We start from the raw sequence: 144,179 nt of genomic DNA, 5'->3' as shown, positions 1-144,179 counted from the left end.
TCACCAGTACCCCCCTTCCCTGTATATTGTGTCTCCCTCACCAGTACCCTCCCCCTGTATACTGTATCTCCCTCACCAGTACCTCCCTTCCCTGTATATTGTGTCTCCCTCACCAGTACCCTCCCCCTGTATACTGTATCTCCCTCACCAGTACCCCCCCTGTATACTGTATCTCCCTCACCAGTAACTCCCCCCCCTGTATACTGTCAGGTATCTTTCTCACCAGTACCCCTCTCTATAATATATCTCCCTGACCAGTACCCCTCTATATACTGTATCTCCCTCACCAGTACCCCTTTGTATTCTGTATCTCCCTCACCAGTACCCCTTTGTATTCTGTATCTCCCTCACCATTACCCCTCTCTATACTGTATCTTCCTCGCCAATTCTCATTGTATACCATATCTCCCTCACCAGTACGCCTCTGTATACTATATCTCCCTCACCAGTACCCCTCTATGTACTGTATCTCTCACCAGTGCCCACTGTATACCATATCTCCCTCACCGTTACCCCACTGTATACTGTATATCCCTCACCAGTAAACCCTTTCCCCCAAATACTGTATCTCCCTCACCAGTAAACCATTTTTCCCATATTTTGTATCTCACCTGCACCCACTGTATACTACATCTCCCTCACCAGTACCCCGATTATATACCATACGTCTCACTCCAGTACCCCCCAAGTATACCATATCTCCCTCTAGTACTCTCCCCCTCCATATACTGTATCTCCCCCACAATTATCCCCTAAATATACCATATCTCCCTTACCAGTAACCCCCCTATATACTGTATCTCCCTCACCAGTATTCACTATATGCCATATCTCCCACACCAGCAACCTGACTATATACCTTACATGCCTCGCCATGACTCCCTAAATATACCATGTTTCCGTCTCCAGCAACCCCCTGTATACTGTATCTCCCACACAAGTAACCCCTTATATACCGTATCTCCCTCACCAATACCCCCATTGTACCATATCTCCCTTACCATTACCCCTATATATACTAACCCCCCCCCCCCCCAGCAGTATCCGCTATATACCATATTTCTCTATAACCAGTAACCCCCATTATATACCATATCTCCCTCACCATTAACCTGACTATACCATATGTACCTCACCAGCACTATCCTATATACCATATCCCTCACCAGGAGCCCCATTATATGTCGTAGCTCTCTCACCACTACTCCCTTATATCCCATATCTCCCTCACCAGTAACCCCATTATTTATCATATCTCGCTCACAGCACTCCCCAATATATCTTGTCATTACTCCCCTATATGCCATATCTCCCTCACCAGGACTACCTCCTCCCTAGACCCTCACCAGCCCATCCCTACTACCAATATGCCACACTCATACATTTTTGGAAGTTAGGCAGTGGGTGTATAGCACCTCTCCCTAACCCAAACCTCCCCCCTACCCCCCAAAAAAAAGACACTGAAATCAAACATCTTGGGTGGATGACACTAGTGGATGTGGAAGCCACTAGTTTTGTCATGCCGAGGAATCATAAGGAGCTAGAGACCATATGGAGTTTGAACCTTGAAGAATCTTGTGTCAGGAATTTAAAAAACCCCTCAGTGGTGTTTATGTTCTTGTCACCCAGAGTAAACACCATTATCTCCTGATGGAGATCACAGAGTTCAGAAAGTTAATGTGGGACTTTTAGACTGACCTTCACACAGTGTAAACTGTAAATTCATGTATATTTTCTAAGTGTAGGCCAGGAGTCAAGTTAGCTGTGGAAGGTTATTAGGAGTAGGTATTAGTCAAGGGAGTGAAATATATACATTTTGTTATCATTATATTATTATTAATATTATTATTATTATTATTATTATTATTATTATTATTATTATTATTATTATTATATTATTATCCCTGGGGATAGGCTTGAAAAAATACTTCCCATGTATTCCCTGCATGTCATAGAAGGCGACTAAAAGGGGAGGGAGTGGGGCGCTGGAAATCTTCCCCTCCCATTTTTAATTGTCCAAACCAAGGAACAGAGAAGGGGGCCAAGTGAGGATATTTCCTCTAAGGCGCTGTCCTCTGTTGTTAACATTACCCCGTTAATGTGGGAAGTGGTGAATATGTATAGAGTTATTATTATTATCATAAATGTATTTTTTTTTATTTATTGTACTTAACTGCTGTCTCCCGCGTTAGCGAGGTAGCGCAAGGGAAAAGACAAAGAATGGCCCAACCCACCCACATACACATGCTTATACATAAACACCCACACACGCACACATACAGAAATATACATACCCAGACATATACATATATATATACACATGTACATATCCATACTTGATGCCTTTATCCATTCCCATCGCCACCCTGCCACACATGAAATAGCATTCCCCCTCACCTCCAGTTAGGGAGCGCCAGGAACAGAATGAGACAAATTTGATTTACCATCTCTTTTTATATATACCCTATATCATAGTTTATCTATTCATTTTGAATTCCTTTCTGTCCACATACATTGTGCTTGTAGTTTTAAGGGTGAAAGAAATATATGTGACTTTTATTTTTACAGTATGTGAATATACGAACCTAAGGTGATGTTAGGATAAAGCAGGGCCACATCATGTTCTCATCAAGCTCCATCATACAGTGACAGTCATTTCGTGATCCACTCCAGAGGTATGACACACTGGAATATTATGAATGACACCTTCCCCCATGACCATCCATCTGCACCAGCCCCATGGGCGATGAAGATAGGCTTGAGTATAGCAGGGATGGTGGCAGTGACAGGGGGTGTGTGCAACTTTGGGGCAGTAGCAGTGCTGGTGAAGGAGGCATCAACAAAGCAATGCAGGCGTATGGTGAGTGTGACATCTGACACCATGCTGATACTGCAGTTGGCCATGGTCGACCTCCTATACTGTTCCGTCTCTCTGCCTCTGATGATGGTGACATCATTGTCATCTGTGCCACCCCCTCATGTACTCTGTGTAGCTGCTGCCTTCATAAGGATCATCAACGCCAATGTTGAATTTAACACGCTCGGCCTCGTTGCTGTTGAGAGGTGAGCAAGAGGACACCCACACACACCTTTACTTATTGTAGCCACTGGTAACTTTTAAAGATCTGTGATGACTCCTTGTCAGAACATGTTAGCATTTTATATTGACATTTAGTGATTTTATATGTTCTCCTGATGTAACCAATACCATCTTCCTTATACAACCAGTAAATGCCCTGTGGTGGTATTAGTTTTGATTGATGTGTGAGTTGATCTGACCTACATTAACCTGTTGTATCTCAAAGTTATTTGAAAAGACTTGTGTATAACAGCTTGGTTTGACATGGTGCTCTGCAATAATCTGTGATCATCTTTTGGTGTTTGGTATTGGTGGCTTGGTATTAGTTTAGTGACCAGGGGTGTGTTGGCCGTTGCTGTGTGTGTAGTTTAGTAGCATAGTATGACCTGTGGTATTTTTGTCCTGCTAGGTACTAATGCTTACAGGTGTGACCCATGGGGACCATGGCCAGTGTTCTGTTGCAACTTCTGACCTTTAATGTCTTCACATTTTTCTTTCTTAGTTTGTAATCTGTAGTGACCAAATTTGTCTTTGAGGGGACATGATTAAACCATCATCACTTGACCTTACCCTTTAATGGTTAGTCCCAGATATTTCACATGCCCTAGTTCAGTCCATTGACAGCACGTCGACCCCAGTGTACCACATCTTCCTGGTTCACTCTATTCTGTGCACGTGTTTCACCCTCCTGTATGTTCAGGCCCTGATCGCTCAAATTTTTTTCATTTCATTCTCCCATCTCCAGTTTGGTCTTCTTGTTCCCTCCGCTTCTGACACATATACCCTCTTTGTCAACCTTTCTTCACTCATTCTCTCTCTATGTTCAGACCATTTCAGCACACTTTTTTTATAACCATACATCTCGCACCTTTTCAGTACTTTCTAGATCAAACCACCTCACATCAAATATATTCTCCAGACAGTTAATTTCCAACACATCACCTTCCTCCGCACAGCCTCACATCTAATTTATATTGTTTGGACTACTATTCCTTCAAACATACCATTTTTGCCCTCCCAAATAACATTCTCTCTTTCTACACATACTTCAGTGCTTCCAGAACCTTTGCTCCCTCCCCACCCAATGACTTGCATCCTCTTTCATGGTTCTAGTCGCTGCCAATTCCACTCCCAGATATCTAATGCGCACTTCACTTCTTCCAATTTTCTTTTCCATTTAAAGTCATGCCCCAATTAAGTTGTCCCTCAACCCTGCTGAACCTGATAAACTTGCTTTTAATCACATTCATTCTCAACTTCCTCATTCATACACTCTACCACCTCAGTCACCACCTTTTGCAATTTCTCACTCGAATCAGCCACAAGTGCTGTATCATCCTCAAACAGTAATTTACTCGCTTTTCAGGCCCTCTCATCCCCACAGACAACATACTCACCCCTCCCTGCAAGACTGTCACACTTACCTCCCTCAGCACCTAATTCATAAGTAGATTGGACAACCATGGTGACATCTCACACCACTGCTGCATTCACTCTCCACTCTTCCTGCTCATACAGAAGCCTTCACCTTTGGTAAAAACTTTTCACTGCTTGTAGAAGCTTTCCTCATGCAACATATATTCTTAAGACCCTTCCACAAGGCATCTCAAACATCCCTATCATGTGCCTTCTCCAGATCCAGAAATGCCACATACAAATCCATCTGTTTTTCTAAGTATTTCTCGCATACATTCTTTAAAGCAGACACCTGATCCACACATCCTATACTGCTTCTGAAACCACATTGTTCCTTTCCAGTCTAATGCCCAGTACATGCCTTCACCCTCTCAATCAGTTCCCTCTCATACAACTAACCAGGTATACTCAACAAACTTATGCCTCTTTAGTTTGAACACTTGTCTTTGTACAGCAGCACTACAAATGCATTCCTCCAGTCCTCAGGCACCTCACCATGATCCATACATACATAGAAAATCCTTACCATTCAATCAACGACACAGTTACCCCCTTCGTTGATATATTCAACATTAGTACCATCCACTCCATCCACTGCATTTCATCTGCAAAAGCTTTTTCATCTTTTCTTGGCTTTTCACCACACCATTCTCAGTGACTCTCATACTTTGTTTACTAACCTGAATAGAACTCCCCACATCTGCCTTTAATCTCTCAAAGTATTCCATCTTCTCACTTCATCACTACCTGTTGTCCCTTCCTGTTTTGCCCCCTCCACTGATGATCCCATTTGTTCTCTTGTGTTTCTCACTGTATTTACTTCCTTCCAAAACATCTTATTCTCCCTAAAGTTTGCTGATACTTGCTCACCCAATTCTCATTTGCCCTCTTTTTCAACACATTCACCTTCCTCATGACCTCCTGCCACCTTTTCTTATACATCCCCCAATTATTTGCTCTCCATCCCTGTAAGTACTCCCCAATGCCTCTCTTTTCTCTTTTACTCGCAGCCTTACTTCTTCATCCCACTACTCACTTCTCTTTCTAATCTGCCCACCTCCCACCTTTCATATGCCTTATGCATCTCTTGCACAGCTATCACTGCTTCCTTGAATACCTCCTATTCCTCACCCACTCCTATCACTTCATTTATGTAATTCACCTTTTGCCATTATTCACACAGTCTCTCTTGATATTTCTTCACATCTATCTTTCAAGCTCGCTCACACCACTCTCTTCCCCCCAGCATTTTTTAACTTTTTTGAAAACCTCTTCAAATCTTCAACCTCACCTCCACAATATACTGATCAGACATCCCACTCAGTTTATATACATCCAAAAGTCACTCCTTTACATGGCTATCAGTTAATATGCAGTACAATGATGCCTGCTGATCATCTCTCCTACTCACATACGTACACTTGTGTATATCCCTCTTTTTTAACTGGTTATTCCCAATCACCAGTCCTTTTCAGCACTGAACTCTACTAACTGTTCACCGTTTCTGTTCTTTTTTCTAACTTGATTGCCTTTTCTCATGTTAGTGAGGTAGTACCAGGATGAAATGAAGAAAGGCCACATCTGCTCACATCTATTCTCAAGCTGCCCTGTGTAATGCACTGAAACCATAGCTCACTATCCACATCCAGGCCCCATAAACCTTTCCATAGTTTACTTGGACAGTACACATTCCCTGATTCAGTCCATTGATAGCACATCAACCGAAGTATACCACATCATTCCAATTTATTCTATTCTGTGCACACCTTTCATCCTCCTGCATGTTCAGGCCCCCATTGATTTCTAGCTGTAACACTGAATACTCCATACCCCTTAGTTATACCCTGAACTGCCACATTACGTACCTTCACATTTAAATCGCCCATCAGTAATACCTGGTCTCATATATCAAAACTGCTGACACACTCACTCAGATGCTCCCAAAACACTTTCTTCTCAGGGCCAGGTGCATAAGCACTAATAATCACTCATCTCTTCCCATCCACTTTCACTGAATGACTCGCTCCTGCTTCAGTGACAACCTTTGTCAATGACAGCCTGTTCTCTGATGTGCCATTACTGTCACAAGTTGGGTGTGTATTCTTAGGGTGCCATTACAATAACAGGTCTTCGTATGTGAGTGTACTGAGCTCTTTTAGGTGGATGCATATGTTGGTGTGTCTTTGTGAGGTGAATTTAAGGCAATTTAAGAGCAAATGTTCTATGTCTGCAGTGCGGTGCATCATGAGCATTAGTATATGTTGAGATGGTATTTGTAATATTGGAGTGATAGGTGGTATCCAAAATTTAGATGAGAAAGTGTAACTCATACACACCTGGGATATTAGTTCAGTTGGGTTCTGTTTGGTGGGATGGAGTTTAAGACTGATGGAAGAGTGGTTGTTTCGTGTTTGTTGAGTCAGTATATGTATGGAGGAGGAGCGAGGATGTACAAGTACAGCATATCAGTAAACCGGAAATAGTTCTTTTTTATTTCCGTGTAAAGTTGACACAAGCAGGCCTTCAAGACATAATGCTTGTGGAAGATCAGGCATTCTGAGTGTCTGGGTTTAGTAAGTTACTGCACTGCTGTACTTGACAGGAATTTATGTTACCATAATTGAGGAGTGCTGGGACAGGCCAAGAGGAGGGAGTTTTGCTCTGGTCTGCAGGTTCTTATAGACAGCCCTCCTCACATTTAATCACTAAAACATTTAGGCAAACATTTCTGCTTATATGTAAATCCAGACAGACCTAGTAATTGAAAACCAAATCTGGTTATCTATATTTTCCAGGATGACTGAATCGTGTTATTAACAGTTTCCCCAAAATAACTGATCCGGTAAGTGTTAGCAGATGGCATAATTGAAAATTAATTATTATTTTTTTCTGCAACAGGTTTTACCACATCAAGCGTGGGCATAAATCTAGTGGCTTGTTCTCTGTCAGGCTTACAAAACTCTACTGCTCTGGAGTGTGGGTAGTAGGCGTGTGTCTCCAGCTGCCCATCCTTGCTACCGTGAGTGTTTCTTCCATCACCACATCCTTATTAGACAAAAACTGTTTTTACCTATTTTTACTGTATGGGGAGGGAGCTCTGCACTTGTATGGACCCCATCTTTTGAACTTTCCTTATCATAGAATATTTTTATTTCATACCTTCAGGATTCATAGGTTCATTTTATCATATATTTTTTTCATCTGCTACTGAAAATGTACTTCGCATCTTTTGAAGTTTATTGCTTCGCTTTTTGTTATGGTCTCTGGTTGCTCTGTCTTTGCCATTTACCAAAAAGTGAGCATGCTTGGCATCATCAAGCTGGATTAGAATCTTGATGATTGTGATCAGGTCACCTGTTACTCTTTTTTTCTTCCATAGTGGCGCATTTGTGGTTTCTAGTCTCTCACAGCAGCTCAGCTCTCTAAATTTAGGCACCATTCATTGTTGTCCTACCCTGGACCTTCTCATTTATTTCTTTGTAGTTATTTACATGGAGTGATTTAAACGTGTGGTGGATGTTGTAATTTTGGTGTAGTATACATTGGGAGTAGGTCACTGAATTTTTCCTAATGCATTTACTTAACTGCAGTGCAGATATTTAGCAGCAGAGTTTTGCTTCTTTAAGTCTCATGAGATGGAGTCCTGGTGACAAGTTAGTTATAGTGTTAAGTCCATATATCTCACAAATAGATTCCTTTAACTTATTTCTGGTTAGAATATATTCCTGTCAAGGTGCCCTGTCACTGTGTCCCATCCTTTGTATGCACTCAAGATGAATTTCATCTGGCATGTATCGGACTAACTTTGGATAGAGTTTAGGTCCCTTTGTAAGTTGATGTAATCCTCACCATTCTCTCTCTCATGATATAGGCTTCAAATGCAAATTTTTCCATGTATAAGTCTATACCTTCTGGTAAATCATTTACATAAACAGAGATGAGAAGTGGTTCCATGAATGAGCCCTATGGTGTGTCCCTGGTGATCCCAACCCTTTTTGAGTAGACTTTTCTAATGTGTCTCCTGTGTTCCTTTCATGAAGATTATTTTCTCATTTGCTCTCTGTCAAAGGAGTTCCTCTTTAGTCCTTCCTAAAGATGCAGCTTCTGTATCATATAGCAAGTCATGGAAGTAAACTATCACATCAAATCACCAGTAAGTAAATTCCCCCATCAAGAAGATGAATGATTTACCAAGCTCTGGTTTTTGTACCCTGGCTGCATAATGTATCATCACTAGATCAGTGTTAAGCTGGAGAGGTGACACAGAGAAGAAAATCTCTCCTCACCTCTACCTTTCCTGGGATGACCTATGCCACAGACATGGCTGAGGGAGCTCTTCACTCTTGTGATGGAGCACCTTCTGTCCCATCCGGTCTCCTTACCTCTGGCTTAAGCAAATATTCAGAAATTAATCTCAATACTAGCACCCCCTCATTTTCCTCTCGCAGTCTTCATCCAGCTAACACTACATCTTAATTACATTACTGCTTCCTCGATACCTATCACATTGATTCCTTCTCTCTAATATCTCTCATTATCCCCTTTATCCACTTTTTTTTTCCACCACCCTCCAGGGTCAGTATGGGTTTAACAGGTCGACATATAAATGTGACATAATGGTGTCAGAGCAGGTGCGTTGGTTGGTGGTGTTGATTGAGTGTCTCCTGCCCCTTGCCGTCATCCTCATCAGCTATGTAGCCATTCTTCGGCAGGTGCGACATTCAAGGGCCCTCCTTGCCAAGTATATGGACAGCCAGGACACTAGGTGAGACCTTGGTGTAATCATGTTTAGGGATTTGTTAGTATACTGAGAGTGGCAGTTTTGCCAGTTAAATGAACTGTGTTAGTCTTCTGTATTGTCAGTGTCTATCTGTTAGGTGAAGTGTATTGTCAGTGTCTGTCCCTCAATCCATTTAATGAGTTTCTTGATGTATACTATGTGTCATATATCTGGTGGTTTTGTCTTTTTTCATGGTTTTAATTTTTTGATCTGTTGATATGATTTTCAAAATTGTATATCTTAGCATATGTCCTAATGACTAAATTGATCACATTATGAATTTGCTTGATAGTCATCTAATTTTTCTCTTGCATGTTAATGTGTCCTTTTATATACTTTAACTGTTTTTTCCCCATGTTCTTTACTTGTAATTTTATTCATTTAACTACATTACCATAGGTAGCTAATGTACATTTTATGGACAGCAGGACACTTGATGTTTGAAAAAAATTCCCTTTTTGAAAACCTGTTTTTTTTTTCAGGGTTTTACTATGGTTTAGGTTTTGTAAAGAATTTCAAGTACTTAGGTACTATGCGTATCACTGAGTTTCTTCATTTGCTTTATGAATATGTACTTATTGCAAAAGTTATTATAAAAGTAATCACCAGGGCTAGGTCAGAGCAGGAATCAGGAATTCTTAACTAGGATAGAGTATATATCAATTATATGGGAGGGAACTGATTGAGAGGGTGAAGACATGTACAGAGCATCAGATTGGGGAAGAGCAGTGTGGTTTCAGAAGTGGTAGAGGATGTGTGGATCAGGTGTTTGCTTTGAAGACTGTATGTGAGAAATACTTAGAAAAACAAATGGATTTGTATGTAGAATTTATGGATCTGGAGAAGGCATATGATAGAGTTGATAGAGTTGCTCTGTGGAAGGTATTAAGAATATATGGTGTGGGAGATACATTGTTAGAAGCAGTGAAAAGTTTTTATCGAGGATGTAAGGCATGTATACGTGTAGGAAGAGGAAAGTGATTGGTTCTCAGTGAATGTTGGTTTGCGGCGGGGGTGCGTGATTTCTCCATGGTTGTTTAATTTGTTTATGGATGGGGTTGTTAGGTAGGAGAATGCAAGAGTTTTTGAAAGAGGGGCAAGTATGCAGTCTCTTGTGGATGCGAGAGCTTGGGAAGTGAGTCAGTTGTTGTTTGCTGATGGTACAGCGCTGGTGGCTGATTCGGGTTAGAAACTGCAGAAGCTGGTGACAGAGTTTGTAAAGTGTGTGAAAGAAGAAAGCTGAGAGTAAATGTGAATAAGAGCAAGGTTATTAGGTAGAGTAGGGTTGAGGGACAAGTCAACTGGGAGGTAAGTTTGAATGGAGAAAAACTAGAGGAAGTGAAGTGTTTTAGATATGTGGGAGTGGATTTGGCAGCGGATGGAACCATGGAAGTGTAAATGAATCATATGGTGGGGGAGAGGGCGAAAGTTCTGGGAACGTTGAAAAATGGGTGGAAGTCAAGAATGTTATCTTGGAAAGCAAAAATGGGTATGTTTGAAGGAATAGTGGTTCCAACAATGTTATATGGTAGTGAGGTGTGTGGAGTTGTGTGGAGGAGGGTGGATGTGCTGGAAATGAGATGTTTGAGGACAATATGTGGTGTGAGGTGGTTTGATTGAGTAAGTAATGAAAGGGTAAGAGAGATGTGTGGTAATAAAAAGAGTGTGGTTGAGAGAGCAGAAGAGGGTGTTTTGAAATGGTTTGGTCACATGGAAAGAATGAGTGAGGAAAGATTGACGAAGGGGATATATGTGTCAGAGGTGGAGGGAACGAGGAGAAGTGGGAGACCAAACTGGAGGTGGAAAGATGGAGTGAAAAAGATTTTGAGTGATTGGGGCCTGAACATGCAGGAGGGTGAAAGGCTTGCAAGGAATAGAGTGAATTGGAATGATATGATATACCGGGGTTGACGTGCTGTCAGTGGATTGAACCAGGGCATGTGAAGCGTCTGAGGTAAAACATGGAAAGTTTTGTGGGGCCTGGATGTGGAAAGGAAGCTGTGGTTTCAGTATATTATACATGACAGCAAGAGACTGAGTGTGAATGAATGTGGCCTTTGTTGTCTTTTCCTAGTGCTACCTCGCCCACATGCGCGGGGAGGGGCTTTTAATTTCATGTGTGGCGGGGTGGCGACGGGAATGAATAAGGGCAGACAGTATGAATTATGTACATGTGTATATGTCTGTGTGTGTATATATATGTATACGTTGAGATGTATAGGTATGTATATGTGCGTGTGTAGACATGTATGTATATACATGTGTATGTGGGTGGGTTGGGCCATTCTTTCGTCTGTTTCCTTGTGCTACCTCGCTAACGCAGGAGACAGCGACAGAGTATAATAAATAAATATAAATAAAAAAGGGGGGTGACAGTATTGTTGACTGATTGGTAAGGTTATTTAATGTATGTGTGACTCATGGTGAGGTGCCTGAGGATTGGCAGAATGCTTGCATAGTGCCATTGAACAAAGGCAAAGGGGATAAAAGTGAGTGCTCAAATTACAGAGGTATAAGTTTATTGAGTATTCCTGGGAAATTATATGGGAGGGTATTGATTGAGAGGGTGAAGGCATGTAGAGAGCATCAGATTGGGGAAGAGCAGTGTGGTTTCAGAAGTGTTAGAGGATATGTGGATCAGGTGTTTGCTTTGAAGAATGTATGTGAGAAGTACTTAGAAAAGCAAATGGATTTGTATGTAGCATTTATGGATCTGGAGAAGGCATATGATAAAGTTGATAGAGATGCTGTATGTGGAAGGTATTAAGAAAATATGGTGGGGGAGGCAAGTTGTTAGAAGCAGTGAAAAGTTTTATCGAGGATGTAAGGCATGTGTACGTGTATGAAGAGAGGAAAGTGATTGGTTCTCAGTGAATGTAGGTTTGCGGCAGGGGTGTGTGATGTCTCCATGGTTGTTTAATTTGTTTATGGATGGGGTTGTTAGGGATGTGAATGCAAGAGTTTTGGAAAGAGGGGCAAGTATGCAGTCTCGTGTGGATGAGAGAGCTTGGTAAGTGAGTCAGTTGTTGTTTGCTGATGATACAGCGCTGGTGGCTGATTCATATGAGAAACTGCAGAAGCTGGTGACTGAGTTTGGTAAAGTGTGTGAAAGAAGAAAGCTGAGAGTAAATGTGAATAAGAGCAAGGTTATTAGGTACAGTAGGGTTGAGGAACAAGTCAATTGGGAGGTAAGTTTGAATGGAGAAAAACTGGAGGAAGTAAAGTGTTTTAGATATCTAGGAGTGGATTTGGCAGCAGATGGAACCATGAAAGCGGAAGTGAATCATAGGGCGGGGGAGGGGGCGAAAGTTCTGGGAGCGTTGAAGAATGTGTGGAAGTCGAGAACATTATCTCGGAAAGCAAAAATGGGTATGTTTGAAGGAATAGTGGTTCCAACAGTGTTATATGGTTGCGAGGTGTGGACTATAGAGTTGTGCAGAGGAGGGTGGATTTGCTGGAAATGAGATGTTTGAGGACCATATGTGGTGTGAGTGGGTTTGATCGAGTAAGTAATAATAGGGTAAGAGAGATGTGTGGTAACAAAAAGAATGTGGTTGAGAGAGAAGAGGGTGTTTTTGAAATGGTTTGGTCACATGGAGAGAATGAGTGAGGAAAGATTGACCAAGAGGATATATGTGTCAGAGGTGGAGGGAATGAGGAGAAGTGGGAGACCAAATTGGAGGTGGAAAGATTGAGTGAAAAAGATTTTGAGTGATTGGGGCCTGAACATGCAGGAGGGTGAAAGGCGTGCAAGGAATAGAGTGAATTGGAACGATGTGGTATACCGGGATCGATGTGCTGTCAATGGATTGAACCAGGGCATGTGAAGCATCTGGGGTAAACCGTGGAAAGTTTTGTGGGGCCTGGATGTGGAAATGGAGATGTGGTTTCAGTGCATTATTACATGACAGCTAGAAACTGAGTGTGAACAAATGTGGCCTTTGTTGTCTTTTCCTAGCACTACCTCGCGCACATGCGGGGGGAGTGGGTTGTTATTTCATGTATGCATTTATATGAATTATGTGAAATGGAATCGGTTATGGTCGTTCACTCTTTTGCTAGTAAAGATTTTACTGAGGAAAAAAAAACTGCCACTTTTGTCTTTTTTTTATACATTGTAATTTCATTACATTTTGAGACCCCTCTCTGAATTTTCTGTGCAACCGTATGTACTTGATCGGGAATACAGCTAAAGATAGCAACTACTTGGATTTATAGATAAAATGCCATTAAGAAACATTTCATTATGGAAGCCTAGAAAATAAGATTATTTGAATCCTTAGATTGTTGAGGATCTTTGGTACTTGATACTAGTACTTGTTTAGGTGGTAGTATATCCATCTGTTTCTGGTGTGTAAGGTGAAACAACCTCATGGCTCTAGAATGAGAGGTACAAAACCCCAGTAGTGGCAGTGTAGCTAATGGAACACTCTCCTGGTGCTATTGTTGGCTGTAGGACACTTCTGTAGTGTTGCTGTGGGTGGTGGGACACCCCACTGGTGCTGATGTGGGTTGTGGAACTCTGTTGGTACTAGCATGGGTATTAGAACACATCTGTTGTACTGGTGTGGTTGTTGGGTTATCCTTTTTTGGTGAAGATATGGCTGTCTTGCATTTCATGAACTTCAGATTGACCATGCCTTTTGTTGCAGGAGCGGTGGTCAAGCAGCACGCCTCCTTCGGCGTTACAAGGTGGCATCCCGTAGCTTGCTGGGTTTAGTCATCCTGTACTTGGTGTGCATCCTTCCAGTAGCGCTGTACAACATTATTGGGCAAGATGGTCAGTGGAAGGAGCTGGGCATCTTACTGTACTGCCTCTACTGGCTGCAGTACGTGGCCAACACCATTATATATGTCATGAGCAGCGCCAGGTATAGGATGGCCCTCAGGGTTTTCCTCAGGGGTATATTCATGTTTCACTCAACTAGCAAGAGAAGCCACTCTTCTCTTCATGACTGGAGCCATGTTGGACAGTTGAACTCGTCCCTAAACCTCAGAAAATCTGTCGGGCTAAACTAACAACAGTAAAATAGTCTTCAAAGAAGGCAACTGTTGGGAGTACTGAACAGGTCCTCAAGATGTGAAAGTGCTAATGTGTAACATAAAGATTGAAGGTGTCCACAAAACAACTGTGGATGTTCATCTGTTGTACTACCTCATTCATTTAGTGAACCAAATATTTAAAAAATTGCAAATGAGTTTTTCATAGAGCAGGAATTGTGTGATTCTTCAGTCTGTATTATATCATAGTATTATGACCAGTTCTTTAGACAACTTAATGCCGTGTCGTTAGGAGGTGCTATGTTAGTATGACATACCAAAGATAACTAAAGTTATTCTTATGTTTCCCTTGAAAAAATTCCATTGAAGGATTTGCCTTTATGCCTGGCAGGACAGTACAGGTGTCTCTTTAACCCTCCTCTTCTTTCCCCTGCTTCCTAAACTTCCTCCCCCTCTCCCTCCTTCCTAAACTTTCCCTCCCTCCCTCATTCCTAGACTTCCTCCCTCTCTCTCTTAAACGTGCTTCCTTTGTACCTTTTTCTGTCTATCTTATCCTTTTCTTTCTCCCTAAACTTCCTCCCTCTCTCTGTCCTTCATTCCCAAACTTACTCCCACCTTCATAAACTTACCCCTTCTCATGCTTTTTTTTTTTTTTCCTTCCTAAACTTCCTTCCTCCCTTGACATCTTTCCATTTTTCCTCCATTCTATACCTCCTCCTCCTCTCCTCCTTTGGTAAACACCCTCCTTCTTTTTCCCCCCTCCCTAAACAAGTCCAGTTATCCCTCCTCAGACTTCCCATTACAGTTATATCATGTTTGTATAACTTCCATGTTTGTTTATGTAATTTGTGAAAAGTTATTACAGTACTTGGATACTGGGTTTGGAAGGCTAATCCATAGAGATCCCCTGTTCACTAGTAAATGATTAATGGAAGGTTAGTTACTCAAATAATTGGTCCCATTATTAAAGTCTGTATAGTCAGGTTGGTAACATTCCTGCTTCCTGTCTAGGGAGTCATTTGGTGGTTCTTGGCTTCCTGGTGGAAGTGTTAAAATGTTCTATGAATGTGGTCCTATTATGCATGTATTTCATTATTGTATAACCATTATGTTAACTCGTAAACTCTTTTAAAAGTCATGTTAAATTGGATAACTTGGCTAAGGGGGCTGGCCCAGAGATCTACAGTGTAATGAAAGGTGAATAGGTACTGTATTTGATTAGTCAAAAAGCTGGTTCTGATATAGAATGTGTAATTAATGTTCTCTCATCTTAGAGGATGATGGTTAGAGGCTCAGTAGTGATATTGATAAGGATGTTAACTTATTTCATGATATATTTGTTTCACATCTCTACACCATTTTCTGCCTTAGCAAGGTGTTGTCGAGAACAGATAAATAAGCCTTATGGGAAAAATCCTTGCGTGGCTCTTTTCTCTGTTCATTCTTTTGGAAAATATCAGTATTGGAGGAATATTGTCGGTCAAACATTGGTGGTCCTGTCATCACCTAAGCTGAACAGTAACTCATGACAGACAATCACATTGTCCCTGAAGCTAGATGGTTTTTATCTGTATTCAGATGCATACTTTAACTGCTTCCCATTGTTGATTTCAACTAGAATAGGCTTTTTTCCTGGTCAGTAGGTAGCTGTCTTTTCTTTCTGCCTCACCCGCATGTGACCTACTGTTATTCTGTCCTCAAACATGCAGTCTCTCCTCATCACATATATCATTTGACAACACTTGAGACTCACAGCTCATTCGTTGTAACTTTAGATTTTCCTGTGGTGAGCATTATGCGTTAGCCCTGCCTTTTGCAGAATGTTAGGAGCAGTAGATAGAAGTAGTAGCTAGGAACATTTAGATAGAAGTAGTAGGCTAGAGCATTTGGTAGGAGAAATGGCAGGAGCATTATGTTAAAAGTATTAGGTTGACATTAGGTAGAAATAATTGGAAGGAACATCAGGTAGGAGCCTCTGGAAACACTGCTGGAGTTGCCCTCAGCCAATTGCCTGTTAAGGATGGGGCACTTGGGTGTAAGAAGTGGCATTGGAGTTCACTGTTTACAGATACGTTTTTGCCATGTTCACCTCCTTTAGGGAATTCGTGGAGGGAACAGGCATCAGAGATGTAGAAAGATTTTCTCATACATATTCACCATTTCCTGCATTAGTGAGGTAGCATTAAGAACATAGGACTGAGCCTTTTAGGGAATATCCTCACATGGTTCCCTTCTCGGTTCCTTCTTTTGGAAAAGTAAAAAAAAAAAAAAATGAGGGGAATACGTGGGATAACATAGGTAATACGTGGGAAGTATTCTTTCTCCCCATTCCCCAAAGATAGAATATACATTTCCAGGCCCTGCTCCCAGCACTTCGTCACCCTCTACAAAATAGAAGAAATCTGTGGGTAGAATTTTTTCTTCTCTGTCCCCGCTGATGATTTCATGATGATTTCAGGAAGCTGGCCATGTCCACCACAGGTCATGTAGTGTAGTAATGTTTGCAGTTCATGTAGGGAGAGTTCAGAACAATTAAGTAATAAGTGTTCAGTGTCTTCATTGTGGTACTTGCAGAGTGGACAGGAATGGTCTTGGGCTATGTTGAAAGAGTGTTTTGAGTGATGTCCTGAGCTTATAGGGGAAAGTGTGGTTTTTTATGGGTGTATGCCTGGTGGGGTGGAGTTTGAGACTGAGTTGGAAGGGGGAGTTTTTGTGCTTGTTGGGTCATTTCAGAGCATATGTGTGTTTTCATTGTAATGTTTGTTGGAGGGGTGGGAATCAGTGAGTAGAAGTTGTTGAAGTGTGAGGCAGCCAAAAACTTTTTATTGCTACTTGGGAGTTGGTGGTTAGTTATGGAGAGAGTTGAGTTCCAAGCACATTGAGGTGGGATTGTAATGGGCAGATCTTTGCTTTATTTTGTAGGCATTGTGTGTTTATGGTTGCTAGGCCAACATGGATTGTTTTAAGAGCTCTTTACAGCTTTGTTACATAATAATACCCTGCAGAGTTATTATATAATTGCATATATGGGGATGCGCTCCTGATGACATTATTTTTTTTACCTATGAGACATAGACATTATTGCAGTGAGGGTTATAGGTATTGATAAAAAGATTATTACAGTAACATATCTTTGCTCATTGGTGAATATAGTCAACGGATAGGAGCCGAATATATGTATTTGTATATTTATTTATATTTGTACTTGTTCACCATTTCCCACATCAGTGAAGTAGCACCCGGAAACAGATGAAGAATGGCCTATCCACTCATATACACATATATATACCTAAATGCCCATATGCATACATATACATATCAACTTATGCACATATATATACACATACACAGACATACATATATACACATGTACATATTCATACTTGCTTGCCTTCATCCATTCCTGGCACTACCCTACCCCACAGGGAACAGCATCATTACCCCTTGCTTCAGCAAGGTAGCACCAGGAAAACGGACAAAAATGGCTACATTCGTTCAAACAGTGTTACTAGCTGTCATGTGTAATGCAAAGAAACCACAGCTCCCTATCCACATCCAGGCCTCACAGATCTCTCCATGGTTTACCCCAGATGCTTCACATACCCTGGTTCAGTCCATTGACAGCATGTTGACCCCGGTATACAACATCGTTCCAATTCACTCTGTTCTTTACACGCCTTTCACCCTACTGTATGTTCAGTCCCTGATTGCTCAAATTCTTTTTCACTCCATCCTTCCAACTCCAATTTGGTCTCCCGCTTCTCCGTGTTCCTTCCACCTCTTGACAAAACAACTGACCTACTTCCCAGGCCCTCGCATCGCCAACAGACTGAGCACTTGCCCCAATCACCAAAACTCTTGTGTTTACCTCCGTAACCACCCAATCCATAAACAAAGTAAACAACCATGGGGGTGTATACGAATTAAACAACCATCACACACCCCTGCTTCAACCCAACATTCACTGGGAAACAATCACTCTCCTCTCTTCCTATTCATATACATGCCTTACATCCTTGGTAAAAACTCTTACTGCTTCTAGCAACTTACCTCCCACACCATATACTCTTAAGACCTTCCATAAAGCATCTCTATCAACCCTATCATATGCCTTCTCCAGACCCATGAATGCCACATACAAATCAATCCGTTTTTCTGAGTATTTCTTGCACACATTCTTCATATATATATAATTTTTTTTTTTTTCTGTCTCCCACGTTTGCGAGGTAGCGCAAGGAAACAGACGAAAGAAATGGCCCAACCCACCCCCATACACATGTATATACATACGTCCACACACGCAAATATACATTCCTACACAGCTTTCCATGGTTTACCCCAGATGCTTCACATGCCCTGATTCAATCCACTGACAGCACGTCAACCCCGGTATCCCACATCGATCCAATTCACTCTATTCCTTGCCCTCCTTTCACCCTCCTGCATGTTCAGGCCCCAATCACACAAAATCTTTTTCACTCCATCTTTCCACCTCCAATTTGGTCTCCCACTTCTCGTTCCCTCCACCTCCGACACATATCCTCTTGGTCAATCTTTCCTCACTCATTCTCTCTATGTGCCCAAACCATATCAAAACACCCTCTTCTGCTCTCTCAACCACGCTCTTTTTATTTCCACACATCTCTCTTACCCTTACGTTACGTACTCAATCAAACCACCTCACACCACACATTGTCCTCAAACATCTCATTTCCAGCACATCCATCCTCCTGCACACAACTCTATCCATAGCCCACGCCTCGCAACTATACAACATTCTTGGAACCACTATTCCTTCAAACATACCCATTTTTGCTTTCCGAGATAATGTTCTCGACTTCCACACATTCTTCAAGGCTCCCAGGATTTTCGCCCCCTCCCCCACCCTATGATCCACTTCCGCTTCCATGGTTCCATCCGCTACCAGATCCACTCCCAGATATCTAAAACACTTTACTTCCTCCAGTTTTTCTCCATTCAAACTTACCTCCCAATTGACTTGACCCTCAACCCTACTGTACCTAATAACCTTGCTCTTATTCACATTTACTCTTAACTTTCTTCTTTCACACACTTTACCAAACTCAGTCACCAGCTTCTGCAGTTTCTCACATGAATCAGCCACCAGCGGTGTATCATCAGCGAACAACAACTGACTCACTTCCCAAGCTCTCTCATCCACAAAAGACTTCATACTTGCCCCTCTTTCAAAAACTCTTGCATTCACCTCCCTAACAACCCCATCCATAAACAAATTAAACAACCATGGAGACATCACACACCCCTGCCGCAAACCTACATTCACTGAGAACCAGTCACTTTCCTCTCTTCCTACACGTACACATGCCGTACATCCTCGATAAAAACTTTTCACTACTTCTAACAACTTGCCTCCCACACCATATATTCTTAATACCTTCCACAGAGCATCTCTATCAACTCTATCATATGCCTTCTCCAGATCCATAAATGCTACATACAAATCCATTTGCTTTTCTAAGTATTTCTCACATACATTCTTCAAAGCAAACACCTGATCCACACATCCTCTACCACTTCTGAAACCACACTGCTCTTCCCCAATCTGATGCTCTGTACATGCCGTCACCCTCTCAATCAATACCCTCCCATATAATTTACCAGGAATACTCAACAAACTTATACCTCTGTAATTTGAGCACTCACTCTTATCCCCTTTGCCTTTGTACAATGGCACTATGCACGCATTCCACCAATCCTCAGGCACCTCACCATGTGTCATACATACATTAAATAACCTTACCAACCAGTCAACAATACAGTTACCCCCTTTTTTAATAAATTCCACTGCAATACCATTCAAACCTGCTGCCTTGCCGGCTTTCATCTTCCGCAAAGCTTTTACTACCTCTTCTCTGTTTACCAAATCATTTTCCCTAACCCTCTCACTTTGCACACCACCTCAACCAAAACAATATATATATATATTTTTTTTTTTGTCACTGTCTCCCACGTTTGCGAGGTAGCGCAAGGAAACAGACGAAAGAAATGGCCCAACCCACCCCCATACACATGTATATACATACATCCACACATGCAAATATACATACCTACACAGCTTTCCATGGTTTACCCCAGACGCTTCACATGCCCTGATTCAATCCATTGACAGCACGTCAACCCCGGTATACCACATTGATCCAATTCACTCTATTCCTTGCCCTCCTTTCCCCCTCCTGCATGTTCAGGTCCCGATCACACAAAATCTTTTTCACTCCATCTTTCCACCTCCAATTTGGTCTCCCACTTCTCCTCGTTCCCTCCACCTCCGACACATATATCCTCTTGGTCAATCTTTCCTCACTCATTCTCTCCATGTGCCCAAACCATTTCAAAACACCCTCTTCTGCTCTCTCAACCACGCTCTTTTTATTTCCACACATCTCTCTTACCCTTACGTTACTTACTCGATCAAACCTCCTCACACCACACATTGTCCTCAAACATCTCATTTCCAGCACATCCATCCTCCTGCGCACAACTCTATCCATAGCCCACGCCTCGCAACCATACAACATTGTTGGAACCACTATTCCTTCAAACATACCCATTTTTGCTTTCCGAGATAATGTTCTCGACTTCCACACATTTTTCAAGGCTCCCAGAATTTTCGCCCCCTCCCCCACCCTATGATCCACTTCCGCTTCCATGGTTCCATCCGCTGACAGATCCACTCCCAGATATCTAAAACACTTCACTTCCTCCAGTTTTTCTCCATTCAAACTCACCTCCCAATTGACTTGACCCTCAACCCTACTGTACCTAATAACCTTGCTCTTATTCACATTTACTCTTAACTTTCTTCTTCCACACACTTACCAAACTCAGTCACCAGCTTCTGCAGTTTCTCACATGAATCAGCCACCAGCGCTGTATCATCAGCGAACAACAACTGACTCACTTCCCAAGCTCTCTCATCCCCAACAGACTTCATACTTGCCCCTCTTTCCAGGACTCTTGCATTTACCTCCCTAACAACCCCATCCATAAACAAATTAAACAACCATGGAGACATCACACACCCCTGCCGCAAACCTACATTCACTGAGAACCAATCACTTTCCTCTCTTCCTACACGTACACATGCCTTACATCCTCGATAAAAAACTTTTCACTGCTTCTAACAACTTGCCTCCCACACCATATATTCTTAATACCTTCCACAGAGCATCTATATATATATATATATATATATATTCTCTGTTTACCAAATCATTCTCCCTAACCCTCTCACTTTGCACACCACCTTTACCAAAACACCCTATATCTGCCACTCTATCATCAAACACATTCAACAAACCTTCAAAATACTCACTCCATCTCCTTCTCACATCACCACTACTTGTTATCACCTCCCCATTTGCGCCCTTCACTGAAGTTCCCATTTGCTCCCTTGTCTTACGCACTTTATTTACCTCCTTCCAGAACATCTTTTTATTCTCCCTAAAATTTAATGATACTCTCTCACCCCAACTCTCATTTGCCCTCTTTTTCACCTCTTGCACCTTTCTCTTGACCTCCTGTCTCTTTCTTTTATACATCTCCCACTCAATTGCATTTTTTCCCTGCAAAAATTGTCCAAATGCCTCTCTCTTCTCTTTCACTAATAATCTTACTTCTTCATTCCATCACTCACTACCCTTTCTAATCAACCCACCTCCCATATATATATATATATATATATATATATATATATATATATATATATATATATATATATATATATATATATATCTTTCTCTTTTCTTTCAAACTATTCGCCATTTCCCGCGTTAGCGAGGTAGCGTTAAGAACAGAGAACTGGGCCTTTGAGGGAATATCCTCACCTGGCCCCCTTCTCTGTTCCTTCTTTTGGAAAAATAAAAAAAAAATAATGAGAGGGGAGGATTTCCAGCCCCCCGCTCCCTCCCCTTTTAGTCGCCTTCTACGACACGCAGGGAATACGTGGGAAGTATCCTTTCTCCCCTATCCCCAGGGAGGATATATATATATATATATATATATATATATATATATATATATATATATATATATATATATATATATATATATATATATATATCCTTCAAACATACCCATTTTTGCTTTCCAAGATAATGTTCTCGACTTCCACACATTCTTCAAGGCCCCCAGAATTTTCGCCCCCTCGCCCACCCTATGATCCACTTCCGCTTCCATGGTTCCATCCGCTGCCAGATCCACTCCCAGATATCTAAAACACTTCACTTCCTCCAGTTTTTCTCCATTCAAACTCACCTCCCAATTGACTTGACCCTCAACCCTAATGTACCTAATAACCTTGCTCTTATTCACATTTACTCTTAACTTTCTTCTTCCACACACTTTACCAGACTCAGTCACCAGCTTCTGCAGTTTCTCACATGAATCAGCCACCAGCGCTGTATCATCAGCGAACAACAACTGACTCACTTCCCAAGCTCTCTCATCCCCAACAGACTTCATACTTGCCCCTCTTTCCAAAACTCTTGCATTTACCTCCCTAACAACCCCATCCATAAACAAATTAAACAACCATGGAGACATCACACACCCCTGCCGCAACAGTGTTGTATGGTTGCGAGGCGTGGGCTATGGATAGAGTTGTGCGCAGGAGGATGGATGTGCTGGAAATGAGATGTTTGAGGACAATGTGTGGTGTGAGGTGGTTTGATCGAGTGAGTAACGTAAGGGTAAGAGAGATGTGTGGAAATAAAAAGAGCGTGGTTGAGAGAGCAGAAGAGGGTGTTTTGAAGTGGTTTGGGCACATGGAGAGGATGAGTGAGGAAAGATTGACCAAGAGGATATATGTGTCGGAGGTGGAGGGAACAAGGAGAAGAGGGAGACCAAATTGGAGGTGGAAAGATGGAGTGAAAAAGATTTTGTGTGATCGGGGCCTGAACATGCAGGAGGGTGAAAGGAGGGCAAGGAATAGAGTGAATTGGAGCGATGTGGTATACCGGGGTTGATGTGCTGTCAGTGGATTGAATCAAGGCATGTGAAGCGTCTGGGGTAAGCCATGGAAAGCTGTGTAGGTATGTATATTTGCGTGTGTGGACGTATGTATATACATGTGTATGGGGGGGGTTGGGCCATTTCTTTCATCTGTTTCCTTGCGCTACCTCGCAAACGAGGGAGACAGCGACAAAGTATAATAAATAAAATATAATAAATAATATATATATATATATATATATATATATATATATATATATATATTATATGTGTGTGTGTGTGTGTGTACTCTTGTAATTAAAAACGGTCTTGCTCCAGCATTATTTTCTCTAGTTAATATATTTCCAGCACATGGGGTATAGCTGTTTGTGGTAGGAATCCACGTGCCATTTGTTGTTTGTCATATATATTTTGCTCCACTGTGAATGACCTATTAGGGGTTCCATCACGGTTCATTTGTAATGTAAAGGGAAAGTAGAATCATTTATACTTTTATTTTATTTACATTTTCATACAGCATATGACACTCCCAATGCATTTACATCATTTATAATATCTATGTACATAAGGCTTCACCTAAAAATTTTAACAATTCAATGTACAATATTTACAAAAGTTCTTTGAGAAAGTTCACGTAACAGAACATAATTAATGCCTTAGGAAGAGTTAAGACCAATTAATTTTTTTTTAATACTTCCAAGATATCCTGTTGTACTAGAGATAATCATATACGGTTATAGTTATCCATGAATTTATTAATACAACTACAGTCATCTCTTTTTGTAAGCCATGAGATGTCCTTAGATATGGACTTTCATTACATGTACACTCAGTGACAGATGTTCTCCAGCACATACCTTGTATGTTCGTCATTTCAGCTGGTTACACTGTATGGGGGAGGAGTATGGGTATGTGGAACATAGTAGAGTGACTTGAACTGATTATTGGCCACTGATAAAGGTAAAATTGAAAAAAAAAAAAATCCTATGAATGTTAATGAAAATTGAAAAAAAAAAACCAAAATCCTATGAATGTTAATGAACATAATGTTTTATGGTGTTGCCAAGATCTGCTGCTGTTGTACAGCAACGTAATCATCTCTTAATGACTATATGTTAGATGATACTTTACTAGCAGGTGTCTATCATGGAAGTCCATGGAGGATCCTGTATACCATATATTTAAATGGTATGTCTACCATTTAATGGTTAATGAGTAACGAAAGGGAAAGAGTAAATAATATGTTGAACTCTGAGTTATGATCATTAGAAATATCAACAATAACACAAGGTAAACATACCATCACTATCAAATGATATTGTCTAAATTGATGTTATAACAATAATGTTGTACAATTATCACATTAGATTGTGTCACATTAACACCTCAACCATCATTGAATGCAAGGATTGAAGGAGCAGAGGATAGTGAAGATGCTGAAAAGGAGTAGGGAGGAAAGGAAAGAGGGCAGGAACGGGATGAAAAGTGGTATTTAAGTCTTCAGGTTGATGATGGTGGGAATGAGTTAGTGCATTTGCAAGAATAGTTTCATATCCCATGTTGATCAGCATGGTCTGAGATCTGCTACAGGGAAGTTTGAAATGCACTTGGAAGTTTGGGGAGGAAAGGGAAGGGAAGGTTCGGGAGATGGGGAAGGATGGATACGAGACAGTGAGCTGTTATACAGAATCCTGCATGGGCTTACACAGTAGACACTTGCTAATGAAGTATATTCTAGCATTCACATGATTGATAGTTGCTGTATAACAGCATTTCTTGGCAAAAACATGAAATATTATATTCATAAATATTCATGGATGTTTCTTACATGTCTGATCATTATCAATTATACAAAACATACTACTAGACCTATCTGCAAGAATAATTTGATTGTTATATTAGTGACCATCAATTTGACAGTTCACGTTGCTGTATTGTGTTCCATGTATCCCTACTCCTCCCCCAATACAGTACTTCCAATTAAGTTGACATAAATATATCAGGTATGTGCTTGCAAATTTCTTTGGCTGAGTGTACCAGTCTTTTATTAGAAAGTATGAAGGCAGAGAGATATGTGATATTTCACAACATACTTTACCCAGAATTCATCATGATTAAATGATTCCTCATAAGCCTTGCTTATATGACATTTTAGAATTCCAACTAGCTGTTAATTTTGGGGAAAATACCACAGTGCAGTATGTGTCCAAAAGGTAAATTCACTAGATTAAATTGGCCCCAAAACTTTATGCAGCTCTTACGTAGCTCAGTAATACGTAGTACGTTATAGTGCAGTAAGTTATAATCCGATACAAATTTGGCTTTCTTTATAATAAAACGTAACATACTGGAATTACTAATTAGCAAGCTGGGTACCAAGTGATCTGTCAGCTCATACAATACCTTCTAGATAAGCAAGATTGTTTATAACAATAGCGGTTATGTATCTAAATTTATAACATCCAGGACACTAGGGCACATTAGAATGTGACCATAAACTGAATCACCATGAATTTTTTTTTATAAATATTACTTACCTTTGAGCTACAACACACTTCCCAACAAAGCAGAACACTTATATTCTTGAAACATCACCTGAAAAACAAAGAATATGGCATGATATCAGTTGTATATTCAGGTTATATAATGTATACGTAGTCTCTTCAAAAATATACAAAACCATTTCTGGCCGCTTGAAGTGGAATCTTTGATGCAAGAATGAATAAGCTCATGTTGACTTGGTCAGAACAAGGCCATGTGAAACGTCAGGTTGAGTGTGAGTGAATGTGGTCTCTACCACTTACGAAATCACACTGCTCTTCCCCAGTCTGATGCTCTTATACATACCCTTACCCTCTCAATCAGTACTCTCCCATATAATTTCTCAGGAATACTCAACAAACTTATGCCTCTGTAATTTGAACACTCACCTTTATCCCCTTTGCCTTTGTACTATGGCACTGTGCATGCATTCTGCCAATCCTCTGGCACTTCACCATGAGTCATACATACATTGAATATCCTCACCAACCTTTTAACAACACAGTCACCCCCTTTTTAAATAAATTCCACTGCAATACCATCCAAACCCACCGCCTTGCCAGCTTTCATCTTCCACAAAGCTTTCACTACCTCCTCTCTGTTTACCAAACCATTCTCCCTGACCCTCTCACTTCGCACACCACCTGACCAGAACACTCTATACCTGCCACTCTATCACCACACACATTCAACAAACCTTCAAAATACTCACTCCTCCTTCTCACATCACCACTAATTATTACCTTCCCATTAGCCCCCTTCACTGACGTTCCCATTTGTTCTCTTGTCTTATGCACTTTATTTACCTCCTTCCAAAACATCTTTTTATTCTCCCTAAAATTTAATGATACTCTCTCACCCCAACTCTCATTTACCCTCTTTTTCCCTCTTGCACCTTTCTCTTGACCTCCTGCCTCTTTCTTTTATACATCTCCCAGTCATTTGCACTATTTTCCTGCAAAAATTGTCCAAATGCCTCTCTCTTCTCTTTCACTAATATTCTTACTTCATCCCACCACTCACTACCCTTTCTAATTATTATACTTTATCACTGTCTCCTGCATTTGCAAGGTAGCGCAAGGAAACAGACGAAATAATGGCCCAACCCACCCACATACACATTTATATACATAAATGCCCACACACGCTCATATACATACCTATGCATTTCAATGTATACATACATATGCATACACATACATATATACACATGCAACATATTCATCATACATTCTGATTTCATCCATTCCTGCTGCCACCCCGCCACACATGAAATGACACCCCCCTACCCCCGCATGCGCACGAGGTAGCGCTAGGAAAAGACAGCAAAGGCCACATTTGTCCACACTCAGACTTTAGCTGTCATGTGTAATGCACCGAAACCACAGTTCCCTCTCTACATCCAAGCCCCACAGAACATTCCATGGTTTACCCCAGACACCTCACATGCCTTGGTTCAATCACTGACAGCACATTGACCCCAGTATACAACATCATTCCAATTCATTCTATTCCTTGCACACCTTTCACCCTCCTGTATGTTCAGGCCCTGATCGCTCAAAATGTTTTTCACTCCATCCTTCCATCTCCACTTTGGCCCCCCCACTTCTCCTCGTTCCCTCCACCTCTGACACATAAATCCTCTTTGTCAATCTTTCCTCACTCACTCTCTCCATGTGACCAAACCATTTCAATACACCCTCTTCTGCTCTCTCAACCACACTCTTTTTATTACCACACGTCTCTCTTACTCTTTCATTACTTACTCGATCAAACCACCTCACACCACATATTATCCTCAAACATCTCATTTCCAACACATCCATCCTCCTCCACACAACCCTATCTATCACCCATGCCTCACAACCATATAACATTATTGGAACCACTATTCCTTCAAACATACTCATTTTTGCTCTCTGAGATAAAGTTCTTTCCTTCCACACATTCTTCTATGCTCCCAGAACCATCGCCCCCTCCCCCACCCTGTGATTCATTCTGCTTCCATGGTTCCATCCGCTGCTAAATCTACTCCCAGATATCTAAAACACTACACTTCCTCCAGTGTTTCTCCATTCAAACTTACCTCCAAATTTACTTTTCCCTCAACCCTACTGAACCTAATAACCTTGCTCTTATTCACATTTACTCTAAGCTTTCTTCTTTCACACACTTTACCAAACTCAGTCACCGACATCTGCAGTTTCTCACCCGAATCAGCCACCAGTGCTGTATCATCAGCGAACAACTGACTCACTCCCCAAATTCTCTCATCCACACCAGATTGCATACTTGCCCCTCTCTCCAAAACACTTTCACCTCCCTAACAACCCCATCCATAAATATATATAATTTATTTTGATATATTTATTTATTATACTTTGTCACTGTCTCTCGCATTAGCAAGGTAGCAAAGGAAACAGACAAAAGAATGGCCCAACCCACCCACATACACATGTATATACATACACGTCCACACATGCACATATACATACCTATACATTTCAATGTATACATATATATACATACACAGACATGTACATATATACATATGTACATAATTCATACTTGCTGCCTTTATTCATTCCTGTCACCACCTAGCCACACAGGAAATGACCCCCCCCCCCCCCCCCCATGCACACGAGGTAGCTCTAGGAAAAGACAACAAAGGCCACATTTGCTCACACTCAGACTCTAGCTGTCATGTATAATGCATGTGAAACCACAGCTCCCTTTCCACATCCAGTCCCCACAAAACTTTGTATGGTTTACCACAGACACTTCACATGCCTTGATTCAATCCGTTGACAGCACGTCAACCCTGGTATACCACATCGTTCCAATTCACTCTATTCCTTGCATGCCTTTCACCCTCCTGTATGCTCAGGCCCCAATCACTTAAAACCTTTTTCACTCCATCCTTCCACCTCCACTTTGGTCTCCCATTTCTCCTCATACCCTCCACCTCTGACACATACATATATAATTATACCCGGGGGGAGAAAGAGTGCTTCCTACGTGTTCCCTGCGTGTCGTAGAAGGCGACTGAGGGAGAGGGGAGCAGGAAGCTGGAAATCCTCCCCTCTCGTTTTTAATTTTCCAAAGGAAGGAAAAGACAAGGGAGCCAAGTGAGGATATTCCCTCAGAGGCTCAGTCCTCTGTTCTTGACGCTACCTCGCTAATGCGGAAAATGGCAAAAAAATGTATATATATATATATATATATATATTTATTTATTTATTGTACTTTTTCGCTGTCTTCCGTGTTAGTGAGGTAGCACTAGGAAACAGATGAAAGAATGGCCCAACCCACCCACATACACATGTATATACATAAACGCCCACACATGCACATATACACACCTTTATCCATTGCCGTCGTCACCCTGCCGCACATGAAATGGCATCAAACTCCCCTCTTGCACGTACAAGGTAGCACTAGGAAAAGACAACAAAGGCCACATTCATTCACACCCAGTCTTTAGCTGTCATGTGTAATGCACCGAAACCACAGCTCCCTTTCCACATCCAGGCCCCACAGAACTTTTCATGGTTTACCCCAGACACCTCACATGCCTTGGTTCAATCACTGACAGCACATTGACCCCAGTATACAACATCATTCCAATTCATTCTACTCCTTGCACACCTTTCACCCTCCTGTATGTTCAGGCCCTGATCGCTCAAAATGTTTTTCACTCCATCCTTCCATCTCCACTTTGGCCCCCCACTTCTCCTCGTTCCCTCCACCTCTGACACATAAATCCTCTTTGTCAATCTTTCCTCACTCACTCTCTCCATGTGACCAAACCATTTCAATACACCCTCTTCTGCTCTCTCAACCACACTCTTTTTATTACCACACGTCTCTCTTACTCTTTCATTACTTACTCGATCAAACCACCTCACACCACATATTATCCTCAAACATCTCATTTCCAACACATCCATCCTCCTCCACACAACCCTATCTATCACCCATGCCTCACAACCATATAACATTATTGGAACCACTATTCCTTCAAACATACCCATTTTTGCTCTCTGAGATAACGTTCTTTCCTTCCACACATTCTTCTATGCTCCCAGAACCTTCGCCCCCTCCCCCACCCTGTGATTCATTCTGCTTCCATGGTTCCATCCGCTGCTAAATCTACTCCCAGATATCTAAAACACTACACTTCCTCCAGTGTTTCTCCATTCAAACTTACCTCCAAATTTACTTTTCCCTCAACCCTACTGAACCTAATAACCTTGCTCTTATTCACATTTACTCTAAGCTTTCTTCTTTCACACACTTTACCAAACTCAGTCACCGACATCTGCAGTTTCTCACCCGAATCAGCCACCAGCGCTGTATCATCAGCGAACAACTGACTCACTCCCCAAACTCTCTCATCCACACCAGGTTGCATACTTGCCCCTCTCTCCAAAACTCTTTCACCTCCCTAACAACCCCATCCATAAATTTTTTTTTTTTTTTTTTTCATACTATTCGCCATTTCCCGCGGTAGCGAGGTAGCTTTAGGAACAGAGGACTGAGCCTTTGAGGGAAATCCCCACTTGGCCCCCGTCTCTGTTCCTTCCTTTGGAAAATCAAAAATGAGAGGGGAGGATTTCCAGCCCCCCGCTCCCATCCATAAATATATATAATTTATTTTGATTTTTTTTTTTTTTTTTTTTTTTTTTTTTGCTGCTGTCTCCCGCGTTTGCGAGGTAGCGCAAGGAAACAGACGAAAGAAATGGCCCAACCCACCCCCATACACATGTATATACATACGTCCACACACGCAAATATACATACTTACACAGCTTACCATGGTTTACCCCAGACACTTCACATGCCTTGATTCAATCCACTGACAGCACGTCAACCCCGGTATACCACATCGCTCCAATTCACTCTATTCCTTGCCCTCCTTTCACCCTCCTGCATGTTCAGGCCCCTATCCCACAAAATCTTTTTCACTCCATCTTTCCACCTCCAATTTGGTCTCCCTCTTCTCCTCGTTCCCTCCACCTCCGACACATATATTCTCTTGGTCAATCTTTCCTCACTCATTCTCTCCATGTGCCCGAACCATATCAAAACACCCTCTTCTGCTCTCTCAACCACGCTCTTTTTTATTTCCACACATCTCTTTTACCCTTACGTTACTTACTCGATCAAACCACCTCACACCACACATTGTCCTCAAACATCTCATTTCCAGCACATCCATCCTCCTGCGCACAACTCTATCCATAGCCCACGCCTTGCAACCATACAACATTGTTGGAACCACTATTCCTTCAAACATACCCATTTTTGCTTTCCGAGATAATGTTCTCGACTTCCACACATTCTTCAAGGCTCCCAGAATTTTCGCCCCCTCCCCCACCCTATGATCCACTTCCGCTTCCATGATTCCATCAGCTGCCAGATCCACTCCCAGATATCGAAAACACTTCACTTTATTTTGATATATTTATTTATTATACTTTGTCACTGTCTCTCGCGTTAGCAAGGTAGCACAGGAAACAGACAAAAGAATGGCCCAACCCACCCACATACACATGTATATAAATACACGTCCACACATGCACATATACATACCTATACATTTCAATGTATACATATATATACATACACAGACATGTACATATATACATATGTACGTAATTCATACTTGCTGCCTTTATTCATTCCTGTCGCCACCTAGCCACACAGGAAATGACACCCCCCCCCCATGCACACGAGGTAGCTCTAGGAAAAGACAACAAAGGCCACATTTGCTCACACTCAGACTCTAGCTGTCATGTATAATGCATGTGAAACCACAGCTCCCTTTCCACATCCAGTCCCCACAAAACTTTGTATGGTTTACCACGGACACTTCACATGCCTTGATTCAATCCGTTGACAGCACGTTAACCCTGGTATACCACATCGTTCCAATTCACTCTATTCCTTGCATGCCTTTCACCCTCCTGTATGCTCAGGCCCCAATCACTTAAAACCTTTTTCACTCCATCCTTCCACCTCCACTTTGGTCTCCCATTTCTCCTCATACCCTCCACCTCTGACACATACATATATAATTATACCCGGGGGGAGAAAGAGTGCTTCCTACGTGTTCCCTGTGTGGCGTAGAAGGCGACTGAGGGAGAGGGGAGCAGGAAGCTGGAAATCCTCCCCTCTCGTTTTTAATTTTCCAAAAGAAGGAAAAGACAAGGGAGCCAAGTGAGGATATTCCCTCAGAGGCTCAGTCCTCTGTTCTTGACGCTACCTCGCTAATGCGGAAAATGGCAAAAAAATATATATGTATATATATATATATTTATTTATTGTACTTTTTCGCTGTCTTCCGTGTTAGTGAGGTAGCACTAGGAAACAGATGAAAGAATGGCCCAACCCACCCACATACACATGTATATACATAAACGCCCACACATGCACATATACACACCTTTATCCATTGCCGTCGTCACCCTGCCACACATGAAATGGCATCAACCTCCCCTCTTGCACGTACAAGGTAGCACTAGGAAAAGACAACAAAGGCCACATTCATTCACACCCAGTCTTTAGCTGTCATGTGTAATGCACCGAAACCACAGCTCCCTTTCCACATCCAGGCCCCACAGAACTTTTCATGGTTTACCCCAGATGCTTCAAATGCCCTGATTCAATCCATTGGCAGCACATTGACCCCGGTATACCACATCATTCCAGTTCACTCTATTCCTTGCACACCTTTCACCCTCCTGTATATTCAGGCCCCAGATCGCTCAAAATCCTTTTCACTCCATCCTTCCACCTCCAATTTGGTCTCCCACTTCTCCTCATTCCCTCCACCTCTGATACATATATCCGTTTTGTCAATCATTCCTCACTCATTCTCTTCATGTGACCAAACCATTTCAATACATCCTCTTCTGCTCTCTCAAACACACTTTTTATTAAAACACATTTCTTTTACCCTTTCATTACTTACTTGATCAAACTACCTCACACCATATATTGTCCTCAAACATCTCATTTCCAACACATCCACCCTACTCCACACAAGCCTATCTATAGCCCATCCCTCACAGCCATATAAGATTGTTGGAACCACTATTCCTTCAAATATACCCATTTTTGCTCTCCGAGATAACATTCTCACCTTCCACACATTTTTCAACGTTCCCAGAACCATCCCCCCCCCCCCCTTGACTCACTTCCACTTCCATGGTTCCATCCACTGCTAAACCCACTCCCATATATCTAAAACACTTCACTTCCTCCAGTTTTTCTCCATTCAAACTTACCTCCCAGTTGACTTGTCCCTCAACCCTACTGAACCTAAAAACCTTGCTGTTATTCACATTTACTCTCAGCTTTCTTCTTTCACACACTTTACCAAACTTAGTCACCAGCTTCTGCAGTTTCTCACCCGAATCAGCCACCAGGGCTGTACCACCAGTGAACAACAACTGACTCACTTCCGAAGCCCTCTCATCCACAACAGACTGCATACTTGCCCCTCTCTCGAAAACTCTTGCATTCACCTCCCTAACAAATCCATCTGTAAACAAATTATACAACCATAGAAACATCATGCATCCCTGCCACAAACTGACATTCACTGGGAACCAATCACTTTCCTCTCTTCTTACACGTACACATGCCTTATATCCTTGATAAAAACTTTTGACTGCTTCTAGCAACTTACCTCCCACACCATATACTCTTAATACCTTTCACAGAACATCTCTATGAACACTATCATATGCCTTTTCCAGAGCCATAAATGCTACATACAAATCCATCTGTATTTCTAAGTATTTCTCACATACATTCTTCAAAGCAAACACCTGATCTACACATCCTCTACCACTTTTGAAACCATACTGCTCTTCCCAAAGCTGATGCTCTCTACATGCCTTTACCCTCTCAATCAGTACCCTCACATATAATTTCCCATGAATACTCAATAAACTTTTATCTCTATAATTTGAACACTCACCTTTATCGCCTTTGCGTTTGTTCAGTGGCACTATGCATGCATTTTGCAAATCCTCAGGCACTTCACCATGAACCATACATACATTGATTATCCTTACCAACCAGTCAACAACACAGTCACCCCCTTTTTTAATAAAATTCCACTGCAATACCATCCAAACCCACTGCCTTGCTGGCTTTCATTTTCTGCAAAACTTTCACTACCTCTTCTCTGTTTACCAAATCATTCTCCCTGACCCTTTCACTTTGCACACCACCTCCACCAAAACACCCTATATCTGCCACTCTATCATCACACACATTCAATAAACCTTCAAAATATTTGCTCCATCTCCTTTCTTCACCACTACTTGTTACTACCTCCCCACTAGCCCCCTTCACCAATGTTACCATTTGTCTTCTTGTCTTACACACATTATTTACCTCCTTCCAAAACATCTTTTTATTCTCCCTAAAATTTAATAATATATATATCATTATTATTATTATTTTTCTTTGTCGCTGTCTCCCGCATTAGCGAGGTAGCGCAAGGAAACAGACGAAAGAACGGCCCAACCCACCCACATGCATATGTATATACATGCACGTCCACACACTCAAATATACATACCTATACATCTCAACGTATACATATATATACACACAGACAAATACATATATACACATGTACATAATTCATGCTGGCTGCCTTTATTCATTCCCATCTCCACCCTGCCACACACGAGATAAAAAACCCCTCCCCCCTCATGTGTGCGAGGTAGCGCTAGGAAAAGACAACAAAGGCCACATTCGTTCAAACTCAGTCTCTAGATGTCATGTAATAATGCACTGAAACCACAGCTCCCTTTCCACATCCAGGCCCCACAAAACTTTCCATGGTTTACTCCAGACGCTTCACATGCCCTGGTTCAGTCCATTGACAGCACGTCAACCCGGTATACCACATCGTTCCAATTCACCCTATCCCTTGCAAGCCTTTCACCCTCCTGCATGTTCAGGCCCCCAATCACTCAAAATCTTTTTCACTCCATCTTTCCACCTCCAATTTGGTCTCCTACTTCTCCTCATTCCCTCCACCTCTTACACATATATCCTCTATCCTCTTGGTCAATCTTTCCTCACTCATTCTCTCCATGTGACCAAACCATTTCAAAACACCCTCTTCTGCTCTCTCAACCACACTCTTTTTATTACCGCACATCTTTCTTACCCTATTATTACTTATTCGATCAAACCACCTCACACCACATACTGTCCTCAGACATCTCATTTCCAGCACATCCACCTTCCTCCACACAACTCTATCTATAGCCCATGCCTCGCAACCATATAACATTGTTGGAACCACTATTCCTTCAAACATACCCATTTTTGCACTCCAAGATAATGTTCTCGACTTCCACACATTCTTCAACACTCACAGAACTTTCGCCCCCTCCCCTACCCTATGATTCACTTCTGCTTCCATGGTTCCATCCGCTGCCAAATCCACTCCCAGATATCTAAAACACTTCAGTTCCTCCAGTTTTTCTCCATTCAAACTTACCTCCCAATTGACTTGTCCCTCAACCCTACTGTACCTAATAACCTTCCTCTTATTCACATTTACTTTCAGCCTTCTTTCACACACTTCACCAAACTCAGTCACCAGCTTCTGCAGTTTCTCACACAAATTAGCCACCAGTGCTGTATCATCAGCGAACAACAACTGACTCACTTCCCAAGCTCTCTCATCCACAACAGACTGCATACTTGCCCCTCTTTCCAAAACTCTTGCATTCACCTCCCTAACAAACCCATCCATAAACAAATTAAACAACCATGGAGACATCACACACCCTTGCCGCAAACCTACATTCACTGAGAACCAATCACTTTCCTCTCTTCCTACACGTACACATGCCTTACATCCTCGATAAAAACTTTTCACTGCTTCTGACAACCATATATTCTTAATACCTTCCACAGAGCATCTCTATCAACTCTATCATATGCCTTCTCCAGATCCATAAATGCTACATACAAATCCATTTGCTTTTCTAAGTATTTCTGACATACATTTTTCAAAGCAAACACCTGATCCACACATCCTCTACCACTTCTGAAACCACACTGCTCGTCCTCAATCTGATGCTCTGTACATGCCTTCACCCTCTCAATCAATACCCTCCCATATAATTTCCCAGGAATACCCAACAAACTTATACCTCTGTAATTTGAGCACACTCTTTTATCCCCTTTGCCTATGTACAATGGCACTATGCAAGCATTCTGCCAGTCCTCAGGCACCTCACCATGAGTCATACATACATTAAATAACCTTACCAACCAGTCACCAATACAGTCACCCCCTTTTTAATAAATTCTACTGCAATATCATCCAAACCCGCTGCCTTGCCGGCTTTCATCTTCCACAAAGCTTTTACTACCTCTTCTCTGTTTACCAAATCATTTTCCCTAACCCTCTCACTTTGCACACCACCTCAACCAAAACACCCTATATCTGCCACTCTATCATCAGACACATTCAACAAACCTTCAAAATACTCACTCCATCTCCTTCTCACATCACCATTACTTGTTATCACCTCCCCATTAGCCCCCTTCACTGAAGTTCCTATGTGCTCACTTGTCTTACGCACTTTGTTTACCTCCTTCCAAAATATCTTTTTATTCTCCCTAAAATTTAATGATACTCTCTCACCCCAAATCTCATTAGCCCTCTTTTTCACCTCTTTCACCTTTCTCTTGACCTCCTGCCTCTTTCTTTTATACATCTCCTAGTCATTTGCATTATGTCCAAATGCCTCTCTCTTGTCTTTCACTAACAATCTTACTTCTTCATCCCTCCACATACTACCCTTTCTAATCTGCCCACCTTCCACGCTTCTCATGCCACAAGCATCTTTTGTGGAAGCCATCACTGCGTCCCTATATACATCCCATTCCTCCCCCACTCCCCTTATGTCCCTGGTACTTCCTCACACAAGTCTCCTTTCCAAGCTCACTTACTCTCACCACTCTCTTCACCCCAACATTCTCTCTTCTTTTCTGAAAACTTCTACAAATCTTCACCTTCACCTCCAAAAGATAATGATCAGACATCCCTCCAGTTGCACTTCTCAGCACATTAACATCCAAAAGTCTCTCTTTCGCGTGCCTATCAATTAATACGTAATCCAATAATGCTCTCTGGCCATCTCTCCTACTTACATACGTATACTTATGTATATCTCTCTTTTTAAACCAGGTATTCCCAATCACCTGTCCTTTTTCAGCACAAATCTACAAGCTCTTCACCATTTCCATTTACAACACTGAACACCCCATGTACACCAATTATTCCCTTAACTTCCACATTACTCACCTTTGCATTCAAATCACACATCACTATAACTCGGTCTTGTGCATCAAAACTACTAACACACTCATTCATCTGCTCCCGAAACACTTGCCTCTCATGATCTTTCTTCTTATGCCCAGGTACATATGCACCAATAATCACCCATCTCTCTCCATCCACTTTCAGTTTTACCCATATCAATATAGAGTTTACTTTCTTACACTCTATCACATACTCCCACCACTCCTGTTTCAGGAGTAGTGCTACTCCTTCCCTTGTTCTTGTGCTCTCACCAACCCCTGAATTTACTCACAAGACTTTGGCGCTGTCTCCTGCATTAGCGAGGTAGTGTAAGGAGACAGACGAAAGAATGGCCCAACCCACCCACATACACATGTATATACATACACGTCCAGACATGCACATATACATACCTATACATCTCACTGTATACAAATATATACACACACACATATATACACATGTACACAATTCATACTGTCTGCTCTTATTCATTCCTGTCGCCACCCCACCACACATGCAATAACAACCCCCTCCCCCCGCATGTGCGCGAGGTAGCACTAGGAAAAGACAACAAAGGCCACATTTGTTCACACTAGACTCTAGCTGTCATGTATAATGCACCAAAACCACAGCTCCCTTTCCACATCCAGGCCCCACAGAAATTTCCATGGTTTACCCCAGACACTTCACATGCCCTGGTTCAATCCATTGACAGCACGTTGACCGTGGTGTACCACATCGTTCCAATTCACTCTATTCCTTGCATGCCTTTCACCCTCCTGCATGTTCAGGCCCCGATGACTCAGAATCTTTTTCGCTCCAATTTGGTCTCCCAGTTCTCCTCGTTCCATCCACCTCTGACACATATATCCTCTTTGTCAATCTTTCCTCACTCATTCTCTCCATGTGACTAAACCATTTCAAAACACCCTCTTCTGCTCTCTCATCCACACACTTTTTATTTCCACACATCTCTCTTACCCTTTCATTGCTTACTCGATCAAACCACCTCACACCACATATTGTCCTCAAACATCTCATTACCAGCACATCCACACTCCTCCGCACAACTCTATCTATAGCCCACGCCTTGCAACCATATAACATTGTTGGAACCCCCATTCCTTCAAACATACCCATTTTTGCTTTCCAAGATAACGTTCTCGACTTCCACACGTTCTTCAATGCTCACAGAACTTTTGCCCCCTCCCCCACCCTATGATTCACTTCCGCTTCCATGGATCCATTCGCAGCCAAATCCACTCCCAGATACCTAAAACACTTCACTTCCTCCAGTTTTTCTCCATTCAAACTTACCTCCCAATTGACTTGTCCCTCATCCCTACTGTATCTAATAACCTTGCTCTTATTCACGTTTACTTTCAGCTTTCTTCTTTCACACACTTTACCAAACTCAGTCACCAGCTTCTGCAGTTTCTCACCCAAATCAGCCACCAGTGCTGTATCATCAGTGAACAACATTTGACTCACTTCCCAAGTTCTCTCATCGACAGCAGACTGCATACTTGCCCCTCTTTCTAAATCTCTTGCATTCACCTCCCTAACAACCCCATCCACAAACAAATTAAACAACCATGGAGACATCACACACCCCTTCTGTAAACCAACATTCACTGAGAACCAATCACTTTCCTCTCTTTCTACACTACACATGCCTTATAACCTCGATAAAAACTTTTCACTGCTTCTAACAACTTGCCTCCCACACCATATATTCTTAACACCTTCCACAGAGCATCTCTATCAACTCTATCATATCCCTTCTCCAGATCCATAAAAGCTTATACAAATCCGTTTGCTTTTCTAAGTATTTCTCACCTACATTCTTCAAAGCACACACCTGATCCACACATCCTCTACCACTTCTGAAACCACACTGCTCTTCCCCAATCTGATGCTCTGTACATGCCTTCACCCTCTCAATCAGTACCCTCCCATATAATTTCCCAGGAATACTCAACATACTTTTCTTTTTTTTCTTTCATACTATTCGCCATTTCCCGCGTTAGCAAGGTAGCGTTAAGAACAGAGGACTGGGCCTCTGAGGGAATGTCCTCACCTGGCCTCGTTCTCTGTTCCTTCTTTTGGAAAATAAAAAAAAAACGAGAGGGGAGGATTTCCAGCCCCCCGCTCCCTCCCCTTTTAGTCGCCTTCTACGACACGCAGGGAATACGTGGGAAGTATTCTTTCTCCCCTATCCCCTTATACCTCTGTAATTTGAGCACACACTTTTATTCCCTTTGCCTTTGTACAATGGCACTATGCAACCCTTCCGCCAATCCTCAGGCACCTCACCATGAGTCATACATACATTAAATATCCTTACCAACCAGTCAACAATCCAGTCACCCCCTTTTTTAATAAGTTCCACTGCAATACCATCCAAACCCGCTGAATTGCCAAATTTCATCTTCCCCAAAGCTTTTACTACCTCTTCCCTGTTCACCTAATCATTCTCCCTAACCCTCTCACTGTGTACACCACCTCGACCAAAACACCGAATATCTGCCACTCTATCATCAAACACATTCAACAAACCTTCAAAATACTCACTCAATCTCCTTCTCACATCAAGGGAACAAATGGGAACATCAGTGAAGGGGGCTAATGGGGAGGTGATAACAAGTAGTGGTGATGTGAGGAGATGGAGTGAGTATTTTGAAGGTTTGTTGAATGTGTTCGATGATAGAGTGGCAGATATAGGGTGTTTTGGTCGAGGTGTTGTGCAAAAAGAGAGGGTTAGGGAGAATGATTTGGTAAACAGAGAAGAGGTAGCAAAAGCTTTGAGGAAGATGAAAGCCAGCAAGGCAGCGGATTTGGATGGCAGTGCAGTGGAATTTATTAAAAAAGGGGATGATTGTATTGTTGAATGGTTGGTAAGGTTATTTAATGTATGTATGACTCATGGTTTCCCATTTTAGAAAGTTAAAAAAAAAAAAAAGAGAGAGATGTGTGGAAATAAAAAGAGCGTGGTTGAGAGAGCAGAAGAGGGTGTTTTGAAATGGTTCGGGCACATGGAGAGAATGAGTGAGGAAAGATTGACCAAGAGAATATATGTGTCGGAGGTGGAGGGAACGAGGAGAAGAGGGAGACCAAATTGGAGGTGGAAAGATGGAGTGAAAAAGATTTTGTGTGATCGGGGCCTGAACATGCAGGAGGGTGAAAGGAGGGCAAGGAATAGAGTGAATTGGAGCGATGTGGTATACCGGGGTTGACGTGCTGTCAGTGGATTGAATCAAGGCATGTGAAGCGTCTGGGGTAAACCATGGAAAGCTGTGTAGGTATGTATATTTGCGTGTGTGGACGTATGTATATACATGTGTATGGGGGTGGGTTGGGCCATTTCTTTCGTCTGTTTCCTTGCACTACCTCGCAAACGCGGGAGACAGCGACAAAGCAAAAAAAAAAAAAAAAAAAATGACTCATGGTGAGGTGCCTGAGGACTGGCGGAATGCTTGCATAGTGCCATTGTACATAGGCAAAGGGGATAAGAATGAGTGCTCAAATTACAGAGGTATAAGTTTATTGAGTATTCCTGGGAAATTGTATGGGAGGGTATTGATTGAGAGGGTGAAGGCATGTACAGAGCATCAGATTGGGGAAGAGCAGTGTGGGTTCAGAAGTGGTAGAGGATGTGTGGATCAGGTGTTTGCTTTGAAAAATGTAGGTGAGAAATACTTAGAAAAGCAAATGGATTTGTATGTAGCATTTATGGATCTGGAGAAGGCATTTGATAGAGTTGCCCTATGGAAAGTATTAAGAATATATGGTGTGGGAGGCAATTTGTTAGAAGCAGTGAAAAGTTTTTATCGAGGATGTAAGGCATGTATACGTGTAAGAAGAGAGGAAAGTGATTGGTTCTCAGTGAATGTTGGTTTCGGGCAGGGGTGTGTGATGTCTCCATAGTTGTTTAATTTGTTTATGGATGGGGTTGTTAGGGAGGTGAATGCAAGAGTTTTGGAAAGTGGGGCAAGTATGCAGTCTGTTGTGGATGAGAGAGCTTAGGAAGTGAGTCAATTGTTGTTTGGTGATGATACAGTGCTGATGGCTGATTCGAGAGAGAAACTGCAGAAGCTGGTGACTGAGTTTGGTAAAGTGTATGAAAGAAGAAAACAGAGGAAATGTGAATAAGAGGAAGGTTATTAGGTACAGTAGGGTTGAGGGACAAGTCAATGGGAGGTAAGTTTGAATGGAGAAAAACTGGAGGAAGTGAAGTGTTTTAGATATCTGGGAGTGGATTTGGCAGCAGATGGAATCATGGAAGTGGCAGTGAATCATAGAGTGGGGGAGGGGGCGAAAGTTCTGGGAGCATTGAAAAATGTGTGGAAGTCGAGAACATTATCTCGGAAAGCAAAAATGGGTATGTTTGAAGGAATAGTGGTTCCAACAATGTTATATGGTTGCGAGGCGTAGGGTAGACTATATATATATAGTTGTGCAGAGGAGGGTGGATGTGCTGGAAATGAGATATTGAGGACAATATGTGGTGTGAGGTGTTTGATCAAATAAGTAATGAAAGAGTAAGAGAGATGTGTGGTAATAAAAAGAGTGAGGAAAGATTGACAAAGAGGATATATGTGTCGGAGATGGAGGGAACGAGGAGAAGTGGGAGACCAAATTGGAGGTGGAACGATGGAGTGAAAAGGATGCTGAGTGTTCGGGGCCTGAACATGCAGGAGGGTGAAAGGTGTGCAAGGAATAGAGTGAATTGGAACGATGTGATATATCAGGGTCGACGTGCTGTCAATGGATTGAACCAGGGCATGTGAAGTGTCTGGGTAAACCATGCAATGTTTTGTGGGGCCTGGATGTGGAAAGGGAGCTGTGGTTTTGGTACATTATACATGACAGCTAGAATCTGAGCGTGAACGAATGTGGCCTTTGTTGTCTTTTCGTAGCGCTACCTCATACACATGCGGGGGAGGGGTTTTCATTTCATGTGTGGCAGGGTGGCAACGGGAATGAATAAGGGCAGACAGTATGAATTATGTACATGTGTATATATGTATATTTGCGTGTGTGGACGTTTATGTATATACATGTGTATGTGGGTGGGTTGGGCCATTCTTTCGTCTGTTTCCTTGCCGTACCTCGCTAACGCGGGAGACACCAACAAAGTATAATAAAATAAGAATAAAAAATATATAATTTTATTTATTTTATTTTACTTAGTAGCTGTCTCCTGTATTAGCAAGGTAGCGCAAGGAAACAGACAAAAGAATGGCCCAACCCACCTACATACACATGTATATATATAAACGCCCACACACGCACATATACATACCTATACATTTCAACATATACATACATATATATACACACACATATACAATATATACACATGTACATATTCATACTTGCTGCCTTTATCTATTGTCATTGCCACCCAACCACACATGAAATGGCACCCCCTCCCCCCACGTGCGCACAAGGTATGTCCTAGGAAAAGAAAACAAAGGCCACATTCGTTCACACTCAGTCTCTAGCTGTCATGTCTAATGCACCAAAACCACAGCTCCCTTTCCACATCCAGGCCCCACAGAAATTTCCATGGTTTACCCCAGACACTTCACATGCCCTGGTTCAATCCATTGACAGCACGTTGACCGTGGTGTACCACATCGTTCCAATTCACTCTATTCCTTGCATGCCTTTCACCCTCCTGCATGTTCAGGCCCCGATGACTCAGAATCTTTTTCGCTCCAATTTGGTCTCCCAGTTCTCCTCGTTCCATCCACCTCTGACACATATATCCTCTTTGTCAATCTTTCCTCACTCATTCTCTCCATGTGACTAAACCATTTCAAAACACCCTCTTCTGCTCTCTCATCCACACACTTTTTATTTCCACACATCTCTCTTACCCTTTCATTGCTTACTCGATCAAACCACCTCACACCACATATTGTCCTCAAACATCTCATTACCAGCACATCCACACTCCTCCGCACAACTCTATCTATAGCCCACGCCTTGCAACCATATAACATTGTTGGAACCCCCATTCCTTCAAACATACCCATTTTTGCTTTCCAAGATAACGTTCTCGACTTCCACACGTTCTTCAATGCTCACAGAACTTTTGCCCCCTCCCCCACCCTATGATTCACTTCCGCTTCCATGGATCCATTCGCAGCCAAATCCACTCCCAGATACCTAAAACACTTCACTTCCTCCAGTTTTTCTCCATTCAAACTTACCTCCCAATTGACTTGTCCCTCATCCCTACTGTATCTAATAACCTTGCTCTTATTCACGTTTACTTTCAGCTTTCTTCTTTCACACACTTTACCAAACTCAGTCACCAGCTTCTGCAGTTTCTCACCCAAATCAGCCACCAGTGCTGTATCATCAGTGAACAACATTTGACTCACTTCCCAAGTTCTCTCATCGACAGCAGACTGCATACTTGCCCCTCTTTCTAAATCTCTTGCATTCACCTCCCTAACAACCCCATCCACAAACAAATTAAACAACCATGGAGACATCACACACCCCTTCTGTAAACCAACATTCACTGAGAACCAATCACTTTCCTCTCTTTCTACACTACACATGCCTTATAACCTCGATAAAAACTTTTCACTGCTTCTAACAACTTGCCTCCCACACCATATATTCTTAACACCTTCCACAGAGCATCTCTATCAACTCTATCATATCCCTTCTCCAGATCCATAAAAGCTTATACAAATCCGTTTGCTTTTCTAAGTATTTCTCACCTACATTCTTCAAAGCACACACCTGATCCACACATCCTCTACCACTTCTGAAACCACACTGCTCTTCCCCAATCTGATGCTCTGTACATGCCTTCACCCTCTCAATCAGTACCCTCCCATATAATTTCCCAGGAATACTCAACATACTTTTCTTTTTTTTCTTTCATACTATTCGCCATTTCCCGCGTTAGCAAGGTAGCGTTAAGAACAGAGGACTGGGCCTCTGAGGGAATGTCCTCACCTGGCCTCGTTCTCTGTTCCTTCTTTTGGAAAATAAAAAAAAAACGAGAGGGGAGGATTTCCAGCCCCCCGCTCCCTCCCCTTTTAGTCGCCTTCTACGACACGCAGGGAATACGTGGGAAGTATTCTTTCTCCCCTATCCCCTTATACCTCTGTAATTTGAGCACACACTTTTATTCCCTTTGCCTTTGTACAATGGCACTATGCAACCCTTCCGCCAATCCTCAGGCACCTCACCATGAGTCATACATACATTAAATATCCTTACCAACCAGTCAACAATCCAGTCACCCCCTTTTTTAATAAGTTCCACTGCAATACCATCCAAACCCGCTGAATTGCCAAATTTCATCTTCCCCAAAGCTTTTACTACCTCTTCCCTGTTCACCTAATCATTCTCCCTAACCCTCTCACTGTGTACACCACCTCGACCAAAACACCGAATATCTGCCACTCTATCATCAAACACATTCAACAAACCTTCAAAATACTCACTCAATCTCCTTCTCACATCAAGGGAACAAATGGGAACATCAGTGAAGGGGGCTAATGGGGAGGTGATAACAAGTAGTGGTGATGTGAGGAGATGGAGTGAGTATTTTGAAGGTTTGTTGAATGTGTTCGATGATAGAGTGGCAGATATAGGGTGTTTTGGTCGAGGTGGTGTGCAAAAAGAGAGGGTTAGGGAGAATGATTTGGTAAACAGAGAAGAGGTAGCAAAAGCTTTGAGGAAGATGAAAGCCAGCAAGGCAGCGGATTTGGATGGCAGTGCAGTGGAATTTATTAAAAAAGGGGATGATTGTATTGTTGAATGGTTGGTAAGGTTATTTAATGTATGTATGACTCATGGTTTCCCATTTTAGAAAGTTAAAAAAAAAAAAAAGAGAGAGATGTGTGGAAATAAAAAGAGCGTGGTTGAGAGAGCAGAAGAGGGTGTTTTGAAATGGTTCGGGCACATGGAGAGAATGAGTGAGGAAAGATTGACCAAGAGAATATATGTGTCGGAGGTGGAGGGAACGAGGAGAAGAGGGAGACCAAATTGGAGGTGGAAAGATGGAGTGAAAAAGATTTTGTGTGATCGGGGCCTGAACATGCAGGAGGGTGAAAGGAGGGCAAGGAATAGAGTGAATTGGAGCGATGTGGTATACCGGGGTTGACGTGCTGTCAGTGGATTGAATCAAGGCATGTGAAGCGTCTGGGGTAAACCATGGAAAGCTGTGTAGGTATGTATATTTGCGTGTGTGGACGTATGTATATACATGTGTATGGGGGTGGGTTGGGCCATTTCTTTCGTCTGTTTCCTTGCACTACCTCGCAAACGCGGGAGACAGCGACAAAGCAAAAAAAAAAAAAAAAAAAATGACTCATGGTGAGGTGCCTGAGGACTGGCGGAATGCTTGCATAGTGCCATTGTACATAGGCAAAGGGGATAAGAATGAGTGCTCAAATTACAGAGGTATAAGTTTATTGAGTATTCCTGGGAAATTGTATGGGAGGGTATTGATTGAGAGGGTGAAGGCATGTACAGAGCATCAGATTGGGGAAGAGCAGTGTGGGTTCAGAAGTGGTAGAGGATGTGTGGATCAGGTGTTTGCTTTGAAAAATGTAGGTGAGAAATACTTAGAAAAGCAAATGGATTTGTATGTAGCATTTATGGATCTGGAGAAGGCATTTGACAGAGTTGCCCTATGGAAAGTATTAAGAATATATGGTGTGGGAGGCAATTTGTTAAAAGCAGTGAAAAGTTTTTATCGAGGATGTAAGGCATGTATACGTGTAAGAAGAGAGGAAAGTGATTGGTTCTCAGTGAATGTTGGTTTCGGGCAGGGGTGTGTGATGTCTCCATAGTTGTTTAATTTGTTTATGGATGGGGTTGTTAGGGAGGTGAATGCAAGAGTTTTGGAAAGTGGGGCAAGTATGCAGTCTGTTGTGGATGAGAGAGCTTAGGAAGTGAGTCAATTGTTGTTTGGTGATGATACAGTGCTGATGGCTGATTCGAGAGAGAAACTGCAGAAGCTGGTGACTGAGTTTGGTAAAGTGTATGAAAGAAGAAAACAGAGGAAATGTGAATAAGAGGAAGGTTATTAGGTACAGTAGGGTTGAGGGACAAGTCAATTGGGAGGTAAGTTTGAATGGAGAAAAACTGGAGGAAGTGAAGTGTTTTAGATATCTGGGAGTGGATTTGGCAGCAGATGGAATCATGGAAGTGGCAGTGAATCATAGAGTGGGGGAGGGGGCGAAAGTTCTGGGAGCATTGAAAAATGTGTGGAAGTCGAGAACATTATCTCGGAAAGCAAAAATGGGTATGTTTGAAGGAATAGTGGTTCCAACAATGTTATATGGTTGCGAGGCGTAGGGTAGACTATATATATATAGTTGTGCAGAGGAGGGTGGATGTGCTGGAAATGAGATATTTGAGGACAATATGTGGTGTGAGGTGGTTTGATCAAATAAGTAATGAAAGAGTAAGAGAGATGTGTGGTAATAAAAAGAGTGAGGAAAGATTGACAAAGAGGATATATGTGTCGGAGATGGAGGGAACGAGGAGAAGTGGGAGACCAAATTGGAGGTGGAACGATGGAGTGAAAAAGATGCTGAGTGTTCGGGGCCTGAACATGCAGGAGGGTGAAAGGTGTGCAAGGAATAGAGTGAATTGGAACGATGTGATATATCAGGGTCGACGTGCTGTCAATGGATTGAACCAGGGCATGTGAAGTGTCTGGGGTAAACCATGCAATGTTTTGTGGGGCCTGGATGTGGAAAGGGAGCTGTGGTTTTGGTACATTATACATGACAGCTAGAATCTGAGCGTGAACGAATGTGGCCTTTGTTGTCTTTTCGTAGCGCTACCTCATACACATGCGGGGGGAGGGGGTTTTCATTTCATGTGTGGCAGGGTGGCAACGGGAATGAATAAGGGCAGACAGTATGAATTATGTACATGTGTATATATGTATATTTGCGTGTGTGGACGTTTATGTATATACATGTGTATGTGGGTGGGTTGGGCCATTCTTTCGTCTGTTTCCTTGCCGTACCTCGCTAACGCGGGAGACACCAACAAAGTATAATAAAATAAGAATAAAAAATATATAATTTTATTTATTTTATTTTACTTAGTAGCTGTCTCCTGTATTAGCAAGGTAGCGCAAGGAAACAGACGAAAGAATGGCCCAACCCACCTACATACACATGTATATATATAAACGCCCACACACGCACATATACATACCTATACATTTCAACATATACATACATATATATACACACACATATACATATATACACATGTACATATTCATACTTGCTGCCTTTATCTATTGTCATTGCCACCCAACCACACATGAAATGGCACCCCCTCCCCCCACGTGCGCACAAGGTTGTCCTAGGAAAAGAAAACAAAGGCCACATTCGTTCACACTCAGTCTCTAGCTGTCATGTCTAATGCACCAAAACCAGAGCTCCCTTTTCACATCCAGGCCCCACAAAACTTTACATGGTTTACCCCAGACACTTCACATGCCCTGGTACAATCCATTGACAGCACGTCGACCCGGGTATACCGCATTGCTCCAATTCACTATATTCCTTGCATGCCTTTCATCTTCCTGTATATTCAGGCTCCAATCGCTCAAAATCTTTTTCACTCCATCCTCCCATCTCCAATTTGGTCTCCCACTTCTCCTCATTCCTTCCACCTCTGATACATATATCCTCTTTGTCAATCTTTCCTTACTCATTCTCTCCATGTGACCAAACCATTTCAGTACACCCTCTTCCGCTCTCTCAACCACACTCTTTTATTACCAAACATCTCTCTTACCCTTTCATTACTTACTCAAACCACCTCACACCACATATTGTCCTCAAACATTTCATTTCCAACACATCCACCTTCCTCGACACAACCCTGTCTAGCCCATGCCTCACAACCATATAACATTGTTGGAACCATTATTCCTTCAAACATACCCATACCATTTTTGCTCTCTGAGATAAAGTTCTTGCCTTTCACGCATTCTTCAATGCTCCCAGAACCTTCGCCCCCTCCCCCACCCTTTGACTAACTTCTGCTTCCATGGTTCCATCTGCTGCTAAATCCACTCCCTGATGTCTAAAACACTTCACTTCCTCCAGTTTTTCTCCATTCAAACTTACCTCCCAATTTACCTGTCCCTCAACTTTTTTCTTTCACACACTATACAAAACTCAGTCACCAATTTCTGCAGTTTCTCACCCGAATCAGACACAAGCACTGTATCATATGCAAACAACTGACTTTTCCCAAGCCCTCTCATTAACAATAGACTGCATACTTGCCCCTCCCTCCAAAACTCTTGCATTCACGTCCCTAACAACCCCATCCATAAATACATTAAACAACCATGCAGGAATCAGGCACCCATGCCGCATACTGACATTTGTTGGGAACCATTCACTTTCCTCTCTTCCTACTCATACACATGCCGTACATCCTCGATAAAAACTTTTCACTCCTAGCATCTTATCTCCCACACCATATACTCTTAATAACTTCCAGAGAACATCTCTACCAACTCTATAATATGGCTTCTCCAGATCCATATTTGCTACATACAAATCCATCTGTTTTTCTAAGTATTTCTTACAAACATTCTTCAAAGCAAACACCTGATCCACACACCCTATACCACTTCTGAAACCACACTGCTCTTCCCCAATCTGATGCTCTGCACGTGCCTTTACCCTCTCGATCAATATTTTCCCCTATAATTTCCCAGGAATACTCAACAAACTTATTCCTCTGTAATTTGAAAACTCACCTTTATCCCCTTTGCCTTTGTACAATGGCACTATGGAAGCATTCTGCTGATCCTCAGGCACTTCACCTTGAACCATACATACATTGAATATCCTTACCATCCAGTCAACAACAGTCACCCCATTTTTTAATAAATTCCACAGCAGTACCATCCAAACCCACCGCCTGACCAGCTTTCATCCTCCGCAAAGCTTTCACTGCCTCTTCTCTGTTTACCAAACCATTCTCCCTGACCCTCTCACTTTGCACACCACCTCAACCAAAACACCATACATCTGCCACTTTATCATCAAACACATTCAACAAACCTTCAAAATACTCACTCCATCTCGTTCCCACTTCACCACCACTTGTTATTACCTACCCATTTGCCCCCTTCACCAATGTTCCCATTTGTTCTCTTGTCTTACACACTCTATTTACCTCCTTCCAAAACATATTTTTATTCTCCCAAAAATTTAATGATATTCTTTCACCCCCATCTCTCATTTGCCCTCTTTTTCACCTCTTGCATCTTTCTCTTGACCTCCTGCCTCTTTCTTTTATACATCTCCCAGTCATTCGCACTAGTTCCTTGTAAAAATTGTAAACATGCTTCTCTCTTCTCTTTCACTAACAATCTTACTTCTTCATCCTACCACTCACTACCCTTTCTAAGAAAATCTGCCCACCTCCCACCTTTCTTATGCCACAGGCATCTTTTGCACAAATCGTCACTGCTTCCCTAAATACATCCCATTTCTTCCCCACTCCCCTTACATCATTTGCTCTAACTTTTTTCCATTATGCCCTCAATCTCTCCTGGCACTTCCTCACATAGGTCTTCTTTCCAAGCTCATTTACTCTCACCACTCTCTTCTTTACTGAAAACCTCTACAAATCTTCACCTTCGCCTCCACAAGATAATGATTAGACATCTCTCCAGTTCCCCCTCTCAGCACATTAACATCCAAAAGTCTCTCTTTCATGATCCTGTCAATTAACATGTAGTCCTATAATGTTCTCTGGCCATCTCTCCTACTTACATACATTTATTTATTATTATGTTATATTCTGTTGCTGTCTCCCGCGTTAGTGAGGTAGTGCAAAGAAACAGACGAAAGAATGGCCCAACCCACCCACATACACATGTATATACGTACGTGTCCACACATGCACATATACATACCTATACATCTCAATGTATACATATATATACACACAGACATATACATATTTACACATGTACATAATTCATACTGTCTGCCCTTATTCATTCCCGTTGCCACCCTACCACACATGAAATGACAGCCCCCTTCCCCCCACATGTGCACGAGGTAGCGCTACGAAAAGACAACAAAGGACATGTTCGTTCACACTCAGTCTCTAGCTGTCATGTATAATGCACCAAAACCTCATCTCCCTTTCCACATCCAGGTCCCACAAAACTTTGCATGGTTTACCCCAGATGCTTCACATGCCCTGGTTCAATCCATTGACAGCACGATGAACCTGGTTTACCACATCATACCAATTCACTATATTCCTTGCCTGCCTTTCACCATCCTGCATGTTCAGGTCCCGATAACTCAAAATCTTTTTCACTTCATCTTTCCACCTCCAGTTTGGTCTCCCACTTCTCATTCCCTCCACCTCTGACACATATATCCTCTTTGTCAAAGTTTCTTCACTCATTCTCTCCATGTGACCAAACCATTTCAGAACTCCCTCTTCTGCTCTCTCAACCACACTCTTTTTATTATCACACATCTCTCTTACTCTTTCATTACTTACTCGATCAAACCACCTCACCCCACATATTGTCCTCAAACATCTCATTTCCAGCACATCCACCCTCCTCCGCACAACTCTATCTATAGCCCACGCCTCGCAACCATATAACATTGTTGGAATCACTATTCCTTAAAACATACCCATTTTTGCTTTCCAAGATAACATTCTCAATTTCCACACATTTTTCAATGCTCCCAGAACTTTCGCCCTCTCCCCCACCCTATGATTCACTTCCACTTTCATGGTTCCATCCGCTGCCAAATCCACTCCCAGATATCTAAAATACTTTATTTAATCCAGTTTTTCTCCATTCAAACTTACCTCCCAATTGACATGTCCCTCAACACTACTGTACCTAATAACCTTCCTCTTATTCACATTTACTCTCAGCTTTCTTCTTTCACACACCTTACCAAACTCAGTCACCAGCTTCTGCAGTTTCTCACCCGCATCAGCCACCAGCGCTGTATCATCAGCGAACCACAACTGACTCACTTCCCAAGCTCTCGTATCCACAACAGACTGCACACTTGCCCCTCTCTCCAAAACTCTTGCATTCAGCTCCCTAACAACCACATCCATAAACAAATTAAACAACCATGGAGACATCACGCACCCCTGCCACAAACTAACATTCACTGAGAACTGATCACTTTCCTCTCTTCCTACATGTACACATGCCTTACATCCTTGAAAAAAACTTTTCACTGCTTCTAACAACTTGCCTCCCACACCATATATTTTTAATACCTTCCACAGAGCATCTCTATCAACTCTATCATATGCCTTCTCCAGATCCATAAATGCTACATACAAATCCATTTGCTTTTCTAAGTATTTCTCACATACATTCTTCAAAGCAAACACCTGATTCACACATCCTCTACCACTTCTGAAACCACACTGCTCTTCCCCAATCTGATGCTCTGTACATGCCTTCATCCTCTCAATCAATACCCTCCCATATAATTTCCCAGGAATACTCAAAAAACTTGTACCTCTGTAATTTGAGCTCTCTCTTTTATCCCCTTTGCCTTTGTACAATGGCACTATGCAAGCATTCCACCAATCCTCAGGCACCTCACCATGAGTCATACATACATTAAATAACCTTACCAACCAGTTAACAATACAGTCACCCCCTTTTTTAATAAATTCCACTGCATCTGCCACTCTATCATCAAACACATTCAACAAACCCTCATAATGCTCACTCCTTCTCCCATCACCACTACTTGTTATCACCTCCCCATTAGCCCCCTTCACTGATGTTACCATTTGTTTCCTTGTCATACACTTTATTTACCTCTTTCCAAAACATCTTTTTATTCTCTCTGAAATTTAATGAGACTCTCACCCCAACTCTCATTTTCCCTCTTTTTCACCTCTTGAACCTTTCTCTTGACCTCCTGCCTCTTTCTTTTATACATCTCCCACTCGTTTGCATTATTTCCCTGCAAAAATTGTCCAAATGCCTCTCTCTTCTCTTTCACTAATAATCTTACTTCTTCATCCCACCACTCACTACCATTTCAAATCTGCCCACCTCCCACACTTCTTATGTCACAAGCATCTTTTGTGCAAGCCATCACTGCTTCCCTAAATATATCCCATTCTTCCCCCACTCCCCATACGTTCTTTGTTCTCACCTTTTTCCATTCTGGTACTTCCTCACACAAGTCTCCTTCCCAAACTCACTTACTCTCACCACTCTCTTCACCCCAGCATTCTCTCTTCTTTTCTGAAAACCTCTACATATCTTCACCTTCGCCTCCACAAGTTAATGATCAGACATCCCTCCAGTTGCACCTCTCAGCATATTAACATCCAAAAATCTCTTTCACGTGCCTATCAATTAACACGTAATCCAATAAAACTCTTTGGCCATCTCTCCCATTTAAACCAGTTATTCCCAATCACCAGTCCTTTTTCAGCACATAAATCTACAAGCTCTTCACCATTTCCATTTACAACTCTGAACACCCCATGTACACCAATTATTCCCTGAACTGCTGCATTACTCACCTTTGCGTTCAAATCACCCATCACTATAACCCGTCCACGCATGCACATATGGTATACATATATATACATACACAGATATATAATGTACACATGTACATAATTCATACTTGCTGCTTTCATTCATTCCCGTCACCACCCCGCCACACATGAAATGACAACCCTTCCCCCAGCATGCTCGCAAGGTAGTGCTAGGAAAAGACAATAAAGGCCACATTCGTTCACACTCTCTCTCTCTCTCTCTATGTATGTATATATATTATCCATGGGGATAGGAGAGAAAGAATACTTTCCACATATTCCTTGCATGTCATAGAAGGCGACTAAAAGGGGAGGGAGCTGTAGGCTGGAAATCCTCCCCTCTCCTTTTTTATTTTCCAAAAGAAGGAACAGAGAAGGGGGCCAAGTGAGGATTTCCCTCAAAGGCTCGTTCCTCTGTTCTTAAGGCTACCTTGCTAACGTGGAAGATGGTGAATAGTATGAAAAAAAAATATATAGTGATGGGTGATTTGAATGCAAAGGTGAGTAATGTGGCAGTTGAGGGAATAATTGGTATACATGGGGTGTTCAGTGTTGTAAATGGAAATGGTGAAGAGCTTGTAGATTTATGTGCTGAAAAAGGACTGGTGATTGGGAATACCTGGTTTAAAAAGCGAGATATACATAAGTATACGTATGTAAGTAGGAGAGATGGCCAGAGAGCGTTATTGGATTACGTGTTAATTGACAGGCACGCGAAAGAGAGATTTTTGGATGTTAATGTGCTGAGAGGTACAACTGGAGGGATGTCTGATCATTATCTTGTGGAGGCTAAGGTGAAGATTTATATGGGTTTTCAGAAAAGAAGAGTGAATGTTGGGGTGAAGAGGGTGGTGAGAGTAAGTGAGCTTGGGAAGGAGACTTGTGTGAGGAAGTACCAGGAGAGACTGAGTACAGAATGGAAAAAGGTGAGAACAGTGGAAGTAAGGGGAGTGGGGAAGGAATAGGATGTATTTAGGGAATCAGTGATGGATTGCGCAAAAGATGCTTGTGGCATGAGAAGAGTGGGAGGTGGGTTGATTAGAAAGGGTAGTGAGTGGTGGGATGAAGAAGTAAGATTATTAGTGAAAGAGAAGAGAGAGGCATTTGGACAATTTTTGCAGGGAAAAAATGCAATTGAGTGGGAGATGTATAAAAGAAAGAAACAGGAGGTCAAGAGAAAGGTGCAAGAGGTGAAAAAGAGGGCAAATGAGAGTTGGGGTGAGAGAGTATCATTAAATTTTAGGGAGAATAAAAAGATGTTCTGGAAGGAGGTAAATAAAGTGCGTAAGACAAGGGAGCAAATGGGAACTTCAGTGAAGGGCGCAAATGGGGAGGTGATAACAAGTAGTGGTGATGTGAGAAGGAGATGGAGTGAGTATTTTGAAGGTTTGTTGAATGTGTTTGATGATAGAGTGGCAGATATAGGGTATTTTTGGTCAAGGTGGTGTGCAAAGTGAGAGGGTTAGGGAAAATGATTTGGTAAACAAAGAAGAGGTAGTAAAAGCTTTGCGGAAGTTGAAAGCCGGCAAGGCAGCAGGTTTGGATGGTATTGCAGTGGAATTTATTAAAAAAGGGGGTGACTGTATTATTGACTGGTTGGTAAGGTTATTTAATGTATGTATGACTCATGGTGAGGTGCCTGAGGATTGGCGGAATGTGTGCATAGTGCCATTGTACAAAGGCAAAGGGGATAAGAGTGAGTGCTCAAATTACAGAGGTATAAGTTTGTTGAGTATTCTGGTAAATTATTTGGGAGGGTATTGATTGAGAGGGTGAAGGCATGTACAGAGCATCAGATTGGGGAAGAGCAGTGTGGTTTCAGAAGTGGTAGAGGATGTGTGGATCAGGTGTTTGCTTTGAAGAATGTATGTGAGAAATACTTAGAAAGGCAAATGGATTTGTATGTAGCATTTATGGATCTGGAGAAGGCATATGATAGAGTTGATAGAGATGCTCTGTGGAAGGTATTAAGAATATATGGTGTGGGAGGCAAGTTGTTAGAAGCAGTGAAAAGTTTTTATCGAGGATGTAAGGCATGTGTACGTGTAGGAAGAGAGGAAAGTGATTGGTTCTCAGTGAATGTAGGTTTGTGGCAGGGTTGTGTGATGTCTCCATGGTTGTTTAATTTGTTTATGGATGGGCTTGTTAGGGAGGTGAATGCAAGAGTTTTGGAAAGAGGGGCAAGTATGAAGTCTGTTGGGGATGAGAGAGCTTGGGAAGTGAGTCAGTTGTTGATTGCTGATGATACAGCGCTGGTGGCTGATTCATGTGAGAAACTGCAGAAGCTGGTGACTGAGTTTGGTAAAGTGTCTGAAAGAAGAAAGTTAAGAGTAAATGTGAATAAGAGCAAGGTTATTAGGTACAGTAGGGTTGAGGGTCAAGTCAATTGGGAGGTAAGTTTGAATGGAGAAAAACTGGAGGAAGTAAAGTGTTTTAGATATCTGGGAGTGGATCTGGCAGCGGATGGAACCATGGAAGCGGAAGTGGATCATAGGGTGGGGGAGGGGGCGAAAATCCTGGGAGTCTTGAAGAATGTGTGGAAGTCGAGAACATTATCTCGGAAAGCAAAAATGGGTATGTTTGAAGGAATAGTGGTTCCAACAATGTTGTATGGTTGCGAGGCGTGGGCTATGGATAGAGTTGTGCGCAGGAGGATGGATGTGCTGGAAATGAGATGTTTGAGGACAATGTGTGGTGTGAGGTGGTTTGATCGAGTAAGTAACGTAAGGGTAAGAGAGATGTGTGGAAATAAAAAGAGCGTGGTTGAGAGAGCAGAAGAGGGTGTTTTGAAATGGTTTGGGCACATGGAGAGAATGAGTGAGGAAAGATTGACCAAGAGGATATATGTGTCGGGGGTGGAGGGAACGAGGAGAAGTGGGAGACCAAATTGGAGGTGGAAAGATGGAGTGAAAAAGATTTTGAGTGATCGGGGCCTGAACATGCAGGAGGGTGAAAGGAGGGCAAGGAATAGAGTGAATTGGATCGATGTGGTATACCGGGGTTGACGTGTTGTCAGTGGACTGAATCAGGGCATGTGAAGCGTCTGGGATAAACCATGGAAAGCTGTGTAGGTATGTATATTTGCGTGTGTGGACGTATGTATATACATAGAACATAAAAAGCTCCATCAGCCAGGATCGAACCTGGGACCCCTTGTGCAAGAGGCAGGCATGCTAACCGCTAGGCTAAGGGACTGTATAATAGGAAACAACTATTCGAAATACTTAGTACTCGAATACCCTTCGTCTCACTATGGTGAGCAACGGGGTCTATCAGTTGTTTCCGAACAGAACACATAGCCAGCTGCGAGCGTTTTACCAAACCTAACTGTACAACGTAGAGTTATATGAATACGAATAAAGTGTATATGAACACGCACCTTCATAGAACATACAAAGCTCCATCAGCCAGGATCGAACCTGGGACCCCTTGTGCAAGAGGCATGTTAAACGCTAGGCTAAGGGACTGTATAATAGGAAACAACTATTCGAAATACTTAGTACTCGAATACCCTTCATCTCACTATGGTGAGCAACGGGGTCTATCGGTTGTTTCCGAACAGAACACATAGCCAGCTGAGAGCGTTTTACCGAACCTGAGTGTACAACGCGGAGTTATATGAATACGAATAAAGTGTATGTGAATGCGCACCTTCATAGAACATACAAAGCTCCATCAGCCAGGATCGAACCTGGGACCCCTTGTGCAAGAGGCAGGCATGCTAACCGCTAGGCTAAGGGACTGTATAATAGGAAACAACTATTCGAAATACTTAGTACTCGAATACCCTTCGTCTCACTATGGTGAGCAACGGGGTCTGTCGGTTGTTTCCGAACAGAACACATAGCCAGCTGAGAGCGTTTTACCGAACCTGACTGCACAACGCGGAGTTATATGAATACGAATAAAGTGTATATGAACGCGCACCTTCATAGAACATACAAAGCTCCATCAGCCAGGATCGAACCTGGGACCCCTTGTGCAAGAGGCAGGCATGCTAACCGCTAGGCTAAGGGACTGTATAATAGGAAATAACTATTCGAAATACTTAGTACTCGAATACCCTTCGTCTCACTATGATGAGCAACGGGGTCTATCAGTTGTTTCCGAACAGAACACATAGCCAGCTGAGAGCGTTTTACCGAACCTGACTGTACAACGTGGAGTTATATGAATACGAATAAAGTGTATATGAACGCGCACCTTCATAGAACATAAAAAGCTCCATCAGCCAGGATCGAACCTGGGACCCCTTGTGCAAGAGGCAGGCATGCTAACCGCTAGGCTAAGGGACTGTATAATAGGAAACAACTATTCGAAATACTTAGTACTCGAATACCCTTCGTCTCACTATGGTGAGCAACGGGGTCTATCAGTTGTTTCCGAACAGAACACATAGCCAGCTGCGAGCGTTTTACCAAACCTAACTGTACAACGTAGAGTTATATGAATACGAATAAAGTGTATATGAACACGCACCTTCATAGAACATACAAAGCTCCATCAGCCAGGATCGAACCTGGGACCCCTTGTGCAAGAGGCATGTTAAACGCTAGGCTAAGGGACTGTATAATAGGAAACAACTATTCGAAATACTTAGTACTCGAATACCCTTCATCTCACTATGGTGAGCAACGGGGTCTATCGGTTGTTTCCGAACAGAACACATAGCCAGCTGAGAGCGTTTTACCGAACCTGAGTGTACAACGCGGAGTTATATGAATACGAATAAAGTGTATGTGAATGCGCACCTTCATAGAACATACAAAGCTCCATCAGCCAGGATCGAACCTGGGACCCCTTGTGCAAGAGGCAGGCATGCTAACCGCTAGGCTAAGGGACTGTATAATAGGAAACAACTATTCGAAATACTTAGTACTCGAATACCCTTCGTCTCACTATGGTGAGCAACGGGGTCTGTCGGTTGTTTCCGAACAGAACACATAGCCAGCTGAGAGCGTTTTACCGAACCTGACTGCACAACGCGGAGTTATATGAATACGAATAAAGTGTATATGAACGCGCACCTTCATAGAACATACAAAGCTCCATCAGCCAGGATCGAACCTGGGACCCCTTGTGCAAGAGGCAGGCATGCTAACCGCTAGGCTAAGGGACTGTATAATAGGAAATAACTATTCGAAATACTTAGTACTCGAATACCCTTCGTCTCACTATGATGAGCAACGGGGTCTATCAGTTGTTTCCGAACAGAACACATAGCCAGCTGAGAGCGTTTTACCGAACCTGACTGTACAACGTGGAGTTATATGAATACGAATAAAGTGTATATGAACGCGCACCTTCATAGAACATACAAAGCTCCATCAACCAGGATCGAACCTGGGACCCCTTGTGCAAGAGGCAGGCATGCTAACCGCTAGGCTAAGGGACTGTATAATAGGAAACAACCCCGTTGCTCACCATAGTGAGACGAAGGGTATTCAAGTACTAAGTATTTCGAATAGTTGTTTCCTATTATACAGTCCCTTGGCCTAGCGGTTAGCATGCCTGCCTCTTGCACAAGGGGTCCCAGGTTCGATCCTGGCTGATGGAGCTTTGTATGTTCTATGAAGGTGCGCGTTCATATACACTTTATTCGTATTCATATAACTCCACGTTGTACAGTCAGGTTCGGTAAAACGCTCTCAGCTGGCTATGTGTTCTGTTCGGAAACAACCGATAGACCCCATTGCTCACCATAGTGAGACGAAGGGTATTTGAGTACTAAGTATTTCGAATAGTTGTTTCCTATTATACAGTCCCGTACCTAGCGGTTAGCATGCCTGCCTCTTGCACAAGGGGTCCCAGGTTCGATCCTGGCTGATGGAGCTTTGTATGTTCTATGAAGGTGCGCGTTCATATACACTTTATTCGTATTCATATAACTCCGCGCTGTACACTCAGGTTCGGTAAAACGCTCTCAGCTGGCTATGTGTTCTGTTCGGAAACAACCGATAGACCCCGTTGCTCACCATAGTGAGATGAAGGGTATTCGAGTACTAAGTATTTCAAATAGTTGTTTCCTCTTATACAGTCCCTTAGCCTAGCGGTTAGCATGCCTGCCTCTTGCACAAGGGGTCCCAGGTTCGATCCTGGCTGATGGAGCTTTGTATGTTCTATGAAGGTGCGCGTTCATATACACTTTATTCGTATTCATATAACTCCACGTTGTACAGTCAGGTTCGGTAAAACGCTCTCAGCTGGCTATGTGTTCTGTTCGGAAACAACCGTTAGACCCCGTTGCTCACCATAGTGAGACGAAGGGTATTCGAGTACTAAGTATTTCAAAGAGTTGTTTCCTATTATACAGTCCCTTAGCCTAGCGGTTAGCATGCCTGCCTCTTGCACAAGGGGTCCCAGGTTCGATCCTGGCTGATGGAGCTTTGTATGTTCTATGAAGGTGCACGTTCATATACACTTTATTCGTATTCATATAACTCCGCGTTGTACACTCAGGTTCGGTAAAACGCTCTCAGCTGGCTATGTGTTCTGTTCGGAAACAACCGATAGACCCCGTTGCTCACCATAGTGAGACGAAGGGTATTCGAGTACTAAGTATTTCGAATAGTTGTTTCCTATTATACAGTCCCTTAGCCTAGCGGTTAGCATGCCTGCCTCTTGCACAAGGGGTCCCAGGTTCGATCCCGGCTGATGGAGCTTTGTATGTTCTATGAAGGTGCGCGTTCATATACACTTTATTCGTATGTATATACATGTGTATGGGGGTGGGTTGGGCCATTTCTTTCGTCTGTTTCCTTGCGCTACCTCGCAAACGCGGGAGACAGCGACAAAGCAAAAATATATATATATATATATATATATATATATATATATATATATATATATATATATATATATATATATATATTCATACTATTCGCCATTTCCCGCATTAGCGAGGTAGCGTTAAGAACAGAGGACTGGGCCTTTGAGGGAATATCCTCATATGGCCCCCTTCTCTGTTCCTTCTTTTGGAAAATTTAAAAAAAAAATGAGAGGGGAGGATTTCCAGCCCCCCGCTCCCTTCCCTTTTAGTCGCCTTCTACGACATGCAGGGAATACGTGGGAAGTATTCTTTCTCCCCTATATATATTTATCTATTTATTCACTTTGCCCCGTCGCCGTCCCCCGGCAAGGCAGCAGGTTTGGATGGTATTGCAGTGGAATCTATTAAAAAAGGGGGTGACTGTATTGTTGACTGGTTGGTAAGGTTATTTAATGTATGTATGACTCATGTTGAGGTGCCTGAGGATTGGCGGAATGCGTGCATAGTGCCATTGTACAAAGGCAAAGGGGATAAGAGTGAATGCTCCAATTACAGAGGTATAAGTTTGTTGAGTATTCCTGGTAAATTATATGGGATGGTATTGATTGAGAGGGTGAAGGCATGTACAGAGCATCAGATTGGGGAAGAGCAGTGTGGTTTCAGAAGTGGTAGAGGATGTGTGGATCAGGTGTTTGCTTTGAAGAATGTATGTGAGAAATACTTAGAAAAGCAAATGGATTTGTATGTAGCATTTATGGATCTGGAGAAGGCATATGATAGAGTTGATAGAGATGCTCTGTGGAAGGTATTAAGAATATATGGTGTGGGATGCAAGTTGTTAGAAGCAGTGAAAAGTTTTTATCGAGGATGTAAGGCATGTGTACGTGTAGGAAGAGAGGAAAGTGATTGGTTCTCAGTGAATGTAGGTTTGCGGCAGGGGTGTGTGATGTCTCCATGGTTGTTTAATTTGTTTATGGATGGGCTTGTTAGGGAGGTGAATGCAAGAGTTTTGGAAAGAGGGGCAAGTATGAAGTCTGTTGGGGATGAGAGAGCTTGGGAAGTGAGTCAGTTGTTGATTGCTGATGATACAGCGCTGGTGGCTGATTCATGTGAGAAACTGCAGAAGCTGGTGACTGAGTTTGGTAAAGTGTCTGAAAGAAGAAAGTTAAGAGTAAATGTGAATAAGAGCAAGGTTATTAGGTACAGTAGGGTTGAGGGTCAAGTCAATTGGGAGGTAAGTTTGAATGGAGAAAAACTGGAGGAAGTAAAGTGTTTTAGATATCTGGGAGTGGATCTGGCAGCGGATGGAACCATGGAAGCGGAAGTGGATCATAGGGTGGGGGAGGGGGCGAAAATCCTGGGAGTCTTGAAGAATGTGTGGAAGTCGAGAACATTATCTCGGAAAGCAAAAATGGGTATGTTTGAAGGAATAGTGGTTCCAACAATGTTGTATGGTTGCGAGGCGTGGGCTATGGATAGAGTTGTGCGCAGGAGGATGGATGTGCTGGAAATGAGATGTTTGAGGACAATGTGTGGTGTGAGGTGGTTTGATCAAGTAAGTAACGTAAGGGTAAGAGAGATGTGTGGAAATAAAAAGAGCGTGGTTGAGAGAGCAGAAGAGGGTGTTTTGAAATGGTTTGGGCACATTGAGAGAATGAGTGAGGAAAGATTGACCAAGAGGATATATGTGTCGGAGGTGGAGGGAACGAGGAGAAGTGGGAGACCAAATTGGAGGTGTAAAGATGGAGTGAAAAAGATTTTGAGTGATCAGGGCCTGAACATGCAGGAGGGTGAAAGGAGGGCAAGGAATAGAGTGAATTGGATCGATGTGGTATACCGGGGTTGACGTGTTGTCAGTGGATTGAATCAGGGCATGTGAAGCGTCTGGGATAAACCATGGAAAGCTGCGTAGGTATGTATATTTCCGTGTGTGGACGTATGTATATACATCGAACATACAAAGCTCCATCAGCCAGGATCAAACCTGGGACCCCTTGTGCAAGAGGCAGGCATGCTAACCGCTAGGCTAAGGGACTGTATAATAGGAAACAACTATTCGAAATACTTAGTACTCGAATACCCTTCGTCTCACTATGGTGAGCAACGGGGTCTATCGGTTGTTTCCGAACAGAACACATAGCCAGCTGAGAGCGTTTTACCGAACCTGACTGTACAACGCAGAGTTATATGAATACGAATAAAGTGTATATGAACGCGCACCTTCATAGAACATACAAAGCTCCATCAGCCAGGATCGAACCTGGGACCCCTTGTGCAAGAGGCAGGCATGCTAACCGCTAGGCTAAGGGACTGTGTAATAGGAAACAACTATTCGAAATACTTAGTACTCGAATACCCTTCGTCTCACTATGGTGAGCAACGGGGTCTATCAGTTGTTTCCGAACAGAACACATAGCCAGCTGAGAGTGTTTTACCAAACCTGACTGTACAACGCGGAGTTATATGAATACGAATAAAGTGTATATGAACGCGCACCTTCATAGAACATACAAAGCTCCATCAACCAGGATCGAACCTGGGACCCCTTGTGCAAGAGGCAGGCATGCTAAACGCTAGGCTAAGGGACTGGAAATAGGAAATAACTCTTCGAAATACTTAGTACTCGAATACCCTTCATCTCACTATGGTGAGCAACGGGGTCTATCGGTTGTTTCCGAACAGAACACATAGCCAGCTGAGAGCGTTTTACCGAACCTGACTGTACAACGCGGAGTTATATGAATACGAATAAAGTGTATGAGAACGCGCACCTTCATAGAACATACAAAGCTCCATCAGCCAGGATCGAACCTGGGACCCCTTGTGCAAGAGGCAGGCATGCTAACCGCTAGGCTAAGGGACTGTATAATAGGAAACAACTATTCGAAATACTTAGTACTCGAATACCCTTCGTCTCACTATGATGAGCAACGGGGTCTATCGGTTGTTTCCGAACAGAACACATAGCTAGCTGAGAGCGTTTTACCGAACCTGACTGTACAACGCGGAGTTATGTGAATACGAATAAAGTATATGAACGCGCACCTTCATAGAACATACAAAGCTCCATCAGCCAGGATCGAACCTGGGACCCCTTGTGCAAGAGGCAGGCATGCTAACCGCTAGGCTAAGGGACTATATAATAGGAAACAACTATTTGAAATACTTAGTACTCGAGTACCCTTCGTCTCACTATGGTGAGCAACGGGGTCTATCGGTTGTTTCCGAACAGAACACATAGCCAGCTGAGAGCGTTTTACCAAACCTGACTGTACAACGCGGAGTTATATGAATACGAATAAAGTGTATATGAACGCGCACCTTCATAGAACATCCAAAGCTCCATCAGCCAGGATCGAACCTGGGACCCCTTGTGCAAGAGGCAGGCATGCTAACCGCTAGGCTAAGGGACTGTATAATAGGAAAAAACCCCGTTGCTCACCATAGTGAGACGAAGGGTATTCGAGTACTAAGTATTTCGAATAGTTGTTTCCTATTATACAGTCCCTTAGCCTAGCGGTTAGCATGCCTGCCTCTTGCACAAGGGGTCCCAGGTTCGATCCTGGCTGATGGAGCTTTGTATGTTCTATGAAGGTGCACGTTCATATACACTTTATTCGTATTCATATAACTCCGCGTTGTACAGTCAGGTTCGGTAAAATGCTCTCAGCTGGCTATGTGTTCTATTCGGAAACAACCGATAGACCCCGTTGCTCACCATAGTGAGACGAAGGGTATTTGAGTACTAAGTATTTCGAATAGTTGTTTCCTATTATACAGTCCCTTAGCCTAGCGGTTAGCATGCCTGCCTCTTGCACAAGGGGTCCCAGGTTCGATCCTGGCTGATGGAGCTTTGTATGTTCTATGAAGGTGTGCGTTCATATACACTTTATTCGTATTCATATAACTCCGCGTTGTACAGTCAGGTTCGGTAAAACGCTCTCAGCTGGCTATGTGTTCTGTTCGGAAACAACCGATAGACCCCGTTGCTCACCATAGTGAGACGAAGGGTATTCGAGTACTAAGTATTTCGAATAGTTCTTTCCTATTATACAGTCCCTTAGCCTAGCGGTTAGCATGCCTGCCTCTTGCACAAGGGGTCCCAGGTTCGATCCTGGCTAATGGAGCTTTGTATGTTCTATGAAGGTGCGCGTTCATATACACTTTATTCGTATTCATATAACTCCGTGTTGTAAAGTCAGGTTCGGTAAAACGCTCTCAGCTGGCTATGTGTTCTCTTCGGAAACAACCAATAGACCCCGTTGCTCACCTTAGTGAGACGAAGGGTATTCGAGTACTAAGTATTTCAAATAGTTGTTTCCTATTATACAGTCCCTTAGCCTAGCGGTTAGCATGCCTGCCTCTTGCACAAGGGGTCCCAGGTTCGATCCTGGCTGATGGAGCTTTGTATGTTCTATGAAGGTGTGCATTCATATACACTTTATTGATATTCATATAACTCCGCGTTGTACAGTCAGGTTCGGTAAAACGCTCTCAGCTGGCTATGTGTTCTGTTCGGAAACAACCGATAGACCCCGTTGCTCACCATAGTGAGACGAAGGGTATTCGAGTACTAAGTATTTCGAATAGTTGTTTCCTATTATACAGTCCCTTAGCCTAGCGGTTAGCATGCCTGCCTCTTGCACAAGGGGTCCCACGTTCGATCCTGGCTGATGGAGCTTTGTATGTTCTATGAAGGTGTGCGTTCATATACAATTTATTCGTATGTATATACATGTGTATGGGGGTGGGTTGGGCCATTTCTTTTGTCTGTTTCCTTGCGCTACCTCGCAAATGCGGGAGACAGCGACAAAGCCAAAAAAAAATATTTTTTTTTTTTTTTTTAATACTTTGTCGCTGTCTCCCGCGTTTGCGAGGTAGCGCAAGGAAACAGACGAAAGAAATGCCCCCCCCCCATACACATGTATATACATACGTCCACACACGCAACTATACATACCTACACAGCTTTCCATGGTTTACCCCAGACGCTTCACATGCCTTGATTCAATCCACTGACAGCACGTCAACCCCGGTATACCACATCGCTCCAATTCACTCTATTCCTTGCCCTCCTTTCACCCTCCTGCATGTTCAGGCCCCGATCACACAAAATCTTTTTCACTCCATCTTTCCACCTCCAATTTGGTCTCCCTCTTCTCCTGGCTCCCTCCATCTCCGACACATATATCCTCTTCGTCAATCTTTCCTCACTCATCCTCTCCATGTGCCCAAACCACTTCAAAACACCCTCTTCTGCTCTCTCAACCACGCTCTTTTTATTTCCACACATCTCTCTTACCCTTACGTTACTCACTCGATCAAACCACCTCACACCACACATTGTCCTCAAACATCTCATTTCCAGCACATCCACCCTCCTGTGCACAACTCTATCCATAGCCCACGCCTCGCAACCATACAACATTGTTGGAACCACTATTCCTTCAAACATAGCCATTTTTGCTTTCCGAGATAATGTTCTCGACTTCCACACATTCTTCAAGGCCCCCAGAATTTTCGCCCCCTCCCCCACCCTATGATCCACTTACGCTTCCATGGTTCCATCCGCTACCAGATCCACTCCCAGATATCTAAAACACTTCACTTCCTCCAGTTTTTCTCCATTCAAACTCACCTCCCAATTGACTTGAACCTCAACCCTACTGTACCTAATAACCTTGCTCTTATTCACATTTACTCTTAACTTTCTTCTTCCACACACTTTACCAAACTCAGTCACCAGCTTCTGCAGTTTCTCACATGAATCAGCCACCAGCGCTGTATCATCAGCGAACAACAACTGACTCACTTCCCAAGCTCTCTCATCCCCAACAGACTTCATACTTGCCCCTCTTTCCAAAACTCTTGCATTTACCTCCCTAACAACCCCATCCATAAACAAATTAAACAACCATGGAGACATCACACACCCCTGCCGCAAACCTACATTCACTGAGAACCAATCACTTTCCTCTCTTCCTACACGTACCCATGCCTTACATCCTCGATAAAAACTTTTCACTGCTTCTAACAACTTTCCTCCCACACCATATATTCTTAATACCTTCCACAGAGCATCTCTATCAACTCTATCATATGCCTTCTCCAAATCCATAAATGCTACATACAAATCCATTTGCTTTTCTAAGTATTTCTCACATACATTCTTCAAAGCAAACACCTGATCCACACATCCTCTACCACTTATGAAACCACACTGCTCTTCCCCAATCTGATGCTCTGTACATGCCTTCACCCTCTCAATCAATACCCTCCCATATAATTTACCAAAAAAAAAAAAAATATATATATATATATATTTTTTTTTTTTTTTTTTTTTTTTTACTTTGTCGCTGTCTCCCGCGTTTGCGAGGTAGCGCAAGGAAACAGACGAAAGAAATGGCCCAACCCCCCCCCCCCCCATACACATGTACATACACACGTCCACACACACAAATATACATACCTACACAGCTTTCCATGGTTTACCCCAGACGCTTCATATGCCTTGCTTCAATCCACTGACAGCACGTCAACCCCTGTATACCACATGACTCCAATTCACTCTATTCCTTGCCCTCCTTTCACCCTCCTGCATGTTCAGGCCCCGATCACACAAAATCTTTTTCACTCCATCTTTCCACCTCCAATTTGGTCTCCCTCTTCTCCTCGTTCCCTCCACCTCCGACACATATATCCTCTTGGTCAATCTCTCCTCACTCATTCTCTCCATGTGCCCAAACCATTTCAAAACACCCTCTTCTGCTCTCTCAACCACGCTCTTTTTATTTCCACACATCTCTCTTACCCTTACGTTACTTACTCGATCAAACCACCTCACACCACACATTGTCCTCAAACATCTCATTTCCAGCACATCCATCCTCCTGCGCACATCTCTATCCATAGCCCACGCCTCGCAACCATACAGCATTGTTGGAACCACTATTCCCTCAAACATACCCATTTTTGCTTTCCGAGATAATGTTCTCGACTTCCACACATTTTTCAAGGCTCCCAAAATTTTCGCCCCCTCCCCCACCCTATGATCCACTTCCGCTTCCATGGTTCCATCCGCTGACAGATCCACTCCCAGATATCTAAAACACTTCACTTCCTCCAGTTTTTCTCCATTCAAACTCACCTCCCAATTGACTTGACCCTCACCCCTACTGTACCTAATAACCTTGCTCTTATTCACATTTACTCTCAACTTTCTTCTTCCACACACTTTACCAAACTCAGTCACCAGCTTCTGCAGTTTCTCACATGAATCAGCCACCAGCGCTGTATCATCAGCGAACAACAATTGACTCACTTCCCAAGCTCTCTCATCCCCAACAGACTTCATACTTGCCCCTCTTTCCAGGACTCTTGCATTTACCTCCTTTACAACCCCATCCATAAACAAATTAAACAACCATGGAGACATCACACACCCCTGCCGCAAACCTACATTCACTGAGAACCAATCACTTTCCTATATATATATATATATATATATATATATATATATATATATATATATTTAAAGCCAGCAAGGCAGCAGGTTTGGATGGTATTGCAGTGGAATCTATTAAAAAAGGGGGTGACTGTATTGTTGACTGGTTGATAAGGTTATTTAATGAATGTATGATTCATGGTGAGGTGCCTGAGGATTGGCGGAATGCTTGTATAGTGCCATTGTAGAAAGGCAAAGGGGATAAGAGTGAGTGCTCAAATTACAGAGGTATAAGTTTGTTGAGTATTCCTGGGAAATTATACGGGAGGGTATTGATTGAGAGGGTGAAGGCATGTACAGAGCATCAGATTGGGGAAGAGCAGTGTGGTTTCAGAAGTGGTAGAGGATGTGTGGGTCAGGTGTTTGCTTTGAAGAATGTATGTGAGAAATACTTAGAAAAGCAAATGGATTTGTATGTAGCATTTATGGATCTGGAGAAGGCATATGTTAGAGTTGATAGAGATGTTGTGTGAAAGGTATTAAGAATATATGGTGTGGGAGGCAAGTTGTTAGAAGCAGTGAAAAGTTTTTATCGAGGATGTAAGGCATGTGTACATGTAGGAATAGAGGAAAGTGATTGTTTCTCAGTGAATGTAGGTTTGTGGCAGGGGTGTGTGATGTCTCTATGGTTGTTTAATTTGTTTATGGATGGGGTTGTTAGGGTGGTAAATGTAAGAGTTTTGGAAAGAGAGGCAAGTATGTAGTCTGTTGTGGATGAGAGAGCATGGGAAGTGAGTCAGTTGTTGTTTGCTGATGATACAGCGCTGGTGGCTGATTCATGTGAGAAAGTGCAGAAGCTAGGGACTGAGTTTGGTAAAGTGTGTGAAAGAAGAAAGTTGAGAGTAAATTTGAATAAGAGTAACGTTATTAGGTACAGTAGGGTTGAGGGTCAAGTAACAATGAGGTAAGTTTGAATGGAGAAAAACTGGAGGAAGTGAAGTGTTTTAGATATCTGGGAGTGGATTTGGCAGCGGATGAAACCATGGAAGCAGAAGTGAATCATAGGGTGGGGGAGGGGGCGAAAATTCTGGGAGCCTCGAAGAATGTATGGAACTCGAGGACATTATCTCGGAAAGCAAAAATGGGTATGTCTGAATGAATAGTGGTTCCAACAATGTTGTATGGTTGCGAGGCGTGGGCTATGGATAGAGTTGTGCGCAGGAAGGTGGATGTGCTGGAAATGAGATGTTTGAGGGCAATATGTGGTGTGAGGTGGTTTGATTGAGTAAGTAATAATAGGGTAAGAGAGATGTGTGGTAATAGAAAGAGTGTGGTTGAGAGAGCAGAAGAGGGTGTTTTGAAATGGTTTGGTCACATGGAGAGAATGAGTGAGGAAAGATTGACCAAGAGGATATATGGGTTAGAGATGGAGGGAACGAGGAGAAGTGGGAGACCAAATTGGAGGTGGAAAGATGGAGTGAAAAAGATTTTGAGTGATCGGGGCCTGAACATGCAGGAGGGTGAAAGGCTTGCAAGGAATAGAGTGAATTGGAACGATGTGGTATACTGGGGTCGACGTGCTGTTAATGGATTGAACCAGGGCATGTGAAGCGTCTGGGGTAAACCATGGAAAGTTCTGTGGAGCCTGGATGTGGAAATGGAGCTGTTTTTTCAGTGCATTATTACATGACAGCTAGAGACTGAGTGTGAACGAATGGGGCCTTTGTTGTCTTTTCCTAGCGCTACCTCGCACACATGAGGGGGGAGGGTGTTGTTATTCCATGTGTGGCGGGGTGGCATTGGGAATGAATAACGGCAGACAGTATGAATTATGTACATGGGGATATATGTATATGTCTGTGTGTGTGTATATATATGTATACATTGAGATGTATAGGTATGTATATGTGCTGTGTGTGGACGTGTATGTATATACATGTGTATGTGGGTGGGTTGGGCCATTCTTTCGTCTGTTTCCTTGCGCTACCTCGCTAACACGGGAGACAGCGACAAAGCGAAATATGGTTTACCCCAGGCGCTTCACATGCCATGGTTCAATCCATTGACAGCACGTCGACCCCAGTATACCACATCATTCCAATTCACTCTATTCCTTGCACACCTTTCACCCTCCTGCATGTTCAGGCCCTGATCACTCAAAATCTTTTTCACTCCATCTTTCCACCTCCAATTTGGTCTCCCACTTCTCCTCGTTCCCTCCACCTCTGATATATATATCCTCTTTGTCAATCTTTCCTCACTCATTCTCCATGTGACCAAACCATTTCAAAACACCCTCTTCAGCTCTCTCAACCACACTCTTTTTATTACCACACATCTCTCTTACTTTAATTACTTACTCGATCAAACCACCTCACACCACATATTGTCCTCAAACATCTCATTTCCAGCACATCCACCCTCCTCCGCACAATTCTATCCATAGCCCACGCCTCGCAACCATACAACATTGTTGGAACCACTATTCCTTCAAACACCCATTTTTGCTTTCCAAGATAATGGTTTCGACTTCCACACATTTTTCAACGCTCCCAGAACATTTGCCCCCTCCCCACCCTCACTTCTGCTTCCATGGTCCCATCCGCTGCCAAATCCACTCCCAGATATCTAAAACACTTCACTTCCTCCAGTTTTTCTCCATTTAAACTTACCTCCCAGTTGACTTGACCCTCAACCCCACTGTACATAATAACCTTGCTCTTATTCACATTTACTCTTAACTTTCTTCTTTCACACACTTTACCAAACTCAGTCACCAGCTTCTGCAGTGTCTCACATGAATGAGCCACCAGCACTGTATCATCAGCAAACAACAACTGACTGACTTCCCAAGCTCTCTCATCCACAACAGACTGCATACTTGCCCCTCTTTCCAAAACTCTTGCATTCACCTCCCTAACAACCCCATCCATAAACAAATTAAACAACCATGGAGACAGCACACACCCCTGCCGCAAACCTACATTCACTGAGAACTAATCACTTTCCTCTCTTCCTACATGTACACATGCCTTACATCCTCGATAAAAACTTTTCACTACTTCTAACAACTTGCCCCCCCCCCCCATCATATATTCTTAATACCTTCCTCAGAGCATCTCTATCATATGCCTTCTCCAGATCCATAAATGCTACATACAAATCCATTTGTTTTTATAAGTATTTCTCACATACATTCTTCAAAGCAAACACCTGATCCACACATCCTCTACCACTTCTGAAACCACACTGCTCTTCCCCAATCTGATGCTCTGTACATGCCTTCACCCTCCCATATAATTTACCAGGAATACTCAACAAACTTATACCTCTGTAATTTGAGCTCTCACTTTTATCCCCTTTGCCTTTGTACATTGGCACTATGCAAGCATTCCGCCAGTCCTCAGGCACCTCACCATGAGTCATACATACATTAAATGATATATATATATATATATATATATATATATATATATATATATATTCTTTCTTTCAAACTATTCGCCATTTCCCGCGTTAGCAAGGTAGCGTTAAGAACAGAGGACTGGGCCTCTGAGGGAGTATCCTCACCTGGCCTTGTTCTCTGTTCCCTCTTTTGGAAAATTAAAAAAAAAACGAGAGGGGAGGATTTCCAGCCCCCCGCTCCCTCCCCTTTTAGTTGCCTTCTACGACACGCAGGGAATAAGTGGGAAGTATTCTTTCTCCCCTATCCCCAGGGATATATATATGGTGGCTGATTCATGTGAGAAACTGCAGAAGCTGGTGACTGAGTTTGGTAAAGTGTGTGAAAGAAGAAAGTTAAGAGTAAATGTGAATAAGAGCAAGGTTATTAGGTACAGTAGGGTTGAGGGTCAAGTCATTTGGGAGGTAAGTTTGAATGGAGAAAAACTGGAGGAAGTAAAGTGTTTTAGATATCTGGGAGTGGATCTGGCAGTGGATGGAACCATGGAAGCGGAAGTGAATCATAGGGTGGGGGAGGGGGCGAAAATCCTGGGAGCCTTGAAGAATGTGTGGAAGTCGAGAACATTATCTCGGAAAGCAATATTGGGTATGTTTGACGGAATAGTGGTTCCAACAATGTTGTATGGTTGCGAGGCGTGGGCTATGGATAGAGTTGTGCGCAGGAGGATGGATGTGCTGGAAATGAGATGTTTGAGGACAATGTGTGGTGTGAGGTGGTTTGATCGAGTAAGTAATGTAAGGGTAAGAGAGATGTGTGGAAATAAAAAGAGCGTGGTTGAGAGAGCAGAAGAGGGTGTTTTGAAATGGTTTGGTCACGTGGAGAGAATGAGTGAGGAAAGATTGACCAAGAGGATATATGTGTCGGAGGTGGAGGGGACGAGGAGAAGTGGGAGACCAAATTGGAGGTGGAAAGATGGAGTGAAAAAGATTTTGAGTGATCGGGGCCTGAACATGCAGGAGGGTGAAAGGCGGGCAAGGAATAGAGTGAATTGGATCGATGTGGTATACCGGGGTTGACGTGCTGTCAGTGGATTGAATCAGGGCATGTGAAGCGTCTGGGGTAAACCATGGAAAGTTGTGTGGGGCCTGGATGTGGAAAGGGAGCTGTGGTTTCCGGCATTATTGCATGACAGCTAGAGACTGAGTGTGAACGAATGGGGCCTTTGTTGTCTTTTCCTAGCGCTACCTCGCACACATGAGGGGGGAGGGGGATGGTATTCCATGTGTGGCGAGGTGGCGATGGGAATGAATAAAGGCAGACAGTGTGAATTGTGTGCATGGGTATATATGTATGTGTGTGTGTGTATATATATGTGTACATTGAGATGTATAGGTATGTATATTTGCGTGTGTGGATGTGTATGTATATACATGTGTATGGGGGTGGGTTGGGCCATTTCTTTCGTCTGTTTCCTTGCGCTACCTTGCAAACGCGGGAGACAGCGACAAAGCAAAATAATATATATATAAAATATATATAGTCTCCCGCATTAGTGAGGTAGCGCAAGGAAACAGACGAAAGAATGGCCCAACCCACCCACATATATATGTATATACATACACGTCCGCACATACACATACCTATACATTACAATGTATACATATATATACATACACAGACATGTACACAATTCATACTTGCTGCCTTTATTCTTTCCCGTCACCACCCTGCCACACATGAAATGATAACCCTCTCCCCACTGCATGCACATGAGGTAGTGTTAGGAAAAGACAACAAAGGCCACATTCGTTCACACTCAGTCTCTAGCTGTCATGTATAATGCACCAAAACCACAGCTCCCTTTCCACATTCAGGCCCCACAGAACTTTCCCTGGTTTACCCCAAATGTTTCACATGCCCTGGTTCAAAACAGTGACAGCACGTTGACCCTGGTATACCACATCGTTCCAATTCACTCTATTCCTTGCGCCGCCTTTCACCCTCCTGCATGTTCAGGCCCCAATCGCTCAAAATCTTTTCACTCCATTATACATTTATATGATTTCAATTTCTTATTATTTTCTCTTTCTCTCCACATATTCATGCAATCCTGAATGTATAAAAATCACTTGGAAATATACAGTTTTCATCCATGACTATTTTTACCCTTTTTTGGAGACCGATCTGCAGCACTGGGGATTCCCAACCCCATAGGTTAGCAAAAGGAGTATAATACAATTAAGCCAACATGTTCATGGTTTATTAATGTGTAACAGATTCGAGCAATATTTTCTCTGATGGCCAGGAAAAGCTCATTTCGAAGTAAGTAACTTAAAGCTTCTTCGGAGCCAATCATGATCTCAAACCTATAAAAAGAGTGTAAAGCCTTACCATAGTTTGTTATGATGCAAACTGTGTGTATATGGGATTGAAAACCTTACCTATGGTGTTTCCATCGGTGAGGAAGACCAGCATCTGCCTGGAACCCACACGGCGGATAGAAGGAAGCCGGTCCCGCTCGGACACCCCACCGTGACTCTCGCTTGGCGACCTCTCTGCTGCTTCGCTGTCATCACTTGCGTGATGGGCATCAACAGGGAACTCTTCTTCTGAAGATTCAAAGACATCAAAAGTGAGGTCCTCAGGAAGATCATCGGAGAGAGAGAGCCTGAGGGAGTGCCTAGAAGGAGTGGTGGAGCGGCGTGAAGAATGGCGACTCTGTGGTGTCTCTGGTGGGAGGGTTACTGTCCGGAAACTCACCTCCTGATCACCTGTGACAAGATGATATGCTTTAACAACTGCAGTTATAATTGAACAAACTCCTTACCAACAATGTTGATTTGGCAACACAGGCATTACATATATAATTTGTAAGCCAATATTTCAAAATATCACCAATAAAAATTAAACGTACCAAAGTTGAGAAAAAAAAATTATAGTATGTGACGATTGTTTATCACATGGTGTCACTGCGTCATCAGTTTTTTGGTTCATTTGGTCGTCAAACCATGAAAATGAAAAATCCATAAAATAAATGTTACCTATATCTACATTTCTGTCATTACCTACAATAAAAAAAATTGTCAGTGAATTTTGAAATAACTTAAGCAAATGTCAAATCTCATGTGCTCAAGTCTACTACACATCCTTTCATGTCATGTCTCGGCAAGACTATTTCTCAAGGGTGTGCAGTCTCCCTAAGGAGTGGACGGTCCCATCAACTTCTTGGACCTTGTAAACTTTCTTTTATCACACACCAAACTGATGCCCCATGGCTGTCCTGCAGTGATAAATGGGGCAGAAATCATAGCTAATGGTCATATAGATTTGTAATTTATGCATAATGCTGCTCCTTAAGTCTTGATTTTGACCAATGACTATAATCTTGGTACTATAGTCATAGCTAATGGTCAGATAGATTTGTAATTTATGCATAATGCTGCTCCTTAAGTCTTGATTTTGACCAATGACTATAATCTTGGTACTATAGTCATAGCTAATGGTCAGATAAATTTGTAATTTATGCATAATTCTGCTCCTCAAGTCTTGAATTTAACCAATGACTATACTCTTGTTACTAATCACATTATGAGGTATGATAACCTCTATCCTTACTTGCATTTTAGCCAGCATAAGAAAGCACGTCAGGTAATGAAATCAACTGTTGCATTAAATGCAACTCTGGTAGAAATACTGTAATCTCCGCACATACAGGAACAAAATAACTGTCCACAAGGACAATAAATTACAAGATAAAGCAAAATAACTGTCCACAAGGACAATAAATTACAGGATAAATAATTTCTAGTCTTGAGTCTTGGACATAACACAGACTGTCCTTGTCTGAATAAATGCAGCACAATAAATTTTTTTTTCTGGTCAGTCAGGCATACCTCTGCATCTTACAGCAAATGGTATTATTACATACACTCTGTGCAAATCAGTTTCATAATAGTCCACGTATGAAAGTCCTGGTGTATGCACTGTCAACAAGACAATCCACAGGTAATGTGTTACCTATACGGCCGTGTGTTACCATCAGGGCTGGTTACTTGCGTGCCCCAGGAGGGACAAGAGACCCAACTGAGGAACCTCGAACAACTGCCAGTGGGTGTGGCGGGCCCAGCACCCTACCCACTATTGGACCATTAGGGTGATGGAGGCGCAAAGTGTTTCCCACAACTGCATAAGGAGTTGGCCAGGAGAAGCCACACAGAGAGCCCATGGAGTCGCCCCAGAGGAAACCACGTAGTAGTTTGTAGTATGAGCAGTTGGCCATAAGGAATCCCCAAGGTCATGACAGCAGGAGCCAGATGTGAAAAGTCACATCAAAGGAATGTGGAGGTACAGGAAAGAGAGAAAAAAGGACATGCATAATAAGATTATATAACAAAGATAAAAAACTGCATATATATATTTCATTACAGGATAAAGTTTACTTTTTTAAATATGTAAATCTTATCTGTAAATTACACTGACTTTCTCAAATAAAAACACTGAAACAAACGTGAAAGGTTCACAGCATAAAAGTGCAAAAAACAACAGACTATGACAGATTCTCTGGCTGAACACAAAGATTAGAATCCAAGTATACTTTGTCAGGACAAAACTATAATATATGGACAACTTTAAATATTCACATGATATAAGGTAAACATATCTGTTGAACATTCACAGTATTACTAGATTCTTATCCATTCATGCAAAGAAGTTTTTTCCTTCTCACTACACTCTAAATAGTATCTATCCTGAAATTTGCTCTGTACAGTGTAAACGCCAAAAACATGCGGCAAGAATTCTACATGCTACCCCTTGCCCAAACACCTCCACATATAATTTTACAACACTCACAAAGCTACAACCACCACGATACAGTTCAGATGGAAGTCAGAGGAGAAAAGAGGTTTTACTGTCAAGATATGTCCCATACAAAGACACTAGTGCCATCATATGCATGTACCATAATCCAATGACAAAGATTATATTATTCACTTGGATGTGTTTGTATGATAACTGAGCTTTTGTTTTTGAGAAATGGCCAATTACATGCCTCCTCCTCATCTAGCTAAACGGTACAGCATGAAACTGGCTATCACGTCCCAGAGATATTGTATGCCATAACTCTATGGTTGGCTAATCGAGTTCAAATTTTTCTCGTATCTATAGTGTAGGACTCTCCTTCTCATCTATCTATCCAACAATTACAACTTTGCAAATGATTTCCACATATCCAAGTCAGCCCTCACAAAGTTAGACCTCTATTACCACCGAGGCTCTTTCTAACATTCATTCTATACATGGTCAATCCATCTCGCACTACATATCATACACAGGCGTTTCATTTCCTATACATCTACCTTCTTTCTTTTGCATTCCATGCTTAAGACTTGTATCTATGCAACACTGCCGGGACTACTAGACTTTTAAACATACCCATATCTGGCTTCAGGGACAATGATCTCTTCTCCCACATTTTCTATAGCCCACCCAGGACCTTAGCCTCCTCTTCCACCTCAGGATTTGCTTCCTATCCCATAGCTTCTTCTGTTGACATGTCTGCGCTCGGTTACCAAAAGTATTCCTCTTCCTCCAGGTCCTCCCCATTCACACTTACACTAAAACTACCCTGTCTCCACCTGTATCCCTCCTTTGTACCTCATTACCCTATTCTTGTTTACAGATACTCTTAACTTCCCTATTTTATACACTCCCAAACTCTATCACCAGCACATGCAGTGTATTTCAGGGGCTTGATACCGGAGCAGTGTCATCTGTAAATATCCAATGCTCTCCACACCAATAACACGACATAAATCCACTCCTTGTACTTACTTCCTTCACTAACTTATTGTTAAACAGAAGAAACAACAACAGTAACATCATCCATACACAGTATAAGCTCTTCAAGTCTGACATGCAAGAATAATGAAAGCATATATCCCCTGAAATATTTTTGTAAGTTTACCATAGGGGAATTTTTTAGAAAATGAAGAAATGATTACCAAAAAAAGCTGCCACAAAGAATTTGAGTGCAATATGGACCCAGAGTAACAGTATACACACAGATTAAAGCATCATTCTAACTCCCTACTTAGGTGCTTTCCAACCTCACTCCTCACCACAGAGAGCCCCTACATCCACAAAGCAATTTCACCCCAGCCCCACAACATCACAAGGCACTAATTCACGTCACAATACCCACTGGAGTCTCTGCCTTAGGCCTGTTAATGTAATGGTTTCGATTATTTTTTTCTAATCGAAGCCTTAATAGTTCATCACTGGTTTCAACACTGGATGTGTGAAATTTGATGAACTTACTCTTGACAACAATTTGGCCCCAAATCTGATGATAGTTTACCCAAAACCACATGGGAAGTCAACCAGATGCAAGCAAATACATCGTCTTACAAATCTGGCGAAAGATTCCATAAGTAAGCCAAGAGAGAAGCCTTTAAATCAATGGCTCTTTACTGAATTAAAGGCTTATACAAGCCTTGAAGAACGAAAGAAATTTGTTATTCAACAAGACAAAGTTTAATCACTCTGACTGGGTACAAAGGGAAATAATCCAAAGAGAAGTTTTTCTGGACTGTATTAATTAATAAAAGCTTATTCTTAAATTCAGTTTTCTTATTTTTAGCCAGAATCTTCAGTTTGGGTTGCTCTTTAGCCATAAAAGTTGACTCTCAGATTCCAGTAGACTTTTATGCCTAGGCTTTGCACGAATTTTACGAAAATTTCTCCCTAACCCTAAACCTATCATGAAAAGTTTTGTGGTTGCCAACATCGGCTTATGAAAACACTTCATATCATCATCCACATCCAACTAAAAAGGATGGACATTAAACATCTTGGCCACTCACAGAGGAAAGTATAATTCAATGAAAATATGAAAAAATATCAGTATCACATGGCAAAAGCATAAACAACTGAGTGGTGTTACCTGCAGCTCAGCATGTTTGATGTCATGAACCTGAATGTGTTGGTGCGTGAATTCCTGAGCTTTCAGAACGCACTTCACACAGATTCATAAATCATGATGGTTGACTCAGGTGTAATCCTGGAATAAACTCTAATTTTTGGAGTTCTATCTATCTATATCTCATGCTCATTCCCTCCAGGGACTCCCTTAAGAAGGTGGTCACTGCCAATGAGTTTCCATAACTGGTGAACTCCAGTGCCAATTAGCATTTAGTGCTTCGCCCTTAACAAGCCACTGGCAGAGAGCAACTCTAATACCGTTTTCAGAGGCTCCTACCCCAAGTTTCTTCTGACCACCTCTACCTGATGTTCTAACCTACTACTTCTACCTAATGCTATCATCTAATGTTCCTAACTACTACTTCTACCTAAAGTTCGTAACTAATGCTCCAGCATAATGTTCTGATCTACTATTAATATCTATTATTCCTACTGTTTTGCCAAAAGGCAGGACTAGCGCATAGTGCTAACTGCAGCAAAATCTAGTTATGAAGAATGAGTTTTGTAAGTTAAGTGTCTTAAGCATTCTGTGTGACAGGGAGAGATTGCATATTTGTGGACAGGATGCCAGCAGTCTATGTATGGGTGTGGCAGAAAGAAAAGACAGCTACCTTCGTCGGAGGAGTGCAACTTGACAACCATTGAAGTGCTGGCTCACTACACAATATCCAAATACTCACTCTGAGGCTCATAGGAGTGTCCAGATATGAAAAATACAGCTCTTGATAAATATTGAACACTTTACATAAAGTAAAATACATTTCGTGAGGAAAAAGGACAATGCAACCAAAAACACCAGCATTTTTGTAAAATCCACAATGACTGAAATCTATCAATTAATGAACAAATATCTCATCTGGTCCCTTTAATGTATCAATTAATGAACAAATATTCCATCTAGTCCCTTCAATGTATCAATTCATGAACAAATATCACATCTACTCCCTTTATCTGAAGACTAAATATCTCTCGGTTTCAGTTCTGAGCTCAGTCAAAGTTCAGTGGAAAACCACCAACCTTGTACATTTAATGCTTTAGAAACTGTCACTAGTAATTTCTAGCAAAAAAACAAAAAATATCATTCAAGTGCATCTCTTATCCTATATAGCTGTGGAACTGATTTGGACAAGAATGCAGAGAACAAACACTGCTCTGTTAAAAATTTCATTCTACAAGGCCCAACAATGTTACTTAGTACCTCTCGAAACTTTTGGATGATCTATGACAATTAATGAAAATGTGAGTAAGGGACCTGCAATTTTTTTGTTAATGCAAATGCCCCCATATATACTTACCCTTTACAAAATGCAGGTCCATTCTAACATGGAATACTAATCTCATTTGCAAAGGTGCATTCTCATCCTTCTTGGCCTTTGAAAAAATAAAAGTCCTAACAAAAAACATATGCCTATTAGTGCCTAGTACTCACCTCTTGCCTTCCTTCATATGTGTTGCAATTGTCATCATTAACTACTGAAACCACATACAATGAAGTGAAGAGGTGAAGTGAGTACTTTGAAAAATGGATGAATGAGTTTGGTGATAGGGTGGCACATGTATGGTGTTTGGGTCGAGTGTTATGTGAAGTGAGAGTCATGGAGAGTAGTTTGGTGAAGATATGAGAGGTGGTGAAAGCCTTGCGTATGATGAAATGTTGCAAGGCAGCTGGAGTGGATGGTATTACAATTGAAATAAGAAATGGGGTGACTGTGTTGTTGAATGGTTGGTAAAGATTTTCAATATTTGTATGGAACATGGTGAAGTGCCTGAGAACTGGTGGAATGCACGTATAGTGCCACTGTATAAAGGCAAGGGGGATGGATAAAGGTGAGTGTTTGAACTACAGAGGTATAAAAGTTTGTTGAGTGTACCTGGTAAATTATAGGGGAGGGTATTGATTAAGAGGGTGAGGGCATGTACAGAGCATCAGACTGAGGAGGAACAGTGTGGTTTCAGAAGTGATAGAGGATGAGTGAACCAGGTGTTAGCTTTAAGGAATGTGTGTGAGAAATACTTAAGAGAAACAAATGGATCTGTATGTGGCATTTATGGATCTGCAGAAAGCATATGACAAGGTTTATAGAGATGCCTTGTGGGAGGTCTTAAGAATATAAGGTTTGGGAGGAAAGCTGCTAGAAGCAGAATTTTTATCGAGTGTGCAAGACTTGTGTACGAGTAGGAAGAGAGGAGAGCGATTGGTTCCCAGTGAAGGGTGGTATGGGAGAGAAATGTGAGTGTTTTGGAGAAAGGAGTGAATATTCAGTTTGTGGGGGATGAGAGGGCCTGGGAAATGAGTCATTTGTTGTTTGCTAATGAAATGTTTGAGGAAAATATGTGGTGTTGAGGTAGACTGATCGAGTAAGTAATAAAAGGGTAAGAGAGATGTGTGGTAATAAAAAGGATGTGGTTGAAAGAGCAGATGAGGGTCTCTTGAAATGGTCTGGACATATGGAGAGAATGAGTAAAGAAAGGTTGACAAAGAGGATATATGTCATAGGTGAAGGGAACAAGGGGAGGTGGGAGAACAAATTGGAGGTGGAAGGATGGACTGAAAAAGATTTTGAGTGATCTGGGCCTGAGCATGCAGGAAGGTGAAAGACGTGCACAGATGAGAGTGAACTGGAACGTGCTGTCAATGGACTGAACCAGAGCATATGAAATGTCCAGGGTAAACCATGAAAGGTCTGTGGGGCCTGGTTGTGGATAGGGAGCTGTGGTTTTGGTGCATTACACATAACAGCTACATAATGAGTGTGAGCAGATGTGGTCTTTCTTCGTCTGTTCCCTGGCACTCCTTCGCTGATGCAGGAGGTAATCCTGTTTCCTGAGGGGCAGGGTGGTATAGGGAATGGATGAAGGTGAGTAAGCATGAATAGGTACACGAGTATAAATGTATATGTATGTAAAGTGGGGGGGGGGGGGGTAGTGATGCTATTTCCTGTGGGGTGGGGTAGTGATAGGAATGGATGAAGGCAAGCAAGCATGAATGTGCACATGTATTTATGTATATGTCTGTGTATGTGTATGTTGATATGTATACGTGTGTGTATGGGCATTATGTATGTATATATATATATATATATATATATATATATATATATATATATATATATATATATATATATATATATATATATATATATGTGGTTTTGATGCATTACACATGACAGCTAGAGACTGAGTGTGAATAAATGTGGCCTTTGTTGTCTTTTCCTAGCGCTACCTTGTGCGTATGCAGGGGGGAGGGGGTGCCATTTCATGTGTGGCGGGGTGGCAACAGGAATGGATGAAGGCAGCAAGTATGAATAGGTACATGTGTATATATGTATATGTCTGTGTATGTATATGTATGTATATGTTGAAATTTATAGGTATGTATATGTGCGTGTATGTACATACATGTGTATGTGGGTGGGTTGGGCCATTCTTTCATCTATTTACTTGCGCTACCTCACTAACGTGGGAGACAGCAACAAAGTATAATAAATAAAATAAATATATGTATATATATATATATATATATATATATTTTTTCATACTATTTGCCATTTCCTGCGTTAGCGAAGTAGCGTTAAGAACAGAAGACTGAGCCTTTGAGGAAATATCCTCACTTGCCCCCTCCTCTGTTCCCTCTTTTGGAAAACTAAAAACAAGAGGGGAGGATTTCCAGCCCCCTATATATAGAGAGAGAGGCATATATAGGGTGTTTTGGGTGAGGTGGTGTGCAAAATGAGAGGGTCAGAGAGAATGGTTTGGTAAACAGAGAAGAGGTAGTGAAAGCTTTGCAGAAGATGATAGCTGGCAAGGCAGTGGGTTTGGAGGGTATTGCAGTGGAATTTATCAAAAAAGGGGGTGACTGTTGTGGAATGGTTGGTAAGGATATTCAATGTATGTATGATTCATGGTGAAGTGCCTGAGGATTGGCAGAATGCATGTATAGTGCCATTGTATAAAGGCAAAGGGGATAAAGGTGAGTGTTCAAATTACAGAGGTATAAGTTTGTTGAGTATTCCTGGGAAATTATATGGGAGGGTATTGATTGAGAGGGTGAAGGCATGTACAGAGCATCAGATTGGGGAAGAGCAATATGGTTTCAGAAGTGGCAGAGGATGTGTGGATCAGGTGTTTGCTTTGAAGAATGTATGAGAGAAATACTTAGAAAAACAGATGGATTTGTAGAAAGCATTTATGGCTTTGGCGAAAGCATCTGATAGAGATGCTTTGTGGAAGGTATTAAGAGTATAAGGTGTGGGAGGTAAGCTGCTAGAAGCAGTGAAAAGTTTTTATCAAGGATGTAAGCCATGTGTATGAGCAGGAAAAGAGGAATGTGATTGGTTCTTAATGAATGTCGGTTTGTGGAAAGGGTGCGTGATTTCTCCATGGCTGTTCAATTTGTTCATGGATGGATTGTTAGGGAGGTGAATCAAGAATTTTGGAGAGAGGGGCAAGTACGCAGGCTGTTGTGGATGAGAGGGCTTGGGGACAGAGTCAGTTGTTGTTCGCTGATGATACAGTGCTGGTGGCTGATTCACGTGAGAAACTGCAGAAGTTGGTGACTGAGTTTGGTAAAGTGTGTGAAAGAAGAGAACTAAGAGTAAATGTGAATAAGAGCAAGGTTATTAGGTTCAGTAGTGTTGAGGGACAAGCTAATTGGGAGGTAAGTTTGAATGAAGAAAAACTGGAGGAAGTGAAGTGTTTTAGATATCTGGGAGTGGATTTAGCAGCAGATGGAGCCAACATGAAAGCGGAAGTGAGTCACAGGGTGGGGGAAAGGGTGAAGATTCTGGGTGCGTTGAAGAATGTGTGGAAGGCGAGAATGTTATCTTGGAGAGCAAAAATGGGTATGTTTGAAGGAACAGTCATTCCAACAATGTTATATGGTTGCGAGGCATGGGCTATAGATAGGGTTGTGCGGAGGAGGGTGGATGTGTTGGAAATGAAATATTTGAGGACAATATGTGGTGTGAGGTGGTTTGATCAAGTAAGTAATGAAAGGGTAAGAGAGATGTGTGGTGGTGGAGGGAGTGTGGTGGGGTGAGCAGAGAAGGGTGTGTTGAAGTGGTTTGGTCACACTGAGGGAGTGAGTGAGGAAAGATTGACTGGGAGGATGTATGTGTCAGAGGTGGGGGGAACGGGGAGAGGTGGGGGACCGGATTAAAGGTGGAAGGATGGAGTGAGGGGGATTTTGAGCGATTGAGGCCTGAACATGCGGGAGGGTGGGGGGCATGTGGGGAACAGGGTGAGTTGGAATTATGTGGTGTGCCAGGGTCAACGTGCTGTCAATGGATATTGAGCCGGGGCATGTGGGGTGTCTGGGGTGAACCATGGAGGGTTTTGTGGGGCCTGGATGTGGAAAGGGAGCTTTGGTGTCAGTACATTACACATGACAACCAGAGACAGAGTGTGAACGAATGAGGCCTTTGTTGTCTTTTCCTAGCACTATCTCATGCACGTGCAGGAGAGGGGAGTGCCATTTCATGTGTGGCAGGGTGGCGATGGAAATGGATGAAGGCAGCAAGTATGGATATGTTCATGTGTATATATGTATATGTCTGTGTATGTATATGTATGTATACATTGAAATGTATAGGTATGTATATATGCATGTGTGTATGTATATGTGTGGGCATTTATGTATATACATGTGTATGTAGGTGGGTTGGGCCATTCTTTCATCTGTTTCATTGTGCTACCTCGCTAACACGGGAGACAGCGACTAAGTATGATGATAAAAAAAAAATGTGTATATGAGTAAATGGGCCATTCTTCGTCTGTTTCCTGGCACTACCTCGCTGACGCGGGAAGCAGTAATTATGTATAATACTAATACTAATAACACTAATAAAAAGTTAAGAGTAAATGTGAATAAGAGCAAGGTAATTAGGTACAGTAGGGTTGAGGGTCAAGTCAATTGGGAGGTAAGTTTGAATGGAGAAAAACTGGAGGAAGTAAAGTGTTTTAGATATCTGGGAGTGGATCTGGCAGCGGATGGAACCATGGAAGCGGAAGTAAATCATAGGGTGGGGGAGGGGGCGAAAATCGTGGGAGCCTTGAAGAATGTGTGGAAGTCGAGAACATTATCTCCGAAAGCAAAAATGGCTATGTTTGAAGGAATAGTGGTTCCAACAATGTTGTATGGTTGCGAGACGTGGGCTATGGATAGAGCTGTGCACAGGAGGGTGGATGTGCTGGAAATGAGATGTTTGAGGACAATAAGTGGTGTGAGGTGGTTTGATCGAGTAAGTAATGTAAGGGTAAGAGAGATGTGTGGAAATAAAGAGAGCATGGTTGAGAGAGCAGAAGAAGGTGTTTTGAAATGGTTTGGGCCCATGGAGAGAATGAGTGAGGAAAGATTGACCAAGAGGATATATGTGTCGGAGGTGGAGGGAATGAGAAGTGGGAGACCAAATTGGAGGTGGAAAGATGGAGTGAAAAAGATTTTGAGTGATCGGGGCCTAAACATGCAGGAGGGTGAAAGGCATGCAAGGAATAGAGTGAATTGGATCGATGTGGTATACCAGGGTCGACGTGCTGTCAATGGATTGAATCAGGGCATGTGAAACGTCTGGGGTAAACCATGGAAAGTTCTGTGGGGCATGGATGTGGAAAGGAAGCTGTGGTTTCGGGCATTATTGCATGACAGCTGGAGACTGAGTGTGAGCGAATGGGGCCTTTGTTGTCTTTTCCTGGCGCTGCCTCGCGCACATGAGGGGGGAGGGGGATGTTATCCCGTGTGTGGCAGGGTGGCGATGGGAGTGAGTAGGGGCAGACAGTGTGAATTGTGTGCATGTGTGTATATGTGTGTGTGTATATGTGTGTACGTTGGGATGTGTGGGTGTGTATGTTTGCGTGTGTGGACGTGTGTGTGTGTGCATGTGTGTGGGGCTGGGTTGGGTCATTTCTTTCGTATGTTTCCTTGTGCTACCTTGCAGGCGCAGGAGACAGCGACAAAGCAAAATAATAATAATAATACTAATAAAAATGTATTTTAAACAACCATGGAGACATCACACACCCCTGCCGCAAACCTACATTCACTGAGAACCAATCACTTTCCTCTCTTCCTACACGTACACATGCCTTACATACTCGATAAAAACTTTTCACTGCTTCTAACAACTTGCCTCCCACACCATATATTCTTAATACCTTCCACACAGCATCTCTATCAACTCTATCATATGCCTTCTCCAGATCCATAAATGCTACATACAAATCCATTTGCTTTTCTAAGTATTTCTCACATACATTCCTCAAAGCAAACACCTGATCCACACATCCTCTACCACTTCTGAAACCACACTGCTCTTCCCCAATCTGATGCTCTGTACATGCCTTCACCCTCTCAATCAATATCCTCCCATATAATTTACCAGGAATACTCAACAAACTTATACCTCTGTAACTTGAGCACTCACTCTTATCCCCTTTGCCTTTGTACAATGGCACTATGCACGCATTCTGCCAATCCTCAGGCACCTCACCATGAGTCATACATACATTAAATAACCTTACCAACCAGTCAATAATACAGTCACCCCCTTTTTTAATAAATTCCACTGCAATACCATCCAAACCTGCTGCCTTGCCGGCTTTCATCTCCCGCAAAGCTTTTACAACCTCTTCTCTGTTTACCAAATCATTTTCCCTAACCCTCTCACTTTGCACACCACCTCGACCAAAACACCCTATATCTGCCACTCTGTCATCAAACACATTCAACAAACCTTCAAAATACTCACTCCATCTCCTTCTCACATCACCACTACTTGTTATCACCTCCCCATTTGCGCCCTTCACTGAAGTTCTCATTTGCTCCCTTGTCTTACGCACTTTATTTACCTCCTTCCAGAACATCTTTTTATTCTCCCTAAAATTTAATGGTTGTTAGGGAGGTAAATGCAAGAGTTTTGGAAAGAGGGGCAAGTATGAAGTCTGTTGGGGATGAGAGACCTTGGGAAGTGAGTCAGTTGTTGTTTGCTGATGATGCAGCGCTGGTGGCTGATTCATGTGAGAAACTGCAGAAGCTGGTGACTGAGTTTGGTAAAGTGTGTGAAAGAAGAAAGTTAAGAGTAAATGTGAATAAGAGCAAGGTTATTAGGTACAGTAGGGTTGAGGGTCAAGTCAATTGGGAGGTAAGTTTGAATGGAGAAAAACTGGAGGAAGTAAAGTGTTTTAGATATCTGGGAGTGGATCTGGCAGCAGATGGAACCATGGAAGCGGAAGTGATCATAGGGTGGGGGAGGGGGCGAAAATTCTGGGAGCCTTGAAGAATGTGTGGAAGTCGAGAACATTATCTCAGAAAGCAAAAATGGGTATGTTTGAAGGAATAGTGGTTCCAACAATGTTGTATGGTTGCGAGGCATGGGCTATGGATAGAGTTGTGCGCAGGAGGATGGATGTGCTGGAAATGAGATGTTTGAGGACTGTGTGGTGTGAGGTGGTTTGATCGAGTAAGTAACGTAAGGGTAAGAGAGATGTGTGGAAATAAAAAGAGCGTGGTTGAGAGAGCAGAAGAGGGTGTTTTGAAATGGTTTGTGCACATGGAGAGAATGAGTGAGGAAAGATTGACCAAGAGGATATATGTGTCAGAGGTGGACGGAACGAGAAGTGGGAGACCAAATTAGAGGTGGAAAGATGGAGTGAAAAAGATTTTGTGTGATCGGGGCCTGAACATGCAGGAGGGTGAAAGGAGGGCAAGGAATAGAGTGAATTGGATCGATGTGGTATACCGAGTTTGACGTGCTGTCAGTGGATTGAATCAGGGCATGTGAAGCGTCTGGGGTAAACCATGGAAAGCTGTGTAGGTATGTATATTTGCGTGTGTGGACGTATGTATATACATGTGTATGGGGGTGGGTTGGGCCATTTCTTTCGTCTGTTTCCTTGCGCTACCTCGCAAACGTGGGAGACAGCGGCAAAAAAAAAAAAAAAAAAATGTATATGTGTATGTATATGTATGTGTATGTATGTGTATGTACATATATGTGTTTATGAGTGGATGATATATTCAATTATGAAAATAACTTTTCCAGTTGACAAGGCTATCCATTAATTGCAGGCCGGCCCTTATGGTAATGCCTGACAGTAATACCTTAAGGTAATTCCCGATAGTAATGTATGATGGTAATGCTTGTCATTAAAAGACTTGAACTTTAAATTGTAATTGTATATAATAAATGAATCTATAAAACTAATTTCTACTTTCATAAAACTATGAACCTTTACAATGCAATGTTTCTGATGTAATAATCAATAATTACATAATATGAAATTTTGTGAAATTCTTCCAGAAAAATTGTAAACGATAAGGAAACACCAAAATTACTGTCAGGTATTGAAGATACTTATTAACATTGTGTTTTCTGGTAACAATTTCACCTGGCCACCTACTTGTATTATCATCAGTTTAGCAACAGACACACAAAAGTATTACAAACATTACAATATAAAGTGAACTTATACAAGTTTGATATCAGATATCTAATATATAGCAAATGTAACAGAGCAGGCAATTCAATGCTGGAACTATAAGAAATATTATTATTACAACATATTAAATTGACTTACCTACAAACTGTCTCCCGGGCATCCCTGCATTTATATCCATACGTGGAGATCTTGGCATGTTCTCTGCCATCTTTTGTGTGTGAGCATTGAGTGATGCATTGTACAATGATGTGGCAGCAGTATAGTGAGACCTCATTTCCAAATCCTTCACATCTCTACTCAACTGACTGTATATATACATCTTGCGGGCATATAGGAAGAGCATCACAGATGTGGCAGACACAAGGTTCCCAATGACAATGGATGGGTCCTTAAAATGGATGGGTGCCTGCGTAGCAACCACAGTCCATATACACCAGGTAATGGTTGTGAAAAGTGAGGCTAAAAGAATCCATCTTGTCTCCCTTGAGTTTTCATCTGCTTGCCAGGTTTCAAGACAGAAAAGAATAATAGCAGCAAGGAGAACCATATTATATACCAGAGAGATCACCAATTCAGTCTCAAAGCGCTCAGTTGGTGTGCATCTCCAGGTGTTTCCTGCCAGGTCAATGCCAGGGGGATACAAAATAAGCCACGCAGCTCCAAGGATGATTTGCACCAAAACTAAGGCCAGAGATATGAGTAAAAGTCCACCAGGTTTGCCCAATACATCTGGGTTATTGTGATTGGGGTTGTATGTCATAACTCGCCAGGCATGGATAACCTTGACCAACATAGCAGCAAAGACTATGGCATAAGCTACACCCATGAGGAACCTCCTGACAGCACATGTGCCTACAGTTGGCTGGAAAATGAAGGCAAAGTTGACAGCATAAAGTATAAGGCAGCCAATAAGTATCATGTACCCCAAAACAGATGTACCAGCTGCTGTTGGGAAAGACATCATGAAGTACACCATTGTAACCAAGATAACAACTATGCCAAGGAGACTGATGGTACCTGTAGTGATGCCATACACATTATAAAAGTTAGCATCTATTGGAAGGGGCTTTGGAAGAGACATGGCTGCATACACAGACGATTGTGAAGAGCATACTTCAAGGCAAACTCCTTCACTGCAGTAAGAATCTGGTGCAAAGGTTCCAATCTTAAATTCTATACTTGGCTTTTCTAGGTGTAATTTACTGTTCTCCCATTTACCAACATTCACATATCCATATTCTTTGCCCAATTTTCTATAATTCCAAATATGATAACCATAAGCATTTGCCTGGTCATAAGAATTAAGGTCACTTGTATTATTCAAAGTTAATTCACTTTGTTGCAAAATTTCCAGTAAAAGTTCAGCTTGAACAATATTACAGTCATCAATAGTCTCAGCCTCAATGCACTGTTTTGTGATGTAAGAGTCTAATCCATGAGCTATAGCATTAATGCTTAAGATTGTATGGAATACATATTGATCTTGTACAATATCATCTGCATGGATTTGCTCAGTTCCTAAGCACTCTTTTACATACTGCCTCTGAACTCTCTCACTGGATGATAATCTGCACCGAAACTTGTTCTGGAAATACTCTTCAAACCACTCTTCTGGGAATGGGTCATGGCTCTGCAGAGTCAAGTTGGCAATGTAAGCCCTAAAATCGGGGAGATCATAAGTTTCCATTGTAAAAGTAAGTGCCCCAGCTGAGATCCTATCTAAACCTTTGGTTATACTTGGTTTATTTCCCCAGGCACTCCCAGCAACAAATGTGAATTTCTCACTTTCACCAAGCTTCTCGGCAACTTCTAGTACTATTCGAATGTTATCTGCATCATCCATTAGAAGTACAATAATCTTGGGCTTCCACAACACAGACAGTGTCTCAATTAGTTCTTGGGCATACTCTTCTGACACTCGTTTTGGCACACCTAGAGAATCACCAATGCAAACATCCTCTTTCCGAGCAAAGTCTCTGAATGTTTCCATAAGGAATTTACCTTTGTCATCATTGTCATAAATAACATTGATGAACATCCAATTGTAAGCTTTGATAATACCCAGCAATGTTCTGAGTTCAGCTGTTCTGGATGGGACACTTGTAAGGATAGTCGGGTCTTTACGGTCTGAAAGCTTGGGTCCACCCACAGGAGAACTAAAATGAGGGATGTAGTTTGAGGAAAGAATATTAGATACAGCTTCTGCAGCCTCATCATCAAATGTAATTGATGCTACTATCTGGTTCGGACCAAGGAGAATACTATCATCACTTTCTAAGGCTTCCCCAGAGAAAAAGCTGAAGAATCGCTCTCTAGCTCGCTCTATTCTGTCACAGTAGTCAAATAAGATAGCACCTAGACCAACTCCCACATCATTGCTATTGATCTTGCTCAGGGCATATGCTACTGCAGCAATATTCTGGAAGACTCCTTCACTGAAGAAATCACCACATGAGAAGAAAGTCTGGCCCTTATGGTGGTATGGAACTAGACCACTTATACCAAACCGTTGCTTAGGGAATATCTGTAATGATAACAATATTTGTAAATTACAATACAAAAATCTTAATGGTGATAATGGTAATTTGTTTACTTTCCTTGCAACACTTTGTTATTTACTGTATTAACTTTTCTACAGAAGAGAAGTCATTGTAATTATCAGGATTCCTACAAAATCTACTCTATGTGAAAAACTTGCATTCACTCTGCAAATGGGTATAAGTAAACCTAATGGAATTTAATGGATAAATTTGAGCAAACAAGACATGGACAAATTAACAGTACACACGTGAGAGAGTATCACTAAACTTCAGGGAGAATAAAAAGATGATTTGGAAGGAGGTAGACAATGTGCATTAGACAGGAGAGCAAATGGGAACATTGGTGAAGGGGGTAAGGGGGAAAAGTGATAACAGATAGAAATGAGGTGAGGAACTGGAGTGAGTATTTTGAAGGTTTGTTGAATCTGTTTGATGATAGGGGAGAAAGAATACTTCCCCCGCATTCCCCGCGTGTCGTAGAAGGTTACTAAAGGGAAGGGAAGCAGGGGGGGCTAGAAACCCTCTCCTCCTTGTATATCAACTTTCTAAAAGGGGAAACAGGAGTCATGCAGGGAGTGCTCATCCTCCACGAAGGCTCAGATTGGGGTGTCTGAATGTGTGTGGATGAAACAAAGAAAAAAAATGTATATATATATTTTGGATGGTATTGCAGTGGAATTTCTTAAAAAAGGGGGTGACTGTGTTGTTGACTGGTTGGTAAGGTTATTTAATGTATGTATGACTCATGGTGAGGTGCCTGAGGATTGGCGGAATGCTTGCACAGTGCCATTGTACAAAGGCAAAGGGGATAAAGGTGAGTGCTCAAATTACAGAGGTATAAGTTTGTTGAGTATTCCTGGGAAATTACATGGGAGGGTATTGATTGCGAGGGTGAAGGCATATACAGAGCATCAGATTGGGGAGGAGCAGTGTGGTTTCAGAAGTGGTAGAGGATGTGTGAATCAGGTGTTTGCTTTGAAAAATGTATGTGAGAATTACTTAGAAAAGCAAATGGATTTGTATGTAGCATTTGTGGATTTGGAGAAGGCATATGATAGAGTTGATAGAGATGCTCTGTGGAAGGTATTAAGAATATATGGCGTGGGAGGCAAATTGTTAGAAGCAGTGAAAAGTTTTTATCAAGGATGCAAGGCATATGTACGAGTAGGAAGAGAAGAAAGTGATTGGTTCTCAGTGAATGTTGGTTTGCGGCAGGGGTGTGTGATGTCTACATGGTTGTTTAATTTGTTTATGGATGGGGTTGTTTGGGAGGTGAATGTAAGAATTTTGGAAAGAGGGGCAAGTATGCAGTCTGTTGTGGATGAGAGAGCTTGGGAAGTGAGTCAGTTGTTGTTCGCTGATGATACAGCGCTGGTGGCTGATTCGGGTGAGAAACTGCAGAAGCTGGTGACTGAGTGTGGTAAAGTGTGTGCAAGAAGAAAGCTGAGAGTAAATCTGAATAAGAGCAAGGTTATTAGGTACAGTAGGGAGGTAACTTTGAACGAAGAAAAACTGGATTAAGTAAAGTGTTTTAGATATCTGGGAGTGGATTTGGCAGCAGATGGAACCATGGAAGAGGAAGTGAGTCATAGGGTCGGGGAGGGAGAAAAAGTTCTGGGAGTGTTGAAAAATGCGTGGAAGGCAAGAATGTTATCTCAGAAAGCAAAAATGGGTATGTTTGAAGGAATAGTGGTTCCAAAAATGTTATATGGTTGCGAGGTGTGGGCTATGGATAGAGTTGTGTGCAGGAGGGTGGATGTGCTGGAAATGAGATGTTTGAGGACAATATGTGGTGTGAGATGGTTTGATCGAGTAAGTAATAATAGGGTAAGAGAGATGTGTGGTAATAAAAAGAGTGTGGTTGAGAGAGCAGAAGAGGGTGTTTTTAAATGGTTTGGTCACATGGAGAGAATGAGTGAAGAAAGATTGACCTAGAGGATATATGTGTCAGAGGTGGAGGGAACGAGGAGAAGTGGGAGACCAAATTGGAGGTGGAAAGATAGAGTGAAAAAGATTTTTAGTGATCAAGGCTTGAACATGCAGGAGGGTGAAAGGCGTGCAAGGAATAGAGTGAATTGGAACGATGTGATATACCGGGGTTGACGTACTGTCAATGGATTGAACCAGGGCATGTGAAGCATCTGGGGTAAACCATGGAAAGTTCTGTGGGGTCTGGATGTGGAAAGGGAGCTGTGGTTTTGGTGCATTATTACATGACAGCTAGAGACTGAGTGTGAATGAATGTGGCCTTTGTTGTCTTTTCCTAGTGCTACCTCACGCACATGAGGGGGGAGGGGGTTGTTATTTCATGTGTGGCGGGGTGGCGATGGGAATGAATAAAGGCAGACAGTATGAATTATGTACATGTGTATATATGTATATGTCTGTGTGTGCATATATATGTATACGTTGAGATGTACAGGTATGTATATGCGCATGTGTGGACGTGTATGTATATACATGCGTATGTGGGTGGGTTGGGCCATTTCTTTCATCCGTTTCCTTGCGCTACCTCGCTAACGCGGGAGACAGTGACAAAGCAAAATGAATAAAAAAAAAAAATATATATATATATATATATATATATATATATATATATATATATATATATATATATATATATATATATATATATATTTTTTTTTTTTTTTCTTTTTCTTTGTCGCTGTCTCCCGCGTTTGCGAGGTAGCGCAAGGAAACAGACGAAAGAAATGGCCCAACCCACCCCCATGCACATGTATATACATGCGTCCACACACGCAAATATACATACCTACACAGCTTTCCATGGTTTACCCCAGACACTTCACATGCCCTGATTCAATCCACTGACAGCACGTCAACCCCGGTATACCACATCGCTCCAATTCACTCTATTCCTTGCCCTCCTTTCACCCTCCTGCATGTTCAGGCCCCGATCACACAAAATCTTTTTCACTCCATCTTTCCACCTCCAATTTGGTCTCCCTCTTCTCCTCGTTCCCTCCACCTCCGACACATATATCCTCTTGGTCAATCTTTCCTCACTCATTCTCTCCATGTGCCCAAACCATTTCAAAACACCCTCTTCTGCTCTCTCAACCATGCTCTTTTTATTTCCACACATTTCTCTTACCCTTACGTTACTTACTCGATCAAACCACCTCACACCACACATTGTCCTCAAACATCTCATTTCCAGCACATCCATCCTCCTGCGCACCACTCTATCCATAGCCCACGCCTCGCAACCATACAACATTGTTGGAACCACTATTCCTTCAAACATACCCATTTTTGCTTTCCGAGATAATGTTCTCGACTTCCACACATTCTTCAAGGCTCCCAGAATTTTCGCCCCCTCCCCCATCCTATGATCCACTTCCGCTTCCATGGTTCCATCCGCTGCCAGATCCACTCCCAGATATCTAAAACACTTTACTTCCTCCAGTTTCTCTCCATTCAAACTCACCTCCCAATTGACTTGACCCTCAACCCTACTGTACCTAATAACCTTGTTTTTAACATTTACCCTTAACTTTCTTCTTTCACACACTTTACCAAACTCAGTCACCAGCTTCTGTAGTTTCTCACATGAATCAGCCACCTGCGCTGTATCATCAGCGAACAACAACTGACTCACTTCCCAAGCTCTCTCATCCCCAACAGACTTCATACTTGCCCCTCTTTCCAAAACTCTTGCATTCACCTCCCTAACAACCCCATCCATAAACAAATTAAACAACCATGGAGACATCACACACCCCTGCCGCAAACTGACATTCACTGAGAACCAATCACTTTCCTCTCTTCCTACACGTACACATGCCTTACATCCTCGATAAAAACTTTTCACTGCTTCTAACAACTTGCCTCCCACACCATATATTCTTAATACCTTCCACAGAGCATCTCTATCAACTCTATCATATGCCTTCTCCAGATCCATAAATGCTACATACAAATCCATTTGCTTTTCTAAGTATTTCTCACATACATTCTTCAAAGCAAACACCTGATCCACACATCCTCTACCACTTCTGAAACCACACTGCTCTTCCCCAATCTGATGCTCTGTACATGCCTTCACCCTCTCAATCAATACCCTCCCATATAATATATATATATATAGGGTCATAGGGTGGGGGAGGGGGCGAAAATCCTGGGGGCCTTGAAGAATGTGTGGAAGTCGAGAACATTATCTCGGAAAGCAAAAATGGGTATGTTTGAAGGAATAGTGGTTCCAACAATGTTGTATGGTTGCGAGGCGTGGGCTATGGATAGAGTTGTGCGCAGGAGGATGGATGTACTGGAAATGAGATGTTTGAGGACACTGTGTGGTGTGAGGTGGTTTGATCGAGTGAGTAACGTAAGGGTAAGAGAGATGTGTGGAAATAAAAAGAGCGTGGTTGAGAGAGCAGAAGAGGGTGTTTTGAAGTGGTTTGGGCACATGGAGAGGATGAGTGAGGAAAGATTGACCAAGAGGATATATGTGTTGGAGGTGGAGGGAACAAGGAGAAGAGGGAGACCAAATTGGAGGTGGAAAGATGGAGTGAAAAAGATTTTGTGTGATCGGGGCCTGAACATGCAGGAGGGTGAAAGGAGGGCAAGGAATAGAGTGAATTGGAGCGATGTGGTATACCGGGGTTGACGTGCTGTCAGTGGATTGAATCAAGGCATGTGAAGCGTCTGGGGTAAACCATGGAAAGCTGTGTAGGTATGTATATTTGCGTGTGTGGACGTATGTATATACATGTGTATGGGGGGGGTTGGGCCATTTCTTTCATCTGTTTCCTTGCGCTACCTCGCAAACGCGGGAGACAGCGACAAAGTATAATAATAATAATAAATATATATATATATATATATATATATTTTTTTTTTTTTTTTTTTTTATACTTTGTCGCTGTCTCCCGCGTTTGCGAGGTAGCGCAAGGAAACAGTCCAAAGAATGGCCCAACCCACCCACATACACATGTATATACATACACGTCCACACACGCAAATATGCATACCTATACATCTCAATGTATACATATATATATATATACACACACACTTTTTTTTCTTTCATACTATTTGCCATCTCCCGTGTGAGCGAGGTAGCATTAAGAACAGAGGACTGGACCTTTAAAGGGATATCCTCACCACCCCCATACACATGTATATACACACGTCCACACACGCAAATATACATACCTACACAGCTTTCCATATATATTATCTATTTATTTGCTTTGTCGCTGTCTCCCGTGTTAGCGAGGTAGCGTAAGGAAACAGTCCAAAGAATGGCCCAACCCACCCACATACACATGTATATACATACACGTCCACACACGCAAATATGCATACCTATACATCTCAATGTATACATATATATATATATACACACACACTTTTTTTTCTTTCATACTATTTGCCATCTCCCGTGTGAGCGAGGTAGCATTAAGAACAGAGGACTGGACCTTTAAAGGGATATCCTCACCTGGCCCCCTTCTCTGTTCCTTCTTTTGGAAAATTAAAAAAGAGAGAGGGGAGGATTTCTAGCTCCCGCTCCCTTCCCTTTTAGTCGCCTTCTACGACACGCAGGGAATACGTGGGAAGTATTCTTTCTCCCCTATCCCCAGGGATAACACACACAGACATATACATATATATACATGTACATAATTCATACTGCCTGCCTTTATTCATTCCCATCGCCACCCCACCACACATGAAACAACAATCCCCTCCCCCACATGTGCGTGAGGTAGCGCTAGGAAAAGACAACAAAGGCCACATTCATTCACACTCAGTCTCTAGCTGTCATGTGTAATGCAATGAAACCACAGCTGCCTTTCCACATCCAGGCCCCACAGAACTTTCCATGGTTTACCCCAGACGCTTCACACGCCCTGGTTCAATCCATTGACAGCATGTCAACCCCGGTATACCACATCGTTCCAATTCACTCTATTCCTTGCACGCTTTTCATCCTCCTGCATGTTCAGGCCCTGATCACTCAAAATCTTTTTCACTCCATCTTTCCACCTCCAATTTGGTCTCCCACTTCTCATTCCCTCCACTTCTGACACATATATCCTCTTTGTCAATCTTTCCTCACTCATTCTCTCCATGTGAGCAAACCATTTCAAAACACCCTCTTCTGCTCTCACGACCGCACTCTTTTTATTTCCACAAATCTCTCTTACCCTATTAGTACTTACTTGATCAAAACACCTCACACCACATATTGTCCTCAAACATCTCATTTCCAGCACATCCACTCTCCTACACACAACTCTATCTATAGCCCACGCCTCGCAACCATATAACATTGTTGGAACCACTATTCCTTCAAACATACCCATTTTTGCTTTCGGAGTTAATGTTCTCAACTTCCACACATTCTTCAACGCTCCCACAACTTTCACCCCCTCCCCCACCCTATGATTCACTTCCGCTTCCATGGTTCCATCCGCTGCCAAATACACTCCCAGATATCTAAAACATTTCACTTCCTCCAGTTTTTCTCCATTCAAACTTACCTCCCAATTGACTTGACCCTCAACTCTACTGTACCTAATAACCTTGCTCTTATTCACATTTCCTCTCAGCTTTCTTCTTTCACACACTTTACCAAACTCAGTCACCAGCTTCTGCAGTTTCTCACCCGAATCAGCCACTAGCGCTGTATCATCAGCAAACAACAACTGACTCACTTCCCAAGCTCTCTCATCCACAACAGACTGCATACTTGCCCCTCTTTCCAAAACTCTTGCCTTCACCTCCCTAACAACCCCATCCATAAACAAATTAAACAACCATGGAGACATCACACACCCCTGACACAAACCAACATTCACTGAGAACCAATCACTTTCCTCTCTTCCTACACGTACAAATGCCTTACATCCTCGATAAAAGCTTTTCACTGCTTCTAACAACTTGCCCCCACACCATATGTTCTTAATACCTTCCACAGAGCATCTCTATCAACTCTATCATATGCCTTCTCCAGATCCATAAATGCTACATACAAATCCATTTGCTTTTCTAAGTATTTCTCACATACATTCTTCAAAGCAAACACCTGATCCACACATCCTCTACCACTTCTGAAACCACACTGCTCTTCCCAATCTGATGCTCTGTACATGCCTTCACCCTCTCAATCAATACCCTCCCATACAATTTCCCAGGAATACTCAACAAACTTATATATCTGTAATTTGAGCACTCACTTTTATCCCCTTTGCCTTTGTACAATGGCACTATGCAAGCATTCCTCCAATCCTCAGGCACCTCACCATGAGTCATACATACATTAAATAACCTTACCAACCAGTCAACAATACAGTCACTCCCTTTTTTAATAAATTCCACTGCAATACCATCCAAACCCGCTGCCTTGCCGGCTTCATCTTCCGCAAAGCTTTTACTACCTCTTCTCTGTTTACCAAATCATTCTCCCTTACCCTCTCACTTTGCACACCACCTCGACCAAAACACCCTATATGTGCCACTCTATCATTAAACACATTCAACAAACCTTCAAAATACTCACTCCATCTCCTTCTCACATCACCACTACTTGTTATCACCTCCCCATTAGCCCCCTTTCTTTTGTACTTAACTACTGTTTCCTGCATCAGCAAGGTAGGGCAAGGAAACAGATGAAGAATGGCCCAACCACTCATATATGCATATATAGACATAAACACCCACACAAGCACATATACATACATATACATATCAATGTATACATACATATACATACACAGACACATACCTATATAAACACGTATATATTCATACTTGCTGCCTTCATCCATCCTGTAGCTACCGCGCTACACAGGAAATCTTTCCTCACTCATTCTCTCCACATGCCCAAAACATTTCAATGTACCTTCTGCTCTCTTTACCACACTCTTTTTATTTCCACACATCTCTTTTACCCTTTCATTGCTTACTTCATCAAGCCACCTCACACCACATATTGTCCTTAAACATTTCATTTCCAACACATCCACCCTCCTCCATACAACCCTATCTATAGCCCATGCCTCACAACCATATAACATTGTTAGAGCTACTATTCCTTCAAACGTACCCATTTTTGCTCTCTGAGCTAACATTCTTGCCTTCCAAACATTCTTAATCGCTCCCAGAGCCTTCGCCTCCTCCCCCATCTTGTGACTCACTTCTGCTTCCATGGTTCCATTTGCTGCTAAGTCCACTCCAAGATATCTAAAACACTTCGCCTCCATTTTTTCTCCATTCAAACTTACATCCCAATTAACTTGTCCCTCAGCCCTACTGAACCTAATAACCTTGCTCTTATTCACATTTACTCTCAACTTTCTCCTTTCACACACTTTTCCAAACTCAGTCACCAACTGAGTGTAACTAGGCTCCACCAGCATGAGGTTAGTCTACAAGCAAAAAGCCACCTTTGGCAAGGCTGTATCACTGGGAGTACAATTTAATCAAAGAACTTATCACTCCAAAGGAGTCCTCATTTCCCTGCTAACTGAAGTAGCACAGCCTTGGGTTCCAAGAGCCTTAGAAAGAGGTCCTGGGTAACATGCAGATTCTTTCACAGAAACTGGTCCTGGGGTATTTATGAATAAATAAATAAAAATTCAAATAACGTCATTTGCTCCGTGACCCTTAACATTTACTTCCCTCACCTCCTCATCCATAAGCAGATTAAACTGCCATGATGACAACACATCCTTGATGTATGCCCATCTTCAAGCGAAACACTCAGCCTCCTCCCTTTCTACTTCACAAATGCCTTACTTTTCCTGGGAGAACTCCTCAATGCATTAAGTAATTCCATATTCTTAATATATTTGTAGCACCTTCCACAAGACATCTCTGTCAACCCTATCATATGCTTTCTCCAGATCTACACGTGCTAAATACAATTCAACCTCTTTCCCAAATATTTTTCACACCCTCTACCTTGCTTCTCCCCAGTGAACTGCTCTGTGCACGGCACCACCCTTTCAATAAATATTATCTAATACACATTTGTAGGTTCAGGGATATCCTGTTCAACATTCAAAAAGCATTCTTGAAGAAAGAGTTTTCAGTGAATCAGACTGCAAAGGGATCACTACAGTATACATGAAATAGAGGTACATTCCTGAATGCATTAGTTCTAACCTAGGAATATTTCCATTCTCACTTGCAAAGTGTAATTCAAGCAATATCACTTGCAAACCTTTTCCTGGACATTTTGGGCATAAACAATTCACAGGTGTCCTTTAAGGTGATGAAATGAGCATTCACACGTATGGTGAAAGAGAAGAAGCACTAAAAGCTAAGCACAGGTTGGCCTAGAGCGCTCTACATATGCTACTCATCATTGAGTGAGCAAACATAAACAAAAATGGTGGATGCAACTAGTTCATTTAAATAAGGAGGTTTTCCTACATTATCAAAAAACTCTATGATTAATCTCCTATGGACTAACATTGCTACTTCTTATGGTATATTTGCATGTGATTGCTAAGGTCTTTACAAAGTTAATATTTCTAGTTTTAGAGAACACATCCCTACTCATTAACAAACCAAGTACCCAGACATTATTCTAGCATTAATAATTCAAATCAGCTGATGACTGCATGCCTAATATAAATATGTTAAGGAATATACAACTCAGAAAATCACAGTTTCTACCTGTAAATAATGAGTTTTCTTCTTGATTGGTTTGGCTACAACAGCAACATCTCCACAAGACTGGAAGTCAATGCACTGTGACTTGACCTCAGTCATAGCTTTCTCATTACCCTCACTGTCATATGTCACCACCAGTGATCCATTGAGAGCCAGGCCATTCTCTTCATTGTAGACACCCACACGCAAAAGCCCAGCTCCTCGTCGAGCACCAATGTGCCGAAAGTTCAACACCTGCACATGATATGAATTAACTGCTTATAACAACAGAATACACAGTAATAAAAAAAACAAAAATTCATCCATACTCCATTCCTTTCTGTGAAAATTTACCTTCGTAACATAAAGTTTTGCCTTAATGAGTTGTCTTCAGAAGTATCACCAGTAAGAGATACAGAGCTACAAATGAAAGAAATATATAAAAATGCTTCCAATACAACTCACTGATAAGGAATATTACCCCAACACTCATACAATGTAAAAATGTCTTTTCTGATAAAACTTTTATGGAAGCATCAGGCCAAGTAATCTTATATGAACTAGCAGCAACCACGTATAGAACTTTCGTAACTATATTTGCTTTCCATAAACCTTTGTGAAAAATTTAATGCACAGTAATTTCTGGCTGAGGATTCTAGACATCATATCAGCTTGCTGCAGTAGTTCCAAACACTACAGGATTATAAGAGTTCCACAAATATATTTCAGATACAATAATCAACAGACACAGGTGGGAATGATGAACAGGCATGAGGTCCCAGATGTAAATGATAATGGTGAAAGAATATGCGTACTGTGTGAATACTATATGTAAGTTATGGAGAGAGTTTTGCACTTATGTTGCCCCATCCCTTAACCTTGCATGAATGTACCATGTCTCTACTCCTATGCTTGTATGCACTTACACTACAGTTTAAGGCAAGACTGCTGCACTTACATGCTTTAAAGAGGAAGCACCTCATAAATACTCTTGATACAGAATGAAGAAGAGCATGACTGATAAGAAGGAATTAATAGATATTATATATTATATATGGTCTAAGAAAAGGAAGGGAAGGGGGTTTTTACATCATGTGGTAATAATATGTATATCAGCCTTATACACTATATGGCATAGGCCTAGTAATGCGAATGAAAAACAAGGATATGACTACAAAAAATGAGGAAAGATTGTGTGAAGATTAGATTCACTGTGAGGTTAAATGAAAAGCTGCAAGAATCTAAAACAGTCTAGGGTGAAACTGTCTTAATGTGGAGGCAGTATAAAAATGCATCATGAGAGGTTGCTATGGAGGTGTGTGGCATTATGTGTACATCTGTTTGCCATGCAGCACAATAGATGCATTATTTGAAAAATGCATGTACAGCACAGTGAACCTTATAGCTATCTATCTATCTATCTATATTTCTAACACCCATTCCCTCCAGGAACTCCTAACAAAGGGAAGGCATCAAGTCTCTAATCATCCCTGTCTTTACATGCCTCCCTCACATACACCATTCCACAAATTCTTCCCCCTTTTCTATCCCTCCAGTACTCTTCCACTCTATTTTTCCATATCATAGGTGGTCTCCCTCTTGCACTAGCCCCTTTAATTGTACTATAATGCAATCCCCTTGTAAACTCCCTATCTTGCATTCTTTTCACACGCCAAAACTACCAAAGTATTATGTTTCAACAACTCTAACACTCCACAATTTCTTTTGCATTCCCCCTCTGCCAAATCTCTCATACACCCACTCATTACTTTCTTCATTCTGTATGGTCAACTAGCGGCTCTAAAGCCACATATAACTTTCCAAAGGCAAATGTGAGTCTCTTGAACTCACTACAGAAAGAGAATATGTAATCACCAAGGATACTTTCATGAAGAAAACTGCTCCAGCCCCTACATTTCTAAAATCTTGTAGATATATCATATATTTTTTTTCTTAAAATCATAGATAGAATATATTTCACTTATCTTTTTAGGGAGCATATATATAGCAAATAATCTACCAAAAAACATACATTTAGTGAAAGCATCTTTCTGTATGGCTCTTAGTGTGACAGCCATGCCTGGCGCTATATTCACACATTCCCATCCTGTCTAGCCAAGCACTTTGTACCCTCACCCACAAGTCAGGCACTCAGATGAGACTCAAACATTGAAATGGAGTGTTATAGACTTGGAATTATACCTTAGAGAGCAAAGTGAAAAAGTAAGAAGCCTCTTATAAGTAAGAAAGTCCTTGTTTCACTTTAACAAACTGAGCATGGGTTTTGGATGTATATGACTGATTTCATGAGATGTATATATCTACTGCACCCAATGGAATAAGCAATGGAATTAATGATGATGTATACAAAGATAGGGGATAGGAGAGAAAGAATACTTCCCACATATTCTCTGTGGATTGTAGAAGGCAACTAAAAGGGGACGGAGTGGGGAGCTGGAAATCCTCCCCTCTCATTTTAATTTTCCAAAAGAAGGAACAGAGAAGGGGGCTAAGTGAGGATATTCCCTCTAGGGCTTGGTCCTCTGTTCTTAACGGTACCTTGCTAACACAGGAAATGGCGAATATGTATGAAAAAAAAATACAAAGATAGATGGACATCATATTGGATATCCTTTAACATCATAATAATGATTATACTGGGGTAAATGTGCCATCAATAGACTGAACCAAGGCAAGTGAAATGTCCAGGCTAAACCATGGAAAGGTCTGTGGAACTGGATGTGGGTAGGGAGCTGTAGTTTTGGCGCATTACACATGACAGCTACAGCCTGAGTGTGAATGAACGTGGCCTTTTTTGTCTGTTTTCCTGGTGCTACCTCTCTGAAGCAGAGGGTAACGACACTGTTTCCTGTGGGGCAGGATGGCGCTGGGAATGGATGAAGGCAAGTATGAATATGTACATGTGTATATATGTATATGTCTGTGTATATGCATGTATAAGTGTATATGCTGATATGTACATGTAGGTATATGTGCTTGTATGGGCATATATGCGTATATATATACGTGTGTTCATATGAGTGGTTGGGCCATTCTTCATCTGTTTCCTGGCACTACCTCACCAAAGCGGGAAACAGAGATCAAGTATAAGAATGATAATAATCATAATTATGATAATGACAGGGGATAGAAAAGAAAGAATACGTCCCACGTATTCCCTGCGCGTCGTAAGTGACAAAAAGAGCAGGCAGCGGAAGGCTGGAAATCTTCCCCTACATTTTCTACTTTTCCAAAAGAGGGAACAAAGAAGGGGGCAAGAGAGGATTTTCTCTCTAAGGCTCAGTCCTCTGTTTTTAATGCTACTTCGCTGATGTGGGAAATGGCAAATATGTATGAAAAAAAAATAATTTTACTTACCATGATTCTGAAAGCCATGTAAAAGGACAAAAGTAAGTGAAACTAAATGATTTTTCATAAAATACAGTAATATCACATACATATTTACTAGTCACATGGTTTTCAGAGTTGTATATTTTTCAGGACATCAAAAGTTAACATGATCTCATTCTACTGTTACTCCAGATTTAATAATTTTCTTGCCCCCAAAAATTCATTTTTACAAGTCATCACTTGTATTTGAGGTATACAGTGGTCCTTAGTATTAGACAAATTAACATAGATATAAATAAAAAGATGACCTATATCTAATTTCAATAGCAACACAGATTTCTGTTCCCATTTAAAAAAGAATATATGATTGGATTTATATCTTTCAGGTTAATAGATAAAAACCTCAAAGAGTCAATACTCATGCTCTTGTGTGTGTGTTCAAGACTCTCCAACCCTATGGTCTTCCTCAAGAGCTGTGTTAAGTTTGGCCCATATCTGATACAAAAAACTCACTGATATAGGACAGACTCTTCCTTTGAACTAAGTTTCATTTGAAAGTTAGTTGCTCTTTTCCTCCCTCCTTATTTAGTTTAATTGGAGGCTAAAGGGGGGAAAGGGAAACACCATGGTGACAAAGGAATGAGGAGGACAGGGGTATTGTCTGCATGATTTCATTTATAAATGAATGCACAAGAAACTGACACACTTCTAATAAGGATCCTGCCCAGATACTCAGATATTAGTCAGATGAAAACATACCCATATCCTAAATGGGAAAGCTTGCTTGAGCCAAAGGATTTCACTATAACCTCATCCATTTTCTGCTGTGAATTCCAATTTCTCTGTAACATACCTGGAGTGTAGCAGCACGGTTGTGACCATCAACAGTGAATGCAAGCTGACGTCCATCCACTCCATGTTGATTAAATGAGCGAGTATACTGGAATATCTTGTCCCGATAGAGAGAATCTGTTGTTATTTCATCACATGAACCACTAGACTCGCCTGCAGTGAGAAAAGAATGATATTCATATATTACATGTCACAGATGTACTCCATATTAAATAAAATAGATTGTTCCACTGAACAACAATCTTTTTGTTGAAACCAACATACCTGTCATCTGTAAGTACTTATTTGTATAGTATGGGGAGAGAGTTCTACACCTGTACAGCCCCATCTCAAACTTTCTTTCCCAGATTCTGCACGAAAGTGCTGTTCCTAAATAATGTTTTCTAGCTCCATCATAATTATGAAATAGCATCTGGCTGATGACTTCTGTCTTGCCATCCAGTATCACAGTTAACTCCACTCAGATTCATAATCATTATGATTACTGTACTAACATCATCAAACAGAATCAAGAGAGAGAACTACAATGAAAAATATTGATGGATGGTACAGTTCTAAGACAGGGAGGCTTTTAAAGTAGGAGTATGAATGGAGACATGGTATTTATATCTTGACTGCCATCTCTTGCTCTCAAATTTGGATCTTCCAAAACACCCTAATAAATTTCCAGTTTCAAAGTGTTGAGACCAAAAGAAAACCCCAAAACATCTGTTAAGTATGCAGCACATGGGCATCAGCTGTGGGATCGAGAGGAACAGTTTTCCTCAACCTCTTGGACTATCTAGCAAAATAAAAATATATGAATACAGGAAAACAGAATGAAGATCTATTTCATTCAAGTAATAACAAAAAATAACAAAAATGTGAAGCTAATATTTTTCTTCATATTCATTCTGCATAGAATTGTTTTTGAAAGATTCTAAATCAGTTTACATTTATTACATTTACTTATTGCCAATATAAGTTACCAGATCTGTCATCATTTTGACAAACTTCCCCCCCCCTCTGAAATACGTCCTGAACATATATTTTTACCATCATATTCTGTATATAAGCAGTTTTTTAATGTATGCATTACATAATCAAGTAAAGCTTTCTATGTATAGGGGAAAATGACTGTTAGCTCAGCACACACAGCATGCACTAGGAAGGGAAAAAAGCTGAGGAAACATGTAAAGTTCAAAAGGGAAAGATCACTGGGTGAGTTTACATTATGAATGTACCAAATGGGAAGTAAAAAATATGCCTTACAACTAACAGCTACATCTTACAACTAGGGAGACCAAATTGGAGGTGGAAAGATGGAGAGAAAAAGATTTTGAGCGATCGGGGCCTGAACATGCAAGAGAGTGAAAGGCGTGCAAGGAATAGAGTGAGTTGGAATGATGTGGTATGCCAGGGTCGATGTGCTGTCAATGGATTGAACCAAGGCATGTGAAGCATCTGGGGTAAAGCATGGAAAGTTTTATAGGGTCTGGATGTGGAAAGGCAGCTGTGGTTTTGGTGCATTATACATGACAGCTAGAGACTGAGTATGAACGAATGTGGCCTTTGTAGTCTTTTCCTAGCACTACCTCGAGCGTATGCGGGGGGAGGGGGTTGTCATTTCGTGTGTGGCGGGGTGGTGACGGGAATGAATAAACGCAGCAAGTATGAATTATGTACATATGTATATATGTATATGTCTGTGTGAGTATATATATGTATATGTTGAAATGTAGAGGTGTGTATATGTGAGTGTGTGGACATGTATGTATATACATGTGTATGTGGGTGGGTTGGGCCATTCTTTCATCTCTTTCCTTGCGCTACCTCAATTTGTGCCCATGGTGTTAAGTGAATGGCTGTCTGCACTACACAGAATATCTTTATTATGCACACTGCATAGTAACTTAATTCAAGTAAAGCTGTTTCCCCATCTTTCTTCTTAATACTTCTCTACTGTTTTATGTCTGTCATTTTATACTTCCTCACTTCCATTTTCCCTATGTATACTTGCAGAAACAACACTTTCATTTAACAAACATTTTCTTTATGAAAACATGAACTTGTTTCACTTACTTTAGAGGAATGACACATATCATGAATCTTGCTGTGGGTCCTTGATTTAATAAAGTGCAGAATTACTCGACAGGTGAAATGTTTGGGCAAGATTCTTGATGTGCCATCCTCAAGTGACAGAAGGAAAAGAAATATGAAACAGCCTTCATATTATACACTTAACACCACTGACACCTTCATTTCTCTCACATCATTTCTTTGAAGCTCTCCAAGTACTCTTCGCTACATGATGCTATGACAATCGTCCATTAAAGTCTCTCTTTACCTTTGTTTCTATACCATTTTTTAACATGCTCCATAAAATCAGTCCCTTAATATTCACTGTCTACCATCCACACTATATTAGGCATAAGCTTTGGCTAATTCATGTCTTAAAAAAAATGTGTTAATGATACATAAATTGTATTCCATAAATAAAACCTGCAGATTCCCACCATTTCCATTCATTCCTATATCTCATCAATAAACATCATCACTCACCATAATTCTTTTCAGCCCTTGTAATCATATCACCCACCACCAAAGTTATTTCTCCATCCCTTCTGTTACAATTTTCAGCCATTTCAAGCCAAAATTTGATACATGAGTATAGAGCAAACAAAAAAATTCATCACCTACATAATGAAACAAAAATATTGGAAATCTATTCTCACCTAACAAAAGCTTGGCAACCTATCTTTTACACAGTGTTCAAGACACCTCCAACCCAAGGTATTTCTTAACAAACTACCAACCCCCAAGCATAAATAAAAAGCTTACCTTGCCTCACACTTCAGCAAGATCCCTTCTATCCCAACAAAAACAAAATTAACAAAGCATATTCACAGCATGTTGATTTAAGAAGCACTAAACAACCACCTACCTAATCTCTTCAAACCAATTTATGTCAGACATATCCCTAACAGAAACTAAATTTCCCAAACACATTCTTGTCTATATTCTAGACATTGCATATCCAGCAATACAACAGCGATTCACCAAATCAGAGAACCCCTCATGCCCAAGATACAGCTTCCACAATGAAAACATGGAATACTCAGTGCTCAGTTGTTATGCACCCACCCAATAAAGCCACAGACAATATCACCACACTACTTGGCTTGTGATCCTACCCAGTGGATGTGGCAAGCTCTGTGAGTGCCAAAGAAGCCCCACTCAAAGGGGGTACTGGGGCTGAGAGGTAAGATAAGGTAACAAAACTTACAATTCATACAAATATTCAGAGGCCGAGATGACCTATTTGTAGTTACTATCTCAAGAGTTATGAAATCATTAACGTCTTATAAAGATCTGTTTCCTTGCACAAGCACAAAATTTACCTGAGCATGACATCCACTCACTACCACTTTTTCAACATTACATGACAATCACTTTATTGTTTCTTTAAACCACCTGCTGAGCATCCATGTTACATGCCATCGTACATCATGTCTCATTTTATGTTTTATGTATTTGCTGTCTGGCCCTTACCTGAACATGCATCCTTTCGCCACTTGTCAAGTCCTTGGCCAATTAAAGACACAGCATTGATAACATTAACAACATCTTCAGCCTGACGAAATTTATAGTTTGAGAGGTTATGTGCTGCCCCAGTGAAACACCCTGCACCCTGGCATTTAAATGTCTGTAAGGAGAGAGTAAGTCATGAGGTTAACAATGCATATACATAAACTTACGAAATATAAGGATGAAGGATCTGAATAGACTATGAGTTATGTCAAATTATCAAAGAGCCAAACTTTGCATAAAGTACAGAATAAACAGGAAGAATACATAAAAACACTTAACAGATACATCAACAGTAAACTTCAAACTCAGCATACTGTGCAAATATAAATGTGGTGACAACATAATTTAAAATAAAATTGTATGAACCACGGAGGTAGTGCTCATCCACCTTGAATGCTCAGGATGGGGTGTCTAAATGCTTGTGGATGTAACAGAGATGAGAATACTGACTCTCCTTGGGTGTCAAGTCTTTAAAGGCTGGTGTAGTACTACTGGGTTCTTAGCCAACCTTAGCAGCTGTATATAAAATGTGCAGCTGTGCTCATCAAATATCTTAACCTTTCAGTTTTCTTTATTTCAAACTTTATAGCTTTTTTCTGAGAAGGATAGCTGAGGGTGTGCTACGAATCTATGAATGTCAAAAAACACAATAAATAATTGCCTTTACAAATAGTGAGATGTAGCCTACTATCTTTAGAATGTAAAACTTTTGATTACGAGATAATTCATGTAAAGAGAAGAATAAAAACAAAAGGGATTTAGTACTGTTTGCTGTTCAGAGTCCTGAAAGGGGGAAATGTCTAACCTCTGCCCAGAATTCATGGAACCAGGGATATGCTGTATGGTTGGCTAACGAAAGACTCTTGAAGTAAGTGTGAAACTCCCGCACAGGACCACTGATTGGCTGCAGGATGACCATGCCCAGCGCCTCACTTCTGATGGATCAGAGAATTAAAGTGTAGCAAATCTAATCTGTAAATACTAATTAGTGGAATCGCAATCAATACTGGTAATCATCTACAAATAAGTAATCAAGAAAAATTTCTTGTTTCACTTGTATAAGTTTTAGCAACATGTAGATTTCATCAGATCAGCACCAGTACCAAATGATACATGCTAATTCATTTATCTCATTCGAAACTGAAAATAACAAATGATAATCATGTGATAAGAAACAATTTGGTGAAATCCTACTTTAAATTCTGAAAGCACCTTAGTAACATGGAATGAAAATTAATTTATTTCCTATTAATAAACTCACAAATCAAATAAATAAGTTTATCAAATACTTTTCTAAACAAAAATATGACTTTGGTAATAATAAAAAGGTTATTTTTAAACTATAACTATGACAGCTGACAGACTGCATATCAAAGAGACCACACTGGACTGAAATATGTCATTGGAACACAGACTTGTGGCAAGCGTTACATTGGCTAATGTCTTTTGTGACTGTGATGGACTGAGAGGAGTACGAACATCTGATAAACACAAAACACTGGTAACACAAAAATGTTTTTTTAATGAGTTTTGGGGAGTGCAACTCAAGGCAAGCTGTTACTGCTGGTGCAGAAACAGGGAAAGAGGTGGAGCAGGAGTTCTGTAGTGCTATGTTGGTAAAGGAGAGGGGAGTTATTGAGAGATCCCATAATATAGCTACAAGAGAGGAGTGGTGCTGTTTGATCTCATGGTGTAGATGTACAAGGGAGGATGGACTGTCATGGTTCCCTGGTCATTCAGCAGAAGGAAGGATAAACTGTCATGGCCTACTGGTTGTGCAACAGAAGGGAGGAGGCTTTGCCAGGTTAACAAAGTGTTGCTGCTGAAGGTATGCAATGACAAGGATCCATGGAGCTCCTGCCAGAAAGGAGAATGACTCAAAGTCTGATGGTGGAAAAAGTGCTCAGGCACAGGAGGGAACATCTGTGTTTCCTGACAATCCAGCAACCTGACTGTTTGTTAAGGGGGTGGTGGGTGACTTTCAAGGTATGACTGGGTCACCCAGCAATGGGATGCAAATCATTTCAACATGCTAAAAGGGCTACTGAAGCTGTTCATCACTGTGATGATAATACAGAATGCAGCTGGAAAAATCATTGAAGTTTCCAAAAGGATGCACAAGACTAAGCAAGTAGGATTCCTTGGAAAGACCCCCAATGCATTACTCTTTACCCAAAATCAAAGCAGCTAAGCAATGGCTAACTAGGTGTCCTGATCATCTCCAGTCTATGTTATACCGATATTGGGTAGTGCCACACAGCACACCTTGTGGTACATCAGCCACTGTCTGTGAACTAAGAGAGTGTACCCTGAGTACCAAATGCCACCCTTTTCACTGAGTGGACACATATGTGTTTGTGTGTGTCATTTACCAGCCCTGAGCTGCCACGCGTCAATCACCTTAGGTAAGACTGCTGCAGCTAATGACAGTGAGATGGTTGCCACATTGTCAACTTTGGAGGTAGAGTCTCTCACTCATTTCCACCATTCAACTCCCACAGGCAGGCAAAAGTCTTGTATACTTCTTTTCCCACACCTATTTTCACCATGTACCACTCATCCTTCTCCCTTCCTGTTTCCACACATACCTTACTTTCTTGGTAATATCTCCTCACTGCATTTACATGAATATTATAGCAACAAGTTGATATCTAATTCCCAATTAAAATGACCACAGAACCATTTGAAGAGTGAGCTTTCTTTCTAACAAATGGGTAAAATAAGCATAAATCCACAGCTGTAGGTAGTTAACACAGGTGTTGCTAGGATCTGCCTCCTTGAGATTAAACCACAGGTGAAAAGTCCACACAGCAGTATCTATAGCCTAAGCCTCACATTCATATAATATTGTTGGGTCTACTATTCCTTTAAAGATTTCCATTTTTGCCCTCCCAGATCACGTTTTCTCTTTCCATACATTCTTCAGTGCTCCCAGAACCTTTGCCCCCTTCCCCACCCTAATACTCACTTCTGCTTCCATGGTTCCATTCACTGCCATGGCCACTCCCAGGTATCTAAAACATTTCACTTCCTCCAATTTTTCTCTATTCAAATTCCTACCCAAACTAACCTGTTTCTTAACACTGCTAAACCTAATAACTTTGTTTTTATTCACATTCACTCTCAACTTTCTCCCATTACACACTGTTCCAAACTCAGTCACCAATTTGTGCAGTTTTTCACTTAAATCTATCATCAGTGCTACATCATCATCAAAAAGCAACTGATTCTATTCCCAGGCCATCTCATCCCCCACAGACTTCAAGACTCACATTCAACTCTTTCACCAACCCATCCATAAACAAACTGAGCCACCATGGTGATATCACACATCCCTGCCGCACCCCAACCTTCAATTGGAACCATTAACTCTCCTCTCTTCCTACTTGTACACGAGCCTTACATGCTTGATAAGCCATCAGTTATTATCTTAAGACTCTCACAGCTTGTTGCATATCCTCATAAGGTTATTTAATCTTTTTTACCAACATGTTTACATTCAGTGTGACCCGAGTTCACAAAGACATGCACTCTATCAATTCACAAGATCCAGAGCTTAAAACAAATAAGGAGTAATACTGAACAGAGTACATCTATACAGGAAAAATGAACAACTTCAAGACCTACTCATGCTGTATGAAGGGCAGTGGAGACTCTGCCATAATGAATACAAAGTCACCAGTGTGCAGCAGATCCTTAGCACGGAGTTTGGCTGCAGCATGGAAGAAAAGTGCTGCATGATGAGGCTCCAGTAGTAACACTACAGCTCTGGCTCCCTGTTGTGCTGCTTCTGCGAGTTTACTCCACACATCTAACATGTAATCTACTTGATCAACCTGTAAGGAATAAAACCCATTTATGAAATCTGACTCCAAGTCATTCATCTGTTGATACTACTATATAAGAAGTTTTTCAAGCTGTATGGGATGATGAAGGCAGAAACTTCACATAAAATCTTATTCATACATTTCTCTCACAGTGGATTTTATCTTTCAAGAAAATTTGGTTATATCCACAAACCCAATTAGGGGTCAATCATGCTGAAGCAATGTTGGGTGCGAGAAAAGAAGCTGTGATAAGGATCTTGTATAGAGAGAGGCACATTATGTGAGTACTGTAAGATGTATGAACAACAAACATTCTTCTAGAGAGAAGAAGTCAAAGCTCAGAGATATCTCTATAAGTGTTCAAGTAATACTGAATACAACTGCACACGTAATAATAACATTTGAGAATGGTTTTGCTAAAGGTTATCTTATCATAAACATGTTAAAAGGATATTGGTCCCAAAATACATATAAATGTTGCAAGTTCAGCACACTAATATACCATTTTCTGGGTGTACAAGAGTTGGACTCAGTTTGCTATTCAAACCACAAGTAAGATCAGTGTAATAGCAATGGAAGCACGCAGTGAAGAAGACTTTGGGGTAATAAGGCTTGAACATTCTAGAGGGTGAGAGAGATGCATGGGATAGAATGAACTAGATCAATGTGATTTATGGTGTTGGGCAATGTGATGTCATTGGTCAGAACCTGTGGATATGAAAGAGATGAAATAGACCAAGGAGTAGTCTGTGGGGCTTGGCTATGGACGGGAGGTGCTGGTTCCAACACACAGTTAGAGAGGAGGAGTGAATGAAGCTGCTAGTCATTTGCTCCTAATGCTACCTCATAGTGCTCAGACAACCAACTGAGGTACAAAAAAAGGGACAGTTTATCAGAATTGAGCTTTACCTTGAGAGGCACTGGTTCTGCTAGAATGGGCTTTAGATTGTGTGCTTCTGTCTCCCGCAGAAGATGTTTATTGATGTCACCAGCTGTGCCACCATCTGAGTACACGATGCTAAATACCTCCCACCTCCAGTATAAGAGTAGTGAAGCAATACCTGCTCCCTGAAAATAGAACCATAAAGTCACACTGAAAATCAAACTATCTGTCTATTCCAAAGTACACTTTATTACAATGTGCTATTGTTTAGATTACACTAAAGGAATATGCAGCTTAATGAGATGTTGGACTGTCTTCTTTTGATCCTATTCTTTTACTTACTTGTGTCATCTGTACAATATCTGAATATTCTTTCTTTTACCTTTCAATGTCTGAAAACTTTTTCATATACAGAACTGAAGCTAATACCAGTCCTGTACAAGGTACTTCTGGTGGAACATTCTCTTTTTCAGACAAAGACATACTTTCATTCGCTACCACTTTGAATTCTCTGTTCATGAAAAACTCTGATCCATTTTCTTAACTTACCTTTAATATTTTGTTTTGATTCTCAAATGTAATACCCGGTACACCACCGAATTTCCGGCAACTGATGGTTCAGCACCTCCTTTAGTCTGGACAAAATTACCTGAGGTGACTTGAAATTACTGCAGCCATCAGACTACTTTACTGGGTGGCCACAGATAGCGTCGTGTGTAGGGCGTGCTTATCTAAATTCTTTACACTGCACTTGCTGGTGGTAATACCGCAATTCTGTGAGATTCTTAGCTTATTCTGCTTAAATTAACCCTAGCTATGGCTTTTAAGACATATGAGAGTGTCAGTCGAGGTGTCAAACGTGAACACCAGTCCATATCAATCCAAGTAGAAATGTTGAAAAAAATGGACCGTGGTGTTTCGGTGCGTAAGCTGTGTGACCTCTACAGTATTGGTTCATCAACTGTTTATGATGCAAAGAAGCAAAGGGAGAAAATATTGAAATTCTATGCAGACAATGATTCCAAAAAGCAAATGACGGAGAGAAAAACTATGAAAGATGGTTAGAGTACTGAGCATGATCGAGTAATGATGGAATGGTTTCGACAGCGTTGGAGTGATAGAATGGACTTGTCAGGTAGCATGATAATGGACCAGGCTCAGTTGTTACATAAAGAACTTAAATTACAACACAAGCATGACTATAGTGAAGGATGGCTTCAAAGATTCAAGAAACGTCATGGAATTTCCATGAATAATGTGTATGGAGAAAAGCAGTCTGCGAACCATGAAGGAGCTGCCAAGTATGTGGATGAATTTGTGAAACTCATAGCTGACGAGCACCTCAGTCCTGAGCACGTGTATAATGCAGATGAAACTGCATTATTCTGGCAATGCACACCTAGGAAAACACTAACAACAGAAGACGAAGAAGACCCCACAGGATTCAAACAATCTAAGGACAGTCTTACCATCTTAGGGTGCTCAAACATATAATATTTGTTTAAGTGAAATTTCTAGCAGTCCATGGTATGCTTTAGACACATGGGAGATGTATAATCAGTGGGTTAGAGATGTGTTGATGAATTATCATTACGTGACCACGGTTGGTCCGGCAACATGGTTAATCCACCAATGCTTTGGAACAAAAAGTGCTGGAAAATCGGTGGTGTACCTATAGTTATTCTGTTTAATCCTCCTACAGAGTCTTGAAAAACAAATCCATTTTCTTTCCTTGCAAAAGAGTTTCACATATTATAATGAAGTGAAATATGAGTCAAGTTTGTGTACTTTTACCAAGCACATATGCTTGGTGGTTTTCATACATGTATTTGCTGTTAATTATATGTTCCAAGACTTTTTTTAATCACTCTTTTGTAAACTTTAATTACATGGGTGTCAAGCTACTTTCTCTTTATTGTGCTATAATGTTCAGATCCTCCTTAGTATATTTGGTGCTACATGTAATGTTTTGTGTATATTTCCTATACTAATAGTTTAACCAATGCTTTCTCTCATTAACATCATCAAGGTTTTACCACTGACATATTTGCCTTTTAAAGGGAGATGGCAAATATTACAGCTTTAACTTGGTCATCAACTAAAAATGTCACTTTCTGCAATTCAAACTGCTGTAATGGCATGTTCGTCATACCAATTATTCATTTCATCTATATTTTTCTTTCTCTGAATTGGAAATAAATTTACGGTGGTTTGTTTGCATCTGAAATATCTTTTTTGTGCTGACTGCAGACAGTGGTTCGCAAGCATCTGAAATATTTTTTTGGAGGGTCTGAAAATGGACTTATAGAGGTTGGTTAGCATCCAAAATATTTTCTTTGGTTCATTTACATATTTTTCTCCAACTTAAAAAGCCCAGTTCCCAATTCCTAGTTCATTCTTTATCAATATATGAGGACAAAACTTTTTGCTGCTTCGTGCTTTGTACAGTATTGCTTTCTTATCATTTATTCTCTTTTCTATGTGATTCCATGATTTCGCAGTCAGTATTTCTCATCTTCTCTTCTAACTGTTCTGAAATTTCTAACTGCTCATTGCATATCTTTTCTTTATCTTCCATTTTCTTTAACTTGATCCAAAGTTTTCTTTTTCTCTGTATCTTTCACTTCATATAATTTCTAATCTTAAAACTGAATCAATGCCTTGATCATTTGTCATATGTTCTTCTACAACACTGTTGTATTAATTTTCATCAATGCTCTTGAAGACTTCATTCAACTTCGTATTTGCATAAGAAAACTGACCTCACTTTATTTTGTAAAAAGAGTAATTTCAATGCATCATGTCACTTATTTTCTCAAGTGTCATAGTCTGTTTGTCTTCATCTATTTCTACTCTAGTTTGTCATTACTTCTATAATATTAGGGTCTGAAATGCTTATTCTATCAACTTTAATATCCAAGATGAGTGCAGTTTCATCTACAAATATAAGGTCACTTGTAATATTGTTTTATGTTGGTTTGTGGTTGAACTGAAACACCTGAATGCCTTATATACTTTCATAATCTAACTGTTTCCTTTCATTTGCTAATGCACTATTTACCATTTAAAATTCATTCCAACATTTATAATTAGTTCCTATTCCTTAACTATTCAGTTTCAAAGATCCATTCATTAATGACACAGTCAAATTAATCATGTTTTCCAAGAAAATAATACAGGAATCTCACCATAAAATCTCTGAAATAGATCCAAAACAAAGTATATCAATCATCATATATGTCAGCATTCATAAAACTATGACATTCATTGCTAATGTTTTTAATATACAAACCATAACATCATTAGGTGGTGCTAAGCGTAAAAGCACAGGGAATCGACGAGTGTTTGAATAAACACTGTTGGATGCCTGTGTCGCAACTGTGGTGATTCCATATGGCTGAGTCACATCAATCACCTGTCGCACCTCTTCCCCTACCCCACCAGTGATAAGGCCAACAATATTGTTTGAAGATGGTACCTGTGGGATGCATGTTAATAATCAAAATACATAATAAAGTTAAGAGAATGTCATGCTTTTTGAGATAAAGGCTTTGCCTTTTGCACTTGTAATAATTGTGTTAAAATGAGTGAAGTTTCCAAATTGTTTTCAAAAGACTTGGTAAAATCTAAGAAAATTGGATGCTTCAGTCTTTATACAAAAGGATAACCCTGAATCTTTTTTATGACCAGTTCCTTAGTATTCCCTGTGGCACAAAGGGCAACTTATGAGAGTAGGATGAAATTGAGGAAAACCAAAGCTGAAAATATTAATGCCTAATGGCATGTGTGGCTTCTAACTAATACTTTCCATCTACTTCATCATTCATCTAACTTTATTCCCACTGACCAATGATGGATAAGAGGCATACAGCCTTCCTGCCCATTTATGTACCTTCAACTTGTGTATTGTAGGATGAATACAATTTTTCATATCATTACATCCCTTGTTAATGATTCAATTTATATAGCAAGTAGAGACTGCTGTACAACAAGCGGCTTCAACCACATTTTCACCCTCACAAACTAAAGCCTAAACAAAAAAAATATTATACTATTATACTCAATCGCTGTCTCCCACGTTAGCAAAGTAACGCAAGGAAACAGATGAAAGAATGGCCCAACCCACCCACATACACATGTACATACATAAACACCCACACACGCACAAGTACATACCTATACATTTTAACACAAACATAGATATAAATACACAGACATATACATATATACACATGTACATATTCATACTTGCTACACTTCAAGAATCATCATATTAGTCCATCTCCTTCATAACCTGTATGTGCCTAGAAAGTGTAGTTTCAGATGAGTGTATGTCTAGTGGAATGGAGTTTAAGTCTGAGTTGGGAATGCGGTAGTTTACAGCATGTCAAAGTCATTACCCCACCCCACAGGAAACAGCAAAATTCATTCACAGTCAGTCTCTAGCTGTCATGTGTAATGCATCAAAACTACAGCTCCCTATACACAGACCTTTTAATGGTTTACCCCAGACATTTCACAAGCCCTGGTTCAGTCCACTGACAGCACATCGAGCCCAGTATACCACATCGTTCCAATTCACTATTTCTTGCATGCCTCTCACCCTCCTATATGTTCAGGCCCCAATTGCTCAAAATCTTTTTCACTCCATCCTTCCATCTCCAATTTGGTCTCCCGTTTCTCCTTGTTTCCTCCACTTCTGACACATATATCCTCTCTGTCAACCTTTCCTTACTCATTCTCTCCATATGTGCAAAATATTTCAACACACCCTCTTCTGCTCTCTTAACCACACACTTTTTATTTTCACACATCTCTCTTACCCTTTCATTACTTACTCGATCAAACCACCGCACACCATATATTGTTCTCAAATATTTCATTTCCATTTGCTGGGGAAGGGGTGAATCTGCGAGGAAAAGCTGCTGAAGTTGAAGCAAGGGTAACCTTATTCCTGCTTAGGGGATTGTGGTTGGTTATGAAGTGGTAAGGGGTAGAAGAGGTCTAGTGCTTTTGTAAAGAACTACAAGCTGTGAAAATTGAAGTGTAATTGCATAAGAAATATTTTTTTCTGTGCAGGTGTTTCATTTCTGTTTTTGTTAGGCAACCAGTGACATGTTTTGAGTGCTCTACTTTCTATGATTTGCAGTTCTGTCATATTCACTTCTCTTTTGTTCAAATACTCCTATTAAAATCAACACTCTTGGAAGAAAATACCAGTCCAGCTAACTCCATGCCTCACCTTCTTCCTCATCCTCTCAGGAATGCGGCCAGTAAGGAAATTTGTAACATCACGCACTACTTTCTCCTTACTAGTACATGCATCCAAGATGACGGCGCCTAGGGTCACACCAGGTAAGATCTCCGGGTTAGAGTTGAGACGATCCAGTGACCATAACAATGACTCCACACTCTGGATGCCCTGGTGGTATTCACAGAAAATACTGTTTTACTTCTGATGTTATTACTAGCAAATACGATTCAGATGCAGTAAAAGCATGAGTGATGGTACCTGTATAAACCAATCATATTAGTAATTGTGTTACCTGTGGCAGTGAAAACCAAATTTTTTGGATAGCTATGTGGTTCAATATGGAGAAATGGCAGTGATTCTAGTAACAAGGTAAACCAGTTACCTATCAAATTCAGATTCTGAAGTGTGCCTCAAAAGTAAATTACCACTTTGCTACAACATAATCCTCAAGATGGATATTACAAATTTTTCTTTTAAAACATTAATTCACTGATATTTCATAATCTAATATAATTGCACAATGAAATACTTGAATATTTGTATGCATCAGTGTAATAATGATAATAATTTTTTGTACAAAAATCAATTGACAAAAACTAATGAAATATAAATATTGGCAGATTCTAAAACAAAATTCTTGAAAAGTAAACTGTCTTATTTGGTTCTGGTCCCTTAAAATACGTTCTTACTTGATCTCTCACTATATTTCCTTCCCTTATCCCTTACTACATGTCCCTACTTGGTCCTGTAACATATATCCCTAACTGATCTGTCACATGACCATATCTAGCCCATACCCATATATCCCTATCTGATCTTCTAAAACATGTCCCTTTCTGGTTCTTTCCTACTTATTTCCCACAGATCCTTCACTAAAAATCCCTCCCTAATTTTTTACTCCATATTCCTAGTTAGTCTCTCAAATGTCCCTAGTTATTGTCTTAATCCATGACTTCTCATTTCTACTTGGTTCCTCACCTCATGTCCCTACCTGATCTTAAACATGACTGCACATTGTCCCTCTCCAAATTCTTACCTGGTCCAATACATCATGCCCTACCTGGTTCATTTGATTCCTTATCCCTTATTCCTAACTAGTTCTTCATTTCACATTACAACCTCGTCCCTCATTTGTTCTTAACTAGCCCTTCTTTTCATGTTCCTATTTAGTTCCTTAATCTTGTTCCCAATCTCATGTTACAGCTGATTCCTCATAGAATACTTCTGGTGCCTTATCCCACACTCCTTTCTGGTCCCTTGCCCCATATTTCACTCTAAAACCGTACATAATGTTCTCAACCAGTTTCTTAGCTCAATTTCCTATCTGGCTTTATAACTAATTTTCTGATGTTGCTCCTCACAACTCTTCCCCACTTTTGTTTACATTGTCTCCAAGTTCCTTGCATAACATTCCTGTATGGTCCACTTATGTTCACTTATCCTAAGTTCTCAAACAGCTCTTTAACTTCGAAGAGTTACTAATTTTGTATATTCATCTGGTTCCTAATGCCATAATGCTACTAGGGCACTTGATATATGTTCTTACTTTGTCACCATTCAAGTCACCACACTCCAGAGGACGATCACCCTTATCGTGTACATTAAAGGTTGCCACAATATACAATTTGTCTGGAGAGTCAACAAAGACATAATCTGTCTCGTGGTGATGACAAGTGGAGCAGCCAGTTGTGCATGAGGATGGCAAATGGTCCATGCGAGTGATTGAGCCATTATGGTATTCTGCCATAGCATTCCCAAGGGTCAATCCACTGTCCACATACCTGCCAACCTGGTGACAAAGAAAGCATCAAAACATAAATGGCAGAGGATGGTAAATGAGAAGTAGAAGTATGAATATAATACACACACACAGACATATACATATACATATATACACATGTACATAATTCATACTGTCTGCCAGTATTCATTCCCGTCGCCAATCCGCCACACATGAAATGACAACCCCCTCTCCCTGCATGTGTGCGAGGTAGCACTAGGAAGAGACAACAAAGGCCACATTCGTTCACGCTCAGTCTCTAGCTGTCATGTATAATGCATCGAAACCACAGCTCCCTTTCCACATCCAGGCCCCACAAAACTTTCCATGGTTTACCACAAACACTTCACATGCCCTGGTTCAATCCATCGACAGCATGTCAACCCCGGTATACCACATCGTTCCATTTCACTCTATTCCTTACACGCCTTTCACCCTCCTGCATGTTCAGGCCCCGATCAATCAAAATCTTTTTCACTCCATCTTTCCACTTCCAGTTTGGTCTCCCACTTCTCGTTCCCTCCACCTCTGACACATATATGCTCTTTGTCAATCTTTCCTCACTCATTCTCTCCATGTGACCAAACCATTTCAAAACACCCTCTTCTGCTCTCACAACTACACTCTTTTAACTACCACACATCTCTCTTACCCTTTCATTACTTAATCAAACCACCTTACACCACATATTGTCCTCAAACATCTCATTTCCAACACATCCACCCTCCTGCGCACAACTCTATCTATAGCCCACGCTTTGCAACCATATAACATTGTTGGAACCACTATTCCTTCAAACATACCCATTTTTGCTTTCTGAGATAACGTTTTCACCTTCCACACTTTTTTCAACACTCCCAGAACTTTTCCCCCTCCCCCACCCTATGAGTCACTTCCGCTTCCACGGTTCCATCCGCTGCCAAATCCACTCCCACATATCTAAAACACTTCACTTCCTCCAGTTTTTCTCCATTCAAACTTATCTCCCAACTGACTTGTTTCTCAACCCTACTGTACCTAATAATCTTGCTCTTACTCACATTTACTCTCAGCTTTCTTCTTTCACACACTTTACCAAACTCAGTCACCAGCTTCTGCAGTTTCTCAACCGATTCAGCCACCAGTGCTGTATCATCAGCGAACAACCACTGACTCACTTCCCAAGCTCTCTCATCCACAACAGACTGCATACTTGCCCCTCTTTCCATAACTCTTGCATTCACCTCCCTAACAACCCCATCCATAAACAAATTAAACAACCATGCAGACATCATGCACCCCTGCTGCAAACTGACATTCACTGAGAACCAATCACTTTCCTCTCTTCCTACTCGTACACATGCCTTACATCCTCGATAAAAACTTTTCACTGCTTCTAACAACTTGCCTCCCACACCATATATTCTTAATACCTTCCACAGAGCATCTCTATCAGCTCTATCATATACCTTCTCCAGATCCATAAATGCTACATACAAATCCATTTGCTTTTCTAAGTATTTCTCACATACATTCTTCAAAGCAAACACCTGATCCACACATCCTCTACCACTTCTGAAACCACACTGCTCTTCCCCAATCTGATGCTCTGTACATGCCTTCACCCTCTCAATCAATACCCTCCCATATAATTTCCCAGGAATACTCAACAAATTTATACCTCTGTAATTTGAGCACTCACCTCTATCCCCTTTGCCTTTGTACAATGGCATTATGCAAGCATTCCACCAATCCTCAGGCACCTCACCATGAGTCATACATACATTAAATAACCTTACCAACGAGTCAACAACACAGTCACCCCTTTTTATATAAATTCCACTGCAATACCATCCAAACCCGCTGCCTTGCCGGCTTTCATCTTCTGCAAAGCTTTTACTACCTCTTTTCTGTTTACCAAACCATTCTCCCCAACCCTCTCACTTTGCACACCACCTCAACTAAAACACCCTATATCTGCCACTCTATCATCAAACACATTCAACAAACCTTCAAAATACTCACTCCATCTCCTTCTCACATCACCACTACTTGTTATCATCTCCCCATTTGCCCCCTTCACTGATGTTTCCATTTATTCCCTTGTCTTACGCACTCTATTTACCTCCTTTCAAAACATATTTTTATCCTCCCCAAAATTTAATGATACTCCCTCACCCCAACTCTCATATGCCCTCTTTTTCACCTCTTGCACCTTTCTCTTGACCTCCTGCCTCTTTCTTTTATACATCTCCCACTCATTTGCATTTTTTCCCTGCAAAAATCATCCATATGCCTCTCTTTTCTCTTTCACTAATTATCTTACTTCTTCATCCCACCACTCACTACCCTTTCTAATCTGCCCACCTCCCACGCTTCTCATGTCACAAGCATCTTTTGCGCAAACCATCACTGCTTCCCTAAATACATCCCATTCCTCCCCCCAATCCCCTTTCTTCCTTTGTTCTCATCTTTTTCTATTCTGTACTCAGTCTCTCCTGGTACTTCCTTGCACAAGTCTCCTTCCCAAGCTCACTTACTCTCCCACTCTCTTCACCCCAATATTCTCTCTTCTTTTCTGAAAACCTCTACAAATCTTCACCTTCGCCTCCACAAGATAATGATCAGACATCCCTCCAGTTGCACCTCTCAGCACATTAACATCCAAAAGCCTCTCTTTCGCATGCCTATCAATTAACATAACACATAATCCAATAACGCTCTCTGGCCATCTCTCCTACTTACATACGTATACTAATGTATATCTCTCTTTCTAAACCAGGTATTCCCATTCACCAGTCCTTTTTCAGCACACAAATCTACAAGCTCTTCACCATTTCCATTTACAACACTGAGCACCCCATGTATACCAATTATTCCCTCAACTGCCACATTACTCACCTTTGCATTCAAATCACCCATCACTATAACCTGGTCTCGTGCATCAAAACTACTAACACAGTCACTCAGCTGCTCCCAAAACACTTGCCTCTCATGATCTTTCTTCTCATGCCCAGGTGCATAAGCACCAATAACCACCCATCTCTCTCCATCCACTTTCAGTTTTACCCATATCAATCTGGAGTTTACTTTCTTACACTCTATCACATACTCCCACCACTCCTGTTTCAAAAGTAGTGCTACTCCTTCTCTTGCTCTTGTCCTCTCACCAACCCCTGTCTTTACTCCCAAGACATTCCCAAACCACTCTTCCCCTTTACCCTTGAGCTTCGTTTCACTCAGAGCCAAAACATCCAGGTTCCTCTCCTTAAATATACTACCTATCTCTCCTTTTTTCTCATCTTGGTTACATCCACACACATTTAGACACCCCAATCTCAGCCTTCGAGGAGGATGAGCACTCCCCGCATGACTCCTTCTTCTGTTTCCCTATTTAGAAAGTTAAAATACTAAGAGGGGAGGGTTTCTAGCTCCCGCTCCTGTCCCCTTTAGTCGCCTTCTACGACACGTTAGGAATGCATGGGAAGTATTCTTTCTCCCCTATCCCCTATATATATATCAAAATATACACATATACATACACAGACATATACATATATATGCATGTACGCATTCATACTTGCTTGCCTCTATCTATTCCCTGAGCCACCCTACCCCACAGGAAACAACATCGCTACCCCCTGCCATGGTTCACCTAGGACACTTCATAAGCCTGGTCCAGTCCACTGACAGCACATCAATCCCAGTATACCACATCATTCCAATTCACTCTTGTCCATGCATGCATTTCAACTTCCTGCATATTCAGGCCCAGATCACTCAAAATCTTTTTCATGCAATCCTTCCATTTCCAATATGATCTCCCGTTCTTCTTTTCTTCTTGTTTCATCCACTTCTGACACATATATCCTCTTGGTCTACCTTTCCTCACTCATATTTTGTCCACATGTCCAAACCATTTCAGCACACCCTCCTCTGCTTTCTCTCAACCACACTTTTTTTCAACAAATATCTCTCTTATCTTTTCATTACTTACTTCATCAAACCACTATCATCTAGTGTATTATCTCATCCACATGTTGGTTGGCTACTTGGATTTTAGGCCTATCAACTGCCAGGATCATTAGGGCTCTCGACATCAAGCAACATCCACAACCAATAAATCTTTGACACCTTTTTCAGATGTTGCCCATCCCTTTCATAAAATTTTTAGTCATGCTACCAGTGAATAGCTTTCTCATATCTTTTGGCATATCAAAATGGTACAAATATGCAACTTATATTCTTTTTACTATACATCAGATAAATCTTACTGTTACCTTTTCATATTTGTATTTAATGGGTTTTTGATCCGGGAAGCGCATCAGACTCAGAACCTCCAGAGGTGTATTACCATGGAAGTTTTCTGTAAACTGGAAAAACTCAGAAGGTTTGTCTACCCGAGAGACCTCAGTGTTTCGAAGAAACTCATTGAGTACCATTCTCTGCCTCCACCTGTGCAAGAATAAAATATAAGCAACTGTGGTGAGAAAGACACACAACAGGTTCATAATAAAAACCAATAATGGCTAGTGGACAACACAAATTAATATTTTGAAGTCTACAACAGTAATTTTGTTAAGCATCCATTCATTTAAGTATTTTCAGTAAAATTGTACTATCTAGCCTTTTTACCATATAGGCTTAAACACAAAGGTAAATTCATATCAAACTGGATAAATTTTGCTTTAATGAATGTTAATTAGTATATCACAGTAAAGTAACAACAAAAATTTCTTAACTAATTACCACTCCGAACTTTGCAAGGTAGCAATCTATCTATCTTTCTACCTATATTTCTGATGCCTATTCCCTTCAGGCACTCTCTCATGGGGTTGGCCATGACAGTATTGTCTTCTTAGCTGGTGAACTCCAGTGCCACTTCTTAGCCTTTCTTAGCTCATCCTTAACAGGCCATTGGCAGAGGGTAACTCTAGCGCAGTGTTTCCAGGGCTTCTACCTAATGATCCAACTGATTACTCTTACCTGTTTCTACCTAATGTTCCAACCTACTGCTTCTATCTAATGCTCCCAACTCAGGTTCCAACCTATAACTTTTACCTGCTGCAATCCAATGCTCCTGCCTAAAATTCCTACCTGCTACTTCTACCTTATGTTCCTATCTAATGCTCCTATCTCAATGTTCCTACCTACTACTCCCATCTAAAGCTCCTACCATTTTGCCAAAAGGCAGGGCTAGCATACAGCACTCACCACAGTAGAATCTAGAGTTACGAAGAATGAGCTGTGTAAGTTAAGTGCTGTCAAGTGTTATGTACGACAAGGAGATATTGTATGTTTGTTGACAGAATGCCAGTAGTTCAGATGTGGGTGAGGTAGAAAGACATCTACCTGGGTCAGAGGAATGGAACTTGACAACCATGGAACTAATGGCTCACTATACAGCCATCATTAACCCTCCTGATACTCTGGCAGGTAGTAATGGTAAATACATATACCTCCCTGGTCATTGGCTGCCAATTAACTACTACCTACCTGTATAAAGACTATCATAGTAACATGCTCATGGTCTCCATATGTCCAAAATTTAGGGAAGAAAATCTTTCAGGAATAAATCAAATCAAAGCATGACTCAACCTTCAAACAATGCAAATAATACACCAGGACAAAGAAGGCCATTCTAGCTACTCCTCACATAAAAAGACCTGTAAATCAACCTATACATATCCTAGTCATGTTTACCATTTTTTGTAGCAGAAGGGAGTGGAACAGCCAGCACCATACATGCTTATGGAATCTGATAACCGTTTGCATATGCCAATATTGCCTGTTTGATTTCTTTGTTTTGTTTAATTGTTTTTGTTTCTCTTTCATACAGAGACATCTGAATAGAACTATAATCAATCTTTTCTCTGCTAATATAAATGACCCCTTTCAAAACCAGAAGGCCACTAAAACATAGAGACCTACTATGTAAGAACTTCAGACAAGTCACCCGTAAACATGGATATAAAATCCATAGCTACCTTAAGTACATAAAGCACTGTTAACATTACTTCACATAAATATATGCATAACAGTATCATACAAAAACAGATGGATTTTTATGTAGCATTTAATGATTTGGAGAAGGCATATGATAGGGTTGACAGAGATGCTTTGTGGAAGGTGTTAAGAGTATATGGTGTGGGAGGTAAGTTGCTAGAAGCAGTGAAAATTTTTCACCAAGGATGTAAGGCATGTGTATGAAAAGGAAGAGAGGAAAGTGATTAGTTCCCAGTGAATGTCGGTTTGCGGCAGGGGTGTGTGATGTCTCCATGGTTGTTTAATTTGTTTACAAATGAGGTGGTTAGGGAGGTGAATGCAAGAGTTTTGGAAAGAGGGGCAAGTATGCAGTCTATTGTGGATGAGAGGGCTTGGGAAGTGAGTCAGTTGTTGTTCACTGATGATACAGCACAGGTGGCTGGTTCGGGTGAGAAACTGCAGAAGTTGGTGACTGAGTTTGGTAAAGTGTGTGAAAGAAGAAAGCTGAGAGTAAATGTGAATAAGAGCAAGGTTATTAGGCTCAGTTGGGTTGAGGGACCAAGTTAATTGGGAGGTAAGTTTGAACGGAGAAAAACTGGAGGAAGTGAAGTGTTTTAGATATCTGGAAGTGGATTTAGCAGTGAAATGTTTGAGGACAATATGTGGTGTGAGGTGGTTTCATCAAGTAAGTAATGAAAGGGTAAGAGAGATGTGTGGTAATAAAAAGAGTGTGGTTGAGAGAGCAGAAGAGGGTGTATTGAAATGGTTTGGTCACATGGAGAGAATGAGTGAGGAAAGATTGACAAAGAGGATATATGTGTCAGAGGTAGAGGGGATGAGGAGAAGCAGGAGACCAAATTGGAGGTGGAAGGGTATAGTGAAAAAGATTTTAAGTGATCAGTGAAAGGCGAACAATCAATATAAAGAATTGGAATTATGTGGTATACAGGGGTCAACATGCTGTCAATGGATTGAACCAGGGCATGTGAAGCATCCGGGGTAAACAATGGAAAGTTTTGTTGGGCCTGGATGTGGAAAGGGAGCTGTGGTTTCTGTGCATTACACATGCCAGCTAGAGACTAAGTGTGAACGAATGTGGCCTTTGTTGTCTTTTCTTAGCATTTCTTCGTGTGTGCACGGGGTGGAGGGGGCTGCTATTTCATGTGCGGTGTGGCGGTGACGGAAATGGATGAAGGCAGCATGTATGAATATGTGCACGTGTATATATGTATATGTCTGTGTATGTATATGTATGTATACGTTGAAATGTTTCCCCTTTTAGAAAGTTAAAATACGCTGAAATGTACATTGAAATGTACAGGTATGTGTGTGTGAGGGCATTTATGTATATACATGTGTATGTGGGTGGGTTGAGCCATTCTGTCATCTGTTTCCTTGCACTACCTCATAAACACGGGAGACAGTGACTAAGTACAATAATAATAAAAAAAACAGTATCAACATAAATACTGTTAGTTTAGACCTAAACTGCTCTGTTTTTAGAAAAATTTCCTGAAAACTCACTTTGGCAGTCCTGGACATACAGTGCCATCATGCTGAGGACAAAGATGACCTATGAGTTGTGTAAGGGCTGCTCCAAAAGAGAAGACAGCTTGAACTACCCTGGGTGTTGATGGTACTGACACATATGGCACAACAGGGAATGGATCAGTGTTCGATTTGCAGTCTGATCCTTCACACCCAAATTCCTATGGATGATGGATACACATGAATGTGTAATAAATAAGATTCAGATACTGAAGTTTAACAACAATCCTTTCAATCAGGTCTTCTACTGTATATAGAATTATAAAAAATCTAAGTAATCTGGTATATTCAATAAGAGAAGAATGGAGTTTCCACATATATAATACTTCACTGAAGACAATGTAGTCAAACAATAAAATTTGCTACGTAAACTGCAAAGTTTGATCAGACATGAATGTTGGGTACTATGACGAAGCTCTTTGGCAGCATGATGGAACTAATGATATGCAAACTATTCATAAGTTAAAATCTACAGTTCTGTAGTAACGTAGGACACCAGTAATATATTCTTTGAATTCTGTAAGCTGAGATGAATCTTACCACTGATTCATCATACCTGAGCAAAAACAAGACCTGCATGCACAAACCTGTTCCCAATACTGCTTGAACCAAGGGTTTCGGGTGTTCTTCACAGGGTTGAGGAGTCGATAGTATGCAATGAAGTCTCTCACATCCTGTTGTCCATCCTTTAGTACCAAAGCACCACCTAATCCAGAATCAAACTCACGTAGCTGAAATCAAATATATCACATATTTGTTAGGGAGGTGAATGCAAGAGTTTTGGAAAGAGGGGCAAGTATGAAGTCTGTTGGGGATGAGAGAGCTTGGGAAGTGAGTCAGTTGTTGTTCGCTGATGATACAGCACTGGTGGCTGATTCATGTGAGAAACTGCAGAAGCTGGTGTCTGAGTTTGGTAAAGTGTGTGAAAGAAGAAAGTTAAGAGTAAATGTGAATAAGAGCAAGGTTATTAGGTACAGTAGGGTTGAGGGTCAAGTCAATTGAGAGGTAAGTTTGAATGGAGAAAAACTGGAGGAAGTAAAGTGTTCTAGATATCTGGGAGTGGATCTGGCAGCGGATGGAACCATGGAAGTGGAAGTGGATCATAGGGTGGGGGAGGGGGCGAAAATTCTGGGAGCCTTGAAGAATGTGTGGAAGTCGAGAACATTATCTCGGAAAGCAAAAATGGGTATGTTTGAAGGAATAGTGGTTCCAACAATGTTGTATGGTTGCGAGGCGTGGGCTATGGATAGAGTTGTGCGCAGGAGGATGGATGTGCTGGAAATGAGATGTTTGAGGACAATGTGTGGTGTGAGGTGGTTTGATCGAGTAAGTAACGTAAGGGTAAGAGAGATGTGTGGAAATAAAAAGAGTGTGGTTGAGAGAGCAGAAGAGGGTGTTTTGAAATGGTTTGGGCACATGGAGAGAATGAGTGAGGAAAGATTGACCAAGAGGATATATGTGTCGGAGGTGGAGGGAATGAGGAGAAGTGGGAGACCAAATTGGAGGTGGAAAGATGGAGTGAAAAAGATTTTGTGTGATCGGTGCCTGAACATGCAGGAGGGTGAAAGGAGGGCAAGGAATAGAGTGAATTGGATCGATGTGGTATACTGGGGTTGACGTGCTGTCAGTGGATTGAATCAGGGCATGTGAAGCGTCTGGGGTAAACCATGGAAAGCTGTGTAGGTATGTATATTTGCGTGTGTGGACGTATGTATATACATGTGTATGGGGGTGCGTTGGGCCATTTCTTTCGTCTGTTTCCTTGCGCTACCTCGCAAACGCGGGAGACAGCGACAAAAAAAAAAAAAAATTGTATGAATAAACGAAACTTCATATGTGATTCATTTACAGATCCAGTAATTAAATGAATAACTTTAATGTTATGTTCTTCACCTTTAGTATTGTACTATAACTCATTATCAAAAATATTTCCACTGCTTTTTCTTTATATATAGTTTAAACAAATATTACATAATTTCATAAAGTATTGCCTTTAAATCATGGGAAAAATACACTGTATCAACATATACACATTGATTTGTTTGGAAGCTAAATACCCAGTCTTCTATGAAATAATACCTTCTCTTTGTGATCACCCCAGGTAGCTGTCCCTAGAAAGACAAGTTGATGTTTGAGTAGCCGGTGAGCCAATACAGCCTTCTGTATAGCAGCAAGCAAGACCACTGTGTCATCAACCGTCAAGAAAAGGACAGCAGCACGTGCACCAGCAAAAGCTTTTTCAGTCAGCTGATCCACAACCTATTAATGACAAAAGGAACTTTTGGATTATGATTAAAAAAAATGACTCTTTGATAATGAGAATTTATATCTCTCCAGGGCAGTGTCCCAAAAGCTATGAGAGAATCTCGGTGTTCTCTGGAAGTTAGAGGCCTTTAACCCCCTAGCCTTCTCCTGAGGTTAAGGCTTCTCACCCCTTGCTAACCACCATTTGGCATTAGCTGCTATGGTTGTTCCAGGGGTGCTCTCTCTCTCTCTCTCTCTCTCTCTCTCTCTCTCTCTCTCTCTCTCTCTCTCTCTCTCTCTCTCTTTCCCAGTTAGCAATCACCACCCAGTAAAGAAGGCATTATCACACAAACTGTCAGACCACACAAACTGACAATCTCATAATTCTATGAAAAAGAACATCGCACTCATATGACTACCATTAGTTAAGAAAAAGGTCTATGGCAGGGAGAGTAAGGTGGGAAACAACCAAAAAATATTCTTGCAGGACACTGTCCCAGAAAGAAACAATTTACCATTCCTCAAAACACTTCTGTCTAGCAAACTACAGGAACTATGTGTGCAAGTCAAATTTGGATTTTAGATTCCACTGGATTGTCTAGGATCTATAGGAAAATTCCATGAAATTTCATTGTGTCAAAAATTTAGCCTGGTCAAATTAGAACAAAAGACTGCATTAGGGATGTAACACAACAGTTTAGTTATTGCCAACCTCAGTCCAGGAAACTTATGCTGCTAAAATGCAATATTTTTCTAATTCTTCCAAAAAAAACTCTTTCACCTTGATGGGAGTTCTAAGGGGGTACAAGTATCAGTGATGCAGACAGAAAATTCCTTCCACTTGCTCATAACTCCTGCATACTATCTCTGGACATTTTTTATTTACCTGAATAGCTTGAGTTTCCATGGCTGAAGCCTCCAAGGGAACCATCTTTATGTCATTGGCCAGACAAACACGAGATGCCCGTGCCACAGTTCTGAAGGCTTCAGCTCCAGCCATATTCTCACCATCTTCTGAGGACACTACGAGTGATACGTAGTCCCATCCGAGAAACCTCAGCATCTAATTCAATATGTCATTATTTTCCATTATTTCTTACAGATAAAAAAACTTTAAGGTACATCCTGAAGTGTGCCATGTCAAACCAAATCATATTATTGCATTCTTCTTAAAATCCAACTTAACTAAGACCATAAACATACAAAACATAATGAGAATTCAGATAGAAAAAAGTTCTATTTTGTAATAATTTATGTTTTTTGGGAAAACTTTAACACTAAATACATCTTATCCCAAATACAAGACTTAAAATTACTTATGCTTCTCAAATTCATGATAACAGTAATAAAAATAATTACTTTCATTATTACTATACCTTTTGTATAAATGACAATAACAAACAGAAAACCTCTTACTACTGGAAGGAACTCAATGGAATGAAGGAAAGAAAACTTGTAGAGGCTTCCTTTAAAGGCTAAATGATTACCAAAGCAAAAATTTGTGGATTATGTTACCATACAAGCAATGGACTTCATCTATAAAAACTATCACAAAACTTTTCTCATGAATGAAAGATCATATCAACCAGTCCCCATGTTTACAATACACAATGTAGGGATTATCTGTCAATCAATTTTCAAAATACACTTCATTCATATCATACACCCTGAAGACTCATAGCCCATTCCTTATGACAATAGGACATCAACTATATTCTTTAAATATGTTCAAGGATTCTCCACTGTACTTTAAAATCCTTCAAAACCCAGAGATATGCTACATTACTGGTATTTCCTATAACTTTACCTGTACAATTAGGCTTTATGAACTCAGTTGTACCACATGGATTGAAGTTCTACAATCCAACACAGAATTAATTAGCATACCTGAACCATGGCCTCTGCTTCCATGTTTATAGGTGGACTCATCTGCAAGGCATAAGGAGAATGAGCCTGTGATGGTCCTAAGTTGACTGAGGTCACATTAAGAGAAGATAACATATCTCCTGTGACTCTTGCCGTTTCTGGGTCAAGTGAAGTTATGAAAATTTGGATGTCGTCAACATCAACATCAACCCCAGGAAGCGAGCTCTTCAATAAGCTTGTCACTTGATTCATGGTGCGGATCTGTTAACAAAAGAGAAAAATTTATTATATCTTATTCTTCAATTGATTCAAACATATCATTATCATTGTTTAAACATTTTTTTAACCTTGCATTTTTTATCCTTTCAATTTGCTCACCTTTCCCAAATTAGCAAGGCAGCATCACGAATAGCAGAGTAAGTCTTGACGAAAAAAATCCTCTGTTCACTCTTTCATCTGTTCCAACTTTTAGGTGATTATACAGGAAGGGAGGACTTCCAGTCCCAACTCCCAGGACATTTACTCATCTATGAAATGCAGTAAATATATGAACAAAGTACCATATTATTCTTTCTCCCCTATCCTCAGCAATAAACCTTATAGTGTAGTTAACTTTTAACACCACAATGGTACATATATAAGATAATCAGGTACATTACAGCATTCCATTTCATGTAAAAGATGGAGAAATATATAGAGAAAAATTGCTAGAACTGGAGATGGGAGAATCTATTAGGGCTAGGAATATTTGATATGAAGAAGCAAGAGGAATGATTGAAGTTGAATGAAATAAATGCATTCCATGTATGGAGGCAGTATGATAGATCAACTTAGTGTGTGATGTGATAAAGTAAGAAGCACTTCTATATATGTGGAAGTTCATGCTTCACTTTAACAAACTGGGCATGGGTTTGAGGATGTGTAATGATAATAGACAGATAGGCACAGAGAGAGGTAGGAAAACAATACCACACCACTAACCCTAGATCCACAAGTATCAAGGACAACAGCACCGAGGGTAGTAGCTGGCAGCAACTTTTGATGCAAGTTGATCTGGTCCACAGCCCAGAGGAATGCTTCAACTTCTTGCATTGTTTCTTTATTGACTGTCATGCTGCAATCTGCACCTGAGAATCAAAGCAATAAATGTTAAAACAATTCCTTGTATTATGTTTGCTAAAACCTGAATGTGTACACATTCAAGAGCAGGTAGACAGATAAGGACCAAAACTAAAGTGTGGCATATCTATGGTTCATACTGGATGTTAGCTACATAAAGAATGATTTGGCTTGGAAGCCTCAAACAGACTCTACTTAAAATATGATGTTCAATACAGTCTCCAGGATGTGTCATAGTTGGATCTTTCTGCTAATCTTTTATATAATCATTTTACATTTATTTCATAGACCCAAAGAATCTTTTCCCAGTGGGTGTCTGCAGCTTTGATGTCACACCACAATCAGTAGCAGGAAAAGGATGGGCTCCTTTGAGGTAGGGAAGTTCTTGAGATTCCACTCTGATGATAGAGCCTTGCCGAGGGTGACTTTTTACCTGATGCTGTGTAACCACATGCAAGTTGAGGCCAGCAATTTCCTTATTATGTTCAATAGAGTAAATAAGGGAAGATGTAGGAAGAAAAGGGGATGGATGTTTACCATCAATGAAAGTGCTGTGGGTGGATACAAGCTTCAGCATAGAAACATGCTCAATGTAACATGAATGACAAGTGAATATGACTGATAAAAAAAAAAATCATATATAAAGAGGAGACAATAATGTATCTTACCATCAGGGGATGGCTCATGGATGGGAAAGAGTGCAGCAACAATGACATGGTCTGGGGATGGCAACAGCACATGTTTTTGTACCTCAGTCCCCCCTGTTTTGTTCCCAGCCTGAAAAGAATGCATGCAGTTAGCATATTTCAAAATATAAGTGATTTCAACACTTATTTCTTTAGTATCTGAAACATAATTGAATAAATCTATGTACCTTCCTTTTAAATCAGCATTTTATCTACTCATTTTATCAACTGAGCTACTGCATTACTCTTAAATTACTCTAAATTAGTAAAAACACAAAACCTTTCCAATTTGAATTACTGTGATTATGCTCAAGTGCCCTTTTATGCAGAACTCTACCTCCTCATCACTGATGTTCAGGCAAATCCCACAAGATCCCCTCGGACAGCTAGATACATCTGGGATGAGGGATCCTTCTGTCACTTGCAGAGTTGAGTTATCAGTCAGCAAGGCCTGCAAGGAATAGATGCTACCTTATAATATTCAATAAATGGTGAGGATTAAATTGATCTCTTACAAAAATAATCCCTAAAGTTATACCTCAAAGTGGGAATGATGGATAATTAAGCTAGAACCTTTACTTTTGAATGAAGGAAACCCCTCTGTAACTGACATAACACCCTGGCATGATCTTTTCACTGGGGCAGGATCAGTCACTACTCAACTTCATGACCAGTCACTTAGGGTCTCAGTAGTACATAGTTGCTTGATAAAGAGTTATTATATATCATCCAATTACTAGGATAACTAAGATGTACTGCTGCTCTAGTGTATACTAATACTAGCATTACTAAGAAAACTGCAAGGTGAATTTAGGGTCAATAAAGTTATCTTGGGCATTTCTTTAGTTTCACAGCAGCCAGCATTGCAAGAGAAAAAAGCATGTGCCAAACATATATATCTCAGACTAAAGGTAAGAAAATAAGTATGAGTAGAAAGAAAGTAGGATGGATTAATATGAGCTCATCATGTGCTGGTACACCTGACTTAAAGGTGGAAAGGTTACAGAAAGAAAATTCCACAGTTCTTCAAGGAAAGATGTCACACCAGTCAATCCTTGCAAGGCTGGTCTTCACATGGAAACTATGGAAAGCAGCAGCCAAATGTGTGTCAAAAGTAATAAAGGCTGAGACACATGCAGACAGCTTACAAGAACAGTGGCCAAAAGAATACCTGTAGAACAAACAGATGTAAGCAAAGCTGCCACAGGCAGAATTATTTGCTTGAACGAAGATGGCAGCAAAGTTAATTTGGCAGAAGGCATTTGATTCTACCATGGCTAAGGAGGAAGGAAAGCCATCCTAAATATATGGACAGTGCTCCATACTGGGGCAAATTAAGTCACTGCAACACCTCCAATTTTTGGGAAGCAGATTTTGCAATCTTCATTATAAAGAGTTTTCATAAGAGAGAGAAGACTATTGTTAAGCCTAACATGTTTATGCCTTTTCTATACATATAATGTAGTCATCCCTGGGGATAGGGGAGGTAGAATACTTCCCACGTATTCCCTGCGTGTCATAGAAGGTGAATAAAAGGGGAGGGAGTGGGGGAGCTGGAAATCCTCCCCTCTTGTTTTTTAATTTTCCAAAAGAAGGAACAGAGAAGGGGGCCAGGTGAGGATATTCCCTTAAAGGCTCAGTCCTCTGTTCTTAACGCTACCTTGCTAATGCGGGAAATGGCAAATAGTATGAAAAAAAGAAAAAGATAATGTAGTTGTGTTACATAAGGTTATTCTGTGCGAATGTTGCAACATCAAGATGTGTCACATAACATAAGGTAAGGTTAACTCTGGTTACATTTGAATTTTTTCCATGTAGTAAAGACTAATTTCAACAAAAACTGTATCAGAATGCCTTCATTCTTACATGACATTCTAACACTTCACTGGTCATCCTCATCATCATATACACACACCTGCTGCACCGTAACAATAGATGTGCTGGGGTCAACAAAGATGCTGTAGAGCCCAAGAGATGTCTCTGAAAGTTTCCCTGACCAGTCATTCCGCTGTTTGCCACCCTTGAGACTGGTGAGACTGCGGGTCCCTGGTCCATTATGCTGGAATTTGAGTGGGGTCAGATAGTCTGCTAGCAGCTCCTTACGACCCATCTCTTGCAACTCTTCACATACACCACGCCTGTAACAAGTCAGACAACAATGCTTTACACACCATACACATCCAAAACAAATTTCAACTACTGTCTACCTCCAGATATTTTTCGTGTGCAAGACTTAAAAGCTATAATCAAAGTAGGGTATGGCAAAAAGTAGCAAATACAATACAGATATATATAATACACCAAAACAGATGAGTTGATATTATACATGTCCTTGTTATGGACTCGTAATGATGGATCCATGCTGCCTTTGGACAGCCATCTATAAATACTGTCAGGTCCTAAAAATGGATCAAAATTCTATTTCCTTCAGATTCATTTTACCATAAAATTCCACTCAGGTCTTTCACTTATTATCTAATTACAAAATGAAATGAACACAATATCATTACAACTCCTGTGTTTCATAAGTGAGAAGGTGATGAATAAAATATAAAAGTAATTCTCTCAACAGTTACAAGTCACTGACAGTACAGTAATGATGTTTTAACAATTATCTCACCTGTTTCTACACTTCAGCCTCCAAGCATTCTTCATAGCTGTGAAGAATGTAAATAATCCATGGATGGATGGAAGAACTGCTCTTGTCCTGGCCAAAACATCAAGGTCATCATCCCGCATACGGAAGGAACGGCAAACAGGTAATGGCTCTGACAAAACATCATCGGTCTCATTTATATCTACCGGATCTGCAGGCAGACCATCAAGGTGGCATCCCTTTTCCTGCTGCAGGTAGCCCAACACCCATTCATTCTCTTGAGTGAACTGTTAATAAGAGAGAATTACTATTACACAGCTATACATACAATCAGTAAAATCCTTTGTACATTAGGAGTAACATAATACAAGTAGAATCCCTTCACAAACTTTTGTAATTTCATTTTTCTATCTATCTATATCTCTAATGCCCATTCCCTTCGGGAACTCCCTTAAAGGGGTGGCTATGGCAAAAGAGTCTTCACAACGAGTGAACTTCAGTGCCTCTTTTAAGCCTTCAGTGTCTCACCCTAAACAAGCCACTGGCAGAGAAGCAACTCTTGTGCAGTGTTTTCAGAGGATACTACCTAAAGTTCTTTCAGACAACTTCTACCTAATGTACCTACCTGATGTTTCTGCCCAATGTCTAAACCTACTATTTCTCCCAAATGCCCCCCCCACCTCATGTTCTTACCTACTACCTCAACCTAATGTTTCTATCCAATGCTCCAGTCTAATGTTCCAACCTGGTACTTTTACATACTGCTCCTATCATTTTGTTAAAATGTACGGCTAGTGCATAGTGCTCTCCACAGGAAAATCTAGTTACAAAGTTACACTGTCAAGTGTTATGTGTGACAAGAAGAGATTGTGTATTTGAGGATGAATGCCTGCAGTTCATGTATGGGTGAGGAAGAAAGAAAAGACAGCTATCTGAGTTAAAGGAATGCAACTTAACCATTGAAGGGCTGGCTCACTACACAGTTGTCACTAACCCTCCTGATATTCAGGTGGGTAGTACCGATAATATACTTCCCTAGTCAGTGGCTGCCTATCAATTACCACATTTTCTGGGAAATTAGAACAAAATGGCCAAAAACATTCTATCAAAAGAAAAATTATCAGTAAAAATAAGTACACTTATCTATATCAAAATAAAAATATTCACAATTATCAGTAAACTCTGTTTCACTGCCTCATTTGTTCTCTTAGTGCTGATTCTATATACAGAAAATAGGAAGACACTTTCTATGAAATGGAGGATGGTCCATTCTAGTGCTGTTCTCAATTCATCCATACATAGAGCAGTAAGAGACTGTAGAGGAATTCTGTGACATTTTCAAAACAGGTATTTGTATCTACTTGATAAGTGGATACTATAGCAGGTAATCTTTAAAAGAATGTATATAATCCATGGATGGAGGGAGTAACTACTCTTGTCCAGGCCAAATCATCAAGGTCTCATCCTGCACACAAAAGGAAAGGCAAATGGGCAATGGCTCTGGCAAAACATCGTCAGTCACATCTATATCTACAGGATCCACAGGCAGACCTCTAAAGTGGCATGCCTCTAACACAGCATTATCAAAAACACCCAGGTACCCAATTTCTCTAGTTACCAAACTTGTCACAGGTCCTGATGAGATCAGATAATTGGACTGTCACTTTATCAAGGTCAAAATATCCATAGGAAAGAAAATACAGTGAATAACAAAAACACATAGGAATTCATGAAGAAATGAATAAAAAAAAGTCAGTTAACATTATGTGTGCCTTTTTTTACCTTCTCATAACATTTTAGTTACTTACTGACTCCATTCGCTCATGTGCTGATGACCCTACTAATATAACTCAAATGCCTTGTCAAAAAACTGCTGGTCAAGCATCATTTCCATGTCCATCAACATCAATAAAGAATTTCAGTTGCTATCCAAAGGAGTTAAGTTCTAACAGTGCTAAGCTGCAACAAGTAGGCTAATCTTTTTCAAGTACATCAATTTTCTTTTAAGTTTCTGTATTCTCAGAAAGGCTCATGCAAATCAACTTTCACCATCACATAAGGCCAGTTAGCCAAGATTCAACATCACGGATACTGACTACCAAATGTATGTCTTGTTTCTTCAAACTATTCTAGATGTACCTGAAGTTTGATGTCCTGCAGTGTTTTCCAGTGCTCCTCAAATTCTTGAAGAGCAGGAGGAGAGTTACCAACAATAAACAGGGCCTTAGTAAGCTGAGCCACTTCACGAACTAAGTCAAGGTCATCCTCTGGAAGGTCAGACAACAGCCAGTACACTCTACGTGCTTGGGAGCTGTCAGCCTTGATAGCTGCCAAGACCTGTAATAAGACAGATGGATTTGTTAATATATGTAGGTAAAGTGATTAAGGCATCTGATGAAGGGATTTTGTGTGTCGTATGTGTTGTCCAGAATAGTTCATGTTTTACTGAGTCCATTCAGTTTTACTGAATCTATTCAAAGTGACCAGAGGGTGCAAATGGGATTTATGTGTCTGGGGTCAAAAGGAGTACATTACCTTTCTGACCCATGATCTTTTATGGGGCTCCTTCAGTACTTAGGAGGTTTACATGAGTTTACATGAGAAAGGGCCTGATTGGCCCATGACTGTGTTGTCTAGTAAAGAAAAAAAGGAATTTACCTTGAGAAGAAAATGTAATTCCACTCAGCAGTTTTTAAGCTATCATTTACTACCCCCTGATGCACATTAGCCTCGAGTGTCCCCATTAATTATATCATTTATACAGTTTATTTCTGGCATTTCTATCAGAGTATACCTGAATTCATAAAATATTTGTCTAAATGACTTTTGAAGTTATTTATAGTCTTAGCATTCACTATATCTGACAGTAACTTATTCCAGTGATCAACACATGTATAGAAAAAGAAATTTTTTCCCACATTCATACCACATCTTTTAACTTTGAGTTTTATTCCATTTGTCCTGGTAACTGTATTTTCTTGTACTTTGAAAAGATGTTTGCGATTTACTTTATCAAAGTTGTTCAGAATTTTGAACACTTCGATTATGTCACCATGAAGTCTACATTTTTCAAGGGAGAGGAGATGAACAACTGAAGAGCTAGTGTTTAGTGTCTTCATTATGAAAATTTTATCTTGGTGTTTGTAGTACTGGAGAAATGGCTGGTTTCTAGAGCACAGACAAGAAGGGGTAACTGATACATGAAACTTTGCAGCCCTTTACTTTACAACCAAAGAGTACTGTACTTAGGAAGACCCATGAGAACTTTCCTCAAATGGACAGGGATCAAAATGAAATGAGGTTAAGGAAGAGATAGATGAGAGACCAGTGATGGGGTAACAGAAAATGCAGGTGAATGATAGGGTTAAAGGCATGAACTAATGTTTGGGACTGCACAAGAATAATGATGCATAAAGATATGGTGCATGCGCTAACATGCTAGTGAGAGATGGCACACTGAATACTGAGGGAGATAAACAAACAACCCTTGTATTTTGCAGGCTTTTCCAATTTTCCTTTGGTTATGCATTAAACTGGAAAGTATACATTAAAAAGCAATTACCTGTGAGAGGACATGTCCACTGGCCACCAATGCCACACCAGCCACCCGCCCATCAGCCAAAGCGGCCTGGACTAGGTTTTGGTATTCTAGGTCAGTCTGAAAGTAAAAAAAAAAAAAAAAGTCCATTAATTCTTTACTGAACATTACACAGAACACAGAAAGGACAGTATTAAAACACTCTTTATATTTGCTATCAGCACATCTAAATTCTCGACTTTGACAAAAACTTACTGGTGTAATGAAAAAGAGGAATTTAGTTACCATTTCAGCCACTAGCTGTTCATAGCAGAGATCAAATTTTGATGAAAAAAAATGTGTCAGTATCTAACTACCAGCAATCACTAACTGATGTCAAAACACACCCTTACAAGTCTACTCACGGATTAAGGAAATATATGTATGAAAGACATATTCCCAAAAGAGTGCTTGTTGCAAATACACGTCATCCTTCAGGAATATTCTGAAATATTTTCTCAGAAACCATAATCCCAATAGACCTATCATAACACCTTAATCTTCAGTAAAGTGGCTGTGATAATCAATTCTTATACTTAAATACTATTGAAACTAAGTAAGCAATGTCACTGGAGGAATGCGAAGTGTTTCTAAACAACTTGAAGCTGTTGGTATTTGGAACTGTTTGCCATCAACATTTCTAAGAGTTATTATGATGCTAATATCTAAATGAATAGTGAAAAAATATATATATATTTTTATATATATATATATCTATATATATATATATATATAAATATATATATATATATATATATATAAATATATATATATATATATTATTATTATTTTTATTTTGCTTCGTCGCTGTCTCCCGCATTTGCGAGGTAGCGCAAGGAAACAGACGAAAGAAATGGCCCAACCCCCCCCCCCATACACATGTATATGCATACGTCCACACACGCAAATATACATACCTACACAGCTTTCCATGGTTTACCCAGATGCTTCACATGCCCTGATTCAATCCACTGACAGCACGTCAACCCCGGTATACCACATCGATCCAATTCACTCTATTCCTTGCCCTCCTTTCACCCTCCTGCATGTTCAGGCCCCAATCACACAAAATCTTTTTCACTCCATCTTTCCGCCTCCAATTTGGTCTCCCACTTCTCCTCGTTCCCTCCACCTCTGACACATATATCTTCTTGGTCAATCTTTCCTCACTCATTCTCTCCATGTGCCCAAACCATTTCAAAACACCCTCTTCTGCTCTCTCAACCACAACAGACTTCATACTTGCCCCTCTTTCCAAAACTCTTGCATTCACCTCCCTAACAACCCCATCCATAAACAAATTAAAAACCATGGAGACATCACACACCCCTACCGCAAACCTACATTCACTGAGAACCAATCACTTTCCTCTCTTCCTACACGTACACATGCCTTACATCCTCGATAAAAACTTTTCACTGCTTCTAACAACTTGCCTCCCACACCATATATATATATATATATCAATATGTTTCAGAAGTGGTAGAGGATGTGTGGATCAGGTGTTTGCTTTGAAGAATGTATGTGAGAAATACTTAGAAAAGCAAATGAATTTGTATGTAGCATTTATGGATCTGGAGAAGGCATATGATAGAGTTGATAGAGATGCTCTGTGGAAGGTATTAAGAATATATGGTGTGGGAGGCAAGTTGTCAGAAGCAATGAAAAGTTTTTATCGAGGATGTAAGGCATGTGTACGTGTAGGAAGAAAGGAAAGTGATTGGTTCTCAGTAAATGTAGGTTTGCGGCAGGGGTGTGTGATGTCTCCATGGTTGTTTAATTTGTTTATGGATGGGGTTATTAGGGAGGTGAATGCAAGAGTTTTGGAAAGAGGGGCAAGTATGAAGTCTGTTGGGGATGAGAGAGCTTGGGAAGTGAGTCAGTTGTTGTTCGCTGATGATACAGTGCTGGTGGCTGATTCATGTGAGAAACTGCAGAAGCTGGTGACTGAGTTTGGTAAAGTGTGTGAAAGAAGAGAGTTAAGAGTAAATGTGAATAAGAGCAAGGTTATTAGGTACAGTAGGGTTGAGGGTCAAGTCAATTGGAGGTAAGTTTGAATGGAGAAAAACTGGAGGAAGTGAAGTGTTTTAGATATCTGGAAGTGGATTCGGCAGCGGATGGAACCATGGAAGCGGAAGTGAATCATATGGTGGGGGAGGGGGCGAAAGTTCTGGAGCGTTGAAGAATGTGTGGAAGTTGAGAACGTTATCTTGGAAAGCAAATTGGGTATGTTTGAAGGAATAGTGGTTCCAACAATGTTGTATGGTTGCGAGGCGTGGGCTATAGATAGAGTTGTGCGGAGGAGGGTGGGTGTGTTGGAAATGAAATGTTTGAGGACAGTATGTGGTGTGAGGTGGTTTGATTAAGTAATGAAAGGGTAAGAGAGATGTGTGTATATAAAAAGAGCATGGTTAAGAGAGAAGAAAGATGGTGTGTTGAAATGGTTTGGAAACATGGAGATAATGAATGAGGAAAGACTGAAAAAGAGGATATACATGTCAGAGGTGGAGGGAACAAGGAGCAGCAAGAGACCAAATTGGAGGTGGAAGGATGGAGTGAAAAAGAGTTTGAGCGATCAGGGCCTGAACATACAGGACGGTGAAGGGCATGCAAGGAATACAGTGAATTGGAACGATGTGGTATACCGGGGTCGATGTGCTGTCAATGGATTGAACCAGGGCATGTGAAGTGTCTGGGGTAAACCATGGAAAGGTCTGTGGGGCCTGGATGTGGAAAGAGAGCTGTGGTTTCGGTGCATTACACATGACAGCTAGAGAGTGAGTGTGAACGAATGTGGCCTTTTTTTTGTCTTCCTGGTGCTGCCTCGCTGAAAGGTGATGATGCTCTTTTGTGCGTGGCAGGGTGGAGACAGGAATGGATGAAGGCAGCAAGTATGGATATGTATATGTGTATACATCTATATGTCTGTGTATGTATATGTATGTATATGTGCGTGTGTGGGTGTTTATGTGTATACAGGTGTATGTGGGTGGATTGGGACATTCCTTGTCAGTTTCCTTGCACTACCTCACTAACAAGGGAGATGACGGTTAAGTATAATAATAAAATGATATTTATATTTATTCATTTTGCTTTGTCACTGTCTCCCGCATTAGCGAGGTAGCGCAAGGAAACAGATGAAAGAATGGCCCAACCCACCAACATACACATGTATATACATACACATCCACACACGCATATATACATACTTGTACATCTCAATGTATAAATATATATACACACAAAGACATATACATATATACACATGTACATAATTCATACTATCTGCCTTTATTCATTCCCATCGCCACCTCGCCACACATGGAATAACAATCCCCTTCCCCCTCATGTGTGCGAGGTAGCGCTAGGAAAAGACAACAACGGCCACATTCATTCACACTCAGTCTCTAGCTGTCATGTAATAATGCACCGAAACCACAGCTCCCTTTCCACATCCAGGCCCCACAGAACTTTCCATGGTTTACCCCAGATGCTTCATTAACAGCACGTCAACCCTGGTATACCACATCGCTCCAATTCACTCTATTCCTTGCATGCCTTTCACCCTCCAGCATGTTCAGGCCCCTATCACTCAAAATCTTTTTCACTCCATCTTTCCACCTCCAATTTGGTCTCCCACTTCTCGTTCCCTCCACCTCTGACACATATATCTTCTTGGTCAATCTTTCCTCACTCATTCTCTCCATGTGACCTAACCATTTCAAAACACCCTCTTCTGCTCTCTCAACCACACTCTTTTTGTTACCACACATCTCTCTTACCCTATTATTACTTACTCAATCAAACCACCTCACACCACATATTGTCCTCAAACATCCCATTTCCAGCACATCCACCCTCCTCCGCACAACTCTATCCATAGCCCACGCCTCGCAACCATACAACATTGTTGGAACCACTACTCCTTCAAACATACCCATTTTTGCTTTCCGAGATAATGTTCTTGACTTCCACACATTCTTCAAGGCTCCCAGAATTTTTGCCCCCTCCCCCACCCTATGATTCACTTCCGCTTCCATGGTTCCATCTGCTGCCAAATCCACTCCCAGATATCTAAAACACTTTACTTCCTCCAGTTTTTCTCCATTTAAACTTACCTCCCAATTGACTTGACCCTCAACCCTACTGTACCTAATAACCTTGCTCTTATTCACATTTACTCTCAACTTTCTTCTTTCACATACTTTACCAAACTCAGTCACCAGCTTCTGCAGTTTCTCACATGAATCAGCCACCAGGCAGATATAGAGTGTTTTGGTCGAGGTGGTGTGCAAAGTGAGAGGGTTAGGAAAAATGATTTGGTAAACAGAAGAGGTAGTAAAAGCATTGCGGAAGATGAAAGCTGGCAAGGCAGTGGGTTTTGATGGTATTGCAGGGGAATTTATTAAAAAAGGGGGTGACTGTATTGTTGACTGATTGGTAAGGTTATTTAATGTATGTATGATTCATGGTGAGGTGCCTGAGGATTAGCAGAATGCTTGCATAGTGCCATTGTACAAAGGCAAAGGGGATAAGAGTGAGTGCTCATATTACAGAGGTATAAGTTTGTTGAGTATTCCTGGGAAATTATATGGGAGGGTATTGATTGAGAGGGTGAAGGCATGTACAGAGCATTAGATTGGGGAAGAGCAGTGTGGTTTCAGAAAAGGTAGAGCATGTGTGGATCAGGTGTTTGCTTTGAAGAATGTACGTGAGAAATACTTAGAAAAGCAAATGAATTTGTATGTAGCATTTATGGATCTGGAGAAGGCTTATGATAGAGTTGACAGAGATGCTCTGTGGAAGGTATTAAGAATATATGGTGTGGGAGGCAAGTTGTCAGAAGCAGTGAAAAGTTTTTATCGAGGATGTAAGGCATGTGTACGTGTAGGAAGAAAGGAAAGTGATTGGTTCTCAGTAAATGTAGGTTTGCGGCAGGGGTGTGTGATGTCTCCATGGTTGTTTAATTTGTTTATGGATGGGGTTATTAGGGAGGTGAATGCAAGAGTTTTGGAAAGAGGGGCAAGTATGAAGTCTGTTGTGGATGAGAGAGCTTGGGAAGTGAGTCAGTTGTTGTTCGCTGATTATTATTATTTTTTTTTTTTTTTTTTTTTTTATACTTTGTCGCCGTCTCCCGCGTTTGCGAGGTAGCGCAAGGAAACAGACGAAAGAAATGGCCCAACCCCCCCCCCCATACACATGTACATACACACATCCACACACGCAAATATACATACCTACACAGCTTTCCATGGTTTACCCCAGACGCTTCACATGCCTTGATTCAATCCACTGACAGCACGTCAACCCTGGTATACCACATCGCTCCAATTCACTCTGTTCCTTGCCCTCCTTTCACCCTCCTGCATGTTCAGGCCCCGATCACACAAAATCTTTTTCACTCCATCTTTCCACCTCCAATTTGGTCTCCCTCTTCTCCTCGTTCCCTCCACCTCCGACACATATATCCTCTTGGTCAATCTTTCCTCACTCATTCTCTCCATGTGCCCAAACCATTTCAAAACACCCTCTTCTGCTCTCTCAACCACGCTCTTTTTATTTCCACACATCTCTCTTACCCTTACGTTACTTACTCGATCAAACCACCTCACACCACACATTGTCCTCAAACATCTCATTTCCAGCACATCCATCCTCCTGCGCACAACTCTATCCATAGCCCACGCCTCGCAACCATACAACATTGTTGGAACCACTATTCCTTCAAACATACCCATTTTTGCTTTCCGAGATAATGTTCTTGACTTCCACACATTTTTCAAGGCTCCCAAAATTTTTGCCCCCTCCCCCACCCTATGATCCACTTCCGCTTCCATGGTTCCATCCGCTGACAGATCCACTCCCAGATATCTAAAACACTTCACTTCCTCCAGTTTTTCTCCATTCAAACTCACCTCCCAATTGACTTGACCCTCAACCCTACTGTACCTAATAACCTTGCTCTTATTCACATTTACTCTTAACTTTCTTCTTCCACACACTTTACCAAACTCAGTCACCAGCTTCTGCAGTTTCTCACATGAATCAGCCACCAGCGCTGTATCATCAGCGAACAACAACTGACTCACTTCCCAAGCTCTC

General features: G+C 41.2%; 2 protein-coding genes across 3 annotated transcripts in view; one reads left to right on the top strand and one right to left on the bottom strand.

The window, feature by feature from the left end:
• Window positions 1-18,573, top strand: part of LOC139759011 (protein trapped in endoderm-1-like) — a 24,488-nt gene extending 5,915 nt beyond the window's left edge. The window contains exons 2-5 of the mRNA XM_071680894.1: window positions 2,569-3,063; window positions 7,394-7,514; window positions 9,070-9,260; window positions 13,928-18,573. Of these exons, the coding sequence (XP_071536995.1) occupies window positions 2,678-3,063; window positions 7,394-7,514; window positions 9,070-9,260; window positions 13,928-14,294 (1,065 nt within the window). The 5' untranslated portion in view covers window positions 2,569-2,677 and the 3' untranslated portion in view covers window positions 14,295-18,573. The remainder of the gene's footprint in view (window positions 1-2,568; window positions 3,064-7,393; window positions 7,515-9,069; window positions 9,261-13,927) is intronic.
• A 5,176-nt stretch (window positions 18,574-23,749) lies between these two features.
• Window positions 23,750-138,419, bottom strand: LOC139759008 (uncharacterized). Of its 2 annotated transcripts, XM_071680892.1 has the most exons (25): window positions 138,063-138,418; window positions 136,640-136,837; window positions 134,525-134,787; window positions 133,820-134,042; window positions 132,242-132,355; window positions 131,887-131,995; window positions 131,081-131,226; window positions 130,121-130,360; window positions 129,120-129,296; window positions 128,069-128,248; window positions 126,577-126,720; window positions 125,966-126,150; window positions 122,737-122,911; window positions 118,244-118,486; window positions 116,686-116,865; window positions 114,736-114,921; window positions 111,470-111,628; window positions 110,361-110,569; window positions 107,539-107,668; window positions 106,695-106,848; window positions 103,165-103,316; window positions 98,985-99,215; window positions 86,932-89,317; window positions 72,822-73,151; window positions 23,750-25,862 (listed from the first exon to the last, which is right to left on the bottom strand). In XM_071680892.1, exons 1-25 carry the CDS (start codon window positions 138,324-138,326, stop codon window positions 25,843-25,845), a joined length of 6,798 nt encoding a protein of 2,265 aa, XP_071536993.1. In that variant the 5' UTR covers window positions 138,327-138,418; the 3' UTR covers window positions 23,750-25,842. The 2 variants fall into 2 exon arrangements, with proteins under 2 accessions (XP_071536993.1, XP_071536992.1); XM_071680891.1 differs by lacking the exon at window positions 23,750-25,862 and having other exon boundaries at window positions 70,516-73,151; window positions 138,063-138,419.
• Window positions 138,420-144,179: the final 5,760 nt, after the last annotated feature.

This window comes from Panulirus ornatus, chromosome 32 (genome assembly GCF_036320965.1).
Source record: "Panulirus ornatus isolate Po-2019 chromosome 32, ASM3632096v1, whole genome shotgun sequence".
Classification (NCBI taxonomy): Eukaryota; Metazoa; Arthropoda; class Malacostraca; order Decapoda; family Palinuridae; genus Panulirus; species Panulirus ornatus.
This window is presented reverse-complemented; position numbering and strand designations above follow the sequence as displayed.

Excerpts from the sequence above, each read along its gene's own strand:
- LOC139759008 (XM_071680891.1), bottom strand. The coding sequence starts at position 138,326 with ATGGTAACTAAATTCCTCTTTTTCATTACACCAGTAAGTTTTTGTCAA. Across the intron at positions 136,838-138,062 it reads GTGGACATGTCCTCTCACAG|GTCTTGGCAGCTATCAAGGC; the intron begins GTAATTGCTTTT and ends GTCTTATTACAG. Across the intron at positions 118,487-122,736 it reads TTAAATACAAATATGAAAAG|GTTGGCAGGTATGTGGACAG; the intron begins GTAACAGTAAGA and ends CTTTGTCACCAG.